The following is a 144,179-nucleotide window of genomic DNA, read 5'->3' on the forward strand; positions in this document are numbered from 1 at the left end:
AGAATTCCTGTTGAAAAAATGAGTGGATACCACATAGTCTTGGTCCAGTTGAGGTTATTAGATCACTGATACTTCTCCATAACTAAAGAACAAAGTATCAAAGTAAATACACAAGGCATCATCATAAGTTGGGTGGTGTGGTAGAAATGTGGCAGTAATAGCCAAAGCGCTGCATTACGGCACCGCCCAACTATGAGTTGGGTGGAAAGTTGGAGAATTCACCTCAAGCTCTGAGCTGGAGGTAAATTTGCCAACATACTGCCCATTATTTGACACAATTACTGCCGCACAAATACTGCCACGGTAATTGCACTAAAAATGCCTCATTGAGTCCTAGGGACTAAAAAAATAGAGACTTACACCACAATCGCCACTTGTGATCTGGTGGTAATACTGCCTGACCAAGTGGCAGTAACGTTATTTGCATTGGGGGGTACTCCAGCAGATACAGCCCAACTTGTAATGAGCCCCACAGTCCTTAAATATATTACATCACAATATCTAACATATACAAAAATATCACAGGCCAGGGAGATAAGATGGCCGCCGGGGTGAGGAGTCGCAGCTAAACAGCGCTCCGCCCGGGCCGCCGAAAACAGCACGACCGAAGCCGTGACGGGCCGTCCCTCGGCCCCCCCAGACTACCAAGCTGCCCCCCCCATACCCCCCCGCCCCCAGCGAGGAAACAGGCGCGGAGGACGGACGTGCGCCGCCGAGGAGCGAGGCGGCCGCCCCCTCCCCCATCGGGGCCGAAAGAACTTGTCCTGCAGCATCGGCCAGCGCGCGAGCGGGATCGGGGACATCGCGGATCCCGAGGAACGGAGCCGCCCTGCGCCGCCCCCGAGGAGAGGGGAGAGCGGCGTCCAGCGAAGCAGCTGCGGCGCCGGGAGACCGCAGCGCGAGCAGGGCGGACCGCGGGTGAGGAGCCGCGGGGGCCGCCCTGCACGGAGCGCACAGGAAGACACCGAAACGAAGGTGAGCAGGCCCGGGGGGGGCCAGAAGCGAAGCGCCAGCCCGTGCGCACATACCCCGAGGGGGGGGGACTCACAGGAAGGAGGGGAGAAAAAAAAAAAAAAAAAAAAAACTCTCTGGCACCAACCATTTTCCCCCTGGGAGCCACCTCACAAGTACCCCAACAAGCCAACAAGACAGGGGTGAAGAAAGGGGGGAACCCAGGAGGGAGAAGTACTCTCTCTGGCACCAACCATTTTCCCCCTGGGACATTAGGAGCCACCTCACAAGTACCCCAACAAGACAGGGGTGAGGAAGGGGGGGGCCCGGGAGGGTGAAGTACTCTCTCTGGCACCAACCATTTTCCCCCTGGGATACTAGGAGCCATCTCACAAGTCCCCCAACAAGACAGGGGTGAAGAAAGGGGGGAACTCAGGAAGGCGAAGCACAAGACCACAGGACCCACAACAATAAAGAACACCTTGGAGGGCAGGAAAGCGAGAAGCCCCCATCGAAGGGTCACAAGAGGGCGCAGGAACCATATAGACTATCAGACGGAGAGTCCTACCATGTCTAGAGCAAAAGGAAAGGGGAACCCCATCCAGCAAACTCCCCAAACAGCGAAACAAGGGGCCGACATTCTACAAATGTGGTCAACAGAGGGGACACCACAACCGAGAGGAAGAACCCAGGGAGACCCCATGGGAGAAGCAGAACCACTATCCCAACAACAGCAACCACTGACCAGGGAAGACATGCAAACCTGGTTCATGGACCTGCAGGAGAAATTCATGTCCACAGTTCAGGAACAATTCACATCCATGAAGAACGAAATGAAACAGGCGGTACAAGATATGAGATTGGACATAAACAACCTAGAAGAAAGAACAGATACTGTGGAAAAAACGGTGCAAAATCTTGAAGAAGACATGAGACAAACAAGTGAAACGCAAGAACACCTGGTGACACTAACTCACAACTTGGAACTACAATGTGAGGATTTAGAGAACCGCTCCAGACGCTCCAACATCCGAATCAAGAACATGGTGGAATCAGTGCTGGACAAAGATCTGAAGGAGGCGGTGAAGGAGGTGTTCAGAGACATCCTGGGAACACAAGACATCGAGGATATCGGAATCGACAGAATCCACAGGGTAGGACCGAAAAGAGCGGGGGCCCCAGGGGAAAGACCACGTGATGTTCTGGTGGCGCTATCCTCCTACCCGCAGAAAGAGCAGATCCTAAGGAGAGCCAGGGAATTGGAACATATTAAAATGAATGGGCATGACATCCAACTGTATCAGGACCTGGCACTAATAACCCTCCAAAAAAGAAGAGCAATGGCCCCACTGGTGAAAGTGCTCATTGAAAAACAAATTCGCTACAAATGGACCTTCCCGTTTGGCTTATTGTTCACATGGGAAGGAAAACAGAAAAGAGTGACCACGCTGGAAGAAGGCCTCAGCACGATGGGACTACAAGACGAAGAGATGGAGCAGGGGGAGGCTACAAACAGGAGAGCCCGAACGAGAACACCGATGGGCTGGGAATCCACCAAGCGGAAGAATGCAAATCCAGGGAGAGACACCCGGAGAAAGGTGCCATGAGGAATACAAGTAAATACAGGCCTGGGGGCCAGACACGGACACGATGCCACTAAAGACCCAGTCGGGGGGGGACGAGGGAGCGGAGCGGAACGGACATTTCAAGGAGGGCGGCCTGGCCGAGACCCAACGGTCTGGAACCAGGTAAAGACAAATGGTTCAGTGGGGTTTAGGAATCCCCATAACATACCCCCCGAGGGTATGGAGGGCAGGGAGCGAAGGGCGCAACGCCCTAGCGTCAATAGGAACCCTCGCCCTACTCGGGGGACAGTTCGGTTGGTTTAAAGTTCAAAGTTGGGGGGGAAGGGAAGTTCAAGGGATGGGAAGGGATCGGATGAAACAAAGAGTTGAATCGGGAACAGAAGGGGACCGGAGGCAAGGACATACAAACAAAATAGAATGGGGATGATACGCCTTATGACCTACAACATCAGAGGCATGAACCACCCAATAAAAAGAACGAAACTGGAGAAACAATTCAAAAGGGGGAAGGCGGATATCCTGCTCCTCCAGGAAACCCATATCAAAACTAAAGATAAGCACAAAATGCGGATAAAAGGATATAAAATATGGGCACAGGCAACGACAACAGAAAAAAAAGCAGGAGTCCTGATAGCGATAAAAGAAGGAAAGGACGTAAAACCACTAGACACCATAACTGATAAGGAAGGGAGGTACGCCTTTACCAACGTAGAGATTGAAGGTTGTCGCATGACGCTCGCCTCAATATATGCACCCAATCAGGGACAGGATGGCTTCCTCAGGAACGCACTATCGAAACTGGAAGATTTCGCTAGAGGAGAGGTGATACTGGGGGGGGACTTTAATCTGGCATGGAACCCAATGCTAGATAGGAGCGCAGGAAACACACATGGACAGGGGGCGCCATCAAAACGTTTGAAACAGCAAATGGACCAAATGGCTCTGAACGATGTCTGGAGGGAACTGAAGGGTGAACAGAGGGGGTACACCTATTTCTCACATGTTCACAACTCTATGTCCAGGATCGACTATCTCTGGGTGTCAGTGGGGCTACTGGGAAAGATACAAGGGCTAGATAAGGGCTCTATAACCCTCTCGGACCATGCCCCTCTATGGGTAGACATGACTCTCCCAGGGAGGAAGAGCGGGCTATGGAAATGGAGGCTACCACAGGAGCTGATCCATGACCCAGTGGCAGGGGAGGCCATAAGGGAAATGATAGCAGAATACTTCTTACAAAATGATACGGGGGAGGTCGCAATGAGCGCAGTCTGGGACGCTTTTAAAGCAGTCTTGAGGGGGAAGATGATAGCGATGAAAATCACGAGAGACAAACAAAGGGATCAGTGGGAAAAAGAACTGGAAAAAACAATTGAGGAGATCCAAGAGAAATTGACGACTCAACCCACAAAGATATTAAAAAAATCTCTGAAACATACACAAGGCCAACTAGAGATGTTACGTACAAAGGGCGCAGAAAGGAATCTACTCTATCTGAAACAGAGATATTATATAAGAGCGAACAAAGCAGATAGACTCATGGCACGACAACTAAGGGCAAAACAAAAAGAAACAACGATTAAGGCCATATGCGATGCGAAAGGCGCCACTCATACTTCTACGCACGACATGGGGGAAACAATGAGGCAATATTATCAAACGCTCTACTCCACAGAGCACCCCGATATAAACGCCCAGACTTCATACCTTGAGGCCCTAAAGATCCCGAAAATCTCAGAAGAAGACAAGCAGGCACTAGAGACCCCTATCAGTGAAGAAGAAGTCACTAAAGCCATAAAAGGACTCCCAAGTAACAAAGCTCCAGGCCCGGATGGGTTTACGGCCCCATTTTATAAAAAATACGCAGACATACTAACCCCGACCCTAACAAGACTCCTAAACTCATTCAAAGACACCGGCAATGTGACCCCCACAATGAATGAAGCGAAGGTGCTGGTGTTTCATAAACCAGGCAAAGATCCAACTAATCCCACATCATACAGACCAATCTCCCTAATCAACCTAGATGCAAAAATATATACTAAAATCCTGGCAACAAGGCTATCCCCGCTCCTCCCTAAACTGATTAGTGAGGATCAATCAGGCTTCATTCCAGGCAGGCAGACCCACGATAATACTAGGAGGCTAGCCCACCTGATCGAAAAAATAGGGATAACCCGCACCCCAGCGGTACTACTGTCAGTAGACGCCGAGAAGGCCTTCGATAGAGTGGAGTGGTCCATACTGTTTAGGGTTCTGGAATCCATGGGGTTTGGGGAAAAATATATCGCAAGTATTAGAGCAAACTACAATTCCCCATCCAGCAGAATAGCCATTAATGGCGAGCTTACGGGCAAGGTAACGATAACGAGAGGAACGAAACAGGGCTGTCCCCTATCACCACTATTGTACGCTCTCTTCTTAGAACCCCTCCTAATTAAAATACGAGAGTCAATTCATATTAAAGGGATAGAAATGGCGGGTCACCAACACAAAGTAATTGCGTATGCAGACGATATGCTAATAACCTTAGAGGACCCTGAATCTACTTTATCGGCCACAGTTAGAGAACTAGAAAACTATGGGACCATCTCTGGCCTAAAAATAAATAGGAAAAAATCAGAGATCCTCATCCTGGCAGGGGATAGAACGAACATAGAAAAGCAGGCAAAAACACTGGACCTCAAGATAGCACAGAAAGGCATTAAATATTTGGGAATGAGTATACCCCCAAAAATAGAACAATTCTACGGGGAAAACTACCCGTCGCTAATTTTAAACATCCGAAGAGAATTAAACAGATGGAACCCACTACAGATATCCTGGTGGGGTAGAATACAATCAATCAAGATGACCATCCTCCCAAAGGTACTATATTATTTTCAGGCTCTCCCAGTGGGGGTCCCAGACACGTTCTTCAAAACCTTAACAAAAATGGTATCGTTATACATATGGAAAGGGAAAACACCGAGAATTGCCAGAAAGGTCCTCACGGCCCCAACCAGAGAAGGAGGAATGGCGCTACCCCACTTTAGAAAATACTATCAGGCAGCACAGCTCAAAGTTCTAAGGGAGTGGGTGGGGGAGGATCCGCAACAGATATGGGCCAAACAAGACAGAGCAGTAGCAAGGACCCCACTGGTAGAACTTCTCTGGAAACAGAAGCAGCACAGGCATGAAAATCTAAGGCTAAGCGAAATCATGAAAACCACGTTAGAAGCATGGGATAGCCAAACAAAAAAAGGCATAATGACCACAGCGATAGGACCCTTTACACCCATCTGTAGAAACCCACTATTTCCACCGGGGATGGAACAAGGGGCATATGACACATGGGAGAAAGCGGGCATTACTAAAATAGGAGAGATGTTCATGGACAAGGAAATCATCCCCCTGGAGTCGTGCGTGGCAACCACGAGAATCCCTAAAAGCGATAGATACAGATATGAACAGCTAAAACACTGGCTCAACTCTCCAATAATCACCGAGGCAGCAACCAGGGACCTTACAGGGTTCGAAACCTACATCATATCCAACACGGGGGAGAGAAAGTGGGTTTCAACGTTATACAAATACATAAACTCACAAGGGGAAAGCATTAAATGGTCATACAGAATAAAATGGGGCAGAACACTGGGGGAGGAACCAACAGATAAACAATGGGAGGATCTATGGAAACAGATCCCCAGAATGACCCGCTCGGCACAAACCAGGGAGATGTGGGTCAAAATAATGACACAGTGGCACTACACTCCAGAGAGGCTCCACACAATGTACCCTAACACGTCCAGCCACTGCTGGAGAGGATGTGACGAAGTGGGGACTTGGAGACACATATGGCATGACTGTAAAGGCATAAAACCCTTTTGGGAAGAAGTGAAAAACGAGATGGGCAAAATATTCCCGGATGTGGGGCTGATGGGAGAGAAGGTCTGGCTCTGTGGAATCAAAGACGACACAGCAAGGCAATACAGCAAAACGCAATGGAGATCATTCATGGGACTACTCATTGCAGCTTGGACCACCATTGCACAGAACTGGAAAAATAAAAACACCCCACTGACCTACACCTGGCTACAGAAAGTTTGGGCCCATATAACAATGGAAAAAATTACTCACAAACTCCAAGGAACAGGAGACCAATTTGTAAGAGAATGGGAAGGGACCCTGCAATACCTCCAGTCAGACTTTATGGAGCAATGGTGCCCCCATAACATAAAAATATCAGACATATTTAACGCTTAACAGGATCCCTGGACAAAATGACTCCATCCATCCCGTGGGGAGGGAGGGGGGAGGGGGGGAAGGGAATGTTATAAGATTCAATGTTAACTTCTTCATGTAATATTTATGTAAAACTAATAAAAAATAAGTTTAAAAAAAAAAAATATATCACAGGCCATTTCTTTCCGATATCTAGGCATTTGATGGCAAACATTATAATACTTAGATAGTGCTGGCTGTGAGTGCTCGAGGAGCTTGGACCTTATCACTTGTCGGCGAGTTCTTTTTGAAGCTTTTTAAATGGAATTTGTAATATGGCTCAGGCCAGCACTGATCATGGGAGTATCTTTTCATCTTAAAAGTGACAGTGCAATGTGGCCTAATGTGCAAGATCCTGGTCCCAATTGAATCTTAAATGTGTGTGTTTGTCTGTGTGTGCATGTACTCAGCAAATACATCAGTGTGAGTGCTGAAGATTACTGAAACATGTATTGATCTCTTTCATATATGCCCCGTATACATTTTCAAATAAAATAAATAATGCCTGTTTATGAATGCTACTGTTTTTGTTAAAAGTGTAAACGGTGTGTTCCTTGATTTGTAGGAACACAGCTCCAGATGTGTTCAAAGTGCTCTTGTAGTCAGCCAGTGCTCCATTTATATTGAGGATAAAAAGGGACTTTGTTTTCCTTTGTTGATACCTATCTCCATGCCTGTAGCCCAACAGTTGTGCATGGACACGTGTGCATTTTTCATTTCAATACGTTTATTTATTTATTTATTTATTTTGACATTTGTAGAGCACACCTAACCCTGAAGCATCTGGGCGCTGACATGTAGGGCAAATACTATTTGCAACTAATCATTTTACGAGAACAACGAGTAAATGTGAATAAACCAATAAAATAAACATGAACAAATACAAGTGAAAGAAAATCATATCATGACACCAGGTTCTTTAATAACAATGATCAATGTGTGGAGGAACTATAACTCGAGATGGGGGGGGGGTTGAACCCTGAGCTGCCGCTGCTGCTCTTTTCCAAAACAGGTGTTCTAACCTCAGGTGCCGCTATGAGCTGGGAGTGAGAAACGTGAAACTACATGCAGCCCAGCACACCCTGCACTGCCGATAAAAGGTGGACGTGCAGGCATGATGGCCTCCTGATAAAAGACACCGACCCCTAGTGGTGAAACGATTGACAGCACTTTTTGATTAAAGACCCATTTCCAGCGGGAAAATCAGTGATTTATTTTAAAACGTGTTTATTGGCATTTATCAAACATTTCATATGTCCAAATGGTGGATTGAGGTACAGTATAATGTCTGTTTGTTTTGGCTCAGAACACGATCAATAAGATTTATTTTGCACAGGCGAGCAGAGTCCAGAAAATAGTTGCATGAGTAAAATTCAGTAAATGTATCAATGCATAACGCATGGTTTTGGTCCAGTATTGGTAGCCAAAAAGGAACCGCTTCACCATTAAAAGTCATCGGGCCTCATTACGACCCAGGCGGTAAGTTACCGCCTGGGTCGTACCTTTACCACCATGGCGTAAACTACGTTTACGCCATGGTGGTTGGCGGACTTACCGCCCCATTCCGAGGTTGGCGGGGCGGTAAGTCCCCAATCCCCATTTACCCTTCCCCATTCCCATTTTTGCTCCATAGGGCATAATGGGAGTGGGGAAGGCGTTAATTACGCCACCGTAAATTATGGTGGCGTAATTAACAACATGGTCCCTTAGCGCCATGGATTTTAACACCTGCTAAAAGCAGGTGTTAAATCCTCCATGGCGCTAAGGGACCTCGGAATCAGGCGGTAAGGGTCGGCGCTGTTTACGCCGCCGTAAACCCCTTACCGCCTGGGTCCTAATGAGGCCCATCATGTCGCTGAACCTTTGTTGTTTTCTAGTTTGGTTTCCTCTGATTAACTGATGCTCTGTTACTGGTTCTTTATTTTGTTGTAACATTCAACCAAACACCTTTCACTTTACGGGCAGTCCTATATCAAATCACGAACCAGTCTCAGTCTTGCCTATTTTTCCAAAACCTCCCAACCTGACTTGTGCATTGACTCAAATGGGGACACTGCAATACCAGCTCTTCTGTACACTCTCAACCAGCAGTGCAATAATGCGCTCTTTTATGAGGAGTCACTGAGAGTTTGCCTGTTTTAACAGGAGCTGGCGGAGGAATGATCATGTCACAGGAGCTATGAATCAATACAATCTTTTAACTGTGGTGATGACCATAGTGTACACTATGCTGCACTTATCTGATGACATCTCATTTTTGGCAATGTTCTGTGGGCATGGTTTACTGGACTAACTACTATATTTCTCTCAAGTCCCTGTCTGCATTGTGAAGAGGTTAAAGTGTGGTTATGTGTGTTGCTCTTCAGTCCCCTTATGTTTTTCGGCGCACACATTTCATGAATCAGCCCTGCAATCTCTTGTACATTCCCTGCAGAAAGCATGCCCATTAATGCTCCGGGCTTTAATAGTTGCACCCATTTGGTGGCTGTTTTTCTGCATTGCAAATATACAATGGCTTTCTGAAAGCTTTAATCTATACAAGGCTGTAGGTTGCAGAGGCTTTGCTATGGGGGCCTGAGGGGGCTATAGCCCCGGGTCTTTTGGTAGTAGCCCCGGATAGAAGCTCAGGAGTTACAACCAAAAAGGCTAGCTAGCCCCCAGTCCCGACAGTCCCAAAACTAGCATAGCCCCGGATCTTTTCCAGACCTAGCAAGACCCCTGGTATGTTGATTATGTTGCTAAACAGACATTAAAAGATTGACTTGTTTCAAAGGTTGACATGTCAATTTTCAAATTAAAAATGTGTTACATTTCTGCGGTGAAACACCTCCACGTTAAAATATTGGCATGTTTAATTATGGGGGTTTCGCCTTCCACAATGTTTCCGATGCAATCCTGGGTAAACTGAAAATACTGAAATGCTTCACTTTTATTCAAATTGCCTTGTACATGCTCGATCTTACCTGTCCCCAACCCCCTTTCACATATCTCTCAGTCAAATATACATGTCAACCTAAATATGTCTGTATTTTAACCCAGTTTATCATTTGCACATGTCTATATTTTAACCCTCTCTACCTTGTGTACATGTTGGCCTAAAAATGTCTATTTTGTAACCCTGTCTATCTTTTGCACATGTCTATATTTTAACCCTGTCTATCTTTTATACATGTTGACCTTAGCATGTCTATATTTTCACCCAGTCTATCTTTTGCACATGTCTATATTTTAGCCCTGTCTACCTTTTGTACATGTTGACCTAAAATTGTCTATATTGTAACCATGTCTATCTTGTGCACTTGTCTATATTTTGACTCTATCTATCCTTTATACATGTTGACATTAGCATGTCTATATTTTCACCCTGTCTACCTTTTGTACATGTTGACCTAAAATTGTCTATAGTGTATCCCTGTCTATCTTTTGCACATGTCTATATTGTGAACCTCTCTACCTTTTGTATGTCTACCTTATGACTCTACACCTTACAGGGCACAAGACAGGACACTGTTCAAAGTCCATATTGCTCAAGACCAGGTATCGTTGCAGCTTGCAGTCATTGAAGAACATGTAAGAATTAGCATAATAGAAAAAGCCACGTGACACATAAACATGCACTTTTTAAGCAGGCAGAGACTGGTAGTGTAGAATTAAGCCTGTATCGCACTATTTACCAAATTCCAAGCAGGTGGTGTCTTTAAGCATAGAACATCAACGCCAAGGAAATAATGGCCTGTAACAGCTGAGCCCCCCCACCCCCCTTAGATAGACAGGTATTGTGATGTCAGCCACCTATCGTCAAAAGAAAGAGATTTCAGAAAAATAATATCCAACCAAAGCAGAAGGAAGTGACCCCTCTCCGAGTAGAAATGAAGTATACTTCATGGACCGTGGTGAGTTCATAGTGCCTTGCCTGTAGGAAACACAATCCAGTAACACGCAATATATTAGTAGTACTGTTTTCCACTCCCACACTCACACTCTTTTCTGTCCCTTTCATTCATTCTCTATGCCACGGTCTTTCCAATAGATTGTAGTTCCTCTTACACTCTATACAGTATTGCATTCTCCTTTCAGCTTTGCATCGACCACAATAATCTACGATGGCCCTAGCCATGGCTGACAGGGTACAGCAAATATTACTGCATAAAGAATTACAGACACCATTGCATGGCAGAATGCCCCTGAACAGGTCAAAATTCAGATGAACCTCAGGTCAACGAGCACTGCCAGGGCACCTCTGACTGGGTTCTCCTCCACACCCTTGCACATCAAACCAATAGCCAAGCACAGGTGCTATGCACCTTCATAACCTGTCCAACTGATCGGAGAGTTCCCTGAATTGCATCTGCTGACATGATGTAGGCATGCCACAAACTACCCATATCCTCTACTTGCCAGTGTCATTTCTGACTTCCCTCCTGCCTGTGCATTCCATGTCAACAAGTTGGTCATTGTCACACCCACGAACGACCACCTACCCTGCATTCTGCCCGTATGTTCACATATCACTCAGCCACTCCTGATATCTTAAGGAGAATAAGCAAATGCAGAATCTTCCCCGGTTATCTATTAAGAGCTCTTTTCCTTTGCAGATGGGGAGCAGGTGCAAGTGGATCTAGGTCACCTGGCCTAAGCCCCACCCACCTGGTACCTTCCAGGTTGCTGCTCTTTTTCCCCACTTAGCAAGTCCCACCCACCTGGTACCTTCCAGGTTGCTGCTCTTTTTCCCCACTTAGCAAGCCCTGCCCACCTGGCGCCTTGCTGGTTGCCACTCTTTTTCCCTACTTAAGGAGACCTCGAGCCTCTTTTCCTTTGCAGATGGGGAGCCGGTGCCAGTGGATCTAGGTCACCTGGCCTAAGCCCCGCCCACCTGGCGCCTTCCAGGTTGCTGCTCTTTTTCCCCACCTAGCAATGCCCACCCATCTGGTGCCTTCTGGGTTGCTGCTCTTTTTCCCCACTTAGTAAGCCCTGCCCACCTGAAGCCTTCCTGGTTGCCACTCATTTTCCCTACTTAAGGTGGATTCCAGGCTCTTTTCCTTTGCAGATGGGGAGCAGGAGCAAGTGGATCTAGGTCACCTGGACTAAGCCCCGACCACCTGGCGCTTTCCAAGTTGCTGCTCTTTTTCCCCACTTGGTAGGCCCCACCCACCTGGTGCCTTCCTGGGTGCTGCTCTTTTTCCCTACTAAAGGAGTCCTCCAGCCTCTTTTCCTTTGCAGATGGGGAGCAGGAGCAAGTGGATCTAGGTCACCTGGCCTAAACCCCGCCCACGTGGCGCTTTACAAATTTCTGCTCTAATTCCTCACTTAGCAAGCCCCACCCACCTGGTGCCTTCCTGGTTGTCACTCTTTCTCCTCACTTAGTAAGCCTTGCCCACCTGGAGCCTTCCTCGTTTACACTCATTTTCCCTACTTAAGGTGGACTGCAGCCTCTTTTCCTTTGCAGATGGGGAGCAGGTGCAAGTGGATCTAGGTCACCTGGCCTAAGCCCGGCCCACCTGGTGCCTTCCAGGTTGCCGCTCTTTTCCCCACTTAGCAAGCCCCACCCACCTGGTGCTTTCCTGGTTGTCGCTCTTTTACCCCACGTAGTAGGCCCGGCCCACCTGGTGCCTTCCTGGTTGCTGCACTTTTTCCCCCCCAGCCTCTTTTCCTTTGCAGATGGACAGCTGATGCAAGTGGATCTAGATCACCTGGCCTGAGCCTCGCCAACCTGGTGCTTTCCAAGCTGCTGCTCTTTTTCCTCAGTTAGCAAGCCCCTCCCACCTGATGCCTTCCTGGTTGCTGCTCTTTTTCCCTACTTAAGGAGCCCTCCAGCCTGTTTTCCTTTGCAGATGGGGAGCAGGTGCAAGTGGATCTAGGTCACCAGGCCTAAGCCCCGCCCACTTGGCGCCTTCCAGGTTGCTGCTCTTTTTCCCCACTTAGCAAGCCCTGCCCACCTGGTGCCTTACGAGCTGCCGCTCTTTTTCCCCACTTAGCAAGCCCCGGCCACTTGGTGCCTTCCTGTTGCCGCTCTTTTTCCCTATTTAAGGAGTCCTCAAGCCTAATTTCCTTTGCAGATGGGGAGCAGGTGCAAGTGGAGCTAGGCCACCTGGCTTATGCCCCGCTCACCTGGCGCCTTCCTAGTTGCCGCTCTTTTTCCCCACTTAGCAAGCCCCGCCCACCTGGTGCCTTCCTCGTTGCCACTCTTTTTCCCTACCTAAGGAGCCCTCCAGCCTCTTTTCCTTTGCAGTTGGGGAGCTGGTTTAAGTGGATCTAGGTCACCTGGCCTAAGCACGACCCACCTTCTTAGCCCTGCCTCTTCCTTCTTGCTCTTAATTCTTAGATAAAGGGCCTATCTCGCCTGAGCTTCTGAAGTGAAGGGGTGAAGAAGAAAAGGGCATTTCCTGTTTGGACCTGTTTGGACAAGGAAGGCCCAGGGCCCGACCCCCTCAAACCCCCATCCAGCATACTTCTGCAGGAGTCTGTCCTGATACATTCGGGTTTCACCATCACCGTCTTGTGGCCAATGCTGGATTTGACTTTTATGGACTTCATTGATTCACAGTGCGTCACCCTTTCTCACTCTCATGCTGGACTTCCTTGTACTCATGGTGGCCCTGAATCATGCTGTTCCAATCTTCATCTTGTATCCTGGCTTGCAACAATATGTGTTACTTCTGACTTCTGCAATTGGGTTCGCTCTCCCCTCTTGCTTCTCCACTATTGTTGACTGCTTACTCTCTACTCTCTCCTCCTCTCCCTTTTCCTATCTCCTCCCCTTACTTTCTTCTATGCACTTACTCTATCAGAATTGTCCCTGGACCTAGTATGATAGCAACCTCGTCTGTCTATCTCCCCCCTCCCCTTAGTTGCCCCCCCCCACCTTCCAGCACTATCTGAAATGTTGTCAGGCCTAGTACGATAGCTGCTTTTTTTGTTCCCCCCTCTCCCTTTTTGCACCCCTCTCCCTAACCTTTCGTTTTTCTCCGGCTCTATCTGAAATGTTGTCAGGCCGAGTATGATAGTTAATTTCACATCCTTACTGTTCATGGCCTGTAAGAATTTCATTGTATTTTCCCTTGTTCCCTCCCTTGCCTTGAAGCGCTTTGAAACACATTGTGTATAGGCGCTATATAAATAAACTATCATATCATGAGAAAGTGGTCCTGGAGAGACTTGCATTGATGCGTCTAAGCAGCATTCCTCTACACTGCCCCCAACATATTATGGGGCATCTTAGCCCGAGAGCGCAGCGATTGTGGTAAATTGGGAGGGTGGGGAAAGAAAGGAAGGTTGATGAGGCATCTGGGTCTTGGGGGACAGCGTAGGGATATATGGAGGGCAGGAGGGTAGGAGTCATGTTACAGTAAGAGGCTGGGCAGAACGGACATTATTGGCAGTGTTGGGCTGGATGTACAGCAGAGAGAGATGGCCATGTGGATTTGGCAGTGGTGGAGTCCTGAGGGATGTGGGAATATGTGGGGTGTGTGTGTGGGTGTGTGTAGGACAAAGAGCCAAGAGATGATTGAGGGTGGTCGGCTACCAGGGGCACAGCCAAGCTGGCCAAAGTTAAACTAAAGATGCAGCGGGCAATCAGATTGAATTATGCTGCATTTGTGTCGAATGCTGAATGGGGTATTGGGTGAAAATGGCTTTTTGTCCTAAATATACAGTGAAGGTTTTACATTGTGCTGACTTTGGACTGATTTCCTGTTGAGAGGGGGATGGCACACTATATCCCTGCATCACACCTGCAATGCTTGACGACAGTACTCCCCGGCACCCTGTTTCTCTCTCTCAGAGGGAGAGAGAGAAAGATAGAGAAAGAGAGAGAGAGAGAGAGAGTGGGGGGGAGAAGAGGGAAAGAGAAAGAGGGAGAGAGAGAGAGAAAAAGAGAGAGAAAAACATAGGAAGATAGAGAAAGAGAGAGAGAGAGTGGGGGGAGAAGAGGGAAAGAGAAAGAGGGAGAGAGAGAGAGAGAGAGAGAAGAGAGAGAGAGAGAGAGAGAGAGAGAGAGAGAGAGAGAGAGACAAAGAGAGAGAAAAAGAGAGAGAAAAAGATAGGAAGATAGAGAAAGAGTTCTGAAGAAGTTTCTAAGACTTTGGGACCAAGCGTAGCATGGGTCAGGAGGCATCAAGGGCATGTAGGTGCAACCCTATGAAATCATGCTGGAGGGTATGGGTAGGAACCGGACAGCTTGGACTAGGGCCTGAGGCAGGGCTGAAGCTGGTTTAAATGACTGTATTCCTATTAGGGACTGAAATATAGAGAAAGTTCACACACAAGACCAGGGAAGTATTTGAAGGAGAGGCGTGTGACCATTGATGCCCAGATCCACTTTCAATTGAATTAGTAGAGTCAGTATAGTAGTGAAGTATAGAAAGAAAAACAAATATATCCAAGTAGGCTGGTTCCTTTGGATTGTGCACATATTCATGGGGTAGTCTGGGTCACCGTTGTTGCAAAGGAGATAACTCAGTTATCGCCGGATAGTCTAGTTGCAGATATCACAGGTAGGCTAGATTCAGGTGCCACAGGTAGACTGAATATAAAGTATCACAGGTGGGCTAAAATCAGATGTCGCAGGTAGGCTAAATTCTAAATATCACAGGGAGGCTAAATTCAAAATATCACAGGTGGGCTAAAATCAGAAGTCACAGGTAGGCTAAATTCAGAATATCACAGGTGGGCTAAAATCAGAGGTCACAGGTAGGCTAAATTCAAAATATCACAGGTAGGCTAAATTCAAGATATCACAGGTGGGCTAAAATCAGATGTCACAGGTCGGCTAAATTCAAAATATCACAGGTGGCCTAAAATCAGGTGATAAGCAAGGCAAATGGCGCAAGATAGCAGCCGCTGAATTCAGTACTAATCTAGTTCGTATAAAACCTTGTAAGTTATAGCGTACATGTGTTGGTTAATATGCAGTACTAACATATGAGATGGCAGGTATAGCTAAAGAAATGGTGTCAATAAAAGTCATGCCAGTATTATGGGAAGGCCAGGTGTGCATAGGAATGGACACAGCAATAGGTATGCAGGCATACTAGTGGTAATAACTTGTGGGAGCACAGGTTAGGAGCTCGACATGCGGAGATAATACTTACACACTTGGAAGGCGTCCAGCAGCCGTAAGGTGCATACCTATGTGTTCCAGTTTAGTCCGATAGCATGCCGTGCGGCTCCCGGCGGCGAACAGGTGGCAAACAGGGCCTTAGTCACAGCCTTTGTCTCGGGCCAGCTTCCGCCTGCCGGCGGATGTGGATGCTAGAAGAGCAGAGAGAGAGCCATCCTACGCAGAGGCGGGGTGCTCACGCGGGGCTATCATATGCTAAATGCCAGTATTTCTTTCAGTTTAAAGACGAAGTATCAATTACCGAGGTTCAGCCAAATACATCTGCCATCAATGTATGCCCAGGCCCAGCATTGCATGTCAGGTATAACCACATTATAGCCCGGTGCAGCACATATGACAAATGCAGCTATGTATATTATACATAAGGACATTCGTTTAGAGGGAATCACTATATGGTCAATACTAAATAGGTCCAGACTGATGATTCTGGGAGTAAAGTTCTTCTGACCGACAATTCTCTGACAGGGAGCAGTCTGATGGTTTCCTTCACAAGGGTATCAGGTAATATCACCACAAATATAGTCGCCATTTATATGGTGACCAGGAACGGCCATAGGTGACATTATTTGTAGGGATATTTTATGGGGTAAATGGGAGCGGGGTTGCAGGGGTGTCCACCGCTCCCTTTAAAAAAATATGGGGTTTGCGGGGGAGTCCTTTACAGGTTCCATGGGTCCATCTAGGCTGAGCGGGTGACTGCAGTGCCGGTAACCTCGCTGGTGAGTGCTCTCTTGGGAATTTTACATTTGAAATTCTGCTGTCTGTGTTCTTCTGTTGCTGTGGCTCGTGTCTCCTGTTCCCTCTTCCCCTTCAGCTTCCCTTTTTAGGTGGCTCCTAGTTGTGTCTGCAGGTGTCCGCAGGGTACGCCAGTTGCCAGTCAACATCCTGGTTAGTCCCCCGGGCTTCCCTGCTTACCCCTGACCACCTAGCAGACTTCTAACCTTGATGTTTTCCTTCCAGTTTTTTAAAATGTGCATTTGCATTGTGTCAGCGTTAAAATTGCATTGTGAAACCTTGGCCTTTCTCCCACTATTCGGGATTCTCAAACGTAGGTGTGTTTTGTCCTCCTGTTTTTAAAATTTGCATTGCTTCATTACCTAAAATTGCATTGTGAAACCTAGGCCTTTCTCCCACTATTCAGGATTCTCAAACTTAGGTGTGTTTTCCTCCTATTTTTAAATAATTTGCATTGTGATAGTTCTTGAATTCGGAGTGTCATCGTCTTGTCCAACTACTCAACCATCTCGCTTCTCGCTGTTCCGTCTTGTCTGCTTGCACCATGCTCTGTGTCCTTCCCTAGTGCTCTCCCCTCTCCCCCCCCTTCTACTCTATGGTGCTCTCTGTTTCTCCTATTTTTTCCAACTGTTTCTCTATTAATGATCCTGCCCTCCTCACCAAATCTGGAAGGAAGAAGTTTAAAAAGGAAATCCTAGCCTCCAACCCAGGCCTCCCTATTGCTGACACCTATAACACCGCCTTCTCCAAGCAAACCTTCACTGACATCCCCTTTGTTGTTCCCTCGCCAGACCCATGGACCCTACGTATGGTCTCTGTGCTCTCTCCTTTCTCTTCTTCTCCCTTTAATGGTGATTCCCGGCGGGATGCCCTCCTGGCCTCCTTCCAGTCCTCTAAGGTCATCACTAATGTTTATGTGAATGGCACCGTCCTGGTCCAAGGCCCTCAGGCCAACCTCCTCCTCTTTGATAGACACTTCCTGCACCTCATCAATTTCTTTCTTCACTTGCTGTCCCCTTTCTTCCCCTCACAGCTTCATCGCCTCCCCCTGCTGCCTCCTCCTCATCTGCCTTGCCCTCTCCTTCCCTCTCTGCCCCCCCTTGGGCTCCTTCTACACCTCCGCAATGCATACTTCTAATTTGTACCCCTCCCCGGAAGTCCTTCAATGACAGCAACCTTCTCCATATTGCCACTCTTAACTCTCGCTCAGCTGTCAAAAACTCCTCCAACATCTGCCGCCTCCTGGAGGAACCTGACCTCAATGTCCTCTGTCTTACTGAGACATGGTTCACGGCCAGCTCTCCCACATGCTTTGACACTCTCCTCCCTGACGGCTACAAGATCCTCTCCGCACCCAGGTCCAACCGCTCTGGAGGGGGTATAGCCCTGATCTTCCCCGAGTGGATTCCTGCCTCTGTCATTCCTACGCAGGCCTACTTCTCTTTCGAATGCCTTGTCTGCAGGCTCTCTCTCTCTCCCCTAGTCATTCCCTTATTGTTGCTACTATCTATCGGCCACCTGGTCAGATCTCCTCCTTCCTATCTGAGTAGACTGACCTCTCCTCTTCACTCCTGATCTCGACCACTCAACTCCTCCTTCTTGGAGACTTCAACATCCACCTGGATGCCTCTTGCCCTCCCTCTGGACTCTTTTGCAACCTCTGCAACTCTATCACCCTCTCTATTCTTCTCTCTGGCCCGACTCACTCTGCAGGGCACACTCTGAATGTTTTGATCTCCTCAGACTTTCCCCTTTCTGTCCCTTTCATCACTCGTCTCTCCTGGAGTGATCACTTTCTCCTTTCCTCCCATCTCACCCTCTCTACCCCCCAGGCCAAGCCACCTCCATCACTGCCACCCACCTTCTCGGTCATCCGACCCATGAAGCGCATGTCAGTCGAGACTTTCGCTACTACTTTCTCACCCCCTCCCCCTTTGGCTGACTCTAACCCTGACACAGCCCTTTCCATGCTCCACGCTATATCTGATACTCTTGATATTCTTGCCCCTGTCATGAGAATCTGCATGAAGCCCAAAGCCAAGTGCAACTCCTGGTACAACTCAGACCTCGTCACCCTTAAACGCAAGTGCAGGGTGGCCGAGAGGAAATGGCACGCTTCATGTACATCCTCTGACAAACTGGCCTGCCGCCTGCTCCAAAGGCAATATCGACTCTCTGTCCTCACCAAGAAGGGAGCTCATATCCAAGCCTGCGTCTCTGCATCATCTAACAACTCGGCTGAACTGTTTAAAATCTGAAAGGAACTGGCCCATCCTGCCGCAGACTCTATCTCTCCTGTGCCTTCCCAGGTCCTCTGCACAGCTCTGGCTTCTCACTTCATCTATAACACTAAGGACATTGTGTCCTCACTTTCCTCCTCTCCCCTCCCTCCCTCTACTCCCTGCTCTTCCTCTGGCCCTTCTGCAGCCACCTCTCCTCCCTCCTTCTCTGCCTTTCCCCTGTTCTCCGCTGATTAGGTTTCTAGACAAGTCCGATCTATGAAAGTCTTGTCCAAACAGGTTCACCCCAGTTCTTCCAAAACCATCAAGGACCATATCGACTCCCTGGCTCCTGCCTTGGCTGACCTCTGCAACCACTCCTTCACCACTGTAGTCTTCCCACCCCCCCTGAAGTAATCCCTTGTGGACCCTCTTCTTAAGAAACCCTCTGCCGACCCCTCCTGCCCGGCTAACTATCGCCCAATATCCATCACTCCCTCCCTGGGAAAACTCCTAGAAAAGCTGGCCATCTCCCAGCTCAATCTCCACACTGAATCTGTTTGTTGTCTTCATGACCATCAGTCTGGCTTCAGAGCTGCCAGAAGCACAGAAACTGCTCTCCTGAACATCTGTGAAGACCTGCTCTCCAACCTTGATTCTAACACCCCCGTGTCCTCATCTTGCTTGATCTCTCTTCCGCTTTGGACCCGGTCAACCATGCCATCCTGCGCAAATGTCTCTGTGATAACCTAGGTATCACTGGTCACGCCCTGCCATGGCTGACATCTTTCCTCTCTGACCGACCCTCCCAAGTCCAACTTGGGTCCTTCCTCTACGCTATCTTCTTCTCTACCTGTGCTGTCTCCCAGGGGTCTAGCCTCTCTCCCTGGCTGTTCAACTAATACCTGCCACTTCTTGCCCACCGCATTGTCGCTCTCTGCCCCAACTTCAGTGCTATGCAGATGACACTCAGCTAATTTTCAGGATACCCTTGCCCACCTCTTCTCTGTCTCTCATCACCGACTGTCTGTCTGCTATCCAGGAGTGGTGTGCCGCCAATGACCTCTGCCTTAATGCCAGTAAGACTGAGATTCTCCTCATCGGCACACCCACTCCCTCCTTTCCTGTCTCTCTCTGGCCGGCCTCTCTGGGCTCTCTTCCTGCTCCCACTTGCGAGGCTAAAAACCTCGGGGTCATCTTTAACTCCACACTATCCTTCTCTCCTCACATCTCTGATGTCTCTATGAAGTCACACTACCAGCTGCACCTCCTCAGAGGTATTCTTCCTTTCCTCTCCTTCCCCCAGACCTCACTGTCTCCAGAGCTCTGATTCTCTCTAGGCTGGACTACTGCAACAGCCTCTTTCTAAATCTGCCTGCCTCTACTCTCTGCCCTCTGCAACTCATCCAGAACAGGACTGCAAGACTTGTCCTTGGCCTCAAGCCCAGGGATCGTATCTCTCCAGGACAGAAATCTCTGCACTGGCTTCCAGTGGCTGCGAGGATTAAATTCAAAACCCACTGCTTTTTTCACGAGGCCTTCTGGGGCCTGGGGCCTCAATACCTACTCCCTCTTCCTAAATACCTTCCTTCTCAAGCCCTGCGCTCACCCGCCTCCAACTCCCTCAGCATCAGTCGCTTCTCCAAGCAACAAGTTGGTGGTAGATCTCTTTCCTCGGCTGGGGCCTCCCTCTGGAACAGCCTCCCTCCCTCCCTGAAACTTGAGGAGAACCATCTCCGGTTCCGGAAGCACCTCAAAACCTTTCTCTTTGCTTCTGCTTTTTCTCCTCGTCTCCCCTGCTGACCTCCTGGCTGAAACTGCACTGGTTACCTGCCCACCCTCTGATCTCGGGCCCAGGTCCCTTCCCCGCCAGTCAAACACACCTGCACTGCCTGATTGGCAACCCCCGCAGTTGGGACTGTTCCTGTATTCCTACAGTCCCACCACCAGCACTTGACACCTGATTTCTGCACTTACCTTTGCACTTGCCACCTGCTGGCCGTTTCTTTACTTTTGTGATTAGTTATTCCCTTGTACTGCACTGTCCCTTTCCCCTCCCACTGCACTTTCCCTTCCCCATCCCATGCACTTGCACGATCCGAATGACACCTCTCCTAGTAGGATCGCTGTCTGTCCTCCCTTTGTTCCCCCTCCCTTGCCTCATCGCCCCTTGAAATACTTGTGTATAGGCGCGTTATAAATGCCATATCATATCATATATCAATATGGGCGCAAAAAAACAGCGCCATTCTTGTATGACGATATATTTGCAGGGATATTAACACATGGTACCTTCACAAGTAGGAAGTACTGTCATAACTTCTCCCATATTGGCCTGGTCTTCAAGATATGGGGCCAGGCTTGGGGTGTTGGGTGTCCTGACCCACGTTTAAGCTATCATGCTACAACATTTGGTGCTGTGGGCTTAGAAAATTCAAGATGGCAGAAAACCCACATGTGCGCCGAAATCCAGGAAAGCTGCGCAGTTTGTGCGCACACCAAAATGGTTGCCTCATTTGCCACCCACCAGTGCGAGAATGAAAGGCCGGGTTGCCATGAGGGAAATGGGTTGCCAAAGGAAAAACAGTAGCGCCGGTTAGCTTCAAAGTGCTTTAAAATCACCATTGGACTACCCGCACAGTAGTCTGAAACCATTGGGAATGGCAATGCTGATTGCCAAATGCAACCTAGAATTGTGGGGAATTCATTTATTAAATCCCAAAAATGGGTGCAGTACCAGTACTCACCACTATCCAAAAGCCGGCGTTTTAAAACCACCCTGTGTTTCTCTGAAGGCAGGCTCAAAATGCCTATTTTCAAACATTGCAACATGTGCAAAATATTCACTGAACACCAGCAGACATTTGGTAGAATGGAGTGTTGTGTGCCTACAAAATCTGGGAAATGAAGAGCCCAAAACAATGCTTATAACAAAACTGCTATGGAGTCAGCAGTTTAAGTTGCACTGGATTTAAAGACACTAAAATCGAAAATGTTTAGATTAAATGAGTGACCTATGTTTGGTGTCACATGCCTTTGCAATTGTTTAAATGTCATAGTTTAAACTTAGAATCAGCATTCTAGCTGCATGTGTAAAATTGCAAGTTAATTTAAAAAGCAACAAAAAACATGACAGTTAGCTGAAAGTCTGGCTTAAGGAACTTGATTCTGCCTGGCAACTACCCCCATCAGGAGTGAAACTTGAGTCACAACTGTGTTCCCAGGCCCATCTGCTTTTTGCTGGCCACACTAAGGATATGCCATCTATCTGATAATTGAATTACCTGTGCTCTACAGGAGCTCTGAACAAAGCCTGTCTTGACTCAGGCAAAGGTTTTATTACAGCGGTCGTAAAATGTAGCTTCCTCTTGGCAGAAGCTGGGAGGGGCACTGCCTGTGAGAGCAAGCTGGCTTGGCAGAACTGGATAAACCAGTATTTCCACCATGTGACCTGGGAAACCACACCCCTTTGTAGCCAGAATATTGTTTAGAAAAAGATGAATAACTCATGGTGCGGACATGTGAAAATTTTATAAATGATACCATAATTCTTGTGATTTTTCTGCCCACAGTTTAAGAGGTTTTTAGAACCGGTGGTATGTTCAGGGGGGTGTTAGCGGAAAAGTGGATATTACTCTAAAAGTATGCATGTTAAAAATATGAAACTTCATCAGTTAATGTCCATACTCCCTGCGCACATGTATGTAAAATTGGGTCAATGTCAGAAATTGAAAAATCAGTTAAAAAGTCAATTATGTGCCATTTCTGAATGCAAGCTCTTAGAAACAGCAGATTTGGACAGAGACATGGCTAAATTCAGCCACACCATGTATAGGTAATTTCAAACAACTGTGTTACTCTGAAATATGTATTTTGATCATATATAGATTTGGGTGCACAGATGACAGGGGAGGTTTTTCAAGAGATCATAAATGGCTGACATCACTCTGACACAACTTAGTTCCCCAATCAGGGGAGGAATGAAAGCTGGACCAATGACAAGCGAGAGGGGCAAGTTTAGTTATGACCAACACACACACCCACTTGCAGAACATATAAATGGACCACTGAAACTTAGGTAGAGACCTTCAATTCCATCTGCCGCTGGAAGCTCTGCCGGAAAAATCCATACTTACCTCCATCAAATTTCAAAGAGCCAACACTTAGACTCCAAGATAAACAGAGACTTCAGAACCTTAACCAAAAAGGTCACTGCCAGCAAGAGTATTTGTCAACAGGCCTAAAAATATTTTTGCAACTGAAGTCTTCAGACAGCCGGGCGAGCCGTCTGAATTTTGCCAAGAACTTTTGCAAGAACCCGGTGACAGAAATATCCAAAGAGAAGGCAGGACCCGACCCAGAGAACCGGTGCCTAGCAGAGACCAGGCCATTGTATCCAGAGTGCTGACCCCGATGCTGTGAGCAGTTCCAGAGACCAGACGCTGTGCCCAGAGACCGTCCGAAGTCCAGACCTGTTGACCAGATCGTGACAAAGCCGCCTTCCTGTTTAAAATCTCTTGTGAGTACCGCCAAACTGTACCAAACCAAAGCTCTTAGTTTAAATTCATCTAATTCAATCTATTTAACCTAAGTAGAACTGCCTGATAGCTCCAAATCTGTCACTTGTCATTTTCTAGTTGCAAGCTGCACTTGTCTTTTTGAGCTTTTAAAATTTCAAATCTGAAAAACGACCTTTATTCAATCGCTCATATCTCCGCAACCGTTTGTGCTAGAGACTTGCAGTAACTTTCATCTGAAAGTTGAGAATCTAAGCTTTTAATCGCCCTAAGAACCGCATTCCTACCCCCTATAGTTTTGCCGTAATCGCGGAACATGCATCCGCGAATTTTACCGTGATTTGCAAATTTCTCCTCGTGTAAAAACAGAACTACTTCTTGGCTCAGTGGGGTCAGGGGGATTCCAAGAGAGGGGTGTTATATAGGGGTAGTCATCCAGAACGCATGAACTGGACATAAAGATATATCAATAAGGGTTTTCATTCAGTATTATAGACTAGGCGTTGACTTAGCTGTAGTGTTGAATTGAATCCTCTTACAAACTGGGGGCTCGGCCGGACGTTTGGGTTAGAATACCACTTGTGCAGCTTAATACAGTGTGCTAACTGACGGGATACATACATCCGGTTGGATCACCACGCTGCATTATGCTGTGAAGCATTCCTCAAAAGGGACACTCCAAGAAAAGTTCTGTTCTGCAAAAATAAAATACTAACTTCTGTAAGTCAGGACAGAGACCAATCTCTAGAATGACGACCTTGGTAGATATGAAAATAGCCAGAGAGCACTTCTTACATAAACTATTTGTGAGAGGTGAATGGGCTGAGCAGGGCCAGGATGCCTGGTTGCAGGCCATCACGCGACAGGTCACTGAAACAGGGTCAGACTTATGGAGAGATCAGGGTCCATTACATGTGGCCCTGAGTGAACTATATATGGCTCCTAAAGCCAAAGAGGAACACAATAAGATTGCCAGGATAGCAGCATACCTGTACCTATATATGGGAGACATGCAGGATAGATGTGCTGAAAGCCAAAATCTGGCAAATAGGCAACAGGTGGTGTTAGAGAAGGTCCAATCTGACCTGGTCTCTTCTGAGCAGAGGCTGCAGGGGAGCCAGGAGTCAGAAAATGACAGCAGGCAGTACATCATTAAAATAAAAGAGGATATGGGCATCCTACAACAGGAAAAGACAGACCAGGATACCAGATTTCTGGCCCTGCAGAAGGAGCACCAAGACAGTTTGAACTCCTTACTGCAGAACCAGAAAAAGTTGGAGCAACAGATCAATTTCAACAGGGCATGCGCGGAGCAGGTAGTCACCCTGCAAAGCCAGCTAGATAGAGAGAAAGAGGAGAGCAATAAACTGATTCTGATTCTGAAAGACCTGGATACCCAGGCAGAGTTTGATCAGGAGCGCCAGAAAGCTGGTGCCTTCCAAAGGCAGAGGGACGACCTGGCGGCACAAATGCAGGCTCTTAGTCAGGAAAGAGACGCCATAGGCCAGGAAGTCTGCCATTTAAAAAGGAAAATGGAAGAAAATCACCTGGCCCTCCAGGGGCTGGGTGACCTCCAAAAAGAAAACCAGAACTTGTTAGAGCACACCAGGAGGGTGGAGGATGCTCTAGCAAGAAAGGAGCAGGCCAATAGGGACACAGCTCAGGAGGTAAACCTCCTGCAGCAAAGACTGGCCCAGTTCTCCAGGACCAACCAGGAAGCACAGAGGGAAAATGAGGCCCTCTGTCAACACAATGATAGGCTCCAACAACAGGTAGCGATGCAGGAGAGACTGATAGAGTCTAGTAAGGCCTTAACTGAGGAACTGAAGACACAAATGCAGGCTCTTGCATTGCAACAGGGAGCAGGGGCGGATAGAGATGAGGTTCGCTGGGAAATGGAAACTCCGGAGCATAACCTCAGGAGCCCTAGTACCAGAGGCCCTCATACCTCTCAGTCCCTGGACTCTGCCACCCCCATGTCCCCTGGCGCACACGAGCACAGGGCCACAGGGATGGCAGATTACTATCCAACCAGAAGCATGGGGCTCATAGGCCAGTACCACTCAGGAATGGAGGGGTGGGCATCCGGGTATGGGCACCCAAGTACAGTACAGTTCAATGGGGAACCCCAGGAGAGTAGGCCCATTAAGGGCATCCTGAAAACCTCTACCCAGTTAGGTCAGTGGAGGGGGTACCCATCAAATCCTGGCAGCAAGGAGGAATCTGAAGACTCCTCTGAACTGCGCAGGACACAGGAGACCAGGTCCCCACATTCTGCCAGCCATTCCCAGGCTCGCAGAATCCAGGAAAACCTGGAAGATCAGACAGGAACCTCAGGGAGCAGTGCCTCTGAGTCCGAGGACGAATGGACAAGGGTTACCCGAACCAAAAAGGCCAATAAGGCAAAAAGGGCCTTGCTTAAGGACCCCTTAAAGCAGATTAAGGCGATCAGGAGCGTCATCACGCCGTACCATAAGAACGCTAAGTATTCTGTTTGGGAGCACTTAGAGTTGTTTGAACAAATGATGGAGACTTTCCATTTGAAGGACAGCCAAAGCTGTATTCAATATGTAAAGTGGACCTTCTCCCCGGAATACTCCAGTTTCTTTGCGGGGCTGGAGGACCAAAATCATTTAAGATGGTCCACCTATAAGGCGGCCATCCTGAAACATTTTTCCATTCATAGAAATCCTCAAGAGGCTCGCAAGGCAGCCTACAATTTACAATGTGGGGAGGATCAGGCCCCACAAGAATTTGTGCAGGAGTTAAAGCGTGCTTTTGCACAGACCACAAGAAGGGTGCGCACGGATAGCAGAGAATTTATAAATACGTTTTTCCATGCCTTGCCCAAATATATCATGACCCAGCTCGTGAGGGATTTTCACGAGAAAAGATCTTTAGACTGGGTCATTGAACAGGCTACCCGGATCTATGAGGTGCAGAAACCGATAGATAGCAAAAGTAATGCCCAGAAAAACCCCAAAGCCAACAGCACCCCTGCTGCTGCCAAGGTGGCAGAGGTAAAGGTCACCCCCGTTTTGGATTTGGAGATGGGGGGGCCTAAAAACCTACCTGCACCTAATAATGCTAGGCCCAGGAGGTCCTCGGGTCAGTCACAGACAGGGAGCCAAGGAGGCAGCCCCACAAATGGGGTCCCTCGCTCTCCTGATTATGTAAGTCCCCGTTACAAGGGAAATCGACCCATCCTGGGTTATGTGTGGACTCCTCCAGCCCAAGGGGGGGGATCCAGCCAAGCACCTAACCCAGGGAACTTCCCTCCAAACTTCCCACAGGAGGGCAGAAATTTACCAAACCCTGGGCAGAACTTTTTCCCCAGATATCCACCCGACTTCCAACCCCAAAATCATCCATCCTTCTTTCCCCAATTCCCTGAGCCCAGACCACTGAATCCAGGAGAGGGGAGGCCAAGGGTGGAGGGGTACCCAAATCTTCCCAACCCGGGGTATTACCAGAGGAGGGACAGCTACCCTTCCCGGGATCAGCCCAGGGGAGAAAACAGGGCCCCGTATCAGCCTGAGCGGGTTTCCCAGTTAGAGCGCCAGGTTCAAAACATGGCGCGGGATCTGGGTCACATACTGAGGGCTCAGCAGAACCCTCAGATGGGCGTGCCGGCGCAGAACGCACCCAACTCTGGACCTGGTGCTCCAGAACAATGACGGGGGCAGCACCCCGATAACTCACCGGTTCCCAGGGAGGAGGCACAAAGGGAAGGGGGGTGTAAAGCCTTGGAGGAAGCTTCCTTCCTCACTTGTAAACAGCCCCTGGAAACCCAGGAACCGGAAACAAAATCTCTTGCCCCTGAAAGTCTGCCTCCTAAGGAGCAGAGGGGGGGTAGGAGAAACAAAAGACCCAAACAGACTCAGTTTGAGGAGGAGGTACAGATCTTCCAATTTGAGGGAGAGGGATCCTCAGAGGATCCTGGGAAAAGGATCTTCTCCTTCAGAGAGGGGGGAACTCCTCCCAAAGAAAAATGGGTCCCTAGGGATGCAAATCCAGACTGGGGAGATGTGGAGACTGAGCTACCGCCGCCCACCATCTCATCCCAGAACCAACAGCAAGAAAATCCCCTGGTTCAAACCCATCCTGGTGACTGCCTCCAAAAAGGGGGGGGCGGCCCAGAACCGGAACCAGGGGAACCCACAATGGCTCTGATCTCCAGTTGCCAACTCTTTCTTTCAGATTCCCAAGGCTCTCCACAGAATTCTGCCCAAATTTCTTCTCTCGCGATGTCCAAAACCAGAAAATTAGCCCACCAGTTGTCCAAAAATGTACATTATCTGTGCCCCCTTGAGGAGAAGGAGGGAAGATATTATGCCCCGGTACAAGTACAGGGGCAGGGTACAATCTCGGCACTGGTGGACACTGGATCTCAAGCTACCCTTCTGTCCAGAAGGGCCTTTGATGAACTGAATGCAGGAAGGGGAGAGAATTACCAAATTCCTCTCACCTCTCTTCCTGGACAACTGCAGAATTTTGACGGGAAGGAAATTCCCGTCGAGGGGACGGCAGATTTGGACATTAAAATTGGGCGACACAAGTTGAAACACCCGGTCATAGTTGTGACCCCAGAGGGCACCCCTTGTTTACTAGGGAATGACCTCCTGAGAAGGTTGTCACCCCTAATAGATTGCGTAAACAAGGTCCTCTGGACCCAGACTAGCCGACCAATAAAATTAAAACAGAGTGTCAACCATGTTAGTTTAAACGGCACCTGCCACATGGTTGAACAAAAATCTGACCAAGTAGAATTTCACTTCCAGAACAACCAGATTCCAGACGTGACAGTAATAGCAGTAGGACAACAGACTGGTGATGGGGGGTCCTCTCTATTTCTGAAAATCAACCTTCCTTCCAGTCTAAAGTGGTATTCCACGCTGGAAGGAAACACTCTGAAATTCTATACTAATCCACAATCAGGAACTCCCACTTCTATAGTCCAGGAAGATGTGAAATCAGCTCAGAGCCTGGCTGATATTCAGCAAATTGGAGAGCAGTTGTTCATCCCTGTTCAGTTAAATGATGGGAAGGACTCTGTTCTCGCTCGAGTGTGTGTGAACAACGGTAAGAGCTTCATCAGCGAAGCCATGTTCCGCCAACTCCCAAAAGATCCAGCCATTCCCACCTTCAAACTGATAGACAAATGGGAAATGGACCTGGAAGCACCTAATTCCAAACATCTCCTGCCAAGCAGGTGTATGCTCAAAATCTCCATTGGCAACAAGAGCATAGTCCACAATTGTTGGGTCGTGCGAGACGTCCCTGCCGCCTTTTACTTAGGCAGTGACATTCTCAATCGCTTTGCCATTAGTTTGGACCTAATAAACTTCAAAGCTTGGTCCCGATTAGCGGATAATCCCATGGGCTTTGATGATCCAGAAAAAGCATTTAGGTCAGCTCAATTGCTACCTTATGCAGTTGAAATTCAGGTTAAAGAGGAAGTCACCATCCCAGAAAGGACCCGACAATTCTCCCTGGAAGTGAAAGTTAAAAGAGGACAATATTTGCAAAACCCTGATGCTTACATACATCTCAATGCTTCTCTCCAACAGCAAGGGTTGGGGGTAAACCCAACTCCATTAGTCAACATAGAACATGACACCATTCCAATAGAGGTGGATAACAGCGACTTAAAGAGTATTACTCTAGCCGCAGGCACCATTATTGGAATGGCGGTTGATGACCGACATTTTTCCATTGATTTAGGTAATGAACTGTTAGGGCCAATCCCCAAGGACTGCTTTGACAGTGACAGTGATGACAACACAACACCAGACAGGATTTTTACCCGGCATGGGGGGAACTTCCTGGTGTACACTTCCTGCCCCTATGGTAAGGAAGATGTGACTTGTGACTTCAGGACGGATGAGGTGATTTTCCAGGTCCATGAGGGCTGCCTTTCCCACCTGAAGCCTCCAGTCCAAATCAGCACTCTGACCAGGGACTTCTCCACCCAGCTGGAGGAGGCCGCTGAGATAGCCAAACCAGAAGTCTTTCCAGGCTTCAGGCAGATGGTGGTAGAGAGAGTCAACCTAGCTGATGCCTGTGTGACTCTGGAACAAAAGCAAAAGTTGAAACAAGTTTTCTTGGATTTCCAAGATCTCTTTGCGGTAGACTCATATGACTGTGGTCGCACCGACATCCACACAACCACAATCCCCACGGACCCTGGCATGACTCCTGTGTTTGTGAAGCAATATCGCTTGCCTCTCGCATCAATGGAGTCCCTTACTGAAATAATTAAGAACCTTGAGTCCAGGGGAATAATCAGTCCAGTCCACAGCACCTTCAATAATCCGGTGCTGGGAATATTGAAGCTAAACGGCCAGTGGAGACTCTGCGCCGACCTTAGGGAGCTCAACAAACGGGTCCATACTTCCCGATGGCCTCTGCCCTACATTGACCAAGGGCTGGCCCAGATTCAGGGGTCACAGGTATTCACTGCAATAGACCTGACCAATGGATACTGGACCGTGCCTGTCAGCAGGGAGGACCAATACAAACTGGCTTTTACCTTTGGGGGCCAGCAGTACACATGGACCCGGACTCCCTTCGGATACCTTAACTCCGGTAATGAGTTCAACATTTTCCTACATAAGGCCATGCCCGACCTGGGTGCAAGGGGTAACCTGGCTTATGTAGATGATGTCCTCATCAAAAGTTCATCTGTGGAGGAACACATAGCGGAGATCCGTTATGTTCTGACGCAGTTGAGGGCCGCCGGAGCAAAACTTTCCTTTCAGAAAGCACAGTGGTGTAGAACCCGTGTTAATTTCTTGGGGCATGAGATTACTCCTCAGGGTCTCTGTCCCCAGGAAAAGAAAGTGGAAGCACTTCAGAAACTGAAAGACCCCACAACTCTGCGGGAACTAAGGAGCCTCCTTGGACTGACTAATTACAGCAGAAAGTTCATTGAGGGCTACGCAGAGATCACCAGACCCCTGATTCATCTCCTGAAGGGGGGGGTCAAGTGGGAATGGGGTCCAGAACAAGCCGAGGCAGTAAAACAACTCAAGAGAAGCCTCTCACAAGCGCCTTGCCTAGCTTACCCTGTCAGAAACAAGGAGTTCTTCCTGGAGATAGGGTTCTCTAATACGTGCTTGACGGCAGTATTATACCAAAAGCATGACAAGGTCAATAAAGTAATCTCCTATGCGAGCAAAACTTTATCCTCTGTGGAGGAAAAATTCAACGATTGTGAGAAGGCACTCCTGGCAACGGTGTGGGCATTGAAGAATTACCGCCCGTTTATCCAGGGGGAACACATCATAGTGGAGACTCCACACCAGCCTCTGCAATATCTCCAAAGTGACAGAATCCGGGCCGGAAATGTGAGTAATTCCCGAATTACTTCCTGGATTCTGTCAATGCAAGGCTTTCCTGTGGAGGTCCGATATGGCCAAAACAAGAAGAGTCCCCTCGCGCAAGGTCTGGCTGACTTGCATGATTGTGCCAGAGAAAACTGTCTCGAGGACGAAAGTCTAAAAATCAAGGACAACATGGAGGCATACCTTAATTCCCCCCACAAAGTCTTTGAAGAAGACAAGTGTGAGGGAATGCCCACTGTGTATGTGGATGGATGCTCTTACCATGTTGACAACGACGGGGAGAAAGGACTGGTGGCCGGCGTAGGGAATGCATGGGTGAATGAGTCCCCAGAACCCTCCGCTGGATACAAAATTGGTCCCCGAAGTAGTCAGGTGGCAGAATTGATGGCTGTGCATCAGGCCATCCTCACTGCTGTCCAGCATCAACTCCACGAACTGGTCATAATCACAGATTCGGATTATGTACGGAACGGGTTCGTGGAGCACCTGGTTAATTGGAAAACCAGAGGCATGTTATGTGCTAACAACAAACCCTTGAAACATGGGAAGTTGATCCAAAACATTGATGATCTGGTCACCTCGAATGAGATGACCATCTATTTGAAAAAGATCAAGGGTCATTCCAAAGTAGAGAGACCAGACAAAACTGGAAATGACTTAGCTGATCAGTTGGCCAAAACCGGGGCCATCCAAGGGGATCTAATTGATATTGAGTCCCTGTTGGGGGAAATCCAGGTCACTGCTATCACTAGGTCCCAGACAACTGCTCACAATGACCTTTCAATTGCACAATGGAGTAAGGAGACCCCTGATGCTGATTTGATTACAGCTCAGAAGGGGGATCCAATAATTGGTAAATTTTACCAGCACCTTGAGGACCCTGAGAACTTTCCCCTGACGGATACCGATTACATTGGGAAAGAGGACCTAAGAGTGTTGATGAAATGTCCAAAAATGTTCCGAATCCAAGACGGTTTGCTGGTAAGGAAATCCAAAGCTGGCCACGATCAGTGGGTGGTTCCTACCTCATTCCGAAGCCTGATGTTAAGTCACGCCCATGATGCGGCCACCGCCGGTCATAGGGGGTTTCACACAACATTGGAAATCTTAAGAGAGGTTGCATACTGGCCACACATGGGGCAGGACCTCGACCAATATTTGAAGGGGTGTCTTGTGTGTGCACAATTTCAGCCATCATCCCTCACGCACCGTGCGCCTCTCCAAAAGAGGGGGATGACACTGCCATGGTCAGATTTACAAATCGACTTCGTAGGCCCCGTGATTCGCTCGGCTAGGGGGAATAAGTACATGTTGACTGTGACATGCTTGTTTACCAAGTGGGTGGAATGTCTCCCAGCCCCAAACTGCAAGGCAGAAACGGCAGCTGCCTTGATGATTAACCACATCTTTTCCCGTTTTGGTCTACCTCAAAGGATTGAGTCAGACAGAGGTAGCCACTTCACCAGTGAAGTAATGACAAAGATGTGGGAGATACTGGGGGTCAAAAGGAAGTTACATATTGCTTACAGGCCAGCTTCTTCTGGAGCAGTAGAGAGGTATAACCGAACCATTGTGAGCATATTAAAGAAGTTTGTGGCAGATTCTGGGCCAAGTTGGGATATCCGATTACCTCTGGTCCTAATGGCTATCAGATCTACCCCTTCATCTGCAACCAAAATGTCACCATTTGAGTTGATGACTGGGCGCAAGATGGTGCTTCCTCAGCATTTGCTTTACAGGACCCAAGAGCAGACACTGATAAATGCCTCCACTACTCATGAGTATGTGGAGAATTTAAGGAAACACCTCCAACATGCTTTTGCTTATGCTCAGCGGAATCTAGAAAGATCAGCTGATAGCATGAAGACCCATTATGACCTGAAAACTTCCAGGAAGGAATATCAGGTGGGAGACCGGGTCTATCTATACAACTTCCAAAGGAACCAGGCCAAGCAGCGCAAATTTTTGCCTACATGGAAGGGACCCTTTGAGATCATCGACAAGATCTCCCCTGTGGCCTACAAAATCCACATCCCCAAAGGTCCTTTGGCAGCGGGGGAAGACAAGTGGGTACACATAAACCAGTTGAAGTGTTGCCATCCCAGGCACGCTCTGCAACAACTGGAGGAATCCTCTGGAATCCTAGCGGGTACTGTCTCAGACTAATTCTGTTCCAATCATAAAACATACCACATCTAGTCTCTAAAATATTGTGATTTGCATGAAACTGTCTCTTAGTTATACTTTTTTTTTTTTTTTTTTCAAAAAAGAATGTAATTGAAGTGGGAGAATGGAAGACCAGGCTCCCGTCCTTCACCTCTCGCGCTTGGCCTAGAGGGTCACGGCCCAGACACCCGCCGCGAGAAGAGTTCGTCCAGTTACCAGACGACCAGGTACCATGGTACAGGAACATACGGATGTGTCCACCTGCCTGCCCAGCAGCCCGCACTGGCCGTGCCGACACCTGCGGCTCGGATCAGCTAGACTAAAAACCACACGTCGTTAGAGATGCCATGACGACTTAGACAACGGGAAGCACATCTGTATAAATATACACACTTAACATTCCCACACCAATCTATACGAAGAATATACTCAGTGCTCTGACGTAGGCGACAGGCATATTCACGGACGTGCATCTTTATTATTTTTACATAGGCTTTCAGAGTACAGAAACGCAAGACGCATCATGAACTCATCTATAACGCTTGCTCATGCTTCCCTTGAAACCCGTTACCACCGTGAGAGGTATAATGGAAACACGATATTGGTCATGGGAATATATGCCACTATAATCTAAAGCACCCATGCACGAAATGGATCACTTATGCACCAGGCCCAAGTAGGTCTCAAGCAAGAGTTCCGTGGACATTAACAAAGCAAAAGTCAGGTTGCTGATCCTGCAGAATGAGCCTGGTGGAGCACCCAGCCAAGGTCGCAATGTTGCAAACCCACATCCAAGAACAAATCATCAAAGGCACGATGTTGCAAACTCGCACTCCGCGTACCAACGTTAGAATCATATCTACAAATTAAACCAGACACACAGTGGAAAAACAATATTAATTGTGCAGAATTCTGCCTCAAACACGGTCCCGCCTCACGTGACCAAGCCGAACCTGACGAGATGCCAAAACCCAGGAGAGACAGGGCGTCTGGGTCCCGCACTACGAGACACAGGCCGGGACACTTGAAAGGCTCCATGGACACCTGCTACAGTGGGAACGGTCAGCTCCCATCTATGAATAAATCCTCACATTGTCTGCATGTACCCATATTGAAACATTGTTGCAAACACGGGTACACCGAGAGCTGGGAACAACGGTGGTCCCAGGCTGGGGAGCTCACGGATGCACCAATCAGAACATGGGGCTCTTATCTCACACGCCATTAACATTAGCCAATCCTCAGGGGTCTTCATGTAACAATTCTTATGTATCTAATTAAAGGGACAACCCAGATATACCACCTGACTACACCTTGACCACTAATATCATTCTCTATATGTGTACTATACTAACCCTACCACTCGAGCAACCAATTATGAGTGGCGGTAGGTTTTTGTTAACTTTTGAAGTGACGCAAGTAGCGCGTCATATTACAGTAAAAAGGGCCTGCGAGCCCCACGATTGTGTGTGTGTCAGGACGAACGCGTACGCTCCTTGACCCATCCCTGCCGTTTGCATAATAAACAGCAGAAGTTGCCTTGCTCCTTGTGTGTGCCTCATACTCTGTCTCGGTCCGAGATACACACGGGAGGAGTTGGGGCCTCCCTGCCCGGAGGTCTGCGGGCGGCCCGGCCGACCCCGGCAGAATTTCCCCCCCGACAAGTTGGAGGCACTGCTGAGATCTGTTTAAGATCGACTTTTATTTTTAATTTTTCCAGGCACTCCCGTTGCGAGGAGGCCCGGCGGCGCGGCCCCCTCTGCCGTTGCCCCCTTCTGAGGACTACAGGACCATCGCGGAGCTGCGAGAGGACCGGACAGCGCAATCCGGATATTGGCCCTCGGGAGCCGGTTGAGAAGTATCCCGCCCGCGGTCGGCGAGTGTCCAGACGTGGTCCAGACGAGGGGAGGTGGCGAGCCGCTTGGAGGGGTGCACGCAGTCGAGCGGCCCTGCATCGAGAGAACTTGGTGAGCATGACACGCACAACAAGCAATGCGAAATTGTGAGGGAGGGGGAGGAAGTAAATAAGGGAGGAGGGAGAAATTGTAAAGTGGCGAGGGTTTAGTTGAGTGTTGCTAATGGAATGAATTGTAGCGAAACGAGTGCGAAAGCAGGCGGCTAACGTTACGCGAAAGAGGGGGGCGGGGCACGAAAACATCACGTGCAGCCGCTCGTAACAGTGAGCTAACGTTACGCGAAAGAGGGGGGCGGGGCACGAAAACATCACGTGCAGCCGCTCGTAAGACACTGATTGGCCTAAATCGCGACTACGTGTGAGGATGGGTGTGTGGTTTCCTACGATTTGATATTTATTATTGAATGAGTAGATGAGGTTCCCTATTGTTCGAGCAAGAAACTCGATAGGTAGATGACGTTTCCCTGTGGGCGGTGGCTAGTTACATAGTTGCCCAAAACGGAAGATAATTGGCTGGTTAAGCCCTCCTGTTGAGGGGCGTATCACACGCGAGGCGACGCAGCGTGCGCAGTCCGGTTATAGTATTGATGAGATTACCTTGTTCCAGGAGAGACAGGAAGACAGCTGTAGGGTTAGCGGGGTAGATTACAAGTGTATTTTGAATTTAAAGAACATAACACGAATATACCAGTAGCTCGAAGAAATCGGTGACGTCACCAGTAGGGATTTAATAGGATATCGTGAGCACAAGGAACATTGGATTCGAGAGTGGTGGGGAGGAGAAGCATGATAAAGGAGCTGATAAGGAGATAAACTATAAACCAGTGGATCGAAAGAAGAAGGGGAAAGGGGCGTGGCTGCGCACGGAGAACGCCGGCCACGGCAAGTGTAAAAGGGGGAGGAGAACGGAGAAACAGGACAACTGTATAAGATCGTCGTAAGGGGTACGCAGCCGCAGGGGGCTGCGTGCGCTTCGGCCGCAGGGGGCTGTAGGGGAAGGAATATAATATAACATCACATTTATTACTATTGCATAATTTGTCAAAGGATTGTCGTAAGTCCCCACACTTGCGGGGCGAGGTAAGCAATACAAGGTTGTATATTATAAATTGGTAGTAAAGGGAAGGGTAACAAGGGGAGTACAACCATGTCATCCGGGAGAGGGTCATCAGGGAAAGGGTCGGGAGGGTGGGGGAACACCCTCACTACCCCACTACAGCACATATGCACCACACTGCCACCACACAGGGAGAAGTTAATTAAGTACAGCATAGAGTGGACCCAGGGGACAGACAACAAAATGTTAACACCATGGCCGCCTAATGGTAGTTTCGATCCATATGCCCAACACTCACTACTGAACCATCTGCACAATACATACAAGGGGAAGAAGTTGGCAAGCCACGTGGAGGTGTTTAACTTATGGAGGATGTTCCAGGGGTCTCGACCAGGACCAAATGGAATGTTCACTATAGGGGAAACACCGGAAGAAAAGGAGATTAAGAAAGAAGGAACGGGTGGGGAAAAGGAGTGCGAAAGCACAAAGAATACGGGGAACGAAAGACAGGGAGGAGAAAAGATTGATAAATCAGACGACATAAAAAAGGAACCGAGCAATGAGATACCCATAACACCGGGAGTGAAAACAGAGGGAGGAGGGTTGTACCCTTTAAGAGAATTAGGAGAAATAGAAGGACGGTTAAGGGCGGCTGAAGGATACTCAAACCCGGTATACAGCCCTCCACCATATGTAGCTCATGGGAAGATACCAATGGGGGAAGGGAGGATTAGAGAAGAGCAGACTGTAGAGATAGGAGAGGATGAGTGGGTAGCTGCACAGATATTGTTGAAATTACGAGGCTCACTAACTGGAGAAGAAAGGGAGGCGGTGAGGAGAACAAACGAGGATAGTGCCAGAGAGAGTGAAATGAGGGGAGAGGAGCTACTACGGCAGAAGGAAGAGATTTTGGAGGAAAGATTAGCAAAACTAAGGGAAGAGCAGAATGAACTGATCAAACAACTTGAGAGGGAGGAAAGAGAGAGAGTGAGGAAAAGGAAAGAAGGTAAGGACGAATTGGAAAGATTAAGGGAACGAAGCGAGGAACAAAAGAGAGAAGCTGAAAGGGTAAAAGCAGCAGCAGATAGGGTATCAAGAGTAGTGCTGAGAGAGAAGAAGAAGGAAGAAGAAGAGAAGGAAAAAGAAATGGAAATATGGAGGAGGAGGATAATATCTGAGACAGCTAAAAAATATGAAGAGGGGAAGGTAATAGAGAGTATAGTAGAAAGAGAAAGGGTGAAATGGGAAAGGAAGAGGGAGGATGAAAGGATATTGGAACAGATGAGCAACGAAGTAATGGAGGAATTAAAAAGGAAAAGAGAGGAAAATAGTAGGGAAGTGGAGGAAAGAAGTGAAGAAGGAAGAGAAGGGAGGGGTAAAGAGAGTGAAAGATGGGGAGATGTATATAAAAGTAGGGAGGTAGCAACGACATCAGCACTAGGGGGGACAGTTGGTAACAACGAAAGGGGAGAAAGAGACCTAATAGATTTAAAAACAGTAACAATAAAAGGAAAAAAAAGGCAGAGTGGGGGGTGGAATTTATAAATGATTTTTGCAGTGAGGAGGAAGAAGGAGTGGAAAAGGATGGAAGAAAGAGTGAAAGGGAAAGCTTAGATAAACTGTACCTCACTAGAACAAACATAGATTCGCCCTGGATAAGTAGAAGAGGGGAGGAGCTGGAGAGAAGTAAGGAGGAAAAGAAAAGGATAGAGGAAACACAAACCAATGAAACCACGCCACCCACATCTCCATCACGCCGTCCTGCCACGTCACTACCTACGTGTTCAACCACCGCACGCTCTCTGCACAGAATAAAGCTCGCGCCCTTCATGAACGAACTTACACCGTATGCATGTCGGCTTAGGGACCTCCCTAGTCGCAGGCCAGACAGACAAATAAACATACCCTTATTGAACACAGGAAATGATGAAAGAAGGGGAAAGGAAGAAGAGGGAGGTAGGGGCAGAGGTAGTAAGGAAGAATTTGAAGTAGTAAAAGAAATGGGGGAAGAGGAGGGGTGTGAAGACCCAATATCATGGAGCGTAAAGGGTGACACAAGACAGAATTTAATGCCACTGCTGGAGAGAGGAGGGGTTAGACCACAATATGTACCTTGGAAACATACGGATAAGGAAAATATAAAATGTAGGCTCCCATCACTAAGTGGAGGTGCGGGTAAGTGGATATATGAAATGGAAAAATACACCGCAGGACAGAAATTAGCAGTAGGAGATGTGAAGGGCCTGTTAATATCAATATTAGGGGATAGAGCGGATGACATTTGGAAAAGAGCGGGATTCCATGGGGTAACAATAACAAACACATTGCATGATGGTGCACCATTTGCAAACTGCAGACATGCGCTATGGCAGGCACTGAGAGTGCAGTACCCAGACACCTCAGACATAGGAGCCATTACTTCCCGTAAGATGGGTGAAAATGAGGATCCTGTTGATTATATCCAGGACATTCAAGAAAAGTGGCGCATGGAGACTAGAGAACAATGGGACAAGACACCAGCCATATTTTATCATATACTAGTACAAGGGCTCCCAGAAGGAGTTCAGAAACAGCTAAAGAAAGTAGTAGGAATGGAAGCAAAACCATGGCCAGAAATACAACTGACTATAGTACATCACTGCAGGACATGGCAAGGAAAGATGAAACAAAAGGAGGAGGACAGGAAAACAGAAGAGGCCAAATTAGTACAGAAAAAACTTACTAAATATACAATGGAAGGGGCACTAATAACTGCGCCCACACCAATGACCCAAAGCCCAACGCAAGTAGTGGCTGCACAAGATCCAGCTCAAATAGCGCCCCCACAAGGTGTAATACAGCAAGTGCCGCCTCTGCAATTACACACAGCGAACATGGGAGGGGGGTACCCAATGCAAGGAACTGGGTATTATAGTTATAACAGAGGGAGAGGAGGGTTTATGAGAGGGAGAGGATATGGATATAATACCCAACAACCGGCTGGGGGACTCAGAAATAACTACTCCACAGGGCAACCCGTATACCAAGACAACGCAGGGAGCTTCCCATGGCAAAACAGGGAACCACCCGTGTGTTGGAGCTGCGGAATATTAGGACACATGTCACGTACATGTAGGGTCAGGCCAGGAACACCAGCATGGAATGAGCAAGCACAACCTAGGACATCCCAAGAACAGCAGGGCATACAACAGCAGCAGATGTCACAACAAGGGAGTGGCCAACCACAACAACCACAACAGCAACAAACTTATTCACTGCCACGACAACAAATAACACAGTATCTGCCACCGCCACAACAACAAGTAGCGTTAATACAACCACCACCACAAAATGAACGAACACAATTGGGTGGGGTGACGGTGTTGGGACACAACCCTTACACAGGGAATGGCCAATCATTGTACCCCCAATAGGCCAGCCCACAGACGGCCTTGGTGTGTCCCATCCTGTCAGTAACACCTAATAGTGCGGAGGAGCCACGCATAGAGGTAACGATAGGTGACAAAAAATTATCATTTCTTGTTGACACCGGGGCGACCCGGTCTTGCATAAGGGAAGGTAAATTTAAGATGTCAGGCGAAGCCATGAACACCCAAGGATTTTCTGGGGCTAAAGGGTTGGTTCCATTTACTGATAACGTTCCGTTATCTATTGGAGATTATGATCTGTCGGTTCCACTTTTGTATTATAGTGCCTCGCCAGTAAATATACTGGGGAGGGACATAATGAACAGGTTGAACATGACGATCTCGTTTACAGAGGATGGCATAATTTGCTCTACTCCAGGGATTAACATGCTCGCAGCACGACAGATTTTGCAAGCATACTGTGGACAGACAGCGATTAGGGCGGAGCCAGTAGATGGCGAGATATTTCAATATGGCACTGACATGGCATTTGCATGGATGCCAGGGATAGAAGGGAAAATATGGAGGAGACCAGCAGCCTATCTATTCCGACCAGAAACACCAGCTAATGAACTGGAAGGGAAGGTGTTTGCAGTGGACATTGAGAGCATTATTGCAACAGCCGATTATGTTGCTGTACACGCCCAAGATAGAGAAGGGAGAGCTTGGAGGGCGGTGATAGCACTAGCAGAAGGGTGTAGGCTGACCCAGGTGTCAGATGAAGAGCTGTTCTTAGAAGAAAAGGAAGAAAATGAAATGGTGTTCATGATGAGCGTAGAAATATGGCTAAGAGTGGCTCACAAACAAGTAGCACAGAAAATTGCAATGGCACTTGAGGCACCCGCAGGCACCCCAGTCCCATTTTTTAAGGAGGATATGTCAAAGGTTCCCAAATCATTATGGACTATTAGCCCTTATGACGTAGGATGCATAAAAAGCATAGGGGGTGTAAGGATAAAGTTGAAAAAGGGTGCCATATTACCAAGAGTGAAACAGTACCCATTGTCAAAAGAGGCAGATGAGGGCATATATGAAACCATAACGGCCCTTATAAACAATGGCATATTGGTCCCCTCAGAATCACCATGTAACACAGCTGTGTACCCGGTGCGCAAGGCTAAAGGGGGGTCTTGGCGCTTCATACAGGACCTCAGACCCTTGAACAACATAGTAGAAGCAGAGTATCCAGTAACAGCAAACCCGGCCACAATATTGTGTGGCATTCCGGCAGAAGCATCACGTTTTACAGTGATTGACCTTAAAAATGCTTTTTTCTCAATACCATTACACCCAGACTCACAAGATTTGACAAGCTTTACTTACCGAAATACAAAGTGGAAACATACCAGATTACCACAGGGGTATTGTGAATCACCCTCAATTTTCAATAGAGTAATACAGATGGATTTGGGTAACGTTGAGGTGGAAAGCACAGTGTTACAGTATGTGGATGACATAATAATTTGTAGTACAAACGAAAGCAAATGTAGAGAGGACTCATTAAAAATGTTGACAATATTGGCTGAGAAGGGGTATAAGGTAGACATGGAAAAGATACAATACTGTCAGGAACAGGTACTTTACATTGGCCAACTGATATCTCAACATGGAAGAAGGATTGCACCACAAAGAGCACAGGCCATCTCAAGCACTCCCGTGCCACAGACTGTGAGAGAACTACAGCAATTTTTGGGGCTGTGCAACTACTGTAGAGCATGGGTATTTGATTACAGCTCATACATAGGACCCCTGCTTGAGGGTTTGAAGGAAGCAAATAAAGGGGAGAAAAAGCTGGGATGGACTATGGAAATGAGGGAGGCATTTGACGAATTAAAAGACGCAATATCAACTGCTCCAGTACTGGCATCCCCAGACTATGAGCGGCGCTTTTTTATTTTCTCACATTGCGACTCAGCAGTGATGAAAGCAGTATTGGCCCAAAAAACTAGCATGGGCTATAAACCAGTAGCATTTTACAGCGGTCACTTAGACCCTATAATGTTAGGCCAATTCTCTTGTGAACAAGGTCTCGCTGCAGCTGCTTTTGCAGTAGAAAAAGCATCAGCAATAACTATGGGGTGTCCAACTACACTATTTGTGGAACATGCACTATTTGCGATATTGAATAAACCTAAGTCCACACTAACAACACAGAGGGCATCAGGTTATGAGATTATTTTGTCTAAAGCTGAACTAGCAATTGTTAGATGTAGCACGGTTAACCCTGCAAGGTTCCTAGCAGAAGTAATTGAAGAAGGAGATTACGCCCACGACTGCACCCAAGTAACTGAACTATACTCATGTACTAGGAAAGTTGAAGAAAACGCACTAGAGGGAGGTGAGCTTTTGTTTATTGATGGGTCATCAACTATTGATCAAGGAGATGGGATTAGAAGGACTGGGGCAGCTGTAGTAAAAATGATGGAGGCGCCGGTGTGTGTGGCTATGAAGTGTGTACAATTACCACAGCATTACTCTGCTCAAGCGGCGGAACTCGTTGCACTAATATTGGCATTAAAGGAAAGTTTTAATAAAAGAGTAACCATATACTCCGACAGTGCATATGTTACATCCACTGTCCACTCAGGGCTATCAAAATGGAGAAGAAGAGGGTTTAGGAGAGCTGATGGCACTCCAGTACAACATGCCCTCTTATTGGCTGAACTAATTGAAGTAATAAACGATCCCCAAGAACTAGCCCTAGTAAAATGCACCGCACACACCAATGGAGAAGACTATGTATCAAAAGGAAATGCAGCAGCAGACGCACATGCGAAATATGCTGCATATTTTGGTGAGATATGGAACCCCACCGACTCACAGAGAGGGAGAGGGAGGGGAATAGCGAGGGAGATGCTAATAAGAGAAGGGTACACCCATCTCCCAGCCACACAGATTATGGAGCTACAAGCGGCTGCACCAATGGCCGAAAAAGAAGTATGGGTGAAAAGAGGATGCACAATGTCACCAACTGACGCACTATGGCGCCAGGGTGGCACTGGGAAAGTTGTAATACCATTGGCACTGTTAAATACCGCCCTGAGCCAATTACATCACCCTGCCCATACAGGCAAGGAAATAATTGCAGCACGAATTAGAGAAGATTGGTTTTGTCCCGAGTTAACCTCTCATGTGTCAAATTTTATCAGCAATTGTCTCACATGTCAACAGTTTACGGCCGGTCATACTTTAAAAGTGATAAGAGGTATAATACCCCGGCCAGAAGGACCTTTTCGGCACCTTCACATTGACTATGTTGATATGATCAACATATGTCAAGGTAATAGGTATATGATTGTAGTAGTATGCCCATTTTCTAGGTGGATTGAAGCAGGGCCCTGTTCACACCCTGATGCGTTTAGAGCAGCCAAATTCATAGTAAGGGAGGTCTTCCCCAGATGGGGAGTGTGCGAGGTGTTAAGATCAGACAACGGGCCCCATTTCGCAAACGAAATGTTCCAGCATATCACATCCCTGCTGAACATTAAACACAAATTTGCATGTGCATACCACCCACAGGCTAATGGTGTATGTGAACGCCTAAATGGCTTATTGAAGGAGGCAATTGCTAAAATACAACAAACAACAAAGAAAAGTTGGTTGTATTGCCTCCCGTTAGCATTGTTTGAACTTAGAAACAGGCCAGGGTCCGACCACCACCTCACCCCACACGAAGTGGTTACTGGACGCCAAATGCGCCTTCCCCTAACACCAACGTCAAGGGCATTCACCGACCATGAAAGTTCAGCGAATGTGTTAGGTGATGAAATGTATCAATATGTGTCTTCTTTGATTACTAGTGTCGTGTTTGTGTCTCAACAGCTCGAGCGCATACGGGGCGGGTCCACCAGCAATCAAGAAAAAGACGAAAGTACGGAATTGGGAAAGGAGAACTCCTGCAAACTTGCCAAAGGTGACCACGTACTACTTCGCAATTTCAATAGAAGGTGGCATGAGAAGAGGTTCACTGGCCCCCATCTGGTAGAGGACGTATCAACAAGAGCAGTAAAACTAAAGGATAAGCGTGCTTGGAACCACCTACATGACGTAAAAATCTACAAACTGCAGACCCGCCCCAGCGCCAACGACAGAGCAATTGGAAGAACAGCAACCACATCCCCTACAGCGGAAGAAAGTTCAACCACAGACGACGACCCAATTGTTCCTTCGGAGACAATAACTGACGAAGAAGGGAGTGATCCCCATACTGCCCACCCCATGATCACTCGCTCAAAGAGTAAAAATACTTCCGCCATTTGAGCACAAACCCCCCATTGACTGCTAAAGTACAGTTGTAACTAAAACTGAAGGACATGATTGCACTAATACACATGTAAACACGTGAATGTTCTCTTTTTTCTCTCGCACATACAGGAACTGCGTAATATTGTATTGTTAAGAAAACTAATTAACAAATTCAGTGTGCAAGTGTAAATGGTGCTGCCAGACGATAACTACCCAGAAGAATTGTCACACCAATTTGTATACGAAATAAAGAGGCCAACATACTTAAAAAGGAGAAGGGTACGTGTATACTACACAGCCTTCCTCCTGGCCATAGAATATCACATGCCCCACCTCCGCCCATACTTGCCAGTCCTAAGAGACCCATCACTTAGAGTAGCGTGGGAGCAGCTCTTCGCCTGGGCACTGAATGACTACTTGATAGGGAGAGCTTAAGGGTAACAAAACTAACATCTAATAACCAGCACTTTTGAGAATTTTCAGGCGGGCAACTATAACGTCGCAAGAATAAGCTGCCAGGACCGCAGCAAGGTAAGAGCAAAATGCCGGTGAAATTAGCATATGTAATAAAAATAATAGGGATTATTATGATCACCGGGTTCTTGGCTGCTTCTGTCTGGCAGTACAGCTATGCTATTGATTTTATTGCTGCACCCAAACTTAATATACCCCCGTCCCCTGCTGCAACAGGTGTTACGTCAGGTGGTAATAGTAATTTTGCACCCAAGCAAAATAGAGTTAAACGCAGCACATACTCAGACAATAAAGGTATTGATAATTATGTACAAGACTCAGCACACGTCACAAACAACATATGGTACCAACACATGACCCGCATTGGTAAGCAGACAACTGAGGATAGCTGTTACGTTTGCTCATTAATACCATACGCCATGAGCGCTTCACGAACATTTGTTGCCACAGAAATAGATGAAAAAACAGCACAGTGCGTAATATATTTGGCCCTGTTCCAAACAAAAGGAAGATTTCAAGGAACAGTAGTGCACATGACATGGAAAACACGAGACTCATACCCATATGAAAACAACTTCCTCAAGACCTATCTAAGTTATCACAAGACCAGTTTACATGCTGAAGCATTCAGGTACATAACAAGTGGCCCTGCAAAAGGAGAAACAAAGAAGGTAACACTGCAGTACCTACCATGTGATTGGTACGCCACTGAAGTTCCGGGTAAACAAGGATGCTGGGAAAGGCCGCTATTGACGATAACAGGAAAGGTGTTCCTGGGCAACAGCTGGGAGATAGGAGTGATTGGCAGCAACATGGTAACAAAAGAAACTATCTCAACTATCGAGACACACAATCATCGATGTTGGACGACGTGGATCAAGTATGTACCAATGCTCACATGGGTAGAAGAAGATGAAGACCCGATAACTATACTACCATTGACTGCACCCAAAGTATGCTACCAGCATAAAGGAGAGGTGGACGTAGGATATAACACCAATTGTGCAAACGTGGTGGAGTTACCTGAGGGGGGAGCGGGAACAGCAGTAATAATGGACCATTATTGGGCCTGTGGGGAAAAGGCATATCATACATTGCCTCCCCTGTGGAATGGTGTGTGCACAATGGTACACGTCAATGTACCATCACTAGTGGTACCTAAGAAGCATGTCGATGTGGCGAAATTTCCTAAAATGGATGAAGGGGATAAGAGAAGAAAGAGATCTGCACCACTCCAGAAGGAGCAAGGAAACAGGACCAACAGCAATGATACTGTCCTAAACAGGAGAAAAAGACAAGGAGAGCCATTGACAGGAAATTACCTGTGGGGAAGATCGGAAACGGAACTAACATCAATACCGCCAGAACATAGACTATTCAGCAGAGCAGCAATGTTCTTCTCCTCAATAATACATCCGGGACTGCAGGCATACGCAAACGCAAAATGGCTCCAAATAACAAGGTGGGAACTAATGATGACCATCAATTCAACAGTAAATGGGTTCAACGCAATTAAAGAGGAGCTGCGAGCTGTAAGGATGGTTGCACTCCAGAACAGATATGTATTGGACCTCCTCACAGCAATGGAAGGAGGAGTTTGTGCAAAGATAGGACAATCTTGCTGCACGTTCATACCTGCCAACGATGCTGACAATGGTACGCTGACAGAAGCAGTTTCACAATTGGCCCAGATGCACTCCAAAATGATGGACGAAAGTAACGGTGTGAACAAGGATAAGAGCTGGTTTTCACTATTATGGTCATGGATGCCATCTTGGCTGTCAGATGGACTGAAAATAATAGTGGGGTGTGCTATTTTGGCTGGAGCTGCCCTGATAATAGTTAGGTTTTGGAAGGCCCGGAAGGCACGCACGACTGACGAGTTACTGGAAATGGTGGGAATGCACCCCTTAATGCCAGCAGATGACGGCCAGCATACAGGTGTGATAATACAAGAAAGGGAGAAGTTGCGCACCCAAATTATCACCAATCATCTAGACCCACCATCAGTGAAGATCGAAAACCCAAGGAACCCCAGGAGCTACATAGGAAGATGGGTATACTGTACTCCTGGAGGGACATGTGAATACATGTATTGGTCATTTGAAGATCATGTAAACCATTATGGACATCTCGGCGGGATAACTAAGATATGGAGGGTAAGAGGAGATAACGAGAAGGATATGTTTGTGGTCGACAAGTCGACCAGAGGGGGGACTGAAGTGGGAGAATGGAAGACCAGGCTCCCGTCCTTCACCTCTCGCGCTTGGCCTAGCGGGTCACGGCCCAGACACCCGCCGCGAGAAGAGTTCGTCCAGTTACCAGACGACCAGGTACCATGGTACAGGAACATACGGATGTGTCCACCTGCCTGCCCAGCAGCCCGCACTGGCCGTGCCGACACCTGCGGCTCGGATCAGCTAGACTAAAAACCACACGTCGTTAGAGATGCCATGACGACTTAGACAACGGGAAGCACATCTGTATAAATATACACACTTAACATTCCCACACCAATCTATACGAAGAATATACTCAGTGCTCTGACGTAGGCGACAGGCATATTCACGGACGTGCATCTTTATTATTTTTACATAGGCTTTCAGAGTACAGAAACGCAAGACGCATCATGAACTCATCTATAACGCTTGCTCATGCTTCCCTTGAAACCCGTTACCACCGTGAGAGGTATAATGGAAACACGATATTGGTCATGGGAATATATGCCACTATAATCTAAAGCACCCATGCACGAAATGGATCACTTATGCACCAGGCCCAAGTAGGTCTCAAGCAAGAGTTCCGTGGACATTAACAAAGCAAAAGTCAGGTTGCTGATCCTGCAGAATGAGCCTGGTGGAGCACCCAGCCAAGGTCGCAATGTTGCAAACCCACATCCAAGAACAAATCATCAAAGGCACGATGTTGCAAACTCGCACTCCGCGTACCAACGTTAGAATCATATCTACAAATTAAACCAGACACACAGTGGAAAAACAATATTAATTGTGCAGAATTCTGCCTCAAACACGGTCCCGCCTCACGTGACCAAGCCGAACCTGACGAGATGCCAAAACCCAGGAGAGACAGGGCGTCTGGGTCCCGCACTACGAGACACAGGCCGGGACACTTGAAAGGCTCCATGGACACCTGCTACAGTGGGAACGGTCAGCTCCCATCTATGAATAAATCCTCACATTGTCTGCATGTACCCATATTGAAACATTGTTGCAAACACGGGTACACCGAGAGCTGGGAACAACGGTGGTCCCAGGCTGGGGAGCTCACGGATGCACCAATCAGAACATGGGGCTCTTATCTCACACGCCATTAACATTAGCCAATCCTCAGGGGTCTTCATGTAACAATTCTTATGTATCTAATTAAAGGGACAACCCAGATATACCACCTGACTACACCTTGACCACTAATATCATTCTCTATATGTGTACTATACTAACCCTACCACTCGAGCAACCAATTATGAGTGGCGGTAGGTTTTTGTTAACTTTTGAAGTGACGCAAGTAGCGCGTCATATTACAGTAAAAAGGGCCTGCGAGCCCCACGATTGTGTGTGTGTCAGGACGAACGCGTACGCTCCTTGACCCATCCCTGCCGTTTGCATAATAAACAGCAGAAGTTGCCTTGCTCCTTGTGTGTGCCTCATACTCTGTCTCGGTCCGAGATACACACGGGAGGAGTTGGGGCCTCCCTGCCCGGAGGTCTGCGGGCGGCCCGGCCGACCCCGGCAGAATTTCCCCCCCGACAGCTTACCCTGTCAGAAACAAGGAGTTCTTCCTGGAGACAGGGTTCTCTAATACGTGCTTGACGGCAGTATTATACCAAAAGCATGACAAGGTCAATAAAGTAATCTCCTATGCGAGCAAAACTTTATCCTCTGTGGAGGAAAAATTCAACGATTGTGAGAAGGCACTCCTGGCAACGGTGTGGGCATTGAAGAATTACCGCCCGTTTATCCAGGGGGAACACATCATAGTGGAGACTCCACACCAGCCTCTGCAATATCTCCAAAGTGACAGAATCCGGGCCGGAAATGTGAGTAATTCCCGAATTACTTCCTGGATTCTGTCAATGCAAGGCTTTCCTGTGGAGGTCCGATATGGCCAAAACAAGAAGAGTCCCCTCGCGCAAGGTCTGGCTGACTTGCATGATTGTGCCAGAGAAAACTGTCTCGAGGACGAAAGTCTAAAAATCAAGGACAACATGGAGGCATACCTTAATTCCCCCCACAAAGTCTTTGAAGAAGACAAGTGTGAGGGAATGCCCACTGTGTATGTGGATGGATGCTCTTACCATGTTGACAACGACGGGGAGAAAGGACTGGTGGCCGGCGTAGGGAATGCATGGGTGAATGAGTCCCCAGAACCCTCCGCTGGATACAAAATTGGTCCCCGAAGTAGTCAGGTGGCAGAATTGATGGCTGTGCATCAGGCCATCCTCACTGCTGTCCAGCATCAACTCCACGAACTGGTCATAATCACAGATTCGGATTATGTACGGAACGGGTTCGTGGAGCACCTGGTTAATTGGAAAACCAGAGGCATGTTATGTGCTAACAACAAACCCTTGAAACATGGGAAGTTGATCCAAAACATTGATGATCTGGTCACCTCGAATGAGATGACCATCTATTGGAAAAAGATCAAGGGTCATTCCAAAGTAGAGGGACCAGACAAAACTGGAAATGACTTAGCTGATCAGTTGGCCAAAACCGGGGCCATCCAAGGGGATCTAATTGATATTGAGTCCCTGTTGGGGGAAATCCAGGTCACTGCTATCACTAGGTCCCAGACAACTGCTCACAATGACCTTTCAATTGCACAATGGAGTAAGGAGACCCCTGATGCTGATTTGATTACAGCTCAGAAGGGGGATCCAATAATTGGTAAATTTTACCAGCACCTTGAGGACCCTGAGAACTTTCCCCTGACGGATACCGATTACATTGGGAAAGAGGACCTAAGAGTGTTGATGAAATGTCCAAAAATGTTCCGAATCCAAGACGGTTTGCTGGTAAGGAAATCCAAAGCTGGCCACGATCAGTGGGTGGTTCCTACCTCATTCCGAAGCCTGATGTTAAGTCACGCCCATGATGCGGCCACCGCCGGTCATAGGGGGTTTCACACAACATTGGAAATCTTAAGAGAGGTTGCATACTGGCCACACATGGGGCAGGACCTCGACCAATATTTGAAGGGGTGTCTTGTGTGTGCACAATTTCAGCCATCATCCCTCACGCACCGTGCGCCTCTCCAAAAGAGGGGGATGACACTGCCATGGTCAGATTTACAAATCGACTTCGTAGGCCCCGTGATTCGCTCGGCTAGGGGGAATAAGTACATGTTGACTGTGACATGCTTGTTTACCAAGTGGGTGGAATGTCTCCCAGCCCCAAACTGCAAGGCAGAAACGGCAGCTGCCTTGATGATTAACCACATCTTTTCCCGTTTTGGTCTACCTCAAAGGATTGAGTCAGACAGAGGTAGCCACTTCACCAGTGAAGTAATGACAAAGATGTGGGAGATACTGGGGGTCAAAAGGAAGTTACATATTGCTTACAGGCCAGCTTCTTCTGGAGCAGTAGAGAGGTATAACCGAACCATTGTGAGCATATTAAAGAAGTTTGTGGCAGATTCTGGGCCAAGTTGGGATATCCGATTACCTCTGGTCCTAATGGCTATCAGATCTACCCCTTCATCTGCAACCAAAATGTCACCATTTGAGTTGATGACTGGGCGCAAGATGGTGCTTCCTCAGCATTTGCTTTACAGGACCCAAGAGCAGACACTGATAAATGCCTCCACTACTCATGAGTATGTGGAGAATTTAAGGAAACACCTCCAACATGCTTTTGCTTATGCTCAGCGGAATCTAGAAAGATCAGCTGATAGCATGAAGACCCATTATGACCTGAAAACTTCCAGGAAGGAATATCAGGTGGGAGACCGGGTCTATCTATACAACTTCCAAAGGAACCAGGCCAAGCAGCGCAAATTTTTGCCTACATGGAAGGGACCCTTTGAGATCATCGACAAGATCTCCCCTGTGGCCTACAAAATCCACATCCCCAAAGGTCCTTTGGCAGCGGGGGAAGACAAGTGGGTACACATAAACCAGTTGAAGTGTTGCCATCCCAGGCACGCTCTGCAACAACTGGAGGAATCCTCTGGAATCCTAGCGGGTACTGTCTCAGACTAATTCTGTTCCAATCATAAAACATACCACATCTAGTCTCTAAAATATTGTGATTTGCATGAAACTGTCTCTTAGTTATACTTTTTTTTTTTTTTTTTTCAAAAAAGAATGTAATGTTTCGTTATGATGAAATGCATATGCTGCCCCACTATCTCAACAGTGGTGGAAAAACGTCTATGAGTAGGTATTGCCGCTCTTCCTTTGTCGTCCTAGGAGAAAGAAAACCTGAAGACGGGCCAAGGAGGACGATCCGGAGACCGGGAACGAAGATCCAATGGGCCCAGTGGACCGCCCAATATTCCCATCAGGACCGGCGAGGAGAACCGATCGATCAGTACCGGATGGAGAAGAAGATGCTGAACTGTGCCATCTACAGAGTAGGAAGAAGATTATGCGGACAGACCGGTGCGTGGGTCAAAACCCTTGGGCACGCGACTCCCCATCGACTCAAATTCAAAGTGCAGTCACGTGGGGGGGCTTGTTGGGTGTCCTGACCCACGTTTAAGCTATCATGCTACAACATTTGGTGCTGTGGGCTTAGAAAATTCAAGATGGCAGAAAACCCACATGTGCGCCGAAATCCAGGAAAGCTGCGCAGTTTGTGCGCACACCAAAATGGTTGCCTCATTTGCCACCCACCAGTGCGAGAATGAAAGGCCGGGTTGCCATGAGGGAAATGGGTTGCCAAAGGAAAAACAGTAGCGCCGGTTAGCTTCAAAGCGCTTTAAAATCACCATTGGACTACCCGCACAGTAGTCTGAAACCATTGGGAATGGCAATGCTGATTGCCAAATGCAACCTAGAATTGTGGGGAATTAATTTATTAAATCCCAAAAATGGGTGCAGTACCAGTACTCACCACTATCCAAAAGCCGGCGTTTTAAAACCACCCTGTGTTTCTCTGAAGGCAGGCTCAAAATGCCTATTTTCAAACATTGCAACATGTGCAAAATATTCACTGAACACCAGCAGACATTTGGTAGAATGGAGTGTTGTGTGCCTACAAAATCTGGGAAATGAAGAGCCCAAAACAATGCTTATAACAAAACTGCTATGGAGTCAGCAGTTTAAGTTGCACTGGATTTAAAGACACTAAAATCGAAAATGTTTAGATTAAATGAGTGACCTATGTTTGGTGTCACATGCCTTTGCAATTGTTTAAATGTCATAGTTTAAACTTAGAATCAGCATTCTAGCTGCATGTGTAAAATTGCAAGTTAATTTAAAAAGCAACAAAAAACATGACAGTTAGCTGAAAGTCTGGCTTAAGGAACTTGATTCTGCCTGGCAACTACCCCCATCAGGAGTGAAACTTGAGTCACAACTGTGTTCCCAGGCCCATCTGCTTTTTGCTGGCCACACTAAGGATATGCCATCTATCTGATAATTGAATTACCTGTGCTCTACAGGAGCTCTGAACAAAGCCTGTCTTGACTCAGGCAAAGGTTTTATTACAGCGGTCGTAAAATGTAGCTTCCTCTTGGCAGAAGCTGGGAGGGGCACTGCCTGTGAGAGCAAGCTGGCTTGGCAGAACTGGATAAACCAGTATTTCCACCATGTGACCTGGGAAACCACACCCCTTTGTAGCCAGAATATTGTTTAGAAAAAGATGAATAACTCATGGTGCGGACATGTGAAAATTTTATAAATGATACCATAATTCTTGTGATTTTTCTGCCCACAGTTTAAGAGGTTTTTAGAACCGGTGGTATGTTCAGGGGGGTGTTAGCGGAAAAGTGGATATTACTCTAAAAGTATGCATGTTAAAAATATGAAACTTCATCAGTTAATGTCCATACTCCCTGCGCACATGTATGTAAAATTGGGTCAATGTCAGAAATTGAAAAATCAGTTAAAAAGTCAATTATGTGCCATTTCTGAATGCAAGCTCTTAGAAACAGCAGATTTGGACAGAGACATGGCTAAATTCAGCCACACCATGTATATGTAATTTCAAACAACTGTGTAACTCTGAAATATGTATTTTGATCATATATAGATTTGGGTGCACAGATGACAGGGGAGGTTTTTCAAGAGATCATAAATGGCTGACATCACTCTGACACAACTTAGTTCCCCAATCAGGGGAGGAATGAAAGCTGGACCAATGACAAGCGAGAGGGGCAAGTTTAGTTATGACCAACACACACACCCACTTGCAGAACATATAAATGGACCACTGAAACTTAGGTAGAGACCTTCAATTCCATCTGCCGCTGGAAGCTCTGCCGGAAAAATCCATACTTACCTCCATCAAATTTCAAAGAGCCAACACTTAGACTCCAAGATAAACAGAGACTTCAGAACCTTAACCAAAAAGGTCACTGCCAGCAAGAGTATTTGTCAACAGGCCTAAAAATATTTTTGCAACTGAAGTCTTCAGACAGCCGGGCGAGCCGTCTGAATTTTGCCAAGAACTTTTGCAAGAACCCGGTGACAGAAATATCCAAAGAGAAGGCAGGACCCGACCCAGAGAACCGGTGCCTAGCAGAGACCAGGCCATTGTATCCAGAGTGCTGACCCCGATGCTGTGAGCAGTTCCAGAGACCAGACGCTGTGCCCAGAGACCGTCCGAAGTCCAGACCTGTTGACCAGATCGTGACAAAGCCGCCTTCCTGTTTAAAATCTCTTGTGAGTACCGCCAAACTGTACCAAACCAAAGCTCTTAGTTTAAATTCATCTAATTCAATCTATTTAACCTAAGTAGAACTGCCTGATAGCTCCAAATCTGTCACTTGTCATTTTCTAGTTGCAAGCTGCACTTGTCTTTTTGAGCTTTTAAAATTTCAAATCTGAAAAACGACCTTTATTCAATCGCTCATATCTCCGCAACCGTTTGTGCTAGAGACTTGCAGTAACTTTCATCTGAAAGTTGAGAATCTAAGCTTTTAATCGCCCTAAGAACCGCATTCCTACCCCCTATAGTTTTGCCGTAATCGCGGAACACGCATCCGCGAATTTTACCGCGATTTGCAAATTTCTCCTCGTGTAAAAACAGAACTACTTCTTGGCTCAGTGGGGTCAGGGGGATTCCAAGAGAGGGGTGTTATATAGGGGTAGTCATCCAGAACGCATGAACTGGACATAAAGATATATCAATAAGGGTTTTCATTCAGTATTATAGACTAGGCGTTGACTTAGCTGTAGTGTTGAATTGAATCCTCTTACAGGGGTCTCCATTATTTTTAGGTGTCCACCCTGTTGCGTGTTCTGGTCCTGGGGAGACTCCCACCCTAGTGGTCCCTGTTGTAAGCTCCCTATCCCCCGGTGAGGTTGGGCCTTCGAGCACCTCTTCTCACCTCTGAAGTCTGCTCTTAACTGACCTAGTCTTCCGGAACCTCCATGCTCTTTATTACTGGTAGGGTACCTGTAATCCTGCCGCCTCATCAGTTATTGACACTTTACCTCCACCTGCAGCGTTCCTCAATGCTCCTTCCCAAATGGCATTGGTATCTTCCCTGCCAATCTCATCTCCCCTTAACACCAGATGGCCCTTCTTGTTCAACCTCCAAAATCTGTCTCCCTCCAGATAATACAAACTCCGCCTATAGCCTTCACATTGTTCTACTTCAAACCTCCAATCCTTTCATCTAGATGTATTTATTTATTTATTGTGCATTTGTTAGGCACTTATACAGTAAATGCATTCTGTTTCAAAGCACCCTGTAGTGGTATCCTGTCTCCCTCCAACCTCCTCACTCCAACCTCCAATTATCTTCTCAAGTTCTCCACCCAACCCAGCTCTAGCTTGGCAATCTTCTCCAAACAACTTCCTCGAGCTGTGTCTCAAATGCCTTAACCTGCCAGACGGAGCTGCCTGCTTTTATTAAGGTATTCTATCTCCTCGTATGTGGTGCTTAGGTGTATTGATTGCACCTGGGTTGTGTGGGCTAAACTGGGCTCTGATTGCATAATGCGGATAGGATCACGTGGGCTGAAAGCAGTGGGGGGCATACGCTCACATTAAGACATGCAGCCATCTTGGATTTGTGAAAGGCTTTGACTTGTGTAAGATCTCTTGACCTTCCCGTTGGAATGTGTTTCTGTGTTGACGTTGCAGATGTGTTCATGCTGGTGCAGTTAGATTGATCTCCGGTCACCAATCTGACCTTCCGCTACAATTGTCTGGCCACAGCCTCCTTTTGTGTTGTCTACTGTTTGACGCTTAGACCGAGCCATTGGATGACATCATTCAAAATGTGTTTAAGGAATGTTGTATTGATTTAATTTGCCTTTTCCAACAGCTGACTTTACAGTTAAAAGGTGTACGTGATGGGAAGGTAATGTCTGGGATCATGCAAATGTAATTCCACACTATTGATGTTGAGGGCTTAGTACCTGACACTGGAGCAGTTTCTCCTGAGCTACTTGCCTTTTCGGGTGGCATTGCAGCCTGGTCTGTGGGTGGACCTTCACTGCACTGTTTGCTTCTGTGCGGTTTGTTTTCCTCGTTGACTTCCTTTACACGATTGTTAGATTTTCGAGCATTGTCCTTCTCCCGCTTTCTCTCTCTTGTGCATTGTCCTTCTCCCGCTTTCTCTCTCTTGTGCCTTCGCTACATACTGGGGTTCTTAGAAACAGAAACACCCAAAAAGACCAAGGTCAAAAAGACTGAGTACCAAAAGTCCGACCCCATTTGTTTGCATAGGTATATGTTGATAGAAAAGGTATAGGCGTAGGGTGGGGGGGGCTGCGGAGGGTCTCCCCCCACATGCGAACAAATGGGAAAAACAAAACACTTTGGAAGAATACGGGCCACATCGTAAATCGCTCCTGTTACAGGTCTCAACCTGGACAAACCCGAGGCTCTTTTAACACTAACATCTTGGATGATTGCCAAAAAGTGATGTAGTCCGTGGCATGTATGGCCGTTATGGGTTGCACGGTTGAATATGGCTTGGGAAGAGCGGTACTGCGATTATGTTTAGATTAAAAATTATGTGGAATTTCTGGGTCATTTTGTTCACAACCATGACAAATTGGCAACTCTTAGGTTTTGGGGCAGAAGCATGGCTGGGATAACGCCAGCGTTAACGACTGCACTACTGACGTTCGGGGAGGCCGTGCTTCCTTTGCTTACGAACGCCCAGTAGGAATGCTTCATGGTCGGCTTATTGGCAGCACTTGACAACCCCTGTGGTAGATATGTAACCAGTGACGTGGACTGAACCTCGACTGAGCCGTGAACAACTGCATGTCCATTGTCCTTTGGATTGATGACTAATGATCATGTTAATGTGGTAAGTGATCACATTGATAATTTATTTATTGTGCTAATCTATGCTATATTTTAAATGTGTTAATATTGTTGTAATTATTGAATTGTTTAATAAGGTGTGAAAACGTATTGCTGAAGCACGACTAAATAAATAAATAAAATAGCAAAAGTGAGGTAGCACACATGGCTTGTCTACATGCAAAAACAACTAGCAAGCTTGTGGTTAGCCAACTGGTATGGAAATCCACGCCAAATGAATGCTAGCTCGAAACACATACTCAAGTGCTCCTATTTTTGTAAACTGTAATAGATAGAGAAAATGTTCTGGTCTTGTGAAGCAAAGGGTGAGAATACATGCTTCTCTGAAGTGGACAGGGGGTTGTGACCCCTACCTATCCTGGGTCACACAAAGGCACACTTGCTCTTTGATAGCAACATGCAGATTTAATATATCTCACCACTAAAGACCGAAACCAGCAAATGGACAAGGCACAGAGCCGCCTGGGTGGAAGTATGATCCAAGAGTAGCGGTAGACGTGGTACATTTTTTGTTCTTTTGCCCACTGTACAAATCCATTTGGCAGAGGACCAACCTCCTGATTTTAAGTGGGAAAGAATTTTATGGGTTACTGACCACCTCTTTTCCTTGTAATGACTTGTAATTATCCAGCTCTTTGTTGTGCACTTGGATTGTGCTTATGCAAACCTATGAAAATTATCAGAGGGTTTTGATCCTGAAATCGGAATTTTAAAGTTTGTTTGTTTTATGACTGTATTGGATTCAGTATGAATGTACTGATGAAACTTTTATGGGGTGCTTTGCAGTCCAAAATAAAGAAATAATGAATGACTGAATGAATGAATGAATGAATGAATGAATGAATGAATGAATGAATGAATGGCCACATTTTGAGTTTGGAAGTTTTAGCACCGTTAATCGGTCCGAACGGAATTACACGTATCACCTGTGGTAACTGTTGACTTTCCACCTGACTATCCGATTCATGAAACGTTTGGTGGCAAGTCTATCAGAATTTCTGCCCCAAGTCTGATTAATTATACCGCCACTCAATCTGAAAAAATAAAGGCCGGACACTGGTGGTGATATGGCAGTGCTAGTCCCCCTGTGGTAATTCCTCAAGTGTTTGGCCTCCAATTGGTCGATTTACCTCGAGCTGCTGGCTGCGGACAAATCAACCACTCTTAACACTAAGCTCATCCTTTAGCCGTGCAGTAAAACAGGTGTTAAATCCATGACTGACATAACAAATTGGCAGTAACAGAATGACCCTCATATTTTTAATGCACAAGTAAACTCGGACTGAGGCTCAATTGTGGTTGGTTAGTTCCAATTCTGAATTCTTACAGGATCCCATTGGGGAATGGAGGAGTAAACCTCTAAGGGAATTCTACCGGTGGAAATTGCACCTGTTTTAGAAGGTAATACCTCCATGCATATATACTGGAGGAATTACCTCCATTTAAGTTTGCAACTGGAAACTCAGGAGGATCAAATAAGTAGAGCCAATTCTATGGCTTCCAGTTCCTTCAGTTACCTCCGAAAAGTGCAACGAGGCCCATGCCTTGTTTGAAATAACTAACTATGTTAATTGGATTTTTTAATATTTAAACTCTAATTTCTAAGGTGCAGCCTAGTAATCACAAGCTTAATTACATTCAGAATAAAACTATATTTAGAAATGTGCAAAATGAACTGAAAACAGAAGCAGAATCCTAAAATGCTGCCCTCTATGGCTGAAATAAAATCCTAATCCCAAAACGCTTGCAGAGTATTGCACTGGATTAAACAGCTGCTAAAAGGACTGACTGAAACATGCACTAAACAGCTACTAAAAGCACTGACTGAAACAAGCACTGACTGAAACAAGCACTGACTGAAACATGCGCTAATCAACTGCTACAAATACTGACTGCAACATGCACTGACTGAAACATGCACTGACTGAAACATGCACTACACAACTGCTAAAAGCACTGACTAAAACATGCACTGACTGAAACATGCACTGACTGAAACATGCACTAAACAACTGCTAAAAAATACTGACTGAAACATGCACTGACTGAAACATGCACTGACTGAAACATGCACTAAACAACTGCTAAAAAATACTGACTGAAACATGCACTGACTGAAACATGCACTACACAACTGCTAAAAGCACTGACTAAAACATGCACTGACTGAAACATGCACTGCCTGAAACATGCACTAAACAACCGCTAAAAATACTGACTGAAACATGCACTGACTGAAACATGCACTACACAACTGCTAAAAGCACTGACTAAAACATGCACTGACTGAAACATGCACTACACAACTGCTAAAAGCACTGACTAAAACACGCACTGACTGAAACATGCACTGCCTGAAACATGCACTAAACAACTGCTAAAAATACTGACTGAAACATGCACTGACTGAAACATGCACTACACAACTGCTAAAAGCACTGACTAAAACATGCACTGACTGAAACATGCACTAAACAGTTGCTAAAAGCACTGATTGAAACTTGCACTGACTGAAACATGCACTGACTGAAACATGCACTAAACAACTGCTAAAAATAATGACTGAAACATGCACTGACTGAAACATACACTACATAACTGCTAAAAGCACTGAATGAAACATGCACTGACTGAAACATGCACTGACTGAAACATGCACTAAACAATTGCTAAAAATAATGACTGAAACATGCACTACACAACTGCTAAACGCACTGACTGAAACATGCACTGACTGAAACATGCACTGACTGAAACATGCACTAAACAACTTCTAAAAATAATGACTGAAACATGCACTGACTGAAACATGCACTATACAACTGCTAAAAGCACTGACTAAAACATGCACTGACTGAAACATGCACTAAACAGTTGCTAAAAGCACTGATTGAAACATGCACTGACTGAAACATGCGCTGACTGAAACATGCACTAAACAACTGCTAGAAATAATGACTGAAACGTGCACTACACAACTGCTAAACGCACTGACTGAAACATGCACTTACTGAAACATGCACTGACTGAAACACCACTACACAACTGCTAAAAGCACTGACTAAAACATGCACTGCCTGAAACATGCACTAAACAGTTGCTAAAAGCACTGCCTGAAACATGCACTGACTGTAGCATGCACTGACTGAAACATGCACTAAACAACTGCTAAAAATAATGACTGAAACATGCACTGACTGAAACATGCACTACACAACTGCTAAAAGCACTGACTAAAACATGCACTGGCTGAAACATGCACTGCCTGAAACATGCACTAAACAACTGCTAAAAATACTGGCTGAAACATGCACTGACTGAAACATGCACTAACTGAAACATGCACTACACAACTGCTAAACGCACTGACTGAAACATGCACTTACTGAAACATGCACTGACTGAAACACCACTACACAACTGCTAAAAGCACTGACTAAAACATGCACTGACTGAAACATGCACTAAACAGTTGCTAAAAGCACTGACTGAAACATGCACTTACTGAAACATGCACTGACTGAAACACCACTACACAACTGCTAAAAATACTGGCTGAAACATGCACTGACTGAAACATGCACTGACTGAAACATGCACTACACAACTGTTAAAAGCACTGACTAAAACATGCACTGACTGCAACATGCACTGACTGAAACATGCACTAAACAACTGCTAAAAATACTGACTGAAACATGCACTGACTGAAACATGCACTATAAAACTGCTAAAAGCACTGACTAGAACATGCACTGACTGAAACATGCACTAAACAGTTGCTAAAAGCACCGACTGAAACATGCACTGACTGAAACATGCACTGACTGAAACATGCACTAAACAACTGCTAAAAATAATGACTGAAACATGCACTGACTGAAACATGCACTACACAACTGCTAAAAGCACTGTCTAAAACATGCACTGACTGAAACATGCACTAAACAGTTTCTAAAAGCTTTGAATGAAACATGCACTGACTGAAACATGCACTGACTGAAACATGCACTAAACAACTGCTAAGAATAATGACAGAAACATGCACTACACAACTGCTAAACGCACTGACTGAAACATGCACTGACTGAAACATGCACTGACTGAAACATGCACTAAACAACTTCTAAAAATAATGACTGAAACATGCACTGACTGAAACATGCACTACACAACTGCTAAAAGCACTGACTAAAACATGCACTGACTGAAACATGCACTGACTGAAACATGCACTAAACACCTGCTAGAAATAATGACTGAAACATGCACTACACAACTGCTAAACGCACTGACTGAAACATGCACTTACTGAAACATGCACTGATTGAAACACCACTACACAACTGCTAAAATCACTGACTAAAACATGCACTGACTGAAACATGCATTAAATAGTTGCTAAAAGCTCTCCCTGAAACATGCACTGACTGTAGCATGCACAGACTGAAACATGCACTAAACAACTGCTAAAAATAATGACTGAAACATGCACTGACTGAAACATGCACTACACAACTGCTAAAAGCACTGACTAAAACATGCACTGGCTGAAACATGCACTGCCTGAAACATGGACTAAACAACTGCTAAAAATACTGGCTGAAACATGTACTGACTGAAACATGCACTGACTGAAACATGCACTACACAACTGCTAAAAGCACTGACTAAAACATGCACTGATTGAAACATGCACTAAACAGTTGCTAAAAGCACTGACTGAAACATGCACTGACTGAAAAATGCACTAAACAACTGCTAAAAATAATGACGGAAACATGCACTGACTGAAACATGCACTACACAACTGCTAAACACACTGACTGAAACATGCACTGACTGAAACATGCACTGCCAAAAACATCCACTAAACAACTGCTAAAAATACTGACTGAAACATGCACTGACTGAAACATGCACTGACTGAAACATGCACTACACAACTGCTAAAAGCACTGACTAAAACATGCACTGACTGAAATATGCACTAAACAGTTGCTAAAAACACTGACAGAAACATGCACTGACTGAAACATGCACAGCCTGAAACGGGCACTACACATCTGCTAAAAGCACTGACTAAAACATGCACTGACTGAAACATGCACTAAACAGTTACTAAAAGCACTGACTGAAACATGCACCGACTGTAACATGCACTGACTGAAGCATGCACTACACAACTGCTAAACGCACTGACTGAAACATGCACTGACTGAAACATGAACTGACTGGAACATGCACTGACTGAAACATGCACTAAACAGCTGCTAAAAGCACTGACTGAAACATGCACTTAACAACTACTAAAAACATTGACTGAAACATGCACTGACTGAAAAATGCACGAAACAGCTGCTAAAAGCAATGACTGAAACATGCACTGACTGAAATATGCACCGACTGCAACATGCGCTAAACAGCTGCTAAAAGCACCGATTGTAACATGCACTGACTGAAACATGCACTAAACAACTGCTAAAAATAATGACGGAAACATGCACTGACTGAAACATGAACTGACTAAAACATGCACTGACTGAAACATGCACTAAACAGTTGCTAAAAACACTGACTGAAACATGCACTGACTGAAAACATGCACAGCCTGAAACGGGCACTACACATCTGCTAAAAGCACTGACTAAAACATGCACTGACTGAAACATGCACTAAACAGCTGCTAAAAGCACTGACTGAAACATGCACTGACTGAAACATGCACCGACTGCAACATGCACTAAACAGCTGCTAAAAGCACCGACTGAAACATGCACTAACTGAAACATGCACTAAACAGATGCTAAAAGCACTGACTGAAACATGCACTGACTGAAACATGCACCGACTGCAACATGCACTAAACAGCTGCTAAAAGCACCGACTGTAACATGCACTGACTGAAACATGCACTAAACAACTGCTAAAAATAATGACTGAAACATGCTCTGACTGAAGCATGCACTACACAACTGCTAAACGCACTGACTGAAACATGAACTGACTGGAACATGCACTGACTGAAACATGCACTAAACAGCTGCTAAAAGCACTGACTGAAACATGCACTGACTGAAACATGCACTTAACAACTGCTAAAAACACTGACTGAAACATGCACTGACTGAAAAATGCACTAAACAGATGCTAAAAATAATGACTGAAACATGCACTACACAACTGCTAAACGCACTGACTGAAACATGCACTGACTGAAACATGCACTGACTGAAACATGCACTAAACAACTTCTAAAAATAATGACTGAAACATGCACTGACTGAAACATGCACTATACAACTGCTAAAAGCACTGACTAAAACATGCACTGACTGAAACATGCACTAAACAGTTTCTAAAAGCACTGACTGAAACATGCACTGACTGAAACATGCACCGACTGCAACATGCACTAAACAGCTGCTAAAAGCACCGACTGAAACATGCACTAACTGAAACATGCACTAAACAACTGCTAAACGCACTGACTGAAACATGCACTGACTGAAACATGCACTGACTGAAACATGCACTAAACAACTTCTAAAAATAATGACTGAAACATGCACTGACTGAAACATGCACTATACAACTGCTAAAAGCACTGACTAAAACATGCACTGACTGAAACATGCACTAAACAGTTTCTAAAAGCACTGACTGAAACATGCACTGACTGAAACATGCACCGACTGCAACATGCACTAAACAGCTGCTAAAAGCACCGACTGAAACATGCACTAACTGAAACATGCACTAAACAACTGCTAAAAGCACAAACTGAAACATGCACTGACTAAAACATGCACTAAACAACTGCTAAAAGTACTGACTGAAACATGCACTGACTGCGACATGCACTAAACAGCTGCTAAAAGCACTGACTGAAACATGCACTAAACACCTGCTAAAAGCACTGACTGAAACATGCATTGACTGAAACATGCACTGACTAAATCATGCCCTAAACAGCTGCTAAACGCACTGACTGAAACATGCACTGACTGAAACATGCACTAACTGAAACATGCACTGACTGAAACATGCACTGACTGAAACATGCACTAAACAAATGCTAAAAGCCCTGACTGAATCATGCACTGACTGAAACATGCACTAACTGAAACATGCACTGACTGAAACATGCACTGACTGAAACATGCACTAAACAACTGCTAAAAGCACAGACTGAAACATGCACTGACTAAAACATGCACTAAACAGCTGCTAAAAGCACTGCCTGAAACATGCACTGACTGAAACATGCACTACACAACTGCTAAAAACACGGACTGAAACATGCGCTGACTGCAACACATGCACTGACTGAAACATGCACTAAACAGCTGCTAAAAGCACTGCCTGAAACATGCAATGACTGAAACATGCACTACACAACTGCGAAAAGCACTGACTGAAACATACACTGACTGAAACATGCACTGACTGAAACATGCACTACACAACTGCTAAAGAGCACGGACTGAAACATGCACTGACTGCAACACATGCACTGACTGCAACATGCACTAAACAGCTGCTAAAAGCACTGCCTGAAACATGCATTGACAAACATGAATTGATTTATGTTTTGTAACATCAAATATTTGACAAATGTTATGTAGTTCCTCATTGCAGCCTTGGTAGTAATGGTAAAACGAGTATTTTGTAAAATACAACGGCCCTCATTACGACCTTGGCGGAGGACCATGGTGCAATTAGACCCATGGTCCATGGCGGTAAGGGTGCAATTCCGCCATGGTGGTTGGCGGACTTACCGCCCCATCCCGACCTTGGCGGGGCGGTAAGTCCCCAATCCCCATTTTGCCCTTCCCCATTCCCATTCTTGCCCCATAGGGCATAATGGGAGTGGGGAAGGCGTTAATTACGCCACCGTAAATTACGGTGGCATAATTAACATCAAGGTCCCTTAGCGCCATGGATTTTAACGCCTGCAAAAAGCAGGCGTTAAACTCACCATGGCGCTAAGGGAACTCGTACTCAGGCGGAGAGGGTCGGCGAAGTTTACGCTGGCGTAAACCCCTTTCCGCCAGGGTCGTAATGAGGGCCAACCTGTTTCAGCACCCACCACATCACAAGTATGGCAGTGATTATTGCCGGCATGTAAATACTGCTGTATTTCCAGGTGCAATATAGCCCTAAACAACCAGCAATGTTACCTCCAGCCAAAGGTTGGAGATAGAATTTATAAAAAGACCCCGTGACGTTATTACATGTGTGTTTCCCCCTCAATACAGAAACATAAAGTTCTTAGGGACTTCCAAAGGGAATGAACATGTGTCTATCTGCGATGCCCGCCTTCATCCTTTGCCATGCAACGCATAGGAGGGTCCCAATGAACCCGTGTATTCATTCCAAACAATGCACAGGAGTAGATTGAACAGCTACTGCACACAATCCATCCCCTGCCTCGAAATGAGAGCGGAAAGGGATAGGAATACAAATGTGAACACACTCCATGTGGATTTTCTGAAATGCTGCTTACCTCTGTGATTGGAACCATCTCTGAGATCACTTCCAAATGTAAGAGAAAGACCCACCAGGGGAATTCCTCTCAAGAGCCACTGAGACCCTTTGTGATGACCCCCAACCTAAAATGTTCCAATGGAGGCAGGGATAATCTTCCATTAACGATCTCCATGAATCGACTTCTTATCCCCTGCCTCTCTGCTCATTGTAAAGACATTTAACTTATTAATTGGCAACTCACATCAACCCTAAAAAGAAAATCTATGCATTTTCTGTTCTTTTTTTTTACTTTGCTGGTTTCAGTTTCTCCATGGGAACCGCCGCTGTTTGATCATTTCAGTTTCTCCATGGGAACAGCCGCTTCATTCTGATCGCCGCTTTTGGACTAGACCAGATAACTATTGCACCTGGAACCGATCAAAATCCAATTTGCATCCGTACGAAAAAAAGTTCTATTACTCTTGGAAGTCACATTCTATTTAGCACAGCATGCAAGCAAAAAACATGATGGTACACTTTGCATGCATCGTAAAGGGAGTATAGCACAGGGGCAACGCGCTGGTCTTGGAAGCGAGACCACGCAGAATAACAGAGGGTTGAATCCCAGATTCATGCTTAGAAACCGAATTCAGGTATGGTATTAGGCGTGTTATAAAAATACAATTAAATAAGTTAAAAAAATACATTTATTCATTCTGCTCAATCTGCCTTAAATGGGCCCCTTGTGCTAGGATGCAAGCGATACAGTATAAAACCTGTCAATTAAAGGGCAGCCTCCTGGTAAAGGAAATAAAATGTCGGATGATTCCTCTTCCTGCAGCGTTGCAGTGCCTTCAAAATGGCGTTCTCCGGGAAATTGATTCTCTGTGTGACTAGTTCTGATGTGATGGGGAAGAAATCAATGGGGTGTTATTATTGGATGAAACAAGTGCAAATCCATTTCTTTAAAATAGTGATTGAAGCTGATTATTGGAATGCCCTTAAATGAGCAAGTGTACAATATATGCAGCTTGACACCTCTGTGTTATTGACGCGCTCTAATTGGTGCATCCTGCCAGGATTTAAAGGTCACTGTCAGCTCCATTTCACGACTTAAGCTGTTTTCTTTTCTGTGCGCGGAAAATGTATATAAGTCAGGATGCCGCCGCGGTCTGAGGCGTTTGCATATCCTTTACAATGGCACAAATCTGGCTTTGCTTTGGTGCAGGGGTGTTGCTAGGTCTGGAAAAGATGTGGGGCTACGCTAATGTCGGGACTGTCGGGATTCGGGGCTAGCTAGCCTTTTGGTTGTAGTCCCTGAGCTTGTATCTGGGGGTACAACTAATTCTAAGCTGAAGAACCGCAGTATCCGTACAAGGCGGCGTTCATGCTTACTTGGAGCGGATGGTAGGAAATGGTGGACGCTGAAGGGTATTAATGAGTCGGCTTTTGACGCAACTCTTTGGCTCTTCAGATGAATGCTGTTGCAGAGGCTCGCGACACAATCAACATATTGACCATGGTTCAACCACCAAAGCAAAAATATAATTAGACTTGCTCACTGAAGCAGTGACTAATGGCGTGGGACTGTTGTCACTCATTATGAGTGACTCTCACTCACTTCCAGGCACACATACCTCTGTCAGACATCCGAAATGAGTAAAAACATACTCTCTTCCTGGAAGAAACTAACAACAATCCCAACACACTAATAGTCTTAATCTGACCTACTAATAATATACTGGAGATGAATGTTCTCTTTGCGTTCACATTACAAGAGGTCCTTATTACCTTTGCTAATGATACTCAGTTAATCAATAGTTAAATGTTGCAATGCTGGTTCAGCTGTGTGGTAAATGGAAGTTGGATTTGCAAGACTCTGTGTTTGCACTCAACCTATTTAGTTATCTTAATTATGGTGCCTACTTTGAGGTTGTTAAATAACTCTGTGTGTCAGAGAACACCCTACTCCAGCTTTTGGCTTTTATGCAAGTTTATCTTTAGTTCAGTTGATTAAATATTCCAAGACTACGGGCCTCATTACAAGTTTGGAGGTCGCCTCCAAACCAGGCTCCTTTTCCGGGTTCCTGCAATGGGGACTTACCGGGTCATTCCGACATAGGAGGACCCGGTAAGTCCTCCTTGCAGGAACCATTCCCCATTCCCATTTGAAAACCCATAGGGCTCAGTGGGAATGGGGATGGAGGTAAAAACGGGCACATTATAAGTGTCCCGTTGTGACCTCCCTCTTCCCCTCGTGGGACCCGGAAAGGACGCCTGGTTTTACCAGGCGTCCGATCCGGGTCCCGCGATGGGAAGCTTGTAATCAGCCCTGACGGAATGAAGGGGGCCGTCCCGTACTGGGCCCCTTCATTCCATCAGCGCAAGCCTCGTGATGAGGCCCTAGAACTCCCAGAATGCAAATGAAGAAGGAATAACATCTTAGGACTTCAGCACGGTGTTCCCCGTGGCAGGGAGTCATCTGGTAACTTTAGGTGACAGGCAGGGGCACGACAAACGGCCACCAAATGTCCAGTACGGGGTTCCAATGTACTCTTTGTTTTCATCTGGTGCCCATTGCATTGTAAAGTGGAAGATTGTGTCCTGGTCAGAAGCGCTCACCCTACCTCTGTGTTATCCTTCTCTAAGCTACATCAGAATGCACTCCCATGAAAGGGCTCTACTAAAAAACCTTTTAATGTTTTTTAATTGGTTGTATTGTGTTATGGTTCAAATTGAAACCTTTCACAAATACAAAAGGGTATACATTTACAAATATAAATGACAACAAAATGGCGTCAATAACAATATTTCAATACAATACAATTCAGATGACTTAAATATGTTCAATGTTGGCTCAACAAAGCAATAGAATTCAGCTCAGCCAACATAAGTCCACAAATACCATGGCCCCACAAAGAAATGTCTCATTTGGGTTATCTCGGTAGAAGCCAACAGCACATGGTGGATTTTGAACTGGGATGCCTCAAAAATGTCACTTTATCAAAGGCTGTTCCTCTAGTTTTTCACCATCCCGCAAGGGTTGATGCGCTGCAATGGCTTATCCCGTTACATTCGCCTATCTCCAAGAAATGGCCAATGGCAAATCCCTTAAAAACAAGAAAGGGAAGAAAAAGGAATCCACATTTCTTGATACACACGAGCGTTCCCAGGCCTTCCAAGTGTGAGCATTAGCCTGGGGTCCATGATTCACGCAGGACATTTTCAGCCACTTCCTGGGTGGATCCTGCAACCCGAGGCACTCCATGCAATATGCAAATGGGATTCCCTACTATCTAGGGCTGTGGGAAGCCTTTATGGTCTTTCAGCAATCCAGGAATCATGGCACGGCTGATTTGAGCATCTGTTGACATCTTCAGAGCAAAAGGGTCCCACGCCTTTGCTAGCCAAATCAGTGTTATTAGCACAAGATGGACATACACTCCTTTCAAGGAATTCCAGTAGCGCTCTTGTAATTAGGAGACATGGATGGAAAGTGTCCAGCCCACCTATACCCCAAGGATATACAAAAAATAATCTGTTGATAAGTCACTTGGGTCTAGTCTCCAACTGAGGTTGCTTATTTAGCCTGGAAGCTACGAGATCCATGGAGATTGGACCCCGATGAGACCTCCTGTTGCATGGGCACTGAGGAAGACTGTTTTGAACAGTTGAAACTAGGAATAGTGTAGGCCATAGTGGCCTGGTGGATCTATTAATATTATCAGCCTGTACAAAAAGACATAGCGCTTTGCACTCATTAGGCATCGAGTTGGCCTCATCATTTTTTTGCTTAGTTCCAACAATTGTTAATATCTTAAGGTACATCACATTCGGAGAGCCTACTGGTGTCTGCCATACTAAGGATGTTGGGCCTCATTACGAGTCTGGCGGTAGCCGTGCTGGACAAACCGGCAGGCTGTCGCCGGACCCATAATACCATTATGCCTCCGTGATTGCCAGAATCACAGGGGCATTACAACCCCGGTGACCTGGTAATTCCAGAGGCGGAATTCTGTAAATCCCCATCCCCACCCCCACGGAGTCCCATAGGGTGGAAAGAAATGTCTTTGACTTGATGTTAGCAAAAGTGTTCAAAAGTAAAAGAATGACTTTAACGAAAATGTTCTCCAAGGTAAAGACATTTGGATCCAGAGGGCAGTCCCCTTCCCCTGGGTTCTTAAACAGGATGGCAAAATCTCTCTTTAGCTAACAGCTCCTTTGTGTCTTCACTGGAATATTAAAGTTCTTGTTTAAGCAATAGGTTCTATAACAATCTTAATGTAGAACTTTTTATTTTCATTTTTATTAATGTTTATTGGTTAAACTTAACAAAGACAATTTCTCACACATCATAAAAACAGGTTCCAATTTAGCAGAAGAAGAAAAACATGTTTTGAAGACGTCTCACAGCGGTAAATCACACATTACCACACATTGGGCCTCATTACGAGTATGGCGGTAAGGCCACAACAGCGCCGGTATTGCTACCGGCATCGCTACCGGCATCATTGCTACAGTACCGCCATACTAGGGTTTCTGCTTGCGGGTGCCCTTGCAGCCACCAGTTATGACCTGGTGGCCGTACCGGCACCCGCGAGCAGAACTTGATGGTAGCAATGGTATCGTTATTAACAGGGTCGGATTGGCCCTTTGCCTTTCGGCTTGTGGCCGGGCCAAAATCATCCCTCAGGTGTGGCGGCTGGCTTCTGGCCACTCCTAGGCCGGTTTGAAAGAAAAAAAAAGTGTGAAAAAAAATGTGGATTTAATTTCTTTTTTTTAAAAAAACCATATTTCTCATAGTGTACTTAGGGACAATGCTATTTGATTCCACTTCCTGTTTTGTCAAGGGGGAAAGGGTGTCTTTCATCGCTTCCCGAGATGTCACTTTGGGGTGGGGTCAAATGACATCCTTCCGGTGATGTCACCAGAGGTCAAGGGTCGTGAGGCGAGGGGTGAGCCACTTTTTTAAGGCGAGGGGTGGGCCACTTATTTTTGGGTGTCCTGGCCTATTTCTTGTCCCAGTCCGACCCTGGTTATTAACAGTATCGTTGCTACCATCCTCCCCATTCCTACTGAGCCCTATGGGGGCTCGAATGGGAATGGGGATGTACCGGACCGGCAGCCACGAAAGGCAATTACTGGGTCCGGCTGTGCCGGAATAGCCCGGTAATTGCCCATTCTCGGGTGCCGGACCTGGATGCGAGTTTGGAGGTAGCCTTGCTACCTCCAACCTTGTAATGAGGCCCATTGTCTATGGCAGTCCATAATCATCATTTGCTCTACTCATGCTATCATGAACTGACGACCAAGTTGTTAATCTCCCTCCAGATTCACTCACTTCGTCAATTAGCAAAATATTTTCAAGAAATTTGAGTACAGCTAAGCATCAATTTACTTGCTCACCCATCAAGACCCATTGCAACCATTTTAGGTCCAAAGGAGTATCATATTGGACACAATAGGCATGTAGAAAGTTAGTCCGCAGATGGTTAAGAGCTGATTTGTGAATATTGGTGTATGATGAAATTGTTGCTACACCATATAATATAGGCCATCATAGTTTTAGGTTTGAAAGTTTGAATGAGGGATTGAGAATTTAGATGATGAGTTGTGAAAGATGTGTGCTCTTTTTTCCTGTAAAAATGAATATGTTGTTTTAAAGGAAACATACAGATAGATGTTGTTTTTGATTGATTTAATACAATTTGTATTGATGTCGATAGCGTATTGTGTCACTCCGAACCACTGGTCCAACCCCCCTCTTTCGTCACACTACCTGCATGTGTCCAAGAATATAATATCATCCGCATCAATAATCCAGGGAATGGGGACTCCATTTATCATGGGCGGGAAGGCTCTGACCTCATTTTGAGAAACACCAAGATCCGAGATGTACAGATTAAACATAAACGAGGCCAGAGCACAGCCTTGCTTTAGGCCTCAAAGTGTTAACATTTTCTTGGACAGAACACCTGTGGAGTTGAGCCTTATTTGAATAGATGTCGTAGAATATAAGGCTCAAATGTCGTCTAACAGGTCTGGGGGACATTGCATTGTTTCATTTTCACCCACAGTTCAGTCCTGTTAACACATTCAAATGTCTTCTCGAGATCCATCGAGGCCATATATACAGAGATTCCTGATTGTAATGCCTCTTGTTTAAGAAATCCAAGAATAAAGTGGTTCAGGACAGTGCCCACACCCTTTACGAACCCAGTTTGACAGGGGTCAGACATTCCGGTCTTCGAGGCCCACCTTGTGAGATCAAGTATGGAGATGGAGGCAAACAGTTTTCCCATGGAGTCTAGAAGAGCGATCGGCCGATAGTTCTTGGGATCAGTTTGATCGCACCTCTTATATATGGGAACAATGATGGCCTCCTGCCAGCTGGAAGGGACTTGTTTGAATATCAAGAAGACCAACTGGCTCCAGTCCTCAGGATGTTGTTTGAGTAGCTGGTTCGAGATGCCATCGGGACCAGTTGCTCTTGACGTACTGAGCCCACTTATTCTGGTTTCTGGATCATCTCTCTCTATCTGGATATCCCAGGGGAAGGAACTGCCCTCGTTATCTATGATCACCGGATCACCTGGCTCTGCAAATAATTTTGAGTAATGACTATTCCAATTGGACTCACTCACTTGTTTCCAACTTATTTCATCTCAGTAGATTGCCTGTTATACTCCCCTGTCAAGAATCTTTCAATTTCAGCTGCTTGGTCTACTGGCCTGCCAGGACTTCTTTTATAGTTCTTTTCAGATCACCTGGTATACTCCCCTGCAAGGAATACTTATACATTTTCACGGTTCCTCGGCTGTACCACAATAGCATATACTTTGAGGTGCTTGGTATATCTATCTACAGGAGCATTAGCCCAAATATTTCCCCCACTCTGGCAGCTCATGCCTCTGTACTGGATTGGGGTTTGCCTTTGTACATTGCCTTGTCTCCATTCTAACATTCTTCTTACTTGGCCTTGTCTGCATTTAAACATTCTTCTTATTGGGTGTTGAATTTGTACTTTGCCTTGACTGCACTCAAAGAAAATTCTGGTATTTTCTGCATCAGCAATTTCGTACCATTCAAACATGTGTTGGTGCGCATGTCGGAATGCCCCGGGGTCTCCTGCTGCATTCGGCAAACTCACTGGTTCCTTCCAGCATCTCCAGTTCTGCTTGCGTATCTGCAGTGTGACTCTGTCACCCGCTTTCCACTTTGGAATGTGCAGACCTTCTTCAAGCGTCCGATCTGGCTCAGCAGTCCCACCCCGGTTTTCCTTTTTGACCAAGACTGGAGAACGCTGTCTCTTCGAGAGGCCTAACCTCCAAGAGTTCCTGCATGGCTCCCAGCGCCTCCACGGCCCATCTTGCTCATACACAGCATATCACCTCCAGTTCTGGCAAACTTCTCTGTTCCACCAAGCCTGACTTTGTGCCTCACTTTTGTGAGCCTCAGCCTGTGGTTCAAGGTCTTCTCTTGCAGTGCTCGGTCCAATAGTGCAGTTGCCATCTTTAAATGGTCTGGGTACTGAAGACTTGGAAAAACAACTAGCCTGCATATTGTACTTCGAGCTCCTGTCACTTTGAACAAACTCGCCAATAAGGTGTTGGGTGTCAGAGGGTCTTCCTCATTGCAAAGGGGGGATACTGTGATTTATACAATGAAGTCAAAACATTGCCCCGGTAGTTAGCTCCTCCCATATGATCCTCCCTCATAAAACCACCCACAGGGTCAGGATGAGGTTGTGACTGCCGTCCCCTGGCCACATGGGAGGATATTCCCGCTGGGGAATCTATGATGACTCAATTGGATTCATTACAGTATCCTTCAAGACTTTGTTCTGTGGCTTAATGCTCCCTCTATGTCTCCCTCTAGTTTCAGATAGACTAGAGGGGAAGCAGAAGTATAGTCCAGATGTATCTCAGGATGGGTTGGAAGAAGTCTTTCCACACTCCGCTTGGGTAGGGTATTTTCTTGCCTTTCTGGACTTTGCATGCTCTAGACCCAAGATTTTCTGGAAAACATCAGGGGACCCTGATTCACCAGGAGAGCAGGGACATCAAACTATATAGACAATATTTCTTCTGGAGCAAACCAGTATATTGAATTACTCAAAAATGCTTCTGCATACACCTATTACTGTGTGTATCGTTAGATTTACGTCACCAGTACGTCTGGCAGGCACATACCCAGCTAGACAAAGTCGTATATAACAACATAAAAATCAGTGTATTAAGAATTATAACACATAAAACCACTTTAACTGAGAACATGGAATTATAACTGTGATCCTATACATACATGGATACCATTCTTACGAACATATGTGGGTGTGATATGACAAACATTTCTTAACATGGAAACATATGTTAACAAAACAATTAAATATGCATTTCATATAAAACATACATTTGACAAGTTTTACAAGGTTCATAATCTTCACCAAAGACACATAGGGCCTCATTACGACCCTGCCGGTCCGAAAACAACGGTGGCAGTAAAACCTCTGCCACTGTTGTTTCCGGACTGGCTGATTCAGAGTCCTGCAGGTGGGAGGTGTCACCCCTGCCAGGTCTGACCTGGCAGAATTACACCACCCGCCTGCAGGTGGACATGGAAACACCGGCTCGTCATAGACGGAACCAGTGTTTCCATGGTCCCCATCCCCACGGAGTCCTATAGGACATTTTGGTCACAAGGACGGCTTTTCAGTTACAGGCATCCTGACACAGACAGGTCCTTAGTTTTGATTTCTAGGTAGGGAAATTCCTCTTTAGAATTGGGCCGGAGATGCATTTTCCCAACCCCTTTTTATTTAATAAATGTCTTTGTCTGAAAACATGACTTCCTCATTTCTGACCACTCACAATACCCTGCTAGTTTTTTTTGCCACTTTTGCAAATGGATGGAAACTTAACTCCTGACGCCTATGTGCTTTAAGCAACTCTTGATTCTTGAGCAGATCAAAGCATGGAGCATAGTCTCAAAATGCTTGCAATGGTGAAATCATTGACTAATCCGAGTGCCTTATCCTGGATAAAGTGCATTCAAGGTGTTTTGTAGTAGGTTAGTGCAAATCCTTCATGTTCTCCCATGGGGAGTCTAAGGGCCTCATTACACGGATGGCAGTAAGGATTTACCGGTACCGGTAAAATACCGGTACCGGTAAATCCTTACCGCCTTACTACGAGGTCCCTTTGCGGGTTGGTGGATTTAACACCTGCTTTTTGCAGGCGTTAAAATCCAACCCGCAAAGGGACCTCAGAGCTAATTAAGACACCGCAAAATTGCGGTGCCGTAATTAGCGCCTTCCCCATTCCCATTATGCCCTATGGGGCAGAAATGGGAATGGGGAAGGGCAATGGTGGAAGGGGGAATTACCGCCCCGTCAACCTTGGAATGGGGCGGTAAATCCCCTTTCCACCAAGGCGGTGCCGGTATTTTACCGGCATGAGCCATGGCGCTAATAGCACCTTGGTCCACCGCCATACGTGTAATGAGGCCCTAAGTGATTCCATATGATGATCTGGAATATTGAAGGTCACATACAAAAAACAGTATGATTATTTTCAGGCAATTTGGTGCCTGCCTGAAACTCCCTGGAAGCCAAACGCCACCCTTTCCAGCGCTGGTGGGATTACCTAGAAATCAGGGTTTTAACCCCCAAGCCACCTTGTAATCCCCTGCTGCCTTTGATCCCCACCCAAAAGATTTGATCTCAACAACCGCCACAGGCACACTGACACACATACACACACAAACATGCAAATAAACGTACACTCACCTGCTCCCCACCACCTCCCTTTCCCATGACAAACATTACCCCTCATCGCCTACACAAACACAAAAACTCACAGGCAGACACACACTAACCCACATACATTTATGTTGTATGGCCACAACTTCCATATTCCTGGCCAGTCGTGCCTGCCAGCCCCTCAAAACAATTATGTGCAGTGAGGGGCATGTCTGGAAGGGCAGGTGGTGTTGCGGGAGTGCAGGAGGAATTTACTTAAGGTCAATTTGGAAGGACTGATTCAGTGTTTCTAAATTAACCTTAATTGGATTTGTCTACAGTCATATGCTGGAGGAATCCTCCACTTCGCCTCCAATCACAGAATTTGGTGGTGCAGTGCAATTGGTGGTAATTGTGTTGCTGCCGAAAATGTTTTGGTAACGGAATTGCCACCTAAAATTTGCTGCAATGCTGAAGTTGTATTCACACCCGGGAAAGGGCACTCAGCCAATCAGGTGGCTGGAACAGCAGGTGAGAATACACAATCCCTGCCTACTGTCTCAGACACCCGAGGCCCTTCCCCGTAAGGCACTTTTTTTCTTCTTTTTTTTTAAACATTGCGGGGAGGCAACAGGGAGCCTCTTCCTGTTGCCTCCTCTCCCCTCCACTCACCTGAGGGACCAGAGCATTGTGGTCCGGTCCGGGATTTCCTCACATCCGTCCCCCATAGACATGGAAAAGGGATTTCTTTTCTTTTCAATAAGTGGCAAGCATCTTGTTTTTTTCATTTTTCATTGGGAGATCGGCTGCACTAGCAGCATGAATCTTCTGATGAAAAATGTTGAATGCCATTCGCAAACTGGACGAACCCCGGGGTGTGAATAGCTTTCATGCCCTGCCAGTCGGGTGGACATGGCCTTCAATGGCACACACGCTGAGCCTGCCTAAGCTCGGGCTGGCGGGCTGTTAAAGGCCATGTCCGTCCTCCTGGCAGGTCATGAAAGCCATATTTAGGCCCTTTGGGCCTAATTCTGAGTTTGGCTCTATTTCCGTGGTAATTCTGCTGAATTACCGTGTGATCGATTATCATTACCGCCACTTGGTCTCATGGGATTACAAGTGGTGATACGGCAGTGTATGTCTACATTTTTGAAGTTTATAGGACTCCAAGGGTTCTTTGGCGTAATTAACACAAGCAGTAGTTCAGCCACATTAATTCTGCCGATTTTTGGCTTTAAACTGGCGGATTCACCTTCAGTATGATGCTGGAGGTAAATCTTTCACTTCAACAGAAAATTCGGGAGTTTGATGGAGCAGTAAAAACAGCAGTAATTACGTTACCACCAAAAAAAGGGTGGGAGCAGAATTACCACCACAATTTACTGCTTTGCCAAACTCAGAAGGATGCCCTATGTCTTATACAAGGAGAAACTGTAAAATAGAAATGTAACCAAATTGATCTGAAGCAGATTTCGTTTTTAAAACATATTATTAAGCTTCATATTAAACATTACTGGGGGTCATTCTGAGTATGGCGGTAGGGGGTTAACAGCACCGGTAAGGATGCCGGTGCCATTAACCCCCTACCGCCACATTCCGAGGTCCCTGAGCGGGTCCCACCAGGACCGGCTGGTTTGACCAGCCGTCCTTAGCGGGACCCGTTAAGGGACCATGGAGCTAATAACGGGCCCACTATTTGCAGGCCCGTTATTAGCTCCTTCCCCATTCCCATTGAGCCCTATGGGGGCTCAAATGGGAATGGGGAATGGTTTTCGAAATGGGGACTTACCAGGCCCGCATAGGTCAGAATGTCCCAGTAAGTCCCCATTCCGACTAACCGGACCCGGACCCGAGTTTGGAGGCAGCCATGGTGCTAATTGCACCATGGCTGCCTCCAAAATCGGAATGACCCCTTCTGTGTTGCTAACAAGTTAAAATAAACTTTTTCAGAGAAACTTGACTAATCAAGTTGAGCCATCATGTTAACACAACTCCTGCCTCCATCATTGCCCGGAGCTGCTGAAAGACAACATATTGCAATTAAAAGAGTAAGTGATACAAAGACATGTGGAATGGACTTAGAAACAGTTGATCAGTAAGGCAGTTTACCAACGTAAAAAGATAATTGGTAGAAGACTGGTAGAAGATTGGTAGAAGATTCATAGAGAATTGGCAGAGTGTGGAAGTTTGGAAGTATTGAGAGAGTGGTTCCAGGGATACATAGACATGTGAGGCAAATTGTTCTAGCTTTTGTTTATGGGCACTGCTGGCCATTCATGGACTATTTGCAATAAAAAACGTTGTTCATATTAGATTAAAATGATCCTATTCCAGCAGAGGAATGGGGGTGAGACTCGTGTATTAGGAGGATGAGGAGGGTCAAAGCACAGAAGACAATGGTTGTGTCTCCTTGTAATACGTAACTAGTTTAGTGCACCTCTGAGCATTTTTTCGGACACCAGTGTTTTTGGGGTTTGGATATTCAGTGTGTTTTTTTAAATGGTGAAGCTTAACTACACAGGAATTAAGTTAGGTGTAATGCAGTAACATCATGCTCCATGTTGGGTGGTTTTCACATTTGACTAAGATGTCTTTCATAATAAAAGCATACACTCATCCTATCCTTTTTTGAAATGTTGGCCCATATTCAAGCAATGTTGTGCTGTCTTGTGGACAAAACAATGCTACAGAGATAAGACAGAAGGAAAAGGGTGTTGGGAAGCAGAACCTTTGGTCGGCATGGCAAATGGAAATTATATTGTCATGTGTTATCTGCATTATGGATTGATATTTTTTGTATCCCATCACTCGCCATATTTTTTTTCCGCCACCATCTCTGAGCACAGGCGCAGGTAAAACAAAACTAAAGTTCAGAGGCCAGTAGTTCATGGAGGCGGAGTCACTGTCAATTTCTCTCCCGACTGATAGCAACTTTTGCAAATATGTACTGGAACTAAGGATGGTGTTTCTGCTCAATGGATCAGTCATGACTTGGATCTAAACTTTATGAATGCCAGGGCACCACAACATTACTTACATTTTTGCTTAAAGAAACAGAGCAAAGAATCCAGTAATGATTATCAAATATGAGGGGCTTTTTAGTAACCGGTCCTCATTATAATGAAGGACGGGGGGGGGGGGGGACTGGAAGGGATATCCATTCTGCCAGGTTATGCAATTTAAGAATACATTGGAAAGAGATATAAGGGCAAAGAATTATGGAGCATCTGAAACTCAAAAAGTACAATAAATATTTTGTGGCAAGCTATGACGTAAGGATAGTCTGTACAGAGTTACTGAAGAAAGATGGCCGACCAGGAGAGTATTGCACTTAAATCCTTTGACTCAATAGGAAATCATAGGTGCCTGGTTAACAACTACTCACAGCAAGGGCACTTCCAGAGGGTATGATAAAGAAACTAGACACAATCAGACCTGTATTGCTTAGCTTTCAATAATTTAGGGAATTTGGCCATTTTAATGTTGATCTTTGGGCGGGGGACATGAAGAATTTGTACGGGGGAAATGCAATGCTATCGTTAGTGTCCGTTCAGAAAAACTAAATTATTTTTCAATTATTCAATATGTGGGAGACTGAAATGGATGCATTTCTTTTGATAAGAATGCTTGGAGATAAGAGGCTGCAGGATTGTTATTGCTGTCATAATTGAGTAGCTAGAGATGCATAGTTATTTGCATTGATAGGGTGTGTCATGTTTCCTTTTTTTATATACATTAAAAATAGACATTAACTGGTAAACAATGTTTTGCAAAAATAAAGCCAGAAGACGTTTTTTAAATACATGTTTAGTAAAGTAGCTAATTAGCAGATGTGACATTATCTTAAGCAACCTGATCCTTTATTGAAACACCCACATGGATTTCACATTCAAAAGAAATCAAAACATGTCAGGCTTTTTTCATGCAAGTAAATTGATGTTTTCAACATGCGGCGGACACCGTCAATTGGAAGCTGTTTTGCGGGACACAGATCTCAATGTTGCCTTATGGGAAGGGCCAAACATTGATATGCACGTTTATAAAGTAAATGAACGTAATAATCAATTAATTATTGATGTATATGATATGATATGGCATTTATAACGTGCCCATACACAAGTGTTTCAAGGCGCGACGAGGCAAGGGAGGGGGAACAAAGTGAAGACAGAGCGATCTTACTAGGCCAGCTGACATAGAGATCGTGCAAGTGCAGGGGAGGGGAGAAGGGGAAAAGTGCGAGGGAGGGGGCAGTGCAGTACATAGGATAACAGTAACAATAAATAAAGACAATAAATAAAAAGTGCGGCCAGCTGGTGGCAAGTGCATGGGTAAGTGTAGACATCAGCTGTCAAGTGCTGGTAGGGGGTTGTAGGTACAGAAACAGTCCCTGAGTGCAAGGGTTGCCAGGAGGAAGTGCAGGTGTGCAACTGGCGGGCAAGGGACCTGGTCTCGAGATAAGAGTGTAGCCAGGTGGCCAGTGCAGTTTCAGTTTATGCCAGGAGATCAGCAAGGGAGAGGAGGAGAGAAAGCAGAAGCAAAGAGGAAAGTCTTGAGGTGATTCCGGAACCAGAGATGGTTCTCCTCAAGTTTTAGCGAGGCAGGGAGGCTGTTCCAGAGCGAGGCCCCAGCAGAAGAAAGAGATCTACCACCAACTCGTTGCTTGCAGAAGTGACTGACCCTGAGGGAATTGGAGGTGGATGAGCGAAGAGCTCAAGAAGGAAGATATTTAGGAAGAGAGAGTTAAAGGTATTGAGGCCCCAAAAGGCCTTGGGGACAATGCAGAGTGGTTTGAACTTAATCCTCGCTGCCACTGGCAGCTAGTGCAGAGATTTCTGTCCTGGAGAGAAACGATCCCTGGGCTTGAGGCCAAGGACAAGTCTTGCAGTCCTGTTTTGGATGAGTTGCAGAGGGCGAAGAGTAAAGGCAGGCAGATTTAGAAAGAGGCTGTTGCAGTAGTCCAGCCTAGAGAGAACAAGAGCTCTGGAAACAGTGAGCATCTGGGGGAAGGAGAGGAGATAGGAATACCTCTGAGGAAGTGCAGCTGGTAGTGTGACTTCCTAGAGATGTCAGAGATGTGGGGAGAGAAGGAAAGTGTGGAGTCGAAGATGACCCCAAGGTTTTTAGCCTCACAAGTGGGAGCAGGAAGAGGGCCAAGAGAGGCCTGCCAGAGAGAGATAGGAAAGGAGGGAGCAGGTGTGCAGGTGAGGAGAATCTCGGTCTTACTGGCATTAACGCAGAGATCATTGGTGACACACCACTCCTGGATAGCAGACAGACAGTCAGAGATGAGAGAAGGAGAAGAGGTGGCTTGAAGGGAGCCTGAAAATTAGTTGAGTGTCATTCACATAGCGCTGGAAGTTGGGGCAGAGAGCGGCAATGCAGTGGGCAAGAAGTTTGAGGTATTGGTTGAACACCCACGCAGAGAGGTTAGACCTCTGGGGAACACCACAGATAGAGATACAGGAGAGGAAGGGCCCAAGTTGGACATGCGAGGGTTGATCAGAGAGGAAAGAAGTCAGTCAAGCCAGTGCCTGATCGGTGATACCCAGGTTATCACAGAGACGGTTGAGCAGGATGGCATGGCTGACCATGTCAAAGGCAGAAGAGAGATCAAGTAAGATGAGGACAGAGGGGGTGTTGGAATAAAGGTTGGAGAGCAGGTCTTCACAGATGTTCAGGAGAGCAGTTTCCATGCTTCTGGCAGCTCTGAAGCCAGACTGATGGTCATGGAGACAACCAACAGATTCAGTGTGAAGATTAAGCTGGGAGATGGCCAGCTTTTCCAGAAGTTTGCCCAGGAAAGGAGTGATAGAGATTGGGCGATAGCTAGACGGGCAGGAAGGCTCGGCAAAGGGTTATTTAAGGAGAGGGTGCACAAGGGAGTGCTTCAGGGGGAAAAGGAAGGCTCCAGTGTTGAAGGAGTGGTTGCAGAAGTCAGCCAGAGCAGGAGCCAGGGAGGCAATGTGGTCCTTGATGGGTTTGGAGGAACAGGGGTCAACCTGTTTTGACGAGACATTCATAGATAGGACTCGTCTAGAAACCTTTTCTCAGAAGAACAGGGAAAAGGCAGAGAAGGAGGGAGAAGAGGTGGCCAAAGAAGGGCCAGAGGAAGAGCAGGGAGTAGAGGGAGGAGGGGGAGAGGAAGAGAGAGAGGACAGGATGTCCTGAGTTTTAGAGATGAAATGAGAAGCCAGGGCTGTGCAGAGAGCCTGGGAGGGGACAGGAGATGTAGAGACTGCAGCAGGATTGGCCAGCTCCTTGCAGATTTTAAAGAGTTTGGCGGAGTTGTTAGATGCTGCAGAGACACAGTCTTGGATATGGGCTCTCTTCTTGGTGCGAACAGAGATCCGGTATTGCCTTTGGAGCAGGCAGCAGGCCAGTTTGTCAGGGGATGTACCAGAAGCACGCCATTTCCTCTCAGCCAACTTGCACTTGCATTTAAGGGTGACAAGGTCTTAGTCGTACCACGAGTTGCACTTGGCTTTGGGCTTCAAGTGGATCCTTATGACAAGGGCAAGAACAACGAGAGTATCAGATATAGCAGAGTGGAGCATGGAAAAGGCTGTGTCAGCGTGTGAGTCAGCCAAGAGGGGAGGGGGTGAGAAAGTGGCAGCGAAAGCCTCAACAGACACACGCTTCATGGGTCAGATAACTGAGAAGGTAGGTGGCAGTGCAGGAGTTGGCTTAGCCTGAGGGATAGAGAGGGTGAGCTGTGAGGAAAGGAGAAAGTGATCACTCCAGGAGAGAGGAGTGGTAAGAGGGATTGAAAGGGGAAGGTCTGAAGAGATCAGAACATCCAAAGTGTGCCTTGCAGAGTGAGACGGGCCAGAGGGGAGAATAGAGAGTGAAAGAGAGAGTCGCAGAGGTCACGAAAGATTTGAGAGGAAGAACAGGAAACATCCGGGTGGATGTTGAAGTCTCCAAGAAGGAGGAGTTGAGTGGTCGAGACCAGGAGGGAAGAGGAGAGGTCCGCCCACTCAGAGAGGAAGAAGGAGATCTGACCAGGTGGCCGATAGATGGAAGCCACAGTAAGGGAATGGTCAGGAGAGAGAGAGAACCTGCAGACAAGGCATTCAAAAGATGAGTAGGCCTGCGTAGGAAGGACAGAGGCAGGAATCCACTCAGCGAAGATCAGGGCTACACCCCCTTCGGAATGGTTGGATCTGGACACGGAGAGGATCTTGTAGCCATCATGGAGGAGAGTGTCAAAGCTTGTGACGGAGCTGGCCATGAACCATGTCTCGGTGAGATCGAGGACATCGAGGTCAAGTTCCTCCAGGCGGTGGCAGATGTCAGAGGTGTGTATGACAGCTGAGTGAAAGTTTAGCATGGCAATATGGAGAAAGTTGCTCTCCTTGAAAGGCTTCCAGGGTGGGGTACAAATCAGAGGTACGCCCTGCAGAGGTGCAGGAGAAGCCTAAGGGGGGGGGAAGAAGAGGAAGGAGGAGATGGCAGGGTAGTCAAGGAGGAGACAGAAGGGGGAGGCGAGGCGGCCATGGATAGGAGAGAAGGGGCAGCAGGAGATGAAAGGAAATTGATGAAGCGCGGGAATCATCTATGAAAGAGGAGAAGGTTGGCTTGAGGGTCTTGGACCAAGACGGTACCATTGAAGTAAACATTAATGATGACCTTAGAGGAGTGAAAGGAGGCGTGGAGGACCTCCCATTGGGTTCCACCATTAATGTGAGAAGAAGAGATAGGAGAGAGTGCAGAGACCATATGGGGTGTCCATAGGCCTGGAGAGGGAACGACAAAGAGGATGTTGGTGAGGGTTTGCCTGAAGGAGGCATTGGTATCGGTATCAGCGATAGGGAGGCCTGGATTGGGGACCAGGATTGGCTTAAGTTTGCTTGCTGTCAGAATTGTAGCAGTAATGCATCACAAGTAGTCCACCCGTAGAGTCTAGTCATAACAAACCAGAGTTACAGCTTCGTTCTTATAGAGTACATGGGGACACAAAGGACACGATTTAGTGAGTTTTTTTGCATGGTTCAAGTGACTGCACTGCTGAAAAGTGACTTTGCACTGCCGACACAAACCCTGATTCATGGAACTGTGCAAAGTGCATATTTGCAGTGCAAAGTCAGTACAAAGTCATTTTTGCAGTACCAAATGACATTGCACTGACTTTGCGCTGCAAAAATACACTTTGCACAGTTGCACGAATCAGGGTTTGTGTCAGCAGTGGAAAGTCACTTTGAACCGTGCAAAAAATTCCATGAATCTGGTCCATTGTGTTTCTTTTATTTTCTTTTGCTTAATTCTGCAACCTGGGGTTGTCCAGATGTTTTGGACTATGACTCCCATGAGTCCTCCCCATTGACTGTGCTGGCTAGGGCTGAAGGGAGTTGTGGTCTGAAACATCGGGAGAGCCAAAGGTTTTCGAAGCTAAGGGAAGAGTATTCTACACAGCCTGGTTGGAGATGGGGCAATACACACCATCCTTGCCACAGGGTCAGTTTATCTTTTGGGCCCTTAAAATAAATATAAGGACTCTTTTCAGGACAAGCAGTTTAGTAGGCATCCTCGCCTGGTGCTGTTCAGCATATGTGGACAATGCTTGGTCTTGATGTCATTCTGCAATGACTTGACTTCAACCTGCTATGTCTTGCCTGTGTTCTTCTAGCTGAGCAGTTCAAGAGCAAACGAGAGGCAACTCTAAATACTGCCTGCCCGCCTATATTTGGTGTCTGAAATTGCAGGGCAACATGGAGCCAATGCCAGAGCCATAGAGTTATGGGTTTGATTCAGCTGAGGCAAGCACCCGCATTGTCCATGCTTTTCTGTGAATGATGATAATGATGTGTTTATTTATATAGCGCCTTAATCCAAAGTGCTTTACAGAACACATATTTATACACAATATCGCCCAACAGAAATTGGTACTCATTTATCTACCTCGGAAGGATGAAAGGCGGAGTTAGCCTTGCTGGGATTAGAACCTGTAACCTGCAGATCACGCTTAGATCGCAGCAGCGAGCGCTCAACCCGCAGAGCTATCTTACCAGCTTGCCTACCAGATAATTGCCTACCAAAAGTGGAACGGGTTACGTTTAGGCGTGGCATGGTCCAGGTTTCATGCCCGTCCGGCATTCATCTTTCAAGGGATCATCAAGCAAGACTATCAAAAAGAGCGGCGAGAGCAGCAAGGGTTTCAATGAAGTAGAGGCCAGCCCATCTCGGACGGGCCTTCAATCATCAGTGAATGCAGCGGCAATTGAGCAGGCTGCCAATGCGGACAGCTTTTAGTCCCTAACATTTTACATTGGATTTTAGTTGCCATTCACTGAGTGTGATAGCAGCGCTCTCCAGGATCAACATTCAGAATGGAATCGTACCAAAATGTCGCCCTCACAATTACGGCGGCCGAAAATGCCGTCTTTTTTTTTTCACCCCCCCCTTTGCACAACACATATATGTGGGGGTATAGAATATAATATTAATATGGAGGGGATGCGGAGGGTCCCCCCCTCCATATATATTTTGGTGTAAAGGGGTTAAAAAAAAAACGTTGCATTTTCGTCCATCGCAATAATCACATAGATCCTTCAGAACTATGGAGGGGGCCTATGAATGCCAGCGTTCATCTGTTCTTAATTGTGTCTCAGATTTCATGACTGTGGACACATCTCACCTTACACTGCCATAATGTGATAATGTGAACCCTCAACCGACAGAACCCTTCTTCCCAGAATGCTTTAGAAGATTTCAAAGGAAGAAGGCAATTAGCCGAAATAACATTCTCTTTGGAAAACAGTTCTGTTTCTAAACGCCCACCTGCCTTGCCGGCTCAAAAGATATGGAAACATGTCAACCTGTTTTAATCCAAGTATATGAATGATTTTACAGTAGGTGATTCAATGACATTATAATTATAGACAAGATTGTCTCGCAACAGAACATGAGAAATGTACTTCATGTGAAGAAGCGCACAGTAATGAGCTAGTTTATGAAACAAATGTCTTTCATCTCTGCTCACTAATTAACTTTTTAGTTTTGTCTATTAGGTGGCACTTTAGCACAACCTATAAACTGAGGCTACTGCCTTGAAGTATAGCTAGGCAGGAGAGAGGATATGAGTAGGGACACAAAGCGTGTAGGTGTTGTTTGGTTATTTAACCCCCGATTGGCTGCCCATGGCCATGATAATCCCTTTGGCCATTCAAACCCACTGCCTGCCACTCATAGCCCAAAACACATCCTCCTGGGGTCTCTTTGAGCTTGCTTTATCAAGCGGTAATATTAAACCGTGTGCTAGCAGTGCATGCCAGTGTTATTTTAAAGAAATCTTCTGTGAGTTAATGTCATGATTGAAGCTGGGAATGTGCTCCGGATTTAATAAAATATCTTAACCAAGTGTGCCTTCAGCCACTTTACTTATAAGTAGCATGACCGTAACTGAAGCCCCGTTAAAAGCAAGCATTAGCAAATAAACCACTTTTAGACATGAATTAGATAGGCATTTGCCAGGTACTTGTCTTATATGCACAGGTACTTGCACCATTTTACAGCTGCTTCCATTAATAGCAGGTAGTATCATTAAGTCAGCACCTTGCAAACTTCTACCTTCTCTCTCTCTCTCTCTCTCTCTCTCTCTCTCTGTCTCTTCTCTCTCTCTCTCTCTCTCTCTCTCTCTCTCTCTCTCTGTCTCTCTCTCTCTCTCTCTCTCTCTGTCTCTTTCTCTCTCTCTCTCTCTCTCTCTGTCTCTTTCTCTCTCTCTCTCTGTCTCTCTCTCTCTGTCTCTTTCTCTCTCTCTCTCTCTCTCTGTCTCTGTCTCTTTCTCTCTCTCTCTCTCTCTCTCTCTCTCACTCTCTCTTTCCTTGTGGTTGAATTCATATGGTTGTTTTGGTGGGGTGGGGGTGGATCTAATAATGCCATGCATACATTAAAGCCAAAACTGTTGGTTTTGCCAATGATTGATTTTCCTGATGCCTGGGTCAGAAAGTGGTCAGGTTTCAGGATATACAGGATGAATATTCACAAGATACCTTTATTTGTAGATTCACATACACCTGCTGTTCTCCGAATGAGTGGCTTATAAGTATCCAGAGAGGGGGGTGTGGTGGCCTCCCAGCCAATTAGGAGGCTCAGAACGGGGGCTTTACCACGTTCTGAGCCTCCTGAGCTGGTCCGCTGACCGTCATCCTTGTTTCCGGACCGGCAAACCACAAGCTTGCCGCTGTGCCCGACAGGTCTGACCCTGACGGGTGCAACAGCCACGGTAGGCAGACTTGTCACGGGAGCACGGGCATCATTGCTAATGGTGCCGGTGCTCCTGTGTCCCCACTCCCATGTGGGAATGGGGATTAACAAATGTACCAGTGCCTGAATTCCTGGCCACCAGACTTGTGATAGCCTGGTGGCATTGGGAAGTCAGGTGCCGGTAAAGGATTACAGGTCTGGCAGCAACCCGCCGGTAGCACCGGCATGGTTACAGTGCCAGGAAATGGCTCCTTTCCCCAGGTTGCTGTTACCAATATGCAAGTTTCTTGTAGCCCAAAAGGATGGCTTCTCCCTCTTGGTACACACAAAGTTCTCTGGGAAATAGTTCCCTTCCGCAGGTTCCCTTTTGCAGGTTATGTTCAAAACAAAGAATCACATTTCAAATAGTTCAAGATCCTAGGGCATGTGACTTCCTTAGGACTCTCCTGTCATTTAACACACACTTAATTTGGCCTGGTATATTCTTCTGTCAGGACGTTCATACCATAACTTTAGTGCACTTCTCTTCACCTGGTGTACTCTCCTACCAGGAATTTCATATCCTATCTTTATTACAAATCTCTACATCTGGTGTACTGTGTTGCCAGGGATTTCACATAATTTATTTATTAAAAATCTCTTTTGCCCATGAAACTATACCAGCACAATGTTGGCTTATCTTTTCTTGAATGGTTCTCTCCTTCATCTATAGGGTGTTTGCCCCTATCTCAAGCTCGTTCACCTTTACTCAGTTTTCTCTTTTTGTCCCTTCAAGATGGGTCTTTTAGCTTCTTCACATATTTCACTCACTCGTTGTATAGCTTTTATATGTATTAGCTTCTTCACATACTTCACTCACTCGTTGTATAGCTTTTATATGTATTAGCTTCTTCACATACTTCACTCACTCGTTGTATAGCTTTTATATGTATTAGCTTCTTCACATACTTCACTCGCTCGTTGCATAGCTTTTATATGTATTAGCTTCTTCACATACTTCACTCACTCGTTGCATAGCTTTTATATGTATTAGCTTCTTCACATACTTCACTCACTCGTTGTATAGCTTTTATATGTATTAGCTTCTTCACATACTTCACTCACTCGTTGTATAGCTTTTATATGTATTAGCTTCTTCACATACTTCACTCACTCGTTGTATAGCTTTTATATGTATTAGCTTCTTCACATACTTCACTCACTCGTTGTATAGCTTTTATATGTATTAGCTTCTTCACATACTTCACTCACTCGTTGTATAGCTTTTATATGTATTAGCTTCTTCACATACTTCACTCACTCGTTGTATAGCTTTTATATGTATTAGCTTCTTCACATACTTCACTCACTCGTTGTATAGCTTTTATATGTATTAGCTTCTTCACATACTTCACTCACTCGTTGTATAGCTTTTATATGTATTAGCTTCTTCACATACTTCACTCACTCGTTGCATAGCTTTTATATGTATTAGCTTCTTCACATACTTCACTCACTCGTTGCATAGCTTTTATATGTATTAGCTTCTTCACATACTTCACTCACTCGTTGCATAGCTTTTATATGTATTAGCTTCTTCACATACTTCACTCACTCGTTGTATAGCTTTTATATGTATTAGCTTCTTCACATACTTCACTCACTCGTTGCATAGCTTTTATATGTATTAGCTTCTTCACATACTTCACTCACTCGTTGCATAGCTTTTATATGTATTAGCTTCTTCACATACTTCACTCACTCGTTGTATAGCTTTTATATGTATTAGCTTCTTCACATACTTCACTCACTCGTTGCATAGCTTTTATATGTATTAGCTTCTTCACATACTTCACTCACTCGTTGTATAGCTTTTATATGTATTAGCTTCTTCACATATTTCACTTTGTTTACTGATAGCTTTTTCGAAACAGCGCACACTTTCAGACAAGCCGGTAACCCTCTGCGCTTCCCTTGGATTGTCAGATTGTGGGCTCTAGGTGCGACCTCTCATCCGATGTGCCTCTGCCATGCCTCTGCCATGCTGGTTTTCAGTTTCTGCAGCCTCTCCCTCTCAGGCAGCGCATCCTCTGCACTCTAGATCCTTCTCCTGCTGTGCGGATTAGCTCGAGCAGCATTTCCTATAGCTTCTTCTCCATCCATGTTCCAGCTGGTGCTCGGGCAGGGTACCGGACAACTCAGTGTATGCAGCTCTCTTTCATTACTGTCAGCTGTGCAGGTTTTGAATCTCCCAATCTGATTAAAGAGTTTCAAAAGACTAGACTGCAGCATAGGCTTCCCAGACTTAGTGATCTTTACTGGTCTTGGTCACTTATTCGTCCCAGTAGTTGATGTGTGATTCTGTATCTGTTGTTGAGGAAGCTGGTATGGGATTCTTTCATGAGTAATCATTACTTCTCCCTGCCTCTTCCTTATCTCAGTAATTAATGTATTGCTCTGGTTATCATGTTGGGGAATATTAAAACTGGATTCAGTACATGGATGAGGATGAGTCATGCAATAAACCATTAAGGCCTGATGAATGGCGGGATGTCACTGTTCCCAATGGCGTCCTCCCTTCTCCCTGAAGGTCGCATCCCCCCAGGTGTTACTCCATCATATAGCCGCCCCCAGGTTGAGGATGAGATAGTGGCTGCCATCCCCTGGCCACATAGAGACTCCCTCAGGAAAAGGAGTGAATACATCACTCAATTCATCACAGATATGAAGAGGGTGAAAGAAACGGTACATGGAGGTTTCGTAGGAAAAAGTGGTGATGCTTGTGATGCCTAATAATCTAATTTTTCCATGTTAAAATGGTACTCTCTGGGAAAAGATAGAAACCTGGGAGAGCCCAAACGACATCCATGAACCCATCATAGCCTTGCATACGGATACTAATATAAAGTATGCTTGAATCAGCAAGGAAGCCTATCAGTACCCATTGTGGCGAAAAGAGGAGTGAAGCAGGGGTGCCCTCTGGCACCAGCCCTTTTTGTGGCCTACATGGGGGACTACCAATACAAAGAGGAGGCTATAAGATCATTCCCACCGAAACTAGCCCAAGTAAAATTCAGAAGATTACTATACGCTGACAATCTCATTCTAATAGATCAGAGCCCTATCGGCCTGCAGCGTTAATTGGCCAATCTACTCAAATTAACAATCGAAAATAACATAGAAATAAACATCAAAAAAACGAAAATAATGATTGTGGAATGCTTAACCAAGAAACTGGAAAAACTAAATTGGTCACTGAATAACATGGATGCTGACAAAGTAAAAAAGTTTGAATATTTGGGAGTAGTTTTAGACAGTTCCAAAAAAGAAATCGCCATGCAAGAAGCTCTCCATCAGAAGATCAGGAACTTGGCGACGCAAGGAAAGGCGATAGACAGAAAATTCTCTCGCTTTTCCACCATCCCAGTCCTAAACTTTTATAAGTTGAAGGTCGTCCCAACAGTGACCTATGGTACAGAGGCTGTGCCTTACCTACCCAAAACAATATGGCCAAAATTGGAGGCCTATTTTTGGAGAACAGTGCTGGGGCTGCCGAGCTCAATCTCCGCCTCCTTGATCATGCGTGAATTAAGTCTACTCTCACTACAGGGCCCCCTAGACTGCAACACACTACTGCGCTACAGGAAATGTGTCATTCCAAACAGCACTTTCCTCCACGGTTTGGTTTTCAAAGAAACATGTGAATCAAACTGTAAAATACTAAAATCATGGAGAGATGACAACCTAGCGCTACTAAAAAGTGTAGAGTGCACAGAAGAAGATTTGATGAATAACCCAACAAGAGTACCAAATAAAAATAAAAGAATTGGACTGGATACACACTTTATCTGCGACGAGTAGCAGTAAAAGTAAACTTACATCTCATCTACCTCCTATATTGAACAAACTGAACGTGCTACAGAGCTATATCAAAAGGTTTCCCAGTCGATTAGCGCAAAACGCCATAATGAGAGCTAGATTGAACCTTCTTGACACCAATGAAATACGCCATATTAGAGGACTCTCGACAACCAACGTTTGCAGAATTTGCAGCAGCGAAAAAGAGTCAATCCGCACTTACTAATGTCCTGTCCCGGTACAGTGGACATTCGGTCTCAATACATGAAGCATTTCTTGACACATCCATCAATGGCAGAAGAAGAAACCTGGTGGTCAAGGATGATCAGCGGGGATAGAGTCTCTTGGCAAATACCTACTTTTAAAATTCAGCAGCAAATAATGGCAAACTGGGAACTAAACATGAGGCAGCGACTTAGGATCCGCCAGGTTTCTTTTTAGACGTTTTCTTTTTAGACATTTTTCTAGACATTTCAACAAGATACGATCTACTTAACTAAGCTACCATTCTACTAAGATGCTGAAGATGTTGTAAAAAAAACTATTTTATGATTAAATTCAACAATAAAAAATAAAAAAAATGGTCCTCCTCTTTAGTCTGAATTATTTTCAACCTTAGGTTAATGTTACCTTTGTAAATTACCTCTTTTCTTACATATATTATTTATTTTTCTGTTACTTTGTTTTGTCCCTGATATATGCGCCACTTTTTTACACTCGCATAAAGTGACTCGCCACTTGTTCTCATCCTTATGCTATTGCTCAGGCACCCTTCAATGGGAACCCCATCCTCTATCTGTAAATATGTCCTTTGTGAAATTGACATCCTAGTTTTTCAAATAAATACAAAAAGAAATTACAAATAAATAAATAGACAGTGGTAATACAGTTTGACATATTTTTATAGTTTGATCAAAATAAGGGCGGATTTAGTGTGGGTGGGGCAAAAGAGTATGAGCATGGCAGAAGGATGAGGAGTAAAGAAAAAAAGGTGAGCTGCTAAAAATATGTTGAACTAAATTACCATTACCAAATGTGTTGAAACCAGCCATTGGCTTCTAAAATAAGCACATGATAAATACATGCTTCTAATTGTCTGCTTTTAAAATGTTTTCCTTCAAATGTGCTGCTTTCTTAAATCTTGCAGTGGGGGTCTCTGACCTCTACACAAAAAACCGTGGTCATTTTAATATAAAATGTTTATTGCATAGGGGAGACCATGGGGGTCATTACGAGATTCGCGGTAGAGGGTTAAGGGGGCCGGTAGAGCTGCTGGCCCCGTTAACCCCCTACCGCCTCATTACGAGTTCCGCTAGCGGGACCCGCTAAGGACATTCTACCAGGCGTCCTTAGCGGGTCCCGCGAGCAGTCCAGCATGTTAACAACGGGCCCGTCATTAACGGCCCGTTGTTAGCATGCTCCCCATTCCCATTGAGCCCTATGGGGGTTCAAATAGGAATGGGGATGGTCCTGGTCCGGGTTCCTTGAATGGGGAAATACCAGGCCTTCCAAGGTCGGAATGGCCCAGTATTTCCCCATTCCAGGAACCCGGACCCGGTACCTGGAATGGGGGTAGCCATGCCGCGAATAGCGGCATGGCTACCTCCAAGGTCGTAATGTCCTCCCATGTGTGTTTGTGGTTAATTGCAAACATTCCTCTTTGTGCATTTACAACTTTTCCACCAAGTATTGGAAAAGTACACGGTAAAACAAAGGTGAAATTGCCTTAGCTCATCACTTTTCCACTTCGTTTGTAGGAAAGTGCGAATGTCTGCCATAGTTGCGGGAGTCATTTATAAAATTACACGATATGATAGGTTATTTATAACGTACATAATACTCAGAGGTTTTTAAGCGCAGACTCAGGGATCGAACCTGTGTTGCTCCTTGTCGTTTGCATCGAAGGAGAGCATGTTGCCGCTGAGCTATCCTCCCGAGACTCTTATGGAATCTTCCTGATTTTTCCAGATGGTAATTTCAGGAGGATCCCATAGGAAACTATTGCAGTACCGCTAGGTGGGAAATCCATGCTGGCATTAATGCAGCTGCATTTGTCCTACGGAGTGGGAAATGGAGGCAGATTTGGTAAACCCACACAGCTCCCCAACTCTGCCTGATGAATGCTGGAACTGAGGCGGATCAGAAAAAGTGGGGCAGTTAAACGTTTTACCGCCACTTTAACCTATCTGCCTTACATCAAAAATCACCCCAAAGTAAAAGAGGACCAAAACCCTCCTCTATCATCCTTTGAATTCAATTGGAACTGCTGCGATTGATAAAATGAAGAGCCATACAAACTGTACAGATCATATAGACGAATCCATCCAAAACCGAGTCTACGGTATGCGTTTTCTTTAAAGAAAGATTCTAGAGCAAAGTCATTCTTACCTCTGGTTTTGATCTGGAATACCCATGTGATGCTCCGGGGAAGAGTCAGGTATTCCATGGGTATGGACCAGCTTAAGGAGTGTTATATGTGATCACTCACTGGAGGCCAGAACAGGAATTGGAGTCTAGAGGAGAAGAAGCTCATCTGGCAGCTGACCAAAGGAGCTTGCACTCTCTGTCAGTACAAGAGAAGTTAGACGTCCAGGATGTAAACTTGTGGGGTCCAAACGTTGAACATCTTTGGGGGATCTAGCCTTCTTGCCAAACTGGGAACTTATGGACTTGCCGATTGGAGACAGCTTCCGAGGCAGAGTTATCTGCTCCTTGGGAGATTATGCAAGTTTGAATCAAGTATTTCTGTTCTACTCACAAGAGACTTAATGACCTGCAGGTGCAGCAGTCCACTTTGGCCATGGTAAGTGAAGTGGCAAATATGTTATTTGGCAAAGAGGTGGGTTTTAAGGACTTCACCAAATAGATCATCATGGGAAGAGTTTAAATGCACAAATGCAGAGCAGTGACATTTTTGGTCTTCAAATAGCAAATGTATAATCTCACGGCATCATGCATTGGAGCTTGGAACTTTAACAGGAGATTATCATAGGCAAGCAAGGCACACACGATTATAAAAGTTGTAATTTCCAGGTATACAGGTGCATGGCCATGCATAAAATAGAGCATTGTAAATATTACTCTTTCCGTAAATGGGAGCCATTGGAGGCCTCTCAAAAGTGGTGAAATTAAGCTATTAGGAAATGTGCACGTTTTCATTTGGCCGCATGGTACATTTGACCGAATTTGACCTGTACCCTTTGACTGAATAAAAAGGAACAAATTGGCTAATACATACCCGCATTTGAGGGACGAATCTGACGCTGCAGAGCTGCAGTCAAGCAGGGCGCAAGAAAACAGGTAAGTAGGGAAGGGGGTTTGGGGATCAGGGATTAGTGTGAGTGCATTTGTACCTTTGAGAATGGATCCCATGCGGGCTGTTTTTTTTCGAGCAGTTTGCCGCGATCAATTCTCAGATGGTCAAACACACCTAACCCGAAGTTAAATTGAATGTCCTAGAGTATAAGGGGTTCCTAGTGACTGTTTCGACAGTCTCAAAGTTTCGAATGCCAAAGGTTCTGACACAAAAGTGTGGAAAAAAAAGTTTCACATTTTTATTTTTTTTTATTTTTTTGAGGGGGTTCCCCCCCAAACCAATGTTTCTTTCTTTTTTAAACGCTTATTTACATATACTAAATTAAAATAAACCCTTTAATATTAAATAAATACATTTTAAACTTTTTCCGACACTTTTGTGTCAGAACTTTTGACATTCAAAACTAATTTTTTGAAACTTTGACTGGACACCGTATAAACCATGATGCAGCATTCTGAATCTTTGGTTAGAGCTAGTGTTTATATGCCTTCAGGCTGCAAGACAAAGGTTTACCAGACTCTAGTGTGGAAACTATGAGGGCATCTAGTTGTATTTGGTGATGTTATTTTGGGATACATGGTTGAACTTCACACAACTGGAAGAGTTTAAAGACAAACCACTGTGAAACAGCCACAGTCTGGGAAGTGAGCTTTTTGTGAGTGTCTTAAACAACTCTGAAGGCTCACATTGTTCCTTAGAAATTTTGATTTGAAGCCAAAGAAAACTAGGAACATAGCTCTGCTAGTGAGCTTTCTTGGAATCTGGTGCGGGTCCAACAGCATCTTTACAAAATGTGCCCCATTCTGTTTCACATCCTTTGATACCTTCCACTTGAGCTCTGCCCTAAGTCCATGCAAAGCAGTGTAGATGCTCTCCTATTGCCTGTTGTCTAGTGGCCCACAAATAAATGTTCCTGCTGTCTGAATTTGAATGAAATTAGAGTCCCTGGACCTTGGAAAGTACCACTTTATACAGATAGTAAGGAGTGTGTATAAGAAAACCTTCACGGACCCCGCAATCTACAGGCAAATTGGATTACAATAGCATCCTGAATTTGAGGCTCTGAATGACCTTTGTTAAACAGAAATCAGATCCATTTCAATAGAATGTCAAAGTCTAATGCCATTGATCTAAAGGGGTCAACAAGACGCTATGTTCCACTTTGTCAAGATTGCTGAAAGTGACTAAATGATCAAGTAGGAATCATTGCCCTTATTGGTGCAGGTGTCAACGTCATCACAAACAGGCAACTGTAAAGATTCATCCCCTTGTTTTCTGCAGAAATGTATTTCTCAATGAGTTGCTTGCTCTTGGATACCTATAGAGGAGCTGTAGAAGTGCAGATAGATGCTTTCTCACTAGTTATCAACCCCATCACCGCCGTCATACTGGAATAGTTGGAGAAGAGCAGTAAATGCGACACCATGTATACCACATCGAGTGTATGGGAGACGGTATGCACTCAGACAGCCATACAGAATGTACCCTAACATTGAGCCAGTGGAAGGATGCTGCATGGAAGGATGTCACCACGCATCATGGACATTATCGAACGTTAAGGGAAATCTGATGAGGGCAGAGTGATGTCATAAAGAGGATATATGAACCTATGCTGAAACGATATAAAATACTTAAGAGTAATGACGTAACTGAAGCGCCAAGAGAAACATGTACCTAAAGCTAAAGTAATCGTGGAAACAAAGAAGATTAAGTAACTTACTGGCCCATAGCTGTAAATATGCAGTAACTGAAGGTAGAAAGGAAACATATAGAGGCTTGCTATAGAGGAATATATAACGGGGCAAGGATGGCCATGATAGGAAAATGGACGCTGGCTCACGATGAACTTATGCAAATAATAAGGGGGGTCCTGGGAGACTCTCTGCCAGACATGAGTCCTGGTTACAAGAGCCTTACCCAGAGACTTTAGCTCACTATCTTTCACAGAGGAGAAATATCCTAAACATATCAGTCTTTGTCCTGCCCTGGGGCAGTCCAGCACCGAAATGCTACGCAATTCTCCTCTGAACAAGAGTACCAACAGAAACCCCAGACACGTGTTCCGGTCTGGTTGAACCTCATCAGTAGGGTGGAGCTGTGCATTTCTAAGAATAGTGAGCAAGGGGTCCATGTCTGGATTCCCCTAGTAACTTAGGGTGAGTCCCAAATTTACTTGAAATATGCAAACAACAAGGGGGTCCTGGGAGACTCTCTGCCAGACATGAGTCCTGGTCACAAGAGCCTTACCCAGAGTCTTTAGCTCACTATCTTTCACAGAGGAGAAATATCCAAAACATATCAGTCTTTGTCCTGCCCTGGGGCAGTCCAGCACCGAAATGCTCAGTGCAGGTAAATCAGAAAATGCAGCCAACGGTGGCTCATTGGTGCAGAGAGAAGGGACTGAGGGTTTAAAGATACAGACCACAAGTGTTGAGGGAGCCAAGAGGCAGTGCGAGGTGCAACTGGACATGCAGGGACCTGGGCCCAAGTTCAGAGACTGGCCAGGTGACCAGTGTGTAGAGCAGTCGGGACATCAGCAAAGGTAGAGGAAGAGAGAAAGTGGAAGTGAAGAGGAAGGTCTTGAGTTACTTATGGAACTGGAGGTGGTTCTGCTCGAGTTTGAGAGAGGCAGGGAGGCTGTTCCAGAGGGAGGCCCCAGCCAAAGAAAAAAGGGATCTGCCCCCAAATCTCTGCTTGAAAAAGCGACTGACCCTCAGAAAGTTGGAGGTGGATGAGCGGAGAGCTCCAGAAGGGAGATGTTTAGGAAGAGAGAGTTGGAGACAGTGTGGTACCAGGCCCCAGAAAGCCTTGTGGACGATGCAAAGGGTCTTGAACTTGATCCTTTCCGCCACTGGAAGCCAATGAAGAGAGTTCACAGCTGAAGAGATACAATCCCTGGGCTTGAGGCCCAAGACAAGTCTCGTAGTCCTGTTCTGGATAAATTGTAGAGGACAGAGAGTAGAGGCAGGAAGATTTAGAAAGAGGCTGTTGCAGTAGTACAGCCTAGAGAGGACCAGAGCTCTGGAGACAGTGAGCTTCTGGGGGAAAGTGAGGAAAGGAAGAATACCTCCGAGGAGGTGCAGCTGATAGTTTGACTTCTTAGAGATGTCGGAGATATGAAGAGAGAAGGAGAGGGTGGAGTCTAAGATGACTCCAAGGTTCTTAGCCTCACAGGTAGGAGCAGGAGGAGTGGGAGACCAGAGAGAGAGAGGAAAGGAGGGATCTGGTTTTCCAATGAGGAGGATCTCAGTCTTACTGGCATTAAGGCAGAGATCATTGGTGGCACATGATTCCTGAATTGCAGACAGACAGTCCAGAATGAGAGCCTGAAAGAGAGCCGGTTTGCCATCCGCATAACACTGAATGTTGGAGCAGAGAGCAGTGATGCAGTGGGCAAGAGGTGCCAGGTATTGTTTGATCAGCCAGGGAGAAAGGTTAGACCCCTGGGGAAAACCACAGGTAGAGAGGGAGATAGAAGAGAGGAAGGACCCGCGTCGGCCTGAGAGGGTCGATCAGTGAGAAAGGAGGTCAGGCAGGCCAGGGCCTGATCAGTGATACACAGGTTGAGCAGGATGGCATGATTGACTGTATCAAAAGCAGAAAAAAGATCTAGGGGAATGAAGACAGAATGAAGGTTGGAGTCAAGGTTAGAGATCAGGTCTTCACAGATGTTCTGGAGAGCAGTTTCCTTGCTTCTGGCCGCTCTGAAGCCAGGCTGGTGGTCATGGAGACAACCAACAGATTCAGTGTGCAGATTGAGCTGGGAGATAGCCAGCTTTTCCAAGAGTTTTCCCAGGAAAGGAGTGATGGAGATCGGGTGATAGTTAGCTGGAGAGGAAGGATCAGCCTCCTTAGGACAGGGTGCACAAGGGAGTGCTTAAGGGCAGGGGAAGGTTGCAGTGGCAAAAGAGTGATTGCAGAATTCAACCAAGGCTGAAGCAAGACTGTTGATGTAGTCCTTGATGGTTCTGGATGAACAGGGAAGAACCTGTTTTGAAGAGACTTTCATAGATCGGACTTGTCTAGAAACATTGTCTGGAGTGAACAAGGGAAAGGAAGAGAAGGGAGGAGGTGATGCAGCCACAGGCAGGCCAGGAGTGGAGGGGGAGAAAGAGAAAGAGATTGAAGAATCTCATAGATTGAAGAATAAGAAAACATCTGTAACAGCCACAGTGGTGGACAATTAAAAGTGTATGCAAAGTGGAGTGAGCAAGTCTCTAGAGGCCAAGAGGAGCAACGGCATCCAGAAAATTGGAAAATTGGCAGAAATAACAGTAAATAAGAGGCTGATATGGACAGATTTGTGGTCTCATCGCATTGTGACTCGGAAGTTGAAGACAAGGGCTATTCATTAGAGCCTCAGACAAAGATAGTGGTATGCTCACACACCCTTGAATGTTTCAGGACAGTGAGCAGGCTGCAATGTCAACTATAAATGGAAGAGTTTGGCTTATGGCCGACCAATGAGAGATGATGGACTAATTGTAAAAATAGGGAATTGTCTGACGGGATTGAAACACCTACGTTTCGTTTCAAACACGTGCTGCTAAAGAGTCGGAAGTCCAAGGTTGGGATAGTATACCAACCAATCAGTGGGTTTGAGGGACAACATAACATACAATTTTGAATAGTCCAATACACAGTTTTGTTTGTCTGCTATAATCAGTATTATACATATATAGAGGTAGTTTGAGGCATGGCCCACAGATAAGGAGTAGCCAATGATGCAATGATGCACTAATCTTTATATGTTCTATATGTAGATAGTTTCCCTTAACCAATCCCTTCCTCAATAAGTTTTATATTTTGCCACATAGGATGACATCATAGATGCCGCTAAATGGGGTAAAAGACCTTTGCATATTGAAGGTTAGTTGTGAGTGTGCATGGATCAGTCCGATGCCTGTCACTTCTCCCTGCTTTATTAAATGAGAATCAAGTAGTACTTATTTGGTCTGAGATCATTATTTGTAATTCCATCTAGCACAAAAGACACTTCAATGTGCTAGAGCACCAAGCAGCCACATGTCTTTAGTGATTTAGACACTCCGAGAATAGATTTCTTTAGAAGTGCAGCTACCAGAGTTTGGGACAACTGAATCAGACATGACATATAAAGCTGAAAATGTGTATGGTGTCATAGGGTAGAGATACAAAAGATAGGCTAAAAATGTAGACATTTTAAGGTTGAGACATATAGCTGGCTGAGTGAGATGAAAGGGGGTTATGGTAAATAAGCAAAAACCTGACATCTCGGCCTCTCCTAGTTACCAAACAAAAGGGTCAATTGTACAGTATAGAGGGTTTCTTATCCCTGCAACTGTAGGTTGGTGGGGAAATATGGTATCAGGAGATTAACCCTGTTGTTCTCTCCCTCTTCTACTCACAGAGTGACTTCCTCATAAACATATATATGTATATTCAATGAAAAAACTTTGTTAAAAGGGACGTTATGGTTAAATTGCGCTGCTAAAATCCTATCAAAATCAGTAAAAAAACTTTGTTAAAGGGATGTTATGGTTCAAAGTAAAACCGGAAAAACCCCTGAAATTCGGCAGTTATGGTAAGATAAGCAACCATAACTCGTGCCACCGTGCACTGCTAACACTAACACCCAGGACATCAAAGATGACATCACAAAGGTCATTAATGACTCACTGATTACATCACATGTGCATTTACTTTTCAAGAAAACTCTGTAGGAGGGATTCTTATAATGTTGACCAAAAAGTGTCAAGGATCATTTGAATAAATATCATGAGCTAATTAGTGAATTAAGCAATGCATTGATATAAATAGCATTCTATTATGAAGTTCTATCAGGTATACTAAGCAACTCATGCAGAAACTTAGGCAGTGTGTGCAGCATACATGATGAAGGTGCAATATTCATAATCTTGCCATGTAGAATAATGAAATGATAACTGCTTTCTTATTAGAGTTTTGCGTACTGTGAAACATGTAATAAGTAGCTAATAAAACCCACTTAATACATAATTACATGATTACAGACAAAACACAAAGAGACAACAACACATACAAATATGAGTATATACAGGGACAGAGAAGTAAGCAAAAAAGCAGAAGTAGTAGCAGAAAGAGTTCATAACTTAACTGATTGTCTTTATGCAGAGAAATGATTGCTCTGTTTCAAAGCTGCTACTTACTGTATGTATGTGTATCAAATGATGTCAGTGAACCCTAAGTAAAGGAGTGTGAGTACAAAGTATACAAATATGAGCATATACAGGGAAGGTATAGTAATGAAAATAAAACTATGAGAAAGTGCTGATAACTCTAATGATTATCTTCATGCACAGAAAGGATTGCTCTCTTTCAAGCCTGTGTCTTCCGCTATGTATATGTTTCATATGATATGACTTGACCCTAAGTCTACAAATATAGTACCTTTTCAATTTTTACTTCCTGACTGTTACTGAAGAAAACTATGTGGCTTAGATATGTCAGTAAAGGAAAAAAAGGGAGAGCCAGCCATGTGATGTCATCAGTGATGTCATCAATGACATTTGTGATGTCATCTTTGATGTCCTGGGTGTTAGTGTTAGCAGTGCACAGTGGCGCGAGTTATGGTTGCTTATCTTACCATAACTGCCGATTTTCAGGGGGTTTTCGGTTTTACTTTGAACCATAACGTCCCTTTAACAAAGTTTTTTTTACTGAATTTGATAGGTTTTTAGTAGCGCAACTTAACCACAACGTCCCTTTTAACAACGTTTTTTCATTGAATTTCATAGGTTTTTATTAGCGCAACTTAACCATAACGTCCCGTTAACAAAGTTTTTTTACTGAATTTCATAGGTTTTTAGTAGCACAAGTTAACCATAAACTCCCTTTAACAAACGTTTTTCATTAGCACGCAGACAATATACAAAGATGGAGTGTAAAAAGCAATTTCTCAGGGATGGCTTTACACAGAATGTTGCAAAGTAAGAATTTATGCTTGTTCACAGTGAAGGTCAGCTGCTTCCATTTTCTGCTCGCGGGCCGGAGTGGCCCACGACTCGCACTATAAGGTTCTATTGTTTTTTTACCTTGACAGACAGGGATCGTGCCAAAAGACTCCTTTTGAAGGAATGGTGCAAAAACGTAAGAGACGATAAGGATGACATTTCTGAAACTAAACCGCTTTTATATATTATATCACTATGAAAAAGATCGTTGGCACAGACGGAGTCATATTTAGGGACTGCATTACGCGTATACAATGGAAAATGCCAATATAATGTAAGTCACCCTTTAAATTATTTTATACCGGAATATAATAACAATAGCGTGACGTTAAAGCCTGGTTAAGATGTACTTGTTCGTTCAATGTGGCATATTGTTTGTACCACGCACTATCACCGCCGAAGTGGTCCGCTGGCGCTCAGACGGCTCTGAAAAAGGCAGAGGAGAGAGGGTGGATTAGTGGGAATAAGTTAACATACTCCGTTGCACTATCCTCGCTAGCAAATAGTTTCACGCCCTAATAAATAAAATGAATATTTTTAATGAAGATCGGCTCGTGAGACTAATTTATGTTTTTAAAACAGGTACATCCTTCCCTACTGTCAATGGCACGATTTTCAGACACCGGCCGACGCATTTTTTAACTGCCAGATGCAGCTCCGAGTAAACAACTTCATGACCCTCACCATTTTATGGGACAATCGCCAAGGACCAATATGCCCTTACACGGTACTAGCGGCTAGAAGCAGCATACCAACCGTTATGGTGGTCTAATGCCTCGTTGTTGGAACAGCCTTCTGATTATCAGTGCGACCACAGTCCTTCTTTTATCATAAACCAACACCCTGTGTAACGCAAATGAACAGCGCGTGACTCAAGATGAACTTTTGCAGATCGACAGCAAAGACAAATGCAAATCGCTGAATATTCTCTAAACATTTGATGTCAAATAAATGTACTTTACGAAATGTACAATCTTGCTGTTTGCTTTTAAATCACAGTTTCACATTCCGAATTGTGGCGCGCGGTGTTGTGAGATGATCTGTGTTGTTTTCCGGATTCTGTATGAAGTCGCGTAGGAGCAGTGTTGGCAACTCCTTAGTAAGAAAAGTAGCTATTGGCTGTCACAAAAGTAGCTAGAAGTAGCTAAATGACGTCATAATCTAATTTGCATAATTCACCAGGTGCATGATGGGTGATTGCCGAGGGCATGGTTGTTATAGCCTCTCATTGAGCTCAGCCCTTTTTGTAATGAAAGTCGCGACTACACAGATGCAAACTCATTACATCCATATGCATACATTCACATGCAAATGCACTAGTATTTAAATAAACCCCACAATGATTAGGTTGTTCTGTTGTCGCTTCTTAAACGTGTACTGCCATTTTTAATATGCTAGTATTTTATAATCCATAATGCCTCGTTGTTGGAACAGCCTTCCGATTATCAGTGCGACCATAGTGCTTCTTTTATCATAAACCAACACCCTGTGTAGCGCAAAGGAACAGCGCGTGAGTCAAGATTAACTTTTGCGGATCGACAGCAAAGACAAATGCAAATCGCTGAATTATCTCTAAACATTTGATATCAAATAAATGTACTTTACGAAATGTACAATCTTGCTGTTTGCTTTTAAATCACAGTTTCATATTCCGAATTGTGGCATGCTGTGTTGTGAGATGATCTGTGTTGTTTCTGTATGAAGTCGCGTAGGAGCAGTGTTGGCAACTCCTTAGTAAGAAAAGTAGCTATTGGCCGTCATAAAAGTAGCTAGAAGTAGCTACATGACATCATCACCTAATTTGCATAATTCACCAGGTGCATGATGGGTGATTGCCGAGGGCATGGTTGTTATAGCCTCTCATTGAGCTCACCCCTTTTTTGTAATGAAAGTCGCGAATGCACAGATGCAAACTCATTACATCCATATGCATACATTTACATACAAATGCACTAGTATTTAAATAAACCCCACAATGATTAGGTTTTTCTGTTGTCGCTTCTTAAACGTGTACTGCCATTTTTAATATGCTGGTATTTTATAATCCATAATGCCTCGTTGTTGGAACAGCCTTCCGATTATCAGTGCGACCATAGTGCTTCTTTTATCATAAACCAACACCCTGTGTAGCGCAAAGGAACAGCGCGTGAGTCAAGATGAACTTTTGCGGATCGACAGCAAAGACAAATGCAAATCACTGAATATTCTCTAGACATTTGATGTCAAATAAATGTACTTTACGAAATGTACAATCTTGATGTTTGCTTTTAAATCACAGTTTCATATTCCGAATTGTGGCGCGCTGTGTTGTGAGATGATCTGTGTTGTCTTCCGGGTTCTGTGTAAAGTCACGTAGGACTGGAGATGACTCGGCGCATTTGGCTACGCACCCTGTAACGTCACGGAGAGAGACGGGGAATATGAATGCTTTAATAATGTCAGGCTTAGGGGCGGGAGATATGATTTAGTGTTGCAAAAACAGGTCAGCCAGGTTGATGGGGCAAGTGATAGCATTATCACATAATGTCGGCGCACAGCAGCCTGTTTTATCGTTTGTTTAGTGGACAAAAAGTCGGGTAAGGCCCATAGGAAATTGTAATGTCAGCGGACATAAGGAGGGTTCTTAGAACACTTTCAACCTGACAACGAACAATACGAACAGCGTCGTCAGGACACCCCCATTTTGTTTATGTACCCACATTTAAGGACACCGCAAGTGTTCTTAGCTCAATTTTAGCTTGCTTACGAACAAAACGGACACATACTCCATCCTCGGAACACCCCACCATTTAGTTTATATAGAAAATTTCAGAACAGCCGTGTTGTCCGCAGACAAATCGAACACAACAAAAGCGTCTAGCACATAAAAAAAACAGAACATTGAACCTATCTCATACTCCCCCACCCTCCACAAACACTCTTACACACCAACACACTCCACTGAATACAATTTTTAATCCAAGTACCACTGCTCTGTCCACGGTCGTCGGCGAATGCAAGAAGGCGGGCGCCGCAAAAAATATGACACGCTTCACACACCACGCCGTCCAATCAGCGAACATGTCGCATGTCCGCAGACATCACACAAGCCGCTTGGCCAATTGGGGCGCTGTCCACGGAGCGAACAGGGAAGTCGGTCCGCGGAGCGAACGGAGATATCACTAATTTTTTTGCCTTACATTTTGGTCATTTAAAAAAAAACTACTGGACGGATTTACACCAAATTTGCAAGTTGGGGCTGTAGATGTGCGCAAAGTTTTTTCCCATTATGTCTATGGGAAAAAACAAAATTTTGGGACCCCACCTACAACTTTTCCCCCCCTGGACCAAACCTCTCCAAACTTTGCAAAAAAATTCAGAGTGGGCCATATACTTTGCAAAGTTTGGTGAAGATTCGTCCAGAGGGAGCGAAGTTATAAGCCACCCAAAAAATGCTCTTCCTATGGAAACACCAACTTAACCATAACTACATGGACGCTACCGCGTCCATGTAATACATATATATATATATATATATTCAATGAAAAAACTATGTTAAAGGGAAGTTATGGTTACAAGTAAAACCGAAAAACCTCAGAAATTCGCCAATTATGGTAAGCTAAGCAACCATAACTTGCGCCACCACCGGGCACTGCTAAGAATAGCACACAGGACATCAACAATGACATCACAAATGTAATTTATGACATCGCTGATGACATCACATGTGAAATTAATTTTGTTGAAAAGCCCCTACAAGGGGTTGTGTTGATAATGTTGGTAACAAGAATAGCATCAGCTATTTCCATCCCTGCTCCCCAAGAACCACCCTGGAGGACCTACACGACAGAAAAAGTGCTGTACTTACAAAGACAATGAAGACAACCAAAAATATGAGGTAGAGGAAGTGCCTACCTCTAGCACCCAGAGAGAATCATGGGTCTGGCAGTTATATACCACTGTTGGGAATGTACCAATTGCTAAAGCTACCAAAGTTGAAATGCACTGAGTGCAACTTTGTACTCAGTCATGGATCACCTGTACAGTACCCCTACGGGACCACCTCCATGCACCGCCACACCAAATCCAACCACTGCAATGCTCTCATAAAGGTTATTCCTTTCTTAGCAAGTAGTAGGCTGTCTTCCTCCACCTCATCTTCCTCAACCAATACTGTAACCACACACCCTACTTCTGTGGGACACATACTCCCAGCAGCTAACTTACAAGCAATAAAAGAGGCTGTCGATGCATATACTTCGAATACAACAGTCCTCTGTATTTACTGCAACACACCCTCTGCAGGGGGAAGCAATTTAATTTCGAAGTGCTTTGGAAGCTGTAATCAAGGAGGATGAGAAACACTGCCCCCTACCATAGAAGTAACAAATGTGCAACATCTTCCCCTGTTCACCTGCCCCTTCATATTAGTGCTTGGTGCCTCTTGGCGGTCGAAAGTGGAGTGAAGTGGTCCTTGGTGGTCACTCTACGTGCTGGCAGTCTGTTTTCCATTGCAAGCCCGGAGGTGGCGTTTTGACACAGGAACCTGCGCCTGCCTATAACTAGTCGGAAACAGCACAGAGCGCGCACGGACGAAAGTGGAGTGAAGTGGTCCTTGGCGTTCACTCTACATGCTGGCAGTCTGTTTTCCATTGCAAGCCAGGAGGCGGAGCTTTGACACAGGAACCTGCGCCTGCCTATAACTAGTCGGAAACAACACGGAGCGCGCGGATGAGAGTGGAGTGATCCTTGGTGGTCACTGGTGGGACAGGGTGGATTGGTGCCCCCCTGTCCGCGAGAAAGGAGAGACAAACCTGCTGGATCAAAACTCCTCGCCACTGACTACTGGGAAGTCGCGGTAAGGAGAATTAGAAACTTTGTCTTTAATTATCTTTTTCTTTGTGCATGTACGTCGTGAGCCCTGTGATCGCTGTTGTAGTCGCTGGATAAACACAAACACAAACAACATAAGACGTAAGATCAAACTAAGGCTCAAACTCCCATTGCGTACTAAACCTGCACATAGCCTCTACCAGCTTCCAACATGAGGACCGGATCATTGACTAAAACCCGCGCACAAGTAAAATAGCGGGCTCGCACAAGCAGCGTTAGAAGAAATACAACCGTCAACAAGTCTAACAACGCTAGCTGAGCAAGCAAGCGATATTTACGATAATGCCGCCCAGAAGGAAACAATTACACCTCATCGCGGCAACCTCACCACGGCAGTGCGAGACACGCTAACCCCCTCCCACACACACCAGGTCTCTAGGAGTCTGAAAATCAGCACCAGTGACACATTGTATGGCGAACAGACAATAAGTATACTGTCAGATGAAGAAGCCGATGATGACAGGGAAGAGACCTTTGCAAGTGAGAGTGAAATGGAAGGGTTACAGGAGGCAGATTGTGCGGAAACCCATAAACACAGCAATGTAACCAATCTACAGAGTCGCAAGCTAAGTGAGTCAGAAACAACGCGAGAAGCCGCAAGGATGGCGGAAGCGCAGAATAGAGAGCAGACTCAAAGCTTAATCAGGGAGGTCCAACAAAGCTTAAGGAGACGCCCTGCCTAGCAATGATACATTGCTCACAAATACATGAAAGCCCACCACAGGTGACAAAATCTAGCAAAGCTACAAATAGGACAGGGGGATCTACCCCTCCCGCCAAGAACTCATTAGACCTGGTATTAGCTTTTTGCAAAACACATGTGGATGCAGGATTTCAAACCACGAAAAGTAAGGAGATCCCCCAATGCCACTATAAAGAGAGGCACGTCCAACTGGAAAAACTGACGAGGAAAGTCGAGAACCCTAATACCCTAAACAAGGAGCAGAGCGGGAACAGCCTTCTTGAAAGCAATAAGTATACACCAGAGACGGCGACGAAGGAAAACTCCACTAGTAAAAACGCCTTTTCAGAGGGGGAAGCCACTTGTCTCTCACAAAAATTTGGAAAATTGCCACGTCCCGTCTCGTCTTTAAAGCTGTTGGCTTCGCTAAAAGTTGCAGAGATGCACAAATCAACTCTGGGAACCCATAGCGAACTGAAGACAAGAAAAGATGTACAGCCCTCAAAAGATCGACCGGCGTATGATGACAGCATGGATAGACGGTCACCAAGTGCCTCACTAATAGCTTGGTGCCTCTTCCCTCATTTCCCTCCTCACCTTACGTTCTAACCTCTCCTGCAAAAAAGAAAATACATCAAACTACAACAAAAGGTAGGGTCCTTTAGGAACCACCTACAATAGTTAAAAAACTAAAATAAATATCTTATAGGCTCCATCTATTTTGCATTTCTCAGTAAAGTACATAGACTTGTACTTAGGAGACCCCCGGCCAGCCCATAGAGCCGGGGTTTGCTCCGAAGTACTTTAAGACGAGATAGCTGCACCTTGAGATTGATGGGATGCAGATGTATTACTCCAACACCAATCAATAAGGACAACTCAATGGTTTGGCAAAGGGAGTCCGTTTAATGGCAAGTACAAAAAAAGGGGAGTCATGGCAATCAGCAGTGATGCAATAGTCCGTCTTACTTCAACTCCAATGAACTTCATACAAACAGTGAAATCTACACTCAAAACTCATCATAATTGACGTGTTACACTTAAAAACTATCGTGCAATTCTATTGGCTAGGAAAAGGTAACTTTAATATAGGTACTATATCTGTACATGTTAATGGAGTGAGGGGATTGGGTAAATACTGTCAGGTGGGCATCTAAGCCCTTCCTTCAAAAATGACTACTTTAGACCTCACTAAAAGTACGACGTCCCATTCGTCCTACTAACTATAGGACCCTACATTATTTGGTCCATTGTGATTGGGTTGCCCCCAACCCCATGCATACATTTCCACTTTGCTTAGCAGCATGCAGAACGGTCAGCCAGGTGCAGGGTGCCCCCTCAGCTACCAGGCTTTCCTCCAATTAAGGTTCCAATCAATCATTGCTTCAGCAACTGTGTCAATTATTTTACTGTGGTTGGCCTTGAAACTGTATCTTCTGTCTAGAAAAGTTCTGATATCTCTGTCTGGGCAGATGCTAAGCGTAGGTGTGAACCCGTGCTCCTTCTCATTCGGCTGGTCACGTGCTATCCACACCGTGAATTTGTCTAGTTTTTCTCAATTTGTGCATTTAATTCTTATTCGGCTTGCCACCTGCCTACGCCTCCTTATCTCAACCTTTCAAAGACAGGATATTCTGTTCTTAAGTTTAAATTATATGTAGCTACTGTTCGTTCCTTCTATTGGTATGACCTTGTCTCTCCTGGCACGAGTTGCATCTGCTGAGTTTCGTTTCAGCCGTCTCTTCTCATTTTGCTTAGAATATGAATCTTGTCGTGTTTGGCCTCTAGTAACCTGAGTTGATTCTGCTTTTCGTGCAAAGTGGAATCGCACTTATAACATTGTGCTTTGTTTTGAGGTAGATTATGTATAATGGCGCTTGCCGCACTATTCTTCTACTTAGCAGAGCAAGCTGCACTGGTTTCTTAGCTTTCTTGCGGTTCCAAGCATATGTACAGGCATTAGCTGGTTGAATATCTTCATCCTGCTTACTGATTAAGCTTCTTTGTGTTTCAACATCGTTCTCTTCCTTTGGGCTCATAATATCTTTATTCATGGTGTTTCGTCTCTGTGTGTCATTTTTTGGTTGTCATTTCTTCTATCTGTGAGTCTGTCCGGGCTCCCGTGACGTCACCATTCTTCTTCTATTAAGGCCTTTTTGGTTTCTTCCTGGATGGTACTTAGGCAATCGTCATTTTGTCTCATTTGTTGGTAGGGTTTTCTCAATGGATACCTTACTGTCCATGGTTGTCTGGGATTTGGTACTTCAATAGGTGTTGCTGTTCTGATGGATACTGGGCAGAGCCCTACTGCGGCTCTCGGCTGGTTTATTTGCTCATCATACGTCACATATTTTGGTGTGAACATTCCTGGTACTTCAAAATGGGCAATTGGAGTGCAGGCATTATTTGGGACCTCCTCTACACTCCCCCCTCTGGGCGACTCATCGACCACTTTCACCTCCTTCTTTGGATTCAACTTACTTGATACTTCTGTATTTATCTTCACTCCATCGCCTGGGTTCATTCCTTCTTAATCTTCTGGATCTATACATGATGGTTTGAAAAAGTGTCTCTTCGGAGTCCATATCTTTATTACTCCCTTCAGGCTTCCTGCTGTTCTTACATGTTCGTCTTTATTCCATGTCATGAGTTGACATTGTCCATTTGGGCTACAGTAAACCCATCTTCCTACATCATTTCTGTGTTTCCTGGGATAGAGAAACTTTGTACCTTCTGGCGCGTGCCTGCTGGCCTTCACAAAGTCTCTTATTTCTTCATCAGTCAGCATTTGGGCTTCCATCCTGGCTTGACATCAATCATGATCTTCATCCCTATGGCTTTCTTCGCCGTTTTCTGGTATTGCGAGATTATTATCTTGATAACACAAAATCCTAGTAATATCATCACTAGCAGGGCTCCAAGAAACTTGAATATGTCTACCATCTATTGTGGGACCCACGAGAATAGGGATCCAAACCAGATATCATCATCAACCTCGTCAGTTTCGTCGATCATCTGGTTCTGTAGCTTCGTCAGCATACCTATGGCTTCTGTTAAAGTTCCATTTTCCTCGTCATGAGAAGGTATAAATGTGCAACATGATTCTCCAATTTTTGCACAAACTCCTCCATCCATATCTGTGATCATGTCAAGGACCTATCTGTTCTGGAGAGTCATCAGTCGGATGGCTCTTAGCTCTTCCTTGATTGCATTGAATCCTTTTATGGTCGTGTTGATGGTCTGTAGTAACTCCCATCTGGTTATCTGCAACCATTTAGTATTTACTCCAACTTGGATTCTTGGCATGAAGAGCGTCGGGAACACTGATGAGGTCAGGCTGAACAGCCTGTGTTCAAATGGGATAACATGAAAGGCTTCTTCTGATTTAGCAGAGAAGTAATTTTCTCTCTTCATTCGAGTTATCAGTTCCACAGATCTCTTCTTTCTCAGTTGAGCATCTGCTTTCGGGAAACTGTCAATATTCAGGTCACTTTTCGGGATCACTAATGCTGGAGCGTGGACATTCACTATGGTGCATATGCCTCCCCAGTTCTTTGGCAGTCTGATGTATGCTTTGGATCTGCATGCCCAATAATGATCCATAATCACTACAGTTCCATGTACCATTCCTGTAGCATCGAAAACTTGTTCACATTTCTTATTCTCTCCCATCTTTCTAGTGCCATTATTCCTGAAACACAATTTTGGGCTTTCCTTTTCTGTAAGGTTCCTCCTCTGTCTTCGACCCAGGTCAGTAGTTTTGCAAGCTTTAGCCATAATGGTTTGCATCCGTTTCGCACTATGTTGATGGTTGGCTCATAGTGACCGAAGACCATCAATGCTCGGCATATCACTACTCCTTTCTCCCATCCGTCTGGTGAAAGCACTGTTCCCCAAATTTGCATTTGGCCTCGATTCTTCCATCTCCGAGCTTCTTCTGGAGTTTTTCCTTGGACATCTAGTTTCTGGTTTGCTTCTCTTCTGATCTCTGCTCCTTTAACTCCAGGCCTCTCATATTTGATCACAATGTGTTTCGTCTTTCCATTGTTTTTTGTCTTTATGTTCTCTACATAATCGTCTTCATTTGGATCAGTTGCTTCAGTTGCCCACTTCAGTGAGGCATAACTACCCATGAACTGGCCTCTGTTCTTACACATTGCCACGTGTGAGAGACAGTGTGCTGTCTGGACATCGATTTCTACAGCTATGAAGATCTTGGATTTCCCAATGCTGTATGGTAGGAGTGCACAAACAAAGCATTCCCCTTCAGAATTTTGTCTTCCAACTTCTTTCATGTGCTGGTACCAAATGTTGTTTCCCAGATGTGCTGTGCTGTCCAGGTAGTCATTGAGTTTGTTGTCATCTCCATTCATGCTTCTCTTGATTCTTAGTGTTTTCCTGTAGTTTGCTATAACTACATCTCTGAATGCATCTGTATGGCTCTTTCTTGCTGGGGGATTTTCAGGTATCCCATTCCATGGTGCATGCTTCCTCATCTGTGCCTCTCTTTCCGTCTCCTCATACATCTTTCTCCTGCTGGTTACAAATTTCCATGCCAACCAGCCTGACACTGGTCCGGTGTATGTTTGGATTGTAGAACTGGTACTTGTCCCTTGCGTTGGAACATATGTGCTTGTTAATACAGTCTCTGCGGTTTTGTTCTTCAGTTCCTCTTGCAGTTTCCTCACTCTGGATATGCGCGGAAATAATTAGTCTACTATTAGTTTTGTCTGTGCAAAGCATTTCTCAGAGTTTCTGATATGACTGCTTCTGTTGGTTTTCCTCTTAACTCTTCTTGTTTTCTCACAACATTTTCTGTGAAGGTTCTTATGGCATGCAGTCTCTCCTTTTCTACTGCTTTGGTTTGTAATTCTGCAGTCATTGACACTAGGCCTGTTTCGTATGCATTCAGTGTTTGCATGCGTGTAGTTGTCAGTGATATTACTTTGTTCATTCCTTGCCAACCCTGTCTCTGGCTTTTCTGTTTGTTCGTGACCACACATGTGTGTGTATCATTGCTAATCACATCCATTTCAAGTTCATTCACTCCGCCATCAGATCTTCTAGGGACTGGAATGACTATATAAGGTCTGGGTACTTTTGTGAGTTTTATGCGTGAATCATTAGGTGGGTGCACTCAAATTGGAACGCTTTGTGCACCAATAAAGAATGCAGTTCTGATTGGTAATGACAGTAAAACAATAATGGATATAATGAAAAGGTACATTATGCCCCTGTAGGTGAGGCAGCAGCATTTTCTTCCAGAGAAGCAGGGGTGCCTCTCTTCTTGTGGGAGGACCAGATTGCTGCTCTGGACCCCCATCTCGATCATTCGCCAAATGTCAAAGTTATTAGTCCCTTAACCAATATCGGGCCTCATTACACGGACGGCGGTAACCATGGCGCTATTAGCGCCATGGTTGCCGCCGGTATTTTACCAATTCCACCTTGGTGAATGGGGGAATTACCACCCCATTCCAAGGTTGGATGGGCGGTAATTCCCCATTCACCAAGGCCATTCCCCATTCCAATTTGAGCCCCCATAGAGCTCAATGAGAATGGGGAAGGAGCAAATAACAGTACCGCTACTAGCGGTACCGTTATTTGCCCTGAAGTCCCTCAGCGGGTCCCTTCCTTAACGTGTGGTCTGGCCACATGTTAAGGATGGGACCCGCTGAGGGACCTCGTAGTATGGCGTTAAGGGATTACCGGCACCTGTGCCCTTACCGGTGCCGGTAATCCCTTAGCGCCATCCGTGTAATGAGGCCCATCGTCTTCCCAGTTCTGAGTCTAAGAGTGTCAGGTGTTCCACAAGTGTCCCCCTTCTTGCGAGTGACAAATTGTCTCTTATGTCAGGATACAGTTCCTTTGCTAGACTATGGGAAAAATCAAAATAAAATAACACTTTAGTGAGTCCCTTTACTGCGCATGTTCAAAATAGGTAAGCTCCCCATCCACTCCTCGGATTTGCTTCAGTCCTGAGGACATAGTGTACGTTGATCAGTTCAGAGGACTAGGTAAAAAATAACAAATAGGACGCTGGGAGTTCTTGCCACTGCTTCCTTGATCTGTCCCTCGGCAGAAGGCTTTTAGAATCTCCTCAGATAGCTCCGCTGATGGTTAGAGAGTTGCACTTGGAGCACAATTCCGTGTAGGAGCATTCCCATCTGTGCAATATTAGCTGGGTCTCTGATGAAAGTGAGAACGTCAACATCGATTGGTCCCCCCACTAGCTCTGGAAAGTCAGTGATTAGGAGAAAGAGGACATTATGGGCCAACCTGGTGACTTCTGGTGAAAGGGACATCCGTCCTGTCTTGCTGAGGTTCAGGATTATATGGTTTCTCCTAAATGTGAACAATGTCTGCACTGTCCGGTCGCGTGGAGTGCAACTAGAATAATTATTTTATTTAAAAGATGGCTTAAATGTTCTGTATTTGCTGGGTCTTGAAGAAATGTGAGTGTATCTGTTGTTCTCCCAATAAGAGTTTGACAGTCTTCGATTATGCGAAAGAACAGTATGTTGAGGAGCTCATCTATTTCCGCCTGTGTTGGGAACATTTGATTCCTTCTCACTGTACTCAGGGAGTAGGATAAATTGTTCTGCAATGACAGTGAGGAGTTGTCTTATTGTCTTTTCATTTTCAGAATCTTGAAGAAAGTCAGTGACACTGGTGAGCCTCCCTACCAATGACGGATATGATTTTAGCACTAGATCAAAATAGGTGACCACATCCTTGGTGATGCCATTACTGCAGGACGCCATAAGTGATTCCGAATAGGGTCTCAGTGTGGAACGAGTCGGGATACTGTATTTGCTTCCAATGTAAGTGTCCTCAGTCAAAATTTGGCATATTCTTTTCTCATCAAAGCTTAAGAGTGCCTCAGTCCAAAGTTCAATAGGCAACAGACTGTGTTGTGGCTTATATGTGCAATTTTTCTTCACCCTGCAACATGGATGCACAGAGTGTCCATTTTATATGTCTTTATCCCGTTTTTTGCTTAGAAGACGTGTCCAATTTAAGCCACAACTTGCAACAAAAAAAAACGTTGTGTTTGTCTGGCTGGCCATGCGTCCTTCTTCTGCGTCATGGATCTCGTATGCACGTGCTGTGGTTCTTACCCGTCGCTCATCGATTCCTCTCATTGGGGTGCAGGCAGAGAGCCTTCTCCGATGTAGGGTTTAATATCGCAGAGAAAAATCCAAGCTCTCCTGCCTTGTAGTTTCACAGCGATTGGAGTGCAGTCCTCTGCTATAAAAGGACCGTTGAACCTTGGCTCGTTCCACTTTTTCCTTGTATGATTCTTCACAAGGACGGCGTCTCCAGGGAAGATGGGTGGAACACGTAGACCTTGAACTTGGTCTGTTGTAGTGTCTCCTTCTGTGTTCTCTGCTGCTCTGCACCCTTTTCGTCGTCGCTGCAGCTGGTCTGAAATTACAGTAAGGCAAGATGTCATGCAGTTCAGATAGTTTTGTATTTCAGACCCTAAAACCTCTCCTGTTGACTAGGCATCACATCTAGTTCTATCTCGGGGTGTCAGAGGAGTTCTCATTCTTCTTCCTGTAGCTATCTCGTGTGGCGTAAAATGATGGTCGGACCCGGGTTGGTTCCGAAGTGCATACAGTGCCAGTGGAAGGCAGTGCAACCATCCCTTCTTTAGAGTAAGCTTCAACTTGGCTATCCTTTCCTTTAACAAGCCGTTGAGCTTCTGACAGATTCCATTACCTTGTGGATGATACACCGACGAGAACTTGTGCTTTATACCAAGCAGCAAGCTAATCTGCTCGAACACTGCATTTACAAAGTGAGGGCCATTATCTGATCTCATGACCTCACACACCCCCCACCTGGGGAACACTTCTCTCACTAAGAATTTGGCCGCACAGGTAGAGTCTGGGTGTGTACATGGACCTGCCTCAATCCATCTAGAGAATGGACACACCACAACAATTAAGTATCTGTACCCGTTACATACTTGAATCATGTCGACGTAATCGACATACAAGTGTTGAAAAGGCCCATTTGGGCTTGGGATGACTCCTCTCATTACTTTTAATGTGTGCCCAGCCGTGAATTGCTGACAGATTATACAGTTTACCATAAAGAATGCAACGTGCTCCGCTAAATTCGGTATGAACCAGTCTTCTGCAAGCGTTCTCTCTTTTGTCAGGGTAATGTAACTGCTCCAACGCTATTTTTAATAGGGCTACAGGCATTACTGGTTTACCAGTGTTGTCTTGTCACCACAAGCTGTCAGAGGGGTTTAAAGAACACCCTTGACGTTTCCACAGGTTCTTCTCTTCCTGTGGTGCCTCCCCTTGGAGTTCCATTAGCTGTATTTGCCACAAATTACTGTAAATTTCAGGTGCAGTTTGTGTAACAATCATTCGCTCGTTGGCATGGATAAGTTCCACTTCCATGATTGTTTCACCTTTGGATGCCATACGCTTGGTTTCCGTGTCTGCTGCTTGATTCCCACGTGAGATAAAATCTGTCCCCTTCGTGTAGACGGCGCATTTCATGACCGCTAGGCCCCTTGATCAGCCTATCCAATAAGGCTGCGTGCTACACTGGTGTGTCATTTGCTCGGAGGTAGCCCCTCCTTTTCCAGCGTGCTAGGCCGGCGTGCACTTTCGACGTCACGTAGGCAGAGTCACTTCACGCCGTTACTTCCTGGTCTGCGTGATTCTCAATGGCGAGTATCAACTCCAATAATTCTGCAGCCTGTGCTGAACAGTGAGATGGTATTTGTGCGCTAATAAGTACTTGGAATTCTCCATTTGCTGTGTGTTTCATTACAGCAAAGCCTGTATATCTTTGTCCATCATTTTGATCGATCCTCGAAGACCCATCAATAAAGACAATCTCTCCTTCTGCCAAGGTATTTTCTTCCACCCTGAGGATTTCATCGTAGAATTCTTCATAATTTGCACAGTCATGTATTGGCTCTCCTTCTGTGACTGGCTCTGCTATGAACATAGCTGGGTTTACTATCTTACATCGGACTATTTTAATCGATGGATTTGATATGATCACTTCATAAACAGAAGCTCTCTGAGATGTCAATGTGCCCTTTGGTTTCTTTAGAATGGCAAATAGTGAGGGCTCGACGTACAGCGTCATTGAGCATCCCATTACAATGGTTGTAGCCTTCTCTATGGTGAACGCTGCGGCAGCTAAACTTTGTTCACACAGGAAATGACCTCTCATTGCTGGGTCCAAATTCCCACTGTCATATGCCAGTGGCTTGTACCCCAACGTGGTTCTCAGCATGAGTACTGCTGTCATAACGCTGCCATTTGTGTGTGAAAACAGGTAGAATTCCTCTGCATAATTGAGAGTCCCACGAACTGGACTGTACAAAAAGCTCTTTTGAGTTCAGCAAACCCTTTCTTCATAGTTTCAGACCATTCAATCTTTTCTTTCCCCACTTGGGCCTTCTTTAGGGCCTGAAGTAAAGGCTTAGTGTAAGAGCTGTAGTCGAAGACCCAAGCCCTAACGTAGTTGCATAGGCCTAAAAAGCTGTGCATCTGCTCTATCGTGTGTGGCTTAGCTGTGTTCAGTATGGCTTCAGCCCTTTCTGGGGTCACCTTCTTTCCGTAGTGTGAGATCAGCTGGCCAATGTATAGCACTTCTTGTTGACAATACTGTAACATTTCTTTGTTAACTTTACATCCTTTCTCAGCCAGTATAGTCATCAGCTGAACAGAATCGTGCCTGCATTGTTCGTCTGTTGTGCTGCAAATTAGGATGTCATCCACATATTGCAGGACAACACTTTCTAGTGCGATATTGCTCAAGTCCATATGCAGGACTCTGTTAAAAATAGAAGGAGACTAACAGTACCCCTGTGGCAGCCTTGTGCTTTTCAGACTCATTTGTCTGAACACAAATGACGTCAGATCCTGTGAGTCACGATGCAACAGGATTGAGAAAAATGCATTTTTTAAGTCAATCACCGTGAAATATTTTGCCTCTACGGGTATGTTACATAGAATTGTAGACTGGTTAGGGACTAGAGGGAACTCAGCCTCAACAATATTGTTTATTGGGTGTAAATCCTGGATTAAACGTCAAGATCCCCATTTACGTTTTTTCACAGGATACACTGACGTATTGCATGACGACTCTGACGTCACTAAGATGCCTTGCTCTATCATAGCCGAAATTGTCTTAAAAATCCCCTAATCTGCCTCTCTGGACATGGGATATTGTCGGGCTTTTGATAGAATTGCTCCTGGTTTCAATTTAATCTTCACTTCTCCAACCCCCTTCAAGAAGCCTACGTCATAGGGGCCTGTAGTCCATACTGAGACAGGCACATGGCTATGTCATAAGCAAAATTTTCAGGACGATTTAGTGCCAACATCATTCACTGAGGTACTTCTCTTTTAATCATCTTTATCCAAAAGATGAAACTCACTTCCACCATTGTCTCTCCCATATCTGTTTGCTCTTCAAACAGATCGTCATCGGTGACGTCGGTCACTCGATATCCTTCTTCAATGGCGATCACTGTGTACCATTGCCGGCCCTCGTCATCATAACCGTCAATTTAGCCCACTCTCCCTCGCACTGCAGCTGTGTGTATCATCAAGGGAAATATGTGTCCCTTCTCCTCATGCATCGGTATTCTGGGTCTGAATAAGAACTCATCAGGGGTTCTCATGATTTTGTCTGCAAGGCCTGGCAATCCTGCCATAAGCACACGCATGCCATATGCAAAAATGTCTGGTTCTAATGGTATGGCCCTCATGACTATGTGTCCTGAGTATGCTCTAATCATTTTGCATACATTTGAGTAGTGCATTCCTGGAGTGGAACATACTGTGCCCTCCTCCGTGAATGAGATTGTCATGTTTAATTTTGTCATTAAATCTCGACCCAAAATGTTTACTGGGGTCTGCCAAGAATATGATGAAGGTACATTCATTTCACATTCTCCTATGGAGACTGGAAGTGCATTTGTGAAGGCAACACGACTGGTAGCTCCTGTAAAACTCTGAGCATCTATGGCCTCGCCGGACAAGGAAAACTTGCCTTCACATATGCACGTATGCACGAGTGTGTTGCACCCGTGTTAACTAAGAAGGAATATTTGTATCCCCTATAAAGACATTGACCCTAGGTTCCCTGTGAGGGTCTGATGTCACTGATAGGATAGAACACATCAGGGTTCCTAGTGAGCTGTCCTAGTTTATATACAAATTTGGCCCACTGTGTGCTGGTGAATTTCCCCCATTCCCATTGTTACTTCCCATTCCAGGGTTCATGGTCTGCTCCGTGCCCATCGTCTGTGACAGTTGCTTTGGTGCCTGTTGGGATTGTCCTTGTGGAAAATTCCCCATGCTCTGAGGCTACACGCCTTCTTGCACTCCTTGCGCTTATTGTTGCACTGTGTGATTCTGCGCAACACCCTGTTGAAAGACTGCAGGTGTGTTTGTCATGCCTGCTCCTGTCCCTTGGCCATTCTGCGTCATGCCTTGATTTCTGCAAGTGCGCGCCAAATGCCCTGTCATTCCACACAGCCAACAATGGTCGGATCATTTGCCCATTTGACATACCTTGGTTACCATTTTTCATATTTTAAAAGCCTCCTTGATTATTTTGGAAACCTCCCTGATTGATCTGCCATCCTCTTCCCCTAAATCCTCTTCCCCTGGGATAAAACCCTGTATTGCCCTGATTAGTCATCTGTGGACTCGTCACCTGCTGCATGCTCGATTCAGCTGCGCTAGTTATCATGGCTCCCTCAAGAGCATATTTTGACAATTTCTTTTGCACCAATTTCGCTTCCTCACCCTTTCAAGCGGCTTCCTTTTTGCGATTCGTTTCTTGCAGCTGTCTACAATAATGTGCAATGGTCAACTGTATTTCAGCCCAAGGTTTGGCTTCAATTCCCACCAATTTCTTGAGTTGTTTCTGCACCGACTCGGGCAGCCCTTGGCACAATATATGGTAAAACACAGGTATAGATTTCGTCGAGGATTCATGAGTCTCGAGCACCCATGCGTCTTGAAAATTCTGTATGTAAATTAACGTCATTACTTCATTTTTCGCATCATTATAGCTCCCATATCGGAAGTATCTGGGTATAGTACTCGTAGCGCTTTCCATACTGCAGCTCTACAGTTGTTAAATGGAGCTCTGTTGTGCACGGTATTAATTGTGGTTACGCCAGAGTAGCCTGCTCGTGCCCACACATCGCCTGCTCTCTCACCAAGTATGGCGATTAGGAGATCCTTAATGTCCCCTATAGCTAACGTGTTTCCCCCTGTCATTTTTTCTAACTCATGTATCCACTTTCTGGCTCCTGATGTCAGCATTGGCAGCTTGTTTTTCAAATTTTCTCGATCCATGTGTGGCCATGGAATATATTGTGGTCTTATTCCCCCCTTCTCGAGCAACGTAAATTGGGATGCATAGCCCTTTCTCTCTTCTCTCATTGTTCTTCTGTCTATTGTAGGGGTAATATTCCTTCATCGCTGTCTGCCTGGCAATGTCCTGAGCCTGTCCACATAGGGCGGTGATGATACCCCTCTCTGACCATGAGATACTTCTTCATGTCGGTCAGACTGTGTGGCTGACTCTGATACCCTCGGTGCAGACTCGGAAGTGTCTGACCTTCTTATTCCTTTTTCCCTTGGGAGTCGCATTTTGCTCCATCTCTCTTCCTCATTTTCCTTGCGCTCTTCCCTTTCCGAGTCAGACATTGTCTGTACCCAACTAGTGCCTCTCCCTGTGTCTTCCTTACTCCTACTTATTTCTAATCTATCCCGGGATAGGTCTCTATTCCCACTACTTCGGGAGACATCCTCAGTATCGTACAGCTGAGTGCTCTCCAGGCGCTCATCTTCCCCCTTCCCTTGGAGTGTTGGTTCTAAGCCCATCTCATCATATATTCTATCGATCGTTTCTCTGATGCTTCTGTTTTCGAAGTCATCTTCCATATTCGCCCTAGACGTGCCTGGTACTGAATCGTAGGCAAGAAAGAATTCTTCGATAGCTTCCCAATCTACTACTGGATCAGGTTTTTTAACCTCTCTCCCCAGATATTCAAGATTGCGTGCTCTCTGTCTTCGCTTACGTTCTACATCGTAATCAAATTCTTTGTGTTTCCTCGCCTCTTCTCTGACCCTATCTTCTTCCTTTCTCTTTTCATTTCTACATTCATCTGCCCATCGAATTTCCTCATCTCTTCGTCTCTTTATTCTTTTCTTACGTATCCTTTGCTCTTCCTCTAACCTCTCTTGTTTCTGTCTGTCTTGATCATTGGCTGCTCTTGGGTTGCGATCAAGCTGTCTCTCTTGCTCTTCACGATATAACTGTTCTCGCCTTTGTCTGTCTTTCTTTCTTATTCTTTTGTCTCTTAACTCCTTCTCGTTTCCCTTTCCGTGTACATCCTCTATCCTTTCCCTTGGCTTTGTGTCATCTATGCCTTTGCCATCAAGTTTCAATAAAATTTGCCCTCCCATCTATTTGTTTTTTCTGAATGCTATCTCATCAGTTCTATCTTCGTTTCTCTTCCATCTCTTTCCTTCTCTCTCTTTGTCGAGAGATGCACTTGTCTGTGCCTGATCTCTTCTTTTGTCATCACGTCTCCCTATGTCCCGTGGGATTGTGGATGTAATATTCTTATCCTTATCTTTCTCTTGATTTTCGTAACTACTATCTGTAGGTGACTCATATGCGGGGTTGCTGTACTCCGTGGCTGCTTTGAGTTCTCTCAGTGGGTATAATCCCTTGTCCTTACTTTCTTCAACTTTTGTTTTAGATGGGGCAGGTAGCGAGGTAGGTGTCTCACCCCCTCTGTGCATACATTAAGTATCCAATCTGTTGGCGGCTCTTGCTCCTTTCCCTGCTCATACATTTTCCAAAGCTCCAGGGCAGCGAGGCGTTTTTCTAGCTTTGTTGTAAGACAGGTTTAAATAAGGACCCACCTTGTGGCCATGGCAAAAACATCTTGTGGGCAGTCCCTTTAACCCACTCTGTACTTTCTTTCTTTAGTTTAGGTGCGTGTTTCGGCAACTGTTTGCATAAGTGTGTCAATGGAGTTATGTCCTCCATACCTTAAATCTGTTCCCTTTCCACTTATATAACAATGGTCAAAACTTTCGTATGTCTTAAATATTTCCAACAATATGAGCGAGCACCAAACACAGCAAGCTCCAATCCAAATTTTCACAAAATTTTATAACTTCTGATTTACTCAAAAAACATCAATTCATATGCGATTTTATCTCAGCCATTAAATCGCATAAAATTTAAATCAGTTTTCTCTAAGAATTCTTTTTACATATGATGTCACAATAAAAAACCTGTAGGACAGATGCTTGACCGACTAGACGGACACCAGCTGGTCCCAGTTATCTCTTCCTCTAATCATTACCCCTTCATGGAGTCTAAACGTACCCCTTTCACAACGTCTTTAACCATTGTGGTAGTCTAATCGTTCCCCCTTTATCTGGGACTCTGAGTACACATTTCTTCTAGCCGCTTGTGAAAAGCATAGGAATAGTGCGGATCCTCTCACTTCTCGGGTGTCCTCCACGGTAACCTTTATTTATTTAATTATTCCCTAGTCATTATCCCCTTATATACATACACAGTCTTCTTTACTTCTAACTATATTTAGTTTTTTCCCGCCCTCCTTCATTACCTTTTCCCGTTACTTGTTCTAAATCCTGCACTTTTGCCATAACATTAGTCTTTTTCACTCACTGTTCGCATGGTTCCTCTCTGGACCCTCGGGAGCACCGCCTTCGTTACCGCCTTGTTTGGTTTATTACCCGTTCAGCTGCCCGTAGGAATGGGAAGGGATGCATGGGGAACATGGGTCCCTTCAGGCCCTGTCTGCAGTCTCTTTACACTACCACTGTCTACGGGGAGCTTCACGGTCTACTCAGCCGAATGGCAAAGGACTCGTGATATTGCCCTCGAGTTACTTTATGTTGACTGTCAATGGGTGTCTTATTCAAATCAATAATCGATAATCGATAACCATCCTCTGCTACCAAGTGTACTCAGGAGACCCCCGGCTGGCCCATAGAGCCGAGGTTTGCTCCAAAGTACATTAAGACGAGATAGCTCCACCTTGAGATGGATGGGGGTGCAGATTTATTACTACAACACCAATCAATAAGGACAACTCAATGGTTTGGCAAAGGGAGTACGTTTAATGACAAGTACAAAAAACGGGGAGTCATGGCAATCAGCAGTGATGCGATAGTTTGTCTCACTTCAACTCCAACAAACTTCATACAAACAGTGACATTTATACTCAAAACTTGTCATAATTGACATGTTACACTTAAAAATTATCATACAATTCCATTGGCTAGGAAAAGGTAACTTTAATATAGTTACTATATCTGTATATGGTAACGGAGTGAGGGGATTGGGTAAATACTGTCAGGTGGGCATCTACCTTCAAAAATGACTACTGTAGACATCACTAAAAGTACGATGTCCCATTGGTCCTACTAACTATAGGACCCTATATTATTTGGTCCATTGTGATTGGGTTGGCACCAACCCCATGCATACATTTCTACTTGGCTTAGCAGCACGCAGAACGGTCAGCCAGGTGCAGGGTGCCCCCTCAGCTACCCGGCCTTCCTCCAATTAAGGTTACAATCAATCAACACTTCAGAAACTATGTGTCAATTATTTTACTGTAGTTAGCCTCGAAACTGCATCTTCTGTCTGGAAAAGTTCTGATATCTCTGGGCAGATGCCAAGTGTAGGTGTGAACCCATGCTCCTTCTCGTTCAGCTGGTCTTGTGCTACCCACACTGTGAATTTGTCTAGTTTCTCTCAATTTGTGCATTTAATTCATATTCGGCTTGCCACCTGCCTTCGCCTCCTTATCTCAAACTTTCAAAGACAGGATATTCTGTTCTTAAGTTTCAATTATATGTAGCTACTTTTCGTTCCTTCTATTGGTATGACCTTGGCTCTCCTGGCACGAGTTGCATCTGCTGAGTTTCGATTCAGCCGTCTCTTCTCATTTTGCTTAGAATATGAATCTTGTCATATTTGGCCTCTGGTAACCTGAGTTGATTCTGCTTTTCGTGCAAAGTGGAATCGCACTTATAACATTGTGCTTCGTTTTGAGGTAGATTATGTATAATGGCGCTTGCCACGCTATTCTTCTACTTAGCATAGCAAGCCACACTGTTTTCTTAGCTTTCTTGCGGTCCCAAGCATATATACAGGCGTTAGCTGGTTAAATATCTTCATCCTGCTTACAGCTTAAGCTTCTTTGTGTTTCAACATCGTTCTCTTCCTTTGGGTTCACAATATATTTATTCATGGTGTTTCGTCTCTGTGTGTCATTTTTTGGTTGTCATTTCTTCTATCTGTGAGTCTGTCCGGGCTCTCGTGACGTCACCATTCGTCTTCCATTAAGGCCTTTTTGGTTTCTTCCGGCGCGGTACTTAGGCAATCTTCATTTTGTCTCATTTGTTGGTAGGGTTTTCTCAACGGATACCTTACTGTCCATTGTTGTCTGGGTATTGGTACTTCAATAGGTGTTGCTGTTCTGATGGGTACTGGACAGAGCCCTACTGTGGCTCTCTGCTGGTTTATTTGCTCTTCATACGTCACATATTTTGGTGTGAACGTTCCTGGTACTTCAAAATGGGCGATTGGAGTGCAGGCTTTATTTGGGACCTCCTCTACACTCTCAAAAAGATTTTCCAACATTTCCATTTGCATTTTGTGTTATGCTAATGGGAATAATGTGGCGTTCATACCTCATTCCAGGGACTGGAACAGGGAATAACGGCCCGGCAGCCCAAGCTCTCGGCTAAAGAAAATTATTTTTCTTCCTACACCGGGAAGCCTCTGGTGTCCCACTGTAAGAAGGAAAATCCTTTTCCAAGATGGCCACCATAGAAAGGGAAGGTGGGGCTGCGAACAGAGCCCCTCTTTCCTTTCTGTGGCAGCCTGCAGAAAGCGAAGAGAGAACCCTATGACCATATCACCACAAGCACATTTTTTTTCCCTTTCAAACCTATCCCACTTTCGAATAACTTTACCACATTGCCAGTACCAGGTGGACATGGCCTCTTTAACCCCATTTGTCATCCCTCGTGGTCATGGCCAGTAGCCAGAATGTCTGGGTCATGACCTTATGCCATGACCCGGGCAATCTGGCCAGTACCCATGGCCACAGGCTATACCTCAGTCACCAAAAGTATATCACTATTTTTTGTACCTACATTATGACACTTGTCAAAAAATAAAAAACAGGCACATTTGCAAAAGCAGGCTATAAGGTCTTTACCAATGCTCCTTACATGAGTTTGCTGGAAATTCGCCCATGTTGTATTTTTTCAAAAGTGTCAAAATGTATGTACATACAATAGTCAACTGACTCAAAGGCTCTTAACGAGGTCTACTCAGTCATCCAAGCGTGTATGGCACATCAGGGTCTGTGTGTAAACGATGAGAAGACCAAGTTATTCATCCTAGGCTCCCACCCACGATTTAGCAAATGGGACCCTGCTTTCCAAGCTTTTATCATCGATGGGAACACCATTAAGTTGTCAAACAACACCAAATCCATCGGTTTCCATCTGGACTCGAACCTCTCCCTGACAAAAAAAATCAATTCAGTTGTCTCAGTGTCAGCTTACACCTGCAAATTGGTGACAGCTTGCAGACCCTTCATCACCACCCCTTACTGCATCATCTTGGCAAGAACCCTTGTTATGACCAAAATTGACTGCTGCAATGCCTTTTATCTGGGAACTAGCCAAAAAAACATTAACAAGCTCCAAGTAACCCAGAATAATTCTATAAGAGCGGCTCTCAATATCCCTTGAAAAATGCATATTTCTGACACTAGACGAAACCTCCACTGGTTCCCTGTTGCACTCAGAATTTCTCTCAAAGCCCTTGCACTTACACATAAGTGCCGAACAGATCAAACACCTGAATACTTAGCCAACCGCTTCACAGCACACACAGCTACCCAACCACTTAGATCTGCACAAGCTCATTCACTCGCTATACCTAGATTTAAACTACAGAACGTAGGGGGGTCCAGTTTCCCAGTTCTTGCCTCCAAACTTTGGAACACATTTCCCAATTCACGTCCCAACTTCCCATCTTTCAACTTCTGGAGTAGCAAAATCTTCATCAAGGAAATCAATGACCTTTTCACCACAGCCTCCATAGACCATTTCATTAGCATTTTCCTCAGATGCCTCAACTTCCTTGGACGATCCACAAGTAAGAAACGAAAAGAAAGCGCGGATGTCTTTGACACCGTACATTTCCGACAGCATGTCACTCAACCAACTCCCATCCAAGGCAATACATGTGATGTAGTCTCCAATGCTGCAGTATGTTGCTCTTTAAATGGCTGTTCCCCCGCTGCAAGGGACTGGATAGACCACCTTTTCTGTCCCACTCTGCATGTACAACACACCATCCAACTTTGGTAGCAAACCTAAATCTTCGAAGCAGTATGACTACTCCTTCAGATACTTTCCCAGTGACAGTAACACCTGATCGCTCCAGAAACTCCACTTAAACTAAATGTGTCCCTTAGCACCCAGCTCACAAACTAGTCTACATCAACCCAAACCTAACCACACACTGGTAGACCCACAAAATAAAGCACATGATTCATCCACAAGCAAGAGAAAGAATGCCCATAGGTCTCCTTCCACGCTACAGCAAAAAGCCACACAGGCATCTTTGCCCCACTTACCGTAGCCACCCACAACCTCAATGTTGGCCCCACATCTACACAACATATGCTCAAAGATCCACCCTCAACCCTTTGTTCCCCACCTCTGTGGCACTGTCTCCTTTTCTTGGACACCCCGCATGCCACACTTCTGTGACTTCTTGCATCCCAACACCACCCACATATGTCACTCCTCGCCCCACTGAGTCGATCCTCTTGTGTCCCACCTCCCTGTATACCATTCTACTCCCTCTTTGATATGCATCACATCCACCCATCAGACAACCTACCACACTTATATCTCTCTCTCTCTCACTCTCTCACACACACACACACACACACACACACGCACACACACACACACACACACACACCAACCACCCCTCCCCACACTCTCTGCCAGGTAACACACAGTGCATCTTGATGTTCAGAGGGATGTACTCCATCCTACTGCACCATTACCATGCACCCTGCCTGGCATTTCAACGGGCTGGCATGGGGAAATGTGCATTGCGGACGTAGAGATGGAAAGGATGAGCATTTCGATTTTTTTTTTAAACTTGTTTTTATTATTTTTCATATCAACATCAACATAAGCAAACTGAAATTCCCCCTCATCCCCCCCGTCCCCTCTTTCCCTCCAGATAAAGGGTAGTGCATCTTGAAAATGTTAAACTATAAAAGTGAAAAAGGGGCTGCCAGGGAAAGATTTTCTAATAAATATCTCAGGGAAGACACTTAGATTAGGAGTGTCATTTTTAATATAGAGAAACAGAACATTAAAAAGGCCCGCAGACAAAGAGAAATCAATATATCACGGAAAGAGAGATGTCACGCTGTCTCCAACTCTCCTTGTTAGTCGCCAACGAAGTCACTCTAAACGTGAAAGATCACGTTATTGCTTCCTTTTCCGCGGAGTAATGTCTCTATTTCGATCTGCGGCTTCTGCACTGGCTTGGGCGGAGGGAGAGGGTTCCCTGTTCACAGTTCACTTCGGGTCGCTTGAGACGCATGTTCTGTTTGAAAAGGGCTAGAGCCTTCTGCACCCACTTTTTCGATCTCTTAGGCCCCTCTTTTGTTAAACTTCAAATCCCAAAAGCTGAGAAGCAGTTCACCTTTCTCTCTCCTAGCACCTTTTCCACCAAGATACAGTTCCATTTGGTTCTCGCGAGACTTCACAGATCCACATGCTTGCCTTGTGGCGTATTAGAACCACCTCTTTCTATTTCTCTGCAAGTGCTGCACGCGCCAGCGTAGGGGCTACTTTGACTCTCTTCGATGTTTCTCTGCGTGACAGCCTTTCCTTGTAAAGAGTTAGAACCTCTGCTTGCTGTTTCTCTTTTCCAGCACCTCTTGAGTGCCATTTTACTTTCTCTGTGCCTCCCTTTCTCATCCCCTCCATCACCTCGTTACACTTTTGAGAGGCTACACTGGCTACACTTTCTCCATGCCTCCAGACTTCAGTTTCTCTGCGTCCTCTGCTCCATGCATCACTTTGTTTCTGTTGAAGCTTTCTCAATGCCACGTGCTTGGTTTAGAAAGATCCACACTGGTGTGTTTCCCGCTCGTAGTCGCTCTTACATCCGTTTGGACAGTTACGGGACTTCAAATCCCAATGCCCATTGCGTTCGATGCTTCATCATCTTTTACATCCTTCTGGGACACCACTGGACTTCAGGATCCAACATCAAGATCTCCATCACCTCTCAACAATGTTTCAGCAGTCACTGGACTCTAACGCCCAGCAATCAGCTGCCCTTGTCTTCTCTTCAATGTTGTATAACTCCTTGTGCAAGACTGCAGCGAGCCACAACTACAGTTCCCAGCGTGCATCTTGTAGTGGCTATTTTCCTGGTCCTCAATGACGCCCTTACTTCGGTTTACTATCACCATCTTCTTCTCGTCCCGCAACACCGGCTCCAATTCCGAGCCTCGTTCCTCTTGCCCATTGACACAATTCCTCTGCCTTGTCTACAAATCTCTCCGTGACCTGGCCCCCTATCTTTCCTCCCTCCTCTCATTCTACTCTCCCTCCCGCTCTCTCTGCTCAGCTGACCTATACCTTCTCACTCTACCCCAGCCCCTTGTGCCTCCTCTCGCTTCCGCTCCTTCCAACTCTTGGCCCGCCTCCTCTGGAACTCCCTACCTCTCTCTATCCGCTCCACCCCCACCTACCCATTTTTCTGCTCCGCCTGAAAGCCCATCTTCTCCACTCCCCCCCTGACTCTCCTTCCCTAGCCCTCTCCTCCCTAAGCCCCTGCCCCCCTTCCCTTCCCCTCCCTCCTTCCCCCTCCTCTCTATGACCTCATATTGGATGCTGTAACTACCTAAGGGTGTTAAGGTCACCTGGGAGCTCCCCCCCTTCCTCTTTCCCCCCTCCCCCTTTCCCCCTCCTTTTCAGTAAATTGTTCTACTTACTGTACCACTGTTTTTTTTCACGTTAGTAAATATGCTTCTTTCATTATGTACCTGTTGTTATTCTGTAAAGCGCTTTGGACTAAAGCACTATATAAACTCAATAAACATAAACATAAACCTCTCTCTCATAAGTTCTCCCCCTGGGTTCTCTTGTTTATTTATTAATTTATATAGCACTCCTCACCCGAAGGTATCTGGGCGCAGTGTTGCCTGTATCAGCTTGTACATGTAGATTCTCTGCACAGCTTTCGTGGGACAGTAGGACGAAATGACTGCTGATCTGCAGGAGTACAGGGATGAGTAGCATCTAAACCACCTGCTCAGCCCTAGACTACTACTAAGTCAGCAGCAATCGCAGGCATAAAGGGTCAAGAGGCACAGCATTCCTCTGTCGCCTTGTGTCTTAGCGTAGGCTGAGGGAAGGGTATATCTTCAGGAAGGGTGTGAGCTGATAGCAGTAACCCAAAAAACTTAAGTACAATGGTTCCAAAATACAAGAATGTCCAATCAAGGTCCTATAAAAATATTGACTTTTTATGAAACACTAAAATGCAATCAAATAATTAAAAACTGTTGCAAAAACCCACCCCTGTATAGAAAACAAAGAAAATACAGACTGTTATAGAAGGGCTCTCTGGATAGACGGGATGGGTTATTCAGGCACTTAATTGACACAATGTCAAAGTTCAAGAATGTCTTATAATAACAAGGCATACAAGTGGGGCTTGAAAGTCGCTATAGACCCAAAAGTGGACCAGTGGAATAAGGCCTCTTCAGAGGACCTTAATCTTGTCTTCAGGAGGTAGGCGCCTAGAAGCTGCTCGAGGCTGTGATCTGGCAACTGAGCAGAGAGAGGTCTTGGTCCAGTAGAAGTCGTCTCCACTGTTCCATGAGGATGGTTTGGGGACAGAGCTGTCATCTGCCTTTGATGCCTTTTGTCTTCATTGATTGATTGATTGATTGATTTATTTATAGAGCGCTTTACACCAAGGCGCTGTACATTGGACCAACAAAATATAAGATAACAAGAACCAGTAACAGTGGGAGCAAAAATGTACATCATGAGTCATTCAATAAAACAGTGGAAAGGGCAATTAACGGAAGGGGTGGGGAAAGGACAGTGGGACTATAAGTGGGGGGGTGGTGGCGGATTGGAGGGAAAATGGAAGGGAGAGAGAGCAGGAGAAGGGGGAAAAGGAATCAGGGAAAGAGGGAAGAAGAGAGCAGAGGGGGAGTTTTCAAGGAGGAGAATGGAGGAGGAGGGATTTAAGAGAAGTGCGTAATGAGGAGAAGGTTGTGTTACGAAATGAGGAGAAGGTTGTGGTTCATCTCTGTGGCAGAGGAGTCTTTGGAATGGATTGAATTCCCAACAGATGTCCCAAAGTGCGATGTTCTGCTCTTGATGGTCCAGATAGGAATCAAAGAATGAGGAGGTGCCCCTCTCCTTTTATAGGCTTAATGGCATAATGCCACAGGGGATTGCCTCCAAGCAAGGCAGCTGAAATGGGCCTAATCTCTGTGTTCTAACCCAGTGGCGGCTGCTATCATAGGGCGGCCGGGCGCCGCCCCCCCAGAAAAGAATTAGAAAAGAAAGGAAGCTAAAAGAGATTCAATCTGAGAATTTCTCTGATTGAATCTCTTTTAGCTTGCATTTCCTTTGCCAACAGCGCGGGGGCGCTGTGGCAAGGCAACAAGAACAAAGGGCCGGCCCGGCTGCTTTCATAGCGGGGCGCGTCCCATTTTACGTCTTCCTCTTTCAATAGTAGAGTGCGTGGAGCTCGTAGCTCCACGCACTCTACGTAAGCCCCTTTAATTAGAAGGCTGGCGGGGCGCTTCAGGGGTGGCCCCGCCAGTCTAAAATGTGCGTAAACAGCGCACTAGGGTCCGGGTCATCAATGAAATTCCCTCCCCTCCCCTGCATGGACACAGTAATGTCATTGGCTGTTTGCCAGCCAATGACAACCCTTGCATTGGCTGGCAAACAGCCAATGACATACTGTATCTATGCATTGGTACGGCAGGAGTCACAAGTCGACGTGAGCTCAGCTTCCTGGCCCTGAAGACCACCACCAGCCCAGCAGAGACAGCCTGGACCCTGCTCCACGACACGAGTTGCCGGCGGGTAAGTAGTAGGTCCCAGCATGTTGTTTGTGTTTCCCAGGGCCCGGGGACATGGTCCACAGCCGGCCCAATCAGCAACGCTGAAAGACGTGTAGGCCAGGGCCTACGTCTTTCAGTGTTGCTGACTGCCGTCAACTCATTGGGGCATGGGGCCTTGTGTCTCACTCGAGTGAGTCTCCCGCGGGCCTTGGTGGTAGCGGGCCCGGGGCCACTTGGCCTGGACCTTTACCCCCGGTCCGCCCACGCGGACAGCAAGGCGCAGGCAGGCGTGCTGCTGCCCAGTGCGGACCGCTGCCGCGTAGAATCTCGACTCCATCCAAAATGTGCCGTTTTATATTTTCTGCATTTTTCGATAAAAAATGCCGAAAATATAAAACGGCAAAGTAAGTCACCAGGGAGAGCCCTGGCAGCGTGAGGGAGAGGCCTGGCTGCCTGGCACAGTGGTACCAGCACCACGGCTGGTGCGGTGCCTGGTGGCCAGGCCTAGCACAGATGTTCAATGATACTCTTGGAAGCGGGGGTGGTAGCGGTGCAGATGTTCACTTGGCAGATGAGGGTGGGAGTTGATGTGAACAGATTAATGGCTCTCAGACTCATTCACTTTTTAAGCAGTGGAGTTTCTTTGGGAAATTTAAAAATAAAAATGAATTGATGTCCGGCAAGGCCTACTCATTGGGTTGGAGAGGGGTGCCACTTTCAGACAAATCCCTTATTCGCCAACTCGCTCTTTATGGCCACTTCCCCTGTTCATTTGATGCACTCTCATTTGAGCGGGATTCTCTCTCGCAGCCTGGCACTGCCACAGGGCTGCCAGCACCGGGGAGCGCAGCGAGGGTGGGAGCAGGAAGGCTGACCCTCCCACCACCCTAGTGCGGGCGGGCGGGCGGGAAGAGAGAAAGGGGGTCGCAGCCCTCCGCAGGAGACGGCCTTTTCCATCAAAAAACCTGGGCAGGAGAGAGAGAAGGGAAGAAAGGGAAAGCGGGAAAGGAAGGAAAGGAGCCGCAGAATGGAGAGAGGGAGAGCGAGGCGAAGAAAAACAAGCGAGAAGAGAGAAGTAAGGTGAGAGAGGGGAAGGCGCGGGAGGGAAAGGGAGTTCTTGATAAAATGGGGGAGTGTGAAAGAAACAGGCAGAGAAAAGGAAGGAGGGAGAACAAAAGAAAAGAAAAAGAGGATTGGAAAAGTAGTGGGGAGAGTGCGTTGACAGACGGAAACAAAAAAAGGAGAGACAGGATGCAGAAGTAGAGAGGGGGTGGCAAGTAAGGAACAAGGGAGAAGGGGAAAGGGTGCACAGGAGAGATAGAGGAGAAGACCAAAGGGGAAGTGGAAAGAGCGAGGACCAGAAAGAGAGAGACAGTGTAAACAGGAGGTGTCTAAAGAGAAGGGAGCCAGAAAGGTAGGCGGTAGGAGAGGAGACACAGGTAAAAAATACACAATACAGCCGAGGGCTGGAACGAATTGACTAGAAGTACTGGGACTAAGAGTAGCAGAGGGGTGGCATTAGAAATAGAGAGTTACACAGGAGAAGAAGAAGAGGGAATGCAATGAAGAGAGAAGGGACCGTGTAGAAACGTGAGATAGAAAATGTGAGAGGTGAGTCGAGAGATACCCGTCCCTGGGCCAAAATCTGAGCGAGGGAGTTCGGCAGTCACAGGGGATTGGGGAATAATATATCATGCATAGAGAGCAATACAGAACCATTGAGAGGGGTCTGATGAGCAGGAAAGAATAACGAGGGGAAGTGGGTAAGGGGTGGGTGGGAGATACAGAGGGAAGAAGATACGGATATGGCTTACAGTGGTAAGAGAGACATAGTTTATAATGGATGACACGTGAGTATGGGTCAACAGAAAAGCGAGCAGCCTGCAGGGTGAAGGGAGCAAGGGAGCAACAAGTGGGAGAGCGAGAGAGGTAGCAGAGAGATAGAGAAAGAGAGAACACAAAGGGGATATCGTCAGAGCAGAGGAGCACCAGTCAATATAGAGAAGCGAAAGGGTAGAGCAGAGGAGTGAGAGGGCGAGCAGGGGAGAGGGGCAGCAGAGGAGAGAGGGGCAGAGGAGAGAGAGCGCAAGCAGGGGAGAGGGGCAGCAAAGGAGATGGAGCGCGAGCAGGGGAAAGGGTGAGCAGAGGAGATGGAGCGCGAGCAGGGGAGAGTGGTAGCAGAGGAGAGAGGGGCAGAGGAGATAGAGCGCGCAAGCAGGGGAGAGGGGCAGCAGAGGAGTGAGTGGCCAGGCCTAGCACTGCATGATGCGGGACTCGGAGGGGTCGCAGGCCGCGGCTGGGACAAGGCCACCTTACTTTGCCCCCACAGTTTACCATTTACGTGAAAATGAATCATTGTTAAATCCGTGGTCGAGAGACTTCTCAAAGGAACAGGAGGGAAACGCTGCCCTCTTTGTACACTTTACTGTACCTTATTTCGCAGCCGTGTGCCAGTGTTTGACATTGTATTTATTTATTTGTAATGCGCATAGACCGGGCAGAACAAACTGCATCTGGACGCAGGTTTTACGTGGATTGCATTAAAGCTTTATTAAAATATGCATGGTGGTATTAAGAAAATAATTTAGAGAAATGTATCACGGCAACGCAGACTGATGGGGCCCAGGGGCCAAGACTGAAAGATTCCTGTCTCCTCGGCGCACAAAAACGTGATGTTGGCCCAGCCAATATATATTAGTGAGCAGAATGGAGGTCCCGCTCCCACAAAGAGCCATTAGCCATACATTCGATTCTTTGCCTGACGGGCAGGCAGTGCAATGATTTCCACAGCAGGGAGATCAAGGCTGATTTTAGAAGATGAAAAATAAGTAACTGCAGCATTTTGGGCTGCCTGGAGATGCGAGAGCCGTCGCCGGGGTATTATTGAGGGTTCATTTCGTTTGCCATCCAACTATCGCCATTTTAATCATTCCTACCGATATCTGTGTAATAATTGATTGCATTGCACTGATTCGGCCCCTTGTGCCCCTGGCTTTGTCATCAGCTTGCCAACCAGCAGCAGGGGCAGTGTTTACATTATTTTCCTTGGACTAGACCTCGGCTGAGGGCAGCTGCTGCAAATGATATGATATGGCATTTGTAACGCGCCTATACACCAGTGCATAGAAGCCTGAGGATGCTCTTCAGCCTAGAGGATCAAGCCAAAAAGCAGCTTAACACTTGAAAGATTGGACAAATTGCTTTCCAATGCCACGAGCCTCAGAAACCCATGACCCGCGCGAGTCGCAACCGAAACAGCAGGGGCAACCAGTAACGGCTGCATGACAAACATATGTTTCCATCATTACTGACTATATAATGAATTTATTTATGCATACACCATAGTACCAGCTATTCTCAATACAAGCTGCTGTAAAATACACCATCACACTTGCACACGTAAGAATAGTGTACCACCATTAATGTGTAAAACCGAATGCTTTTTTCATATTTCGGTGGGTTTTTGGGACAGTAAATTGCACATTTTTAGGCCATTTTTCCCAAAATTTTGCGGGGTATAACCCCCACGCAACCCCCTTGGGGGGTGGGCTCGCGCGCTGCACACGCTCGCTACTAAATTCGCCCTGGGAAATTTACGCCCCACCAGCTTTCAAACGCACCAGCCGCCACTGTTCTAACCAGTTTCCATTGCCTCATGACATCTCATTCAGAGTGTTTTACTTGTATGAAATGGAGGGGACAGAAAAATGGAAGAGAGCCCTAACAGAAAGCAAGACAGTGGAGCCCCTCCACAGGACTACCTTTCTTCTCTGGCTACTCTAACTCCACCCCTTTCCAGGGACGTCATTTCACCAAAATTCCAGGGGTAGTGGAAGTGACATCACACGACCCTTGACCACTGATGACATCACAGGAAGTGATGTTGTTTGACCCCACCCCGAAGTGATTTCGTAGGAAAGCGATGGAACACAACCTTTCACTCGTTGACAAAACAGGAAGTGGCATCACATAGCATTGTACACTACAAAAAATATGGTTACGATATCACTATAATGTGATGTACATTTCATACCAGAACGGATCGCCATATGTATCATTAAGATCAGTGTGTATAGGCCCATATTACCAAATTATTGTGATTGCAAGCAAACGTCCATGACCAAATGATAATGATGTGTTATTATAAAGCACTTGCTTAAGCGCTTTATATAGAAAAAATATACACCCAATATCACCCAACCTGTGTTGGTACCCATTTATCAACCTCAGAAGGATGAAAGGCTGAGTTGAGGCATTTGAGAACAGACAAAATCTGTGACTCACCCCCTGAAGTGTGCCGGAAATAAACCTTTATTGAGTCTAGCAATTATTGTATAGAATTCCAGAAAGACACATTCCTATTCTTTCTTATTTAGGTTCAGTGCTGAAAGTGTAAGGCCTGAACAAGAAAGCTAGCCACTCCAGAATTAAAGAGCCACATGGTGCTGGCCACAGCCCAGGAGCTTGCATTGCAAAAAAACCCCAAAAAAACATGTTTTCTTTTTTTTTTTAGAGGTTGCAAGGGAGACCACAGAGGTCGCAAGGGAGACCTCAGAGGTCGCACTTGCGACCTCTGGCGACCCCCAAATGACGTCCCTGCCCCTTTCTATGTCTACTGGTTTCAAATACATTCCAGTGATGAGCACCTTGGAGGGAGGATGACTTTTTTTATGCCAGTGATCCCTCTGAGGCACTGTTCCTAGGAAACCTCCTGGGGGAAGTTTCTGTGCCCTGGGGGAAGGTGTGTTCCTTCCTACTTGAGAATCAAAGGAGGCTGCATCCTCCACAAGATATCTGGGGTAATAGTTAGCTTACACGCTAATGCACATCCACCCTGTCACACCTGAGACCTACTCACATAGCTAACACTGGTGTGATTTCAGATGCAGTGGTTCATAATTCTTTGCTCTTATCAGTCACCATGCCACAACCAGGCATGGCTTATATTTAGAGATTTAACTGCCACCAGATTGATTAAGAAAGACAATTATTATTATTTACATCAGAGGTGCATATGTTGTACTGCTATCTCTGCCTGCAGTGATTTTGCGTGCTATCAGCTGTGAGGGATGCACAGGTGACCTTTAAACTTGTTCTGTGCCACAGCAGGGTTGGTGCTGTAATTGGTAGTAGATTAGGTACAGGAAAGCACCTGAGTGCACCATAATTCTGTTATGCAGCATTTTGGAAGAGGGGTCTGGATAGCAAACCTCTCTTTCAGAAACAGAATCACCTGCATAATTGTATTTTAATACTAATTTAAAAAAGCTACGGATTTCACACCCTTGCAGATGGCAGTCCATCACAGTCAGCAGTTATTCTTCAGCATGGGTGCTGGAACTCTTCACCATAGGGGCGTCGGATGTTGTCAGCTTTCACCAGCTCAACCTTTTTTACTTGAGCTCCAATCAACCCGCGATCCATCTCTCGTGGTGCAGCACATCTGGTAAAATGACCATAGAAAGAGACAATAGACTTACAGGTCAAAAATGTGGTTTTCTCTGGCAATGACACTTTTCACAATATAGAGCTAAAACCTGACAGCAATGACAAGCTCATTAAAAACAAAAAGCCTGCCTAAAGAAAAAATAAATAAACAAAAGCCTGCCTATCTTGTTGAAAAGATTTTAACCAAGAAGAAAGTATAATTCTTCGGACCACCTGCCCTCATCACCCCACAGATTCTCCAGAGAACACCACTTCTTCCTAATATTGTGAATCCTCACGAGCAGAAATGCTACAGACTAACTCCTTGCCTTCCACTAGGAGTCATCCTTGCAGACTCACCTCTCACTCAATGGATTATTAAGAGCCACCTCTTTTCGAACTCTATGGATGGCTCCTCCAGCATACAAGCCTCCCTCTCATCTTGGACCCTCTTTAGTAGACATCTTTCTAAGATTATACATCCTCAAGAGTAGACTCCCTCCTCACAATATGGACCTTCCAGAACATACTCTTTCCCTACATTATAGATCAGAGCAGATGTAAGGAATTGCCATCTGGCAAGGGTTTTTAGTACATAAAATGATGGTGATTCCTTCTCCAAAGTGGTAATCTGCTAACCATATCCCCCTTTGTCGCAGCCCCATGCCAAACACATAGGGCCTCATTACGAATCAGGCGTTAAGGGGTTAACGGCGCCGTAAAGGGTGCCGACCCTTAACTCCTGATTCCGAGGTCCCTTTGCGCCATGGTGAGTTTAACGCCTGCTTTTTGCAGGCGTTAAAATCCATGGCGCTAAGGGACCATGGTGCTAATTACGCCACCGTAATTTACGGTGGCGTAATTAGCACCTTCCCCACTCCCATTATGCCCTATGGGGCAAAAATGGGAATGGGGAAGGGTAAAATGGGAAATGGGGATTTACCGCCCCACTCACCTTGGAATGGGGCGGTAAATCCGCCATCCACCATGGTGTAAACGTAGTTTACACCATGGTGGTAAGGGTACGACCCAGACGGTAACTTACCGCCTGGGTCGTAATGAGGCCCATAGACTACTTGTGCTCTGCTGCATCAGCGGCCTGATCCACAGCCCTCGCTCTGCTCATGACACAGAGCAGGATCAAAGGGCACAAGATGCCCACTTCACCGGCCCCCTGTACCCAAACTACGATGATCATGAGTACCCCATGCTGGTGGCAGAGTAATCTCTAAGAATAAGCTATGCCTGAGTTTAAGCATAGTGCATGGCCCTACTGTGGTAATGGTCTCCACATCCCAATTTATATTGCACATATGTCAGCTCCTGTGAGTCAGCTCTGCTGTGGAAGGGAATTTGTATGGGGCCAGATGAGCCGATACTGCCACACGGCAAGACAGAATCCCAGAGGACCCTGCATTTCTTTGATTCTCTTTGTGAGGACTGGTAACCCCCTGCTCCAGATACAGCTGCACAGCAGGCAGCTGTCCTGGGCCTAGGGATTAAAGGAGCACACCCAATCAGGAGGAGTAGCCTCACACCAGGGTGCTGAATGGCAAAGGGCTTTTTTGTCAGTAGGAAGGAAGGGGGTGGGAGCAAGATAGGCAGGCGTGCTCTGGACACTGGAAGAAGTATTCCACCATCTTGTTTCTCCCTGTCTCACTTTCCCTTTCCTGTCTCCTCCACTTCCTATGGGGTAAAGCATTTAGGGTGTGACATCAACAGAGTGAAGTCCACTCCAGCCAGGAGCTGGGATTGGTCCCCTTATGCAGGCTAGCCTTACACTAATCACCTGGGGACTTGTACCTTTTAAAGAAGATTCCCCTCAGTTCCCCAAGGATCTTGGCCAAAGAGTCGCTCTGAATATTGACACCTGGATTTCCCTTCGAACAGTTGCACTGTCCAAAGTCCTCAGCCTGAGGTGAAGATTGAGCCGTCCAGGTCATAAGGAAGATCTCTCCTCTAACAGCTCCCAGGGCACGTCGGGAAAGACTCAACGCTGGATCTTGAACCGAATCAACAGACGGTATCTTGCACACTTTAACCAGGGGTTACAACCACAGCTCGGCACACCTAGCCCGAGAAGCTTCACCTCATTGATCGCACAACAATGCACCCTCGATCACTTCTTCAACAGCCGTCACCCGCCGACTCAAACTGCTGGAGAGTCACTCGCCGACTCTTCGCAGTGGCCAAATCCCAACTTGGCTTGGCCAACTGTGAAGCATTCTTGGGTCTGCTCCGACTTGCATCACTGAACCGCTGCCATTCGACTGCACAGAGCACCCACATTTGACACTGCTCGATGCCTGCATGCTGCCAGGGCCACCACGATCGTACGTACCCAAAAGCCTGATCAGCTCAGATCATCGTTCAACACTGGGTGTCATCCCTTAGCCCACCAAGAACTGAATCCGGGTACTGTGACACTGATCTGCCCCCACAGTCATCTGGGACGCTAGAGACTGAGAGACTGGTTAGGTCACGGTTGCTCTTGTTTTCAACCCAGTATTCTTTTTTATGGTAGTACTTTAACTGCCACCTGTGGAATTATACTCACAGTGCCACTTTCTCCAGTCCATCGCATCTTCTCTGTTCTTTCCTTTGGGGTTAGTTTTTCTATAGTAATCATTTTTCGTTCTGCATGCAGATGGTGTGTTTTATTAAAGTGTTTACATTTTTATAGAACCTCAAGTGGACATTCCCTTATTTTGGACTATGATACTGTGTTGTTTAGGTCACTACTGGTTCACCTTCACAGCTCTCTTAAGAGCATTACCACAAAGGCGAAGGAGGTATATCTCTTGATCGTCTCTGTTTTACCTTTCGGATTGTGTTGTGTTTTGGTTTGTAGAAGTGTGAGGCTGAGTGGGCCATTTTACCCTACTCATCCTTGTACTCATGTGAGGCAGAATGCAATTCGTCAAAGCAGATTGCTAGATAACTCTATGGATCCACTGGTACAGATTACTCCAAAGCAGCCCCCGCCCCCTCACTCTGTGGATCAAAGTAGACAGACACTTCTCTGAAGGTATGGGCCCCCAAAGCAAACTCCTTCAGTACATGATCAACCCTCAAGGACAGCCTCCTCCTCCACCGCATAGAACCGTTAAGAAGAGACTTCTCTCTCACAATATGGACTCATGCACCACGTTGTGGATCTTGGAGATCAGTCTCCCCCATCACTTTGTGGATCTTCACAGTAGGCTCCTCCACCCTATAGATGTGACAGAGCAGGAACACCACTCACAATAGGAATCCTCAAGAGCAGAGTCATTTCCTTACCCTTTTCGACCTTCATAGCGGACTCCCCCAAAATAGAATATTTCCTTACATTATTCAGTTACACTCTTCACTTACATTACCTTTCTTTAAGAGCAGTATTCTTTCAAGCTATGAATAATGCAGGGCGGGCTTTCTCTGTAGAGCCCTCCATAGATACATGTGACCACGCCTGCTTCCAATAACAGATGTGTTATGCTGTTCAGTGCTTGCTTACACTTGTGCAAGCCCACAACTTCCTAGGTTTTGTGTCTAGCTATTTCAAGTTTGTTATGTCACCATCTGTATTACAGGAAGTAGAACCCTTGTCTACACGTAAGTAGCAACAACAGAGAGGAGACTTCTTTGCACAGTATGCAGTTTCAGAAGTGCTGTCCCACCTACAATTGGGCCTCATTAGGAGTTTGCCGGTGCAGTAATAACCTGTCGGTAATTAGCATTTACTTGTATGGTACCGCACTGGGAAAGTCCAAGTTTGCCGGTGGGGTGGCCGTAATTACCACAAGCCAAGATAATACTGGCAAATCCTCCCATGTAGTCCTATGGGACTCCTTGGAATGGGGATTTAAAACTGTGCCAAGACTCAGAATCCAGCGGTAATTTCGCCAGAGTGCTGGTAACGGTAATACAGGTTGCTGGTATCCTGGCGGTAGTGCTAGGTTACCGGCAACCTCGTAATGAGGCTCAATGTTCTGACATAGCGGACGTTGTGCATTCATGAGACAGTCAAGGAGTGTGTGCATTTTCCAATTTCTTTTATGAGCGAATGCTGGAATTGTTCTAAATTATGCCAGATATGGAGACTGTCAAAATGTTTTACTGGCATTCTGGGGAAAACAAAAGCCCATGCCAAGCTGCCATGCAACACACCTCCAGTGATCATCATTTAGTCCACTTTTGCCGACATAATACACTTTTTCTGCATGCGATTTTGCAGAGGTTTTTTTTGCACTTTATTTTGCGGCAAAATGCTTCTGTTGAGTGAGGGTAATGTATATATGGTGCGTAGGAACAGTAGTAAGGGGCCGGTGAGGGTGTCCCCTTCATTTTGCTACATAAAAGTGCAAACATCTGTAAAATAAAGTCAGGGAAAGTGTAGGACGGCAAAGAAAAATGCGCCAGTGGTTCATAGAACGAGCGCTCATCTGTTCCCAGTTCTAAGATATGCCATTCTGAGCTCATCAGAGGCCTGCTATGGTCTGTCATTGTTTCACATGCGGGCGGATTCAAGTGCAATTAACGGGTATGGCTGCAGACACAGCAGCAAGCAGGTGAGTGCTATCCTTTCAGAAGAGAGGATTGTGATCAGTAGAAATGGGAGGGGCGCACAAAGCTTCATGCTGTGAAAAATAATGACTTTAGAAGGAGACTGTAATTCATCTTCTTTCTGTGTTTTTTTTAGTCTTGATATTACATTTGAGCACTGATTAGTTTTTTAGGCAAAAATTATTTTGCATAATGGCAATTGTGGGCTTCTGTTCAGGAAGTGGAAAGAAAGTTACTCTCATATCCCTTTTGCTCAGCATGTAACTTTGTTCGTTGTGAGGTTGCTCTATTATGGAGTCTGCCATCTTTGCACAATGCAGCATTTTTACTTTTTTTTTAATTATTATTGTCATGGCTGTGAAACACAACCTTTCAAATGTTAACAAGATAAAACATAATACATTCATATAAAATTGTTTACAAATAATTAAATCAATTTCATCATGATAGTCAATTCATTTGTGAACAAACTAAAACTGTCCAATACATAGAATTTCTACTACTCCCTACATTAGAAATGCAGCACAATTTTCAGATTGCTTATCTCCTTCATAATGTCAATGTAATTTATCAGTTAAATTCAAATATTTTACAAACATGAGCATTGCTATATTCATTTTTGTCAACTGACTATTGTACAAAATAGACCAAAGGTCATCAGAATCAATGACACCACGATCCCCAAAAAGATGTTTAAAAAAACACGCTCTCGCGTCAATCACGGGTGGGCATTCAGCAACCAGATGTTTTAAGGTCTCACTTTGGTTCGGCTTAGTACAAAATCTACATCCACCACTTGGACTTTGTTTTCTCATAAAAAGAACCTTGCTCGTGTAACTCAAATTCAGTCTGATTCTCATAAAACTCATCCTACTTTTTGAATCCGGAAATTTTGTTAAGTAATGTTCTACACAATGAAGTTTCTTATTTCTGTAGGGAAAATTAATAAAGGTTTTCAATTTCACACATGATTCTCCTGTTTTGATCCAATCTTCCCACCACAGTTTTCTTTTAGCCTTCACTGGGTTGGTAATAAGGAGATTATCATCAATATCTGCCTCCCCCATGAGCCTCAGCATATGCGATTTGGCCTCTAGGATATACTTCCCCACAGTAAACATAATAGAGTTTTTTTGAACCACCATCAGATATTTTCGATATAGTGATAACAGTTTCCACACATAAGTGGCATACAGATACAGCAAACCCAATTCCTGGCGTAATAGGCAGATAGATACAGTTTGGGGTACTCCAATAACTGTTTTCCAAAATTTTCCCTCCAATTTAGACCACAGTGATTCCGGTATGTAGTCTCTTGTCTCTGCACCATACATCAGGATTGGTACAACATTTTGTTGGTAAAATGTAATTGCAGGTAGTAATGAACATTTCCCATATTTCGCCTGAACAATTCTTGCTTGCAAAATCCCTGTTTGCATTTTATCCTCACGCTCTTGATAGTTTGGCTTGTCACTCAGACTGTTGCTAATGGTGAGACCCAAATATTTATATTCAGAAACTACTTCAAGCTTTACATCCTGTAGATTCCATGGTCTTGATTTCTTTTCCTGCTTCTTATTCATGCCCAAGATCATTATTTTGCATTTTGATTCATTTATTTTCAACAAGTTCGCATCAGCAAACCTGCTTAGGCATGAGGGAAGGGCACGCAATCCCCTGGGAGTTCTCACCAGCAACACAAGGTCATCGACATAGAACAACCAGGGGACTACCTGACCTCCCAAGCGAGGAGCATCTGATTGAATCTTCATAAGATCATGGCATATTTAAAAAATGAAGAAGTTAAACAGGGTACTTGTCATGGTTTGCCCTGGCAGTACAGGTGGCACCTGGGCATGGTGGGTGCGTGAGTGGCGCAGGAAGCAGCTATCTCCAGTAATTGCTCCTTCCAAAATGGCCCCTGGTTAGGATGTTCAATTAAATCCAACATGGCCCCCGAGAAGCCTGTTATCTGTTATTCAGTAATCCTTTGTGGTCTAGTAGTCCTGGGTGGGCCCAGGGTATATAAGCCCCGCCCTGGGCCACACCAAGCGCTTAGCGTTTTCTCCGGCCGAGGATCGGCGTGACGCTTGCCTGTCATAGTCCCGGCTTATCCAGCAGTGCCCCGCGCACATCCAGCCTCCAGGCAACCTGCCTGTTTATCTCTGTGGCCATGTGGGAGCACCCTGGAACTCCGCCACTTCTGTTAATCTGCATCTGGAATCCATCGCGGATCGCATCTTCTCCGGACATCCACTGGCTGCATCCGGAACACCTGCAACGTTGGAAAATACAAGGAAGAGAGGGGTAAGCATGGATGATCCACTCCACCCTCAGCCCCCCTCCCCTCAACTCGATACTCACCGTGGTGACACCGGTCCTCATAGGAAGAGAGGGAGAAAGACACTGACATTTGTTCTGAAACCTAAAACCTTAGAAACTGAAGCGTGCCTCTGCCATAAAACGGCATGTTGGGACTTTGCCTGCACACTTCCCAAGGGGGACATTAATCAGTGGAAGAGTGCTTATGCACAGAGAAAAAGTGCTCCTGCACAGGAACTTGAAAGGCAATAACGCATCCGGTGCGCAGCAGCAGGCCCGGGCCGCCGGGGTCCAGTGAAGGAACTGGACTTGGATAACTACAAAACTGCTTAACCAGTGAAGTAATTGGGTGAGACTCATTGCCTACTCAGAGATCCAGAGTGCCCCGGGATCTTCCCTCATCACCAAATCACTCCCCCCTCTCTGATCACTGGGTAGTTGACCAGCAGTGAGCAGAGGGAAAGGAGTGTTTTGGGCCGGCAGCAAGGGGCTGAAGATCGTCGACAGACCGGACCAGAGACCGCCAACAGACTGGACCAGGCACTCCTGCAGGGCCTCAGAGGTAAGCGTTACAGTACTAGCCAAAATACAATCCTGTTTCAATCCTCTCCATGTCTCGATTGGTTCTGACAATGTGCCGTCCATGGATGGTCTAATTTGGACAGTCGTATTTGAATAAAGTTGATTTATCCAAAGCACAAGATGATTTGGGCAGTGAGCTCTGATCAGCTTTTTAATCAGAAGTTTCCTACAGACAGAATCGAAGGCAAGATACACCGGTTGATTCCTTAGTTGTTCCTGCCTTTTGCTAACTTGCAGCACATGAAGATTAATGGCTGTGCTCATCACGGGCATAAAGCCCTTTTGATTTGGGTCTCTCAAGCCCATTTTATCTAGCCATTTGTTCAAGTCTCTTAGGAGCAGCCTCCCAAAGAGTTTACTCGGGATGTCAAGTAAAGATATGGGCCTGTAGTTAGATGGAACAGTATTATCCCCCTTCTTATATATGGGGACTGTTATAGCCTTTCTTCAGGAAGGGGGCAAGCACTCAGTCTTCACAATCTGCTTAAAGATTATCATGACAATTTGATCCCAAGCCAAAGGATGTTGTTTAATTACATAATTTGAAAGTCCATCGCGACCCGGGGCTCTGGATGTTGACAACTTCGAAATATAATAAAGAATGTCATGCAATTCAAATTGGATGCTCACACTTTGTCCGTTCCCACCACCTTCATCATGATGATTAATGTTTAACTCAGCGTATAGGGATTTATAGAATGTTGCCCAGACTGCTTCTGGAATAGGATTCATTTGAAAAACCTCCAGGGCCTTACTTTGAGTGCTTTTTAATAAGGGCCAGATTTTCGCAGAGTTTTTGGATTTCAAAGCTATAAGCATTGTCTCTGCATCTTGCTGGTATAATTGAGCATGTCTTGCTCTTATCCAGTTCTTATAGGCGCACTCGTTGTAATCTTTCTAGAGCTCTCAGGAATTGTGTCTTTCTTTTATCAGCTCTAAATTCAGCTTTCCATATTACAAGAACATGATCTTAGGTATGGAATGTGTTATTAGAGCAGTCTTTTGTTATCTTTGTTTTCACCTTGAAGATTTGCATAACGTCGACATATGACTCTGATTTCTCAATGCTCAAATCACCTAAACTGTGATAACTCCGTGTTAATCTATCACATAGGTTCTCCAACACTCGCGGGGACCAACTGAATCTGTTACAAGCCATATTTATGGTCATCCTGCAGGCTAGTGAAGTGTCTTTCTTATTACCATCAGAAAATCACCCCCAATGGGCAGTTAGAAAGTCATGATCGCTCACAGTCTGCGGGACAATCTCAAAAAGCAGCACTTGATTAAACAGTTCAGCATCCACATAAACACAATCAATTAAGGCTTCCTGTTTTCCTCGGTGCCAAGTTACGTGGGGAGGAATATCTCCCGGCTTGACTCCATTAAGCATGTATAAGATCCTCTCCTTCATCAACTTATTCCAACTTCTTACAACAATAGATGATTTTACCCCAGACATTTCCATACAAATCATATGCAAATCTCCCGTTATTACTACATGATTACAATTAGAGTGCAAAACAGTCAGAATCAGCAGATTCTCTACTGCATCAAAAAAGGTATCATCTGTAATGGCCACATGGTTCCAATAGATGTTAATAAGACCAATTGTGTCAAACTTGGTGGTAATTATAAATATCTGTAAATAGCTATTTGGGGAAAACCATGGTTCAAGTTTTATATTGGAAGAAATCTTCACTGCTACCATGAGGCCAGCCATTGGCCTACCCCTTACAGGCATAATTGCAGACACAAGAGACACAGTATGCTTGTCCCACACTGGGGGGACTGAAAGCCATATCTCCTGAAATGCAATGATATCGTAGTTTTGTAACACATTATGACTCAAATTGGTTAGATGTTTAAAACCTCTGTCATGATGCCTACCCCCGGGGACCCAGACCAAGTCCAGCAACCCCGGAAGCAGGCATCAAGTTATTCCAAGCAAACCCAACAACCCCTGCTAGGGGCTATTTGGGTGCAGTCCTGGCGTCTATGGCGCCAGGCTCATATGGAGAGTCAGTCCAGGCGCCATAGGTGCCAGGCTCATAGATTAAAACTTACCTGATGCAGACCATGCTGCAAGAGCTCCAAGCCAAAAGAGGCTTGGAAGGGACTACTTTACCTAGGGACTATTTTTTACTCGGGTGGGGCTGGGGAGGAATACTTACCTGGGACTACTTTGGAGGTTATTTAAACCACGCCCCAAGAGCAGCACACGCTTTGCGTTATTCTGCATCCAGCAGCGTAAGGCTCACTGTGCCTGCAAGTCTGCATCCAGTATTCTGCCACACCCGCCTCGAGTCTGGAGCTCCTAGAAAAAGGGAGAAAGAAGGAGAAAAGGTTAGAACAAGAGCAATACCTTCGATCCTTACCTGAATTCCCGATCCACCGTGCCTTCGAGCTGGAAGAAAGAAATTATTTTATGCGCGTCGCCTCGCCTGCTGCAGCACCGCGCCGATTTCACCGGCCTTCGCATCTTCACATTCCACCGCATCCTTCAGCATGTTCCTGCTGCACTCCGGCATCTAAGAGGAAGACAAGAACAGCAAGGTGAGCCAAGGGAACAAACAGAGGCAATATTAGTTACCACCCATAGACTTACCTGATTTTACCACCGGGGGTACTATTCCTCTTCACGGGTCGGCACAGCTTCCACTGTATCCTCGCCGAACCCCGGCCCCTAAGGGGAAACAAAAGGACAGCAAAGTGAAACAAAGGGACAAACAAGGGGAAACCTCCTCACCACAATAGACTTACCTGATTTTACCGCCGGAGGCATTATTCCCCAAGACTTCATACTTTCTCTCAGCGCCTGAATAAGGGAGAAAGCAACAGATTACATACTGACATTATTTTATCGAACTGTGTTGGATAATACAAATCCTTACCTGAATATTACCGGTTGCCATGAGGAACTCTTCGCTAGGGTCAAGCTGCAACCTGCAAGGAATCGGACAAGAGTGAAAGTCAGACATTTGAACTCTTACGAACTACATACTTACGGCGTCTTGCCGGAAATCTCAGAGTGAATATTGTTCTGGAACTCACCAATTCCTTCGAGCCAGTGAAGCAACTGGTTATCTACGCGCCCCTGCGCTCAATGCAGGATGGAGAGCTCATCTTTCCAAACCATCAGGTGACACTATAAGAGGGGACTTCAAAGGTGATCAGCGGGGAGAACAGCGGGAGTGTGGGGGGTTAACGCTCAACTCCACGGGTGGTTAATTCCCTTTCTCCATTTGCAGAAGAATATTCCTATGGGCCAAGCAAACAAAGCTAGGTGGGCCAGTCCAGTCCGTCATCTCGGCACTACGCATTACATTGGTGGAGACCTCAGCTGTCCAGTTCAGATGGACGCCCCTGTGGGAGCCAGGTGAGCGTAACAGAACTTGTATTCCACGAGGCTAAAGTACACAATGTCTGGTCTAGTTAGCATTGATTCACCCTTGTGCCACTATTCCCATTCATTTGATTATTTACTGTTGTCATTTCCAGATTTTTTCTTGCCATCT

The sequence above is a fragment of the Ambystoma mexicanum genome, chromosome 14 (genome assembly GCF_040938575.1).
Source record: "Ambystoma mexicanum isolate Mex_15411 chromosome 14, UKY_AmexF1_1, whole genome shotgun sequence".
Classification (NCBI taxonomy): domain Eukaryota; kingdom Metazoa; phylum Chordata; class Amphibia; order Caudata; family Ambystomatidae; genus Ambystoma; species Ambystoma mexicanum.